This window comes from Gopherus evgoodei, chromosome 2 (assembly GCF_007399415.2).
Source record: "Gopherus evgoodei ecotype Sinaloan lineage chromosome 2, rGopEvg1_v1.p, whole genome shotgun sequence".
In the NCBI taxonomy this organism is placed as follows: Eukaryota; Metazoa; Chordata; order Testudines; family Testudinidae; genus Gopherus; species Gopherus evgoodei.
In genome coordinates this window covers 8,993,027-9,128,388 of record NC_044323.1, presented here as the reverse complement: position 1 = coordinate 9,128,388, position 135,362 = coordinate 8,993,027, and the positions used below count along the sequence as shown (strand labels likewise).

General features: G+C 43.9%; 1 protein-coding gene and 2 long non-coding RNA genes across 4 annotated transcripts; 1 reads left to right on the top strand and 2 right to left on the bottom strand.

Moving 5' to 3' along the window:
* Positions 1 to 70,344: 70,344 nt before the first annotated feature.
* LOC115645379 lies at positions 70,345 to 81,093 on the bottom strand. Its single transcript, XR_003998724.1, has 3 exons — positions 81,007 to 81,093; positions 71,481 to 71,627; positions 70,345 to 70,545 (listed from the first exon to the last, which is right to left on the bottom strand). It is a non-coding gene; the product is annotated as an uncharacterized LOC115645379 (long non-coding RNA).
* A 229-nt stretch (positions 81,094 to 81,322) lies between these two features.
* Positions 81,323 to 109,205, top strand: AQP1 (aquaporin 1 (Colton blood group)). The gene is made up of 4 exons (XM_030549972.1): positions 81,323 to 81,814; positions 104,003 to 104,167; positions 105,516 to 105,596; positions 107,446 to 109,205. The coding sequence occupies exons 1-4, from the start codon at positions 81,425 to 81,427 to the stop codon at positions 107,623 to 107,625; spliced, it is 816 nt and encodes a 271-aa protein (XP_030405832.1). The 5' UTR covers positions 81,323 to 81,424; the 3' UTR covers positions 107,626 to 109,205.
* On the bottom strand, positions 94,451 to 107,510 carry LOC115645378. 2 transcript variants are annotated; one of them, XR_003998722.1, is made up of 3 exons: positions 107,423 to 107,510; positions 99,111 to 99,252; positions 94,451 to 97,684 (listed from the first exon to the last, which is right to left on the bottom strand). It is a non-coding gene; the product is annotated as an uncharacterized LOC115645378 (long non-coding RNA). The 2 variants fall into 2 exon arrangements; XR_003998723.1 differs by lacking the exon at positions 107,423 to 107,510 and adding an exon at positions 102,219 to 102,258.
* Positions 109,206 to 135,362: the final 26,157 nt, after the last annotated feature.

The following is a 135,362-nucleotide window of genomic DNA, read 5'->3' as shown; positions in this document are numbered from 1 at the left end:
CATGACATGAAGTGAATGAAAGCAATAAAGGCAAGGAAGTCCATTGTGCTTTGTCCTGCCTAACTGCTGTTCGGACAGGCGTAGGTTGTGAGCACAAATGTACCCAGTCGTGAATTGTTCTTTTTTTATTATTTATTTTAATTTGTGGCCTTGGGTTGCATTAAATGAGCATGCAAGAAGGGCCAAGGTAAAACATGAGGCCAGATCCTCAGCTGGCATAAATCATCATGGCTCCACCTACTGACTTACACCGACTGAGGATATGGCACACATCCATAACAATCCCCATAGGGTTGGGATTATCTAAGTGATTATTCTCCACTGCCTTGATCCCTAAAAATTAATGGGAATGGAAGTGTATTTATTTTATAATAGCAAGTAAAAATAACAGATACGTGCAGGAAGCCAATCTCTTTAGGGTCTGATTTTGTAAGCAAATGTTCAATCTTGGAAAGGCATGCTATGTTTTTTTTTAAACCTTCATTATGCAAGTGTCACGACCCCAGGTTTTCTATGAACCGTCTCAGTTACTGGCTATCACCATCCAGCTTTTCACTTGGAAATCTTATCTCAGGTCACCTGTCCTCTGCTCTCATGTTATGAGGAGTCTGTTCCCAGCAGTGGGAGTCCCTGATAGGTATAGTAAGCATTCTTCAAAAGCCATCACGGAAATCCCCATTCACCACAGCTCTACTCCAAATGGAATTAATGAACTTCTAATTTATTTACAATTAAAACCTGTGAATGAATTCTGGTACTAATCCTCTACAGTTGGCCACTTCCTTTTTCAAGCCTCAGAAAGCCTTATTTCATACCCAGTTCAGGTTCTCTTTTCACAAGCCACAGGGTCTGATGCTCTCCTATCATATCTCACCACCACCCGCTCGGCAACCTGGACCCTAATGGACCAGTCTCTGGAATCTGAAGAAACCTTTATTGGCAACTTCATCCAGTCTGAACCCAACTGCCTCGAGCTGGCAAGTGTCTACACCCCATCCTCCAACAGTCCTCTTCCCATTAATGATTTTCATTCAGACATTCTGGGAGGCTCCTAGAAACGCAGTGCATCCTCACAGAATCCTTAGATTTCAAACCATTATTTCACTTCCAGCCACATATTTCACCTCCCACATACTTCATAATTAAAATAATAGATATTTAACACATACCCTAACATTCTCTGCAGCAAGATATTGCAAAGAGGGAGTTTTGTGAGCTGCAGGAGAATTTGTGCTCTGTCTTGGTCTCTGATTAGGGTCAGTCCTCAATAGGCAGAATTGTTCCCTGAGACTTATGCAGTGGTGCTATCTGAGATTCCTGAAAGATGGGATTGTCCTGTATGCTGTTTGTGGACACCTCTGTTCTAGGACCGGTGTATAGGTGTAACTTAAATAAGTTACACTTAGAATATACCTGGGTTCTGCGTCACTGATTTCTCTGCCATTGGAAAACCAGTCTGCAAGGCCCTGGACTCAGCAGTTGGGCATTATTATTAATATTAAAAATTGTTAATTCCCCTACCAATTTGATCTTCCCCTCATCAAACAATGGCGAAGAGAAGACATTTCATTGATGGGGCTAGTGAGCCTGACTGCCTAAGAGAGTCTTTAGGAAGGATTTGAGTAAAGAGAGGGCTGGCAGACTGGGACTAGGAATGTGTTCCATGCATAGGTGCAGCATCCAAGAAGACTTAGAGATAGGAATGATCTAGAAGGAAATTGGGCAGTGAAGTTTGACTTCACCAGTGGAGGGAAGAGGCCAGGGGGATGAGAACACAATAAGAAATTAGCTATGACACATAGGTTGGGCAGAAATCTGCAGGGCCTGGATGTTTATACTTGATATAAATTGGGTGAGGGGAACCCAGAGAAACAATGTTCAGAGGGAAAGTGATGTGCTCAGATGGACGGGGAGTAGAATCATGTTAGCTGTTGCCTTTTGGATGAATGGAAGGAGAGGCCAGAAAGAGGGAGGAGATCAACAGGGCCTGGACAAACTTTATAGCTGTTGAAACAGAAAGAAAGAGTTGGGTTTATGCTAGGGATGGACTTCATTAGCTACTGTACCCGACAGCTGCTGTTGGCTCGGTCCTGTCTGTGCTCTCAATCTCTAGAACCCCGGCTCATGCATAGGCATCCTGATGGACAACCAGCTAAACATGAGCTCTCAGTGCAACACTGTGGCCAAAAAGGCTTAAGCGATCCTGGGATACATAAACAGGGGAATCCCGAGTAGGAGTATAGAGGTAAAACCCAATGCTTCTATATCCTTACCTCTGAATTTGGCACTGGTGTGACCACTGCTGGAATACTGTGTGAAGTTCTGCTGCCCAGTATTCAAGAAAGGTGTTGAAAAACTGGAGAGAGTTCAGAGAAGAGCCATGAGAATGACTAAAAGATGAGAAAATATGCCTTATAGTGATAGACTAGAGGCACTCGGTCTATTTAGCTTAACAAAGAGAAGGTTAAGGGATGACTTGATCACAGTGTATAAATTCCTACATGGGGAACAAATACTAGATAATAGTCTCTTCAATCTAATGAACAAAGGTATAACACGATGAAATGGCTGGAAGTTGAAGCTAGACAAATTTAGACAGCAAATAAGGTGTAAATTTTTAACAGTCAGTATAATTGACCACTAGCACAATTAACCTAGCATTGTGGGTCTATTCTCCAACACTGGCAATTTTTAAAAGAAGACTGGATTTTTTCTAAAAGATCTGCTCTAGTTCAAAAGAATTTATTTTGGAGAACTTCTCTGGCCTATGTCATAGAGGATGGACTAGCTTTGGAATCTATAAACACACAGCTGTTGTTGAAAGCTACTGGCCTATAGGGAAGTCATGTGAATACTCCTGGATTCAGGATTTCATTCCTCTTACCCTTCAGCCTGGACTCCAGACTCTTACATGTGCCAAAACTTCAAATGGAGATGTGCAGTCTCTAATCCCATTGGAATTGGATAGTCAGCACCTTCACCAGGTCCCCCCTTAAGTTCCTGCTTCCTAAAGAATATGGATAAAGTTCTCTTCCCATCCTTTCTGTACAGACAGATTCCCTGGATCAGAACTGCCACTTTCTGCTATGTACCTTCTAAATTGCTGCAACATTTTTTTCAATAAAGTGGTCAAGGTGGCACCACATTCCTCATATGTTTTTTTGTTTGTCTCCATATTTAAACATCTAGTCCAAAATTATGGTAAAATTAAAGGGTCCACATTAGGCCTTTATTACTGATTATTAACTAGTGTTTGTATTTCAGTAGGTTAAAGGTCCTGTCAGAGATCAGGATTTACTGTGATACACACGTGTAATAAAAAAAAAAAATTTGCCCCTGCCCTGAAGAGCTTACAAACTAGATAGCTGATTGAAGAGAATAGACTTTATGCCATGGCTGAATATAGCCCTGTGATGAAACAGCTAAGCAAAACAATTGTCCTTATTATAATTTTATGTTTGCTTTAGTCTTGTCTTTTTCAAGGTTGGGAATGGTTTCTGCTTAGATGTTTCCTCCTGCTGTTTATCAGCCTCTGACCTTTATTCCTCACTAACTCAGGTTTGCGCTTTGCAGTTTGGTGCTAAGAATGTTAAAACGAAAGGGTGTTGTGGAGCAACAAGCTACTAACCATGATTTCCAAGGAAGGATCTTAAACCAAAGGCCGTATGTACGCTGAATGCAACATTCTGCACACAGAATACAGGTGGATAGACAAAACCAGGATGGAGAAAGCAACAGAGTCACGGACCAAGATTTTAAAAAATGCCGAGTGATTTTGAGTGCCCAGCTTAAGACACCAACCAAACAAACACTGAGGCATGCGAAATCATTAAAATTCCCCAATTTTTGAAATTTTTGGTCATATTGTTTGATGCTAGTCATGGTGTTAATGCACCAGGGGAAGGTGCTTGGCCTACATTATATCCATCTGGCTTGTATTTTCTCTCTTTTAATTTTGTGTCTGCTACATCTGAACATGTCCTGTTACCTGCTTTCCAGAGAAACAAAGGGTATGACAGCACTTTAGTCAGAAGTGTCATTGCAGCTTGTGTAGACATACTCCAACTAGTTTTAATTTAGCTAGCTCACGTTAGTCACTTGAGTACAAGCCTGTCAGGGAGTCTGGGTCATTATTCAGATAGTTATTCAGATAGTTAGCCCATGTGGTAACCAGGGCTGCCATGGCTTCATTACTATTGGTAACTGAACTAGCTAGAGTAAAGCCTAGCTCAGGTACGTTCTTGTTCTCGTTCTTGACAGAACAAGAAGTAATGGTTTCAAGTTGCAGTGGGGGAGGTCTAGGATGGATATCAGGAAACACTATTTCACTAGGAAGGTGGTGAAGCACTGGAATGGGTTACCTAGGGAGGTGGTGGAATCTCCATCCTTAGATGTTTTTAAGGCCCAGCTTGACAAAGCCCTGGCTGGGATGATTTAATTGGTGTTGGTCCTGCTTTGAGCAGGGTGTTGGACTAGATGATCTCCTGAGGTCTCTTTCAGTCCTGATATTCTATGATTCTATGATCCGTCTACATGTGCTGCAGTCACTGTTCTGATTGCAGTGTACACATACCTCACTGTCTAGTGCTCTGAGTACAGGAGAAGGGACCAGGATGTCCTGAGTTCTAATTGTGGCTCTGACACTAACTCCATCTGTGACCTTTAGCAAATCACTTAACTTCTCTGTGCCTTAATTTATCTCTAAGCACCAGAGTAAACAGCATCAAAGATACTCTTATGCTGTCCAAGGAATGAAGCGACTAATGCTATATTTTTAACTAGTTTCTCTTTGGGTGATTGCAGAAGCATATTATATTTATTGCAATACCTGCTCATCATCCAACTGTGCCCCCTTTCAAAGGTGCATGCCTTTACGGTGATAACTTCAGTGCAAATTGGGGAGCGAAATTAGGGGAAGAGACATGTTCTGCATTTCACACGTTACACAGCTGATTGGCTTAGCTTATTTGTTGGACTAAAGCCTTTTGCTGGGCATGCTCAGCTACTTATATAAGACAAGAGCATCTTGTCGATTCCTATTGCTAAGTCCCTGGACCATCCCTTGGTCCTCGCCTGGACTATTTCTCCTTGGTCTCCATGTCTCTACCTCTCCACATCCTGGGATGCACAATGGCCTAACGGGGCAGGAAGTGTCTTGCTTTTTACCACGTCAGGCAGCTGGGAGTGTCTTGCTTGTCACTATGTTACAGTCTTGGCATTTCAGGAACCCACAGTGAGACCTGGAACCATTTAAACCCCAATTCTCTTTGTTAGATACATGCTGAGATGACTCCTACAGACTCCAAGCAAGCAGACCCTGACTCTGCCTGCATCATGTGAGCGACCCCTCACAAGGGGAGTCCCTCCGGCTAATTTTGCAAAGATGGTACCACAATATACCTCGGGGAGGAGAGAAAACCATGGCCTCACCCTGTCCTCCACACCAAACTGTAGAGTGCTTGAAGTACAGTGCTGCTTTTGTAGCTCCTGTACACAGCGGGGGGACAGATCATGCTCGGGCAGACTGGCTCCACACTGTCCCAAATACAAGCTAGCACAAGCTGGCATCATTTGGCCCTATACAATTTCCTTCTTGTGTCTCTAATCCAAAGGACGGCTCTTGCCAACCCTTCCCCATGTGAATAGTTCTGAGTATTTTCTTTTCTTACTCAGACATCCCGAGGTCCTTAGCTGTTGGCTAATGTTTTCCTCGGCATTGGACAAATAGCTGGAAACACAATGGCTTCTCAAGAGGAAGCCCTGCGTGCAGCCACTGTGACAACTCTGCAGCTTTAATGGACGGTCAGCCAATGATACCTGTGCACAGATAATAAACCTACCCAGGAAAGTAATGGCAAAATTCAAACCTGGCTTTGCAGGCCTTTTCTGGTTGCTGTTCTATGTTCACAAAGCGTTGTTAACGGCTTGTTCCAGCATTGGGACAAGTGTCAATTAAGCAGGAGAAGCACATTATGATCTCAGGCCTCAATAAGTTGCCTTCCAGCTGAGATTTTTGAGCACTTCCAGTGCAGTGTGTAGGAAACGGCCTCTGGTGACATTCTTCTGCTTTCAATGGCAGTGCTGGAATGTGCCAAGAGAACGACTACCATAATAAATAAAGCACAGCCTCATTCCAGTTCCCCTCTTTGTAAACAAGGCATGTGGAATTTGAATGCTCCTAAAATTCCCCACCCCCCAAATTATTAAATCATTTTTTTATCCAGGAGGGACTGTGTGTGCTGCTCCTGTGTTAGGAGTGTGTCTCTCTGAAGGGTAAACTCCCTCATAATGTATTATTAACTCATTATTGATATACACTGAATAGGTTCTGCTGCTTTTGAACCAACTTTGAAGGGAAACATGCAAGGGAATCTGAAATTAAAACATCCCACCTGAGTGCCATAAATAATTACCCACCAGCAATTACAATAATACAATAAACTCACATAATAAAACCTCTTTAAACTTTAACCCATTCCCCTCCCTAAAAGCCCAGGAGAGATTATGATCTCTTTCAAGACGTCTGGAACGTTAGCTAATTTTAAAATGGAGCTTAATAAATTTATGAATGGGATTATATAATGGATTGGCAACCAGGGGTCTGGACTTGACTCATGAGGTCTTTTCCAGCCCTATGGCCTGTGTCCCCATTGTAACAAATCTGGGGGTCTGGTGCATCAAAGGAGGTAGCAAGTATCAAAGTTCCATCACGGAGAATGGTCTCCCAGCAGCCTCGACTCATTTATAGTAAAGAGGCTCTAGTTCGGGTGCCTGTGCTGATCTCAAGTGCGGTGCTATTGAACAAAGAGAAAGAAACAGTTTCACAGTAATGTATCAAATGTCCTCAACATTTTGAAAAAGGCCTAATTCTGTTCGCACTGAAACCAATGGTAACATTTCCCTTGATTTGAATGGGAGCAGCCAACACTGAGCACTTTTGAGAATCCTACTCACAGTTTGTTTATTTTTAAATGTGAAAGTCAAACAATCTATTTATTCTTCATTTAGTCTGAAAAAGAGACATTTTTAAAAGTAAGGACAGCAGTACAGATGATAACTGGGAAGCAAAATGAAATTCAGGGAGAAAAGAATGTAAACACAAATCACATCATCAACACTGAATTATTTTATTTCTTCATTTGTGCCATAAAATAGTTTTAAAAAGACGCAGAAACATCAAAATCAAACAAGTTATACATTTTTTTTCTGTCTAATCTACAACCACAAAAAGTTGCTAGGAAAACCAGACTTCTGAGAGTTTGTGTAGATTTTGCAAGCTTGGGAAATATATGCATTTTTATGATCAGAGCACCATACGTGAATTCCATGTGTCCCTACTGTAAATAACATGCTTGTAAAATTAATCTAAGCGAGTACCGGTATTTGCACTATAGAAAGATATCAGATCAGTTACAGTAGGTTTCCATTACTGCTGATATGGCTTGAGTGAAATCCTGGTAAAACGAGAGTTTTATCATTTACTTCAATAGGGCCAGAATTTCACCTGGAGAATTTACTGTTGGATATTTAGAAGCACTGATAAAACTCTGCATTTAAGAACTTCCCCATTATAGGGCATTTAGGCACCACACAGAATAAGCATTTAGAGATCAGCAAGGATGGACAATCAGAGCCAAATACAGAGGGATGGAGGGATGCAAGCTACGTTTCGAGATGTATGAAGTGAATCCAAGGGAGTCTAGTGCTGATAGGATTGTAAGAAGGTGTAAATTACACCACCTTAGACCCCTTTAGGCTAACCTCCAAATCTGTTCCAGGTTCTCTGCTCCAAAGAGTTTACAATCTGAGGCCCCAGCCTCACAATCAGACCTATGGAGTGGATTCGTATTGTACCAAACCCACAGGAGCGGAGTTGATATCTATCATCACAGCTATCACACATAGACCCATAGATATATATTTTAAAACCACACTGTATGACATATTAACATGAGTGTATAGATTCTTAGTCAAAATATAAGAAAACTGATTCTGTTCAGTTAATTTCTTCCATAATCAGTCCCATTTACTGAAGAATAATTGAAGTTCATTTGATTGATAACTTTTAAAACTTCTGGATTTGTGAATAAACTGGTAATCATAGAATCATAGAATATCAGGGGTGGAAGGGACTTCAGGAGGTCATCTAGTTCAACACCCTGCTCAAAGCAGGACCAATTCCCAACTAAATCATCCCAGCCAGGACTTTGTCAAGCCTGAACTTAAAAACCTCTAAGGAAGGAGATTCCACCACCTCCCTAGGTAACCCATTCCAGTGCTTCACCACCCTCTGAGTGAAAAAGTTTTTCCTAATATCCAACCTAAACCTCCCCCACTGCAACTTGAGACCATTGCTCCTTGTTCTATCATCAGGTATTACTGAGAACAGTCTAGATCCATCCTCTTTGAACCTCCTTTCAGGTAGTTGAAAGCAGCTATCAAATCCCCCCTCATTCTTCTCTTCTGCAGGCTAAACAATCCCAGTTCCCTCAGCCTCTCTTCGTAGGTCATGTGCTCCAGCCCCCTAATCATTTTTGTTGCCCTCCACTGGACTCTTTCCAATTTTCCAAATCCTTCTTATAGTGTGAGACCCAAAACTGGACACAGTATTCCAGATGAGGCCTCACCAATGTCAAATAGAGGGGAATGATCACATCCCTCGATCTGCTGGCAATGCCCCTACTTATACAGTCCAAAATGCTGTTAGCCTTCTTGGCATCAAGGACACACTCTTGACTCATATCCAGCTTCTCGTCCACTGTAACCCCTAGGTCCTTTTCTTCAGACCTGCTGCCTGGCCACTCGGTCCCTAGTCTGTAACAGTGAATGGGATTCTTCCGTCCTAAGTGCAGGATTCTGCACTTGTCCTTGTTGAACCTCATCAGGGTTCTTTTGGCCCAGTCCTCTAATTTGTCTAGGTAATTGAGTTCCTGTTGTTTTTATTGGAGATAGGGAAATCCTGGGCAGATGCAAGCAATTGTCAAGAAGAAGTCTGGTTCCCTTTGTGAAAGTGATTAGTCGTGTCCTAACTACAGAGTACAAAACAAGAGAGTTATTTACCAAATGGTCATGGTAAAAAGAAGAGAAGAAATGGAGAAATCTGGAACCAAAACAACCAACCCACTGATTGAAAAGAAAATAGGGAAGTGACAAAAATGTCATTACCAAAGCTGAGCAGTTGAAAAATTAGAACAGGCCAGAACAAGTGGGACCTTTTCCTACACAAGAAGACCTGAGAGAGTCATTATTAGATAGCTGCTCACTGTTAGAATTCCCAAGGGAGCAATTCAGAGACTACTCTGGTTGCTTTTCTTTTAGAGAAACCGGGTGGACTGAATAATTCTCTAATTTTGAAGCCTAGGAACAAGAAGAATCATAATTTTGCATCTGCTTTTAATATATCATTAAATAATCTACTTCTTGCACCCTATTCTGTAATAATACTGTGTTAGGATGAACTGTGAGAAGCACAGAATATAAACCAGGCACAAAGAATTCCTGGTCATATTCACTTTTGCCTGAGAGCTTTGGAGGCAAAAGAAAGCACATTAGAACCTGACAGCTTTCCAGGAAAATTAATAACAACTCTGAAGGCTGTTCAGCCTTTTACAGCTGTCAAGGTAATTAGGGAGATTGGATCTGGTTTCATAATGATACAACTCCCCCGCTGTATATGTTGCTTTCATCACTAGAAACATTAATGTTTGCAAAAGGCATGAAGGGTAACATTTAGCACTCAGCAAAATGGGTGCAAATCTATTGACATCAACATGGTTTACATCCATCAGCCATCAGTGATGAATTTTGCCTATGTTCATTTAGTCTGAAATCCTTGGTTTTAATTCACTAGTGAAGTGGGTTCTCTCTCTCTCTTCAGCCTGGGGCCATACAGAGGATAAGAGCCTGCTACTGCTAGCAATTAAAGGAAGTAGGGTGGGATTCACAAAGGTATTTAGGCACCCAAGTCTCCTTTCTAGGAACCACTGCAATTGACAAAACCCCCGCTTGGTTACTGTTTATCCCTACAGGTGTCTACATGCACTCGGTGCCTACATTTTTTCAGTAAAGTTTCCCTAAATGCCTATGCTTCTACCTCTGTGCACGTGCCTGGCTGCCTCACTCCGGATGTCTGGATGCCCATTTCCTGCCTAAGCCCTGAGTGATTCGCTAACTGGGGAAGGCAGGTGCTCTGCTGCCTAACTCACATGTGGGACCCAAACTGGTAGGCATGCTCAAAGGTTGCCTAACTAACTTCACACAAAACAGCTGGGGATGTGTGTAGCCACAGACCTGCTTTATAACCTTTACCCCAGTGGTTAGAGCGCTCACCCATGCTGTAGGAAACCACAGGTTCAAGTTACCCTCTACCTCATAAGGAAAGCAGGGACTGCCACCTCCTCAGGTATGTGCTATAACCACTGGACTATAGAGTCATTCTCACTTTCTCCCTGGTCCAGTAAATATTTAACTATTCAATTATTGAATTAAAGTGGAACAACTGCAATAGGAGCGATTGAGGGAGACCCACATCAGAATATGCCAGAGCCCACTGGGTAGGGCATTGATGACCTGGTTTTTAGAGGTGCCGAATGACTATAATGAGTTTCCTGAATATGGATTCCGGCACCTCATGTTAAACACACAAGTATGAAAATGTTGGCTTAAATTTCCTTAACATTTTTAAATGTAAAAAGTAGGTCAAATCGTAAACTTGTGGCTAAAGAAAACCGTGTGAGAGTCTATAGAACAGCAAACCCAGGACGTATGTTGGCATCCTGTCAGGGGACCATAGATCTTGAAACCTGATCTAGAGCAGTGGTTCTCAACCAATTGTCCGGTGGGCCCTGGTGAGGAATGAGCTGGTTTCAGGGGGTCTGCCAAGCATGGCTGGCATTAGACTTGCTGGGGCCCGGGGCAGAAAGCCAAAGCCCCACCGCCTGGGGCAGAAACCCAGGACTCCAAGCCCCGCCACCCGGGGCTAAAGCCAAAGCCTGAGCAACTTAGCTTCACAGTGCCCCCTATTGCAAGGGCCCTGGGCAATTGCCCTGCTTGCTACCCCTGGCCCTGACTTTTATAGGCAGAAAAAGGTTGAGAACCCCTGATCTAGAAAACATTTAGGGGCTAGACACTTCTGATCTGCCACCCATTAACCTACTAACAGCTGTCAGCATAGAAACTGACCTCTGACAGAGGACTCAAATCCTAGGATCCAATTGGTAGAACACTGGGGGTCCTGACTGATTCCCAGCTCTTATTTAAACCAAGCACGGGAACAGGAAGTTATTCATGCAACTAGATTCCCACTGCTTAGGACTGCTTCCCTTGCAATACCTGTTCCTGATCTCCTGGTAATCTCACTCTTGGTTTGCCCTTTGGCCTGTTTTGGACTTTGATCTCCTGGTATCCTGACCCTGTGTCACCCAGCCTCAGTGGGTCACAGCTGAGAATACCAGATTCAGGACAAACTGCTGAAAAATAAGGCAGAATCACCCCAGAACTGGTGGATATTCTATCATCAGATACACCAAGTCAGAAACAAAAGTTAACTTCTGTTTCACCACACTGGTTAACAAGAAGTCCAAACTGCCATCTCCTTAGGCATTCCAGAACTCATTTCACCACCCAGACACTGGACTTTGTGATGAGCGGTTATTTAAAACCAATATCATCAAACAAAGGGTCCTTCTAATCCCAAGAGACAAACCACATAGCCAAGTCTATAGCTCAGATCTTACCCAATAATCACACTGTTGCCAATCCTTTAGTATCTATTAGCTAAAGATTTATTGAGAAGAGAAGAGAAGAGGAACGAGTTAAAATGGATAAGGAAGCCATATACATACAATCATTGCAAAGTTCTTGGATCAGGTTTGTAGCAATGATGTAGCAGACTGCTGGCTTGTAAAGTCTCTGGTAACTTTTGGTAACTAATCTCTTCTGGAAGAAATGTCTTGATAGGTGAGTCTCACATTCTCAGAGGTTCAGTCCAGATAATTCTGCAAAAATCCATGTACTTATCTAAACTTCTTCTCCTGGAAACCAGGCTGGAACACTCATGAGAAGAAATTCTAGCTTGAGCTTTCTGGTGCATATTCACCAGAGGGATGGGCATATTATATGAAACAGCACAGGCTAACAGAGGGAGTTTTCCTGGGATCTGTCCGTGAGGAGTTACGCTAAGTGCTGCATTAGGAGAGCTGTGTTCATGAGTATCTGAGTGTCTGTTGCAGGGGACAGTTTGTCAGTTTGACTGTGTGCTTGATTGTCTGATTGTTTGTTTGAACAGTGTGAATTGGGAGTGCTTTGTTCCAGGTGGGGCTTGAGTGGGCCTAACTGCCATGTTTGTCTTTCTTCCAAAGGACAGAAGTGGATTTCTCTGTTCAAAGTGCAAGCTGATCTCCATATTGGAAGAGAAGGTTCGAGGTCTGGAGCAACAAGTATCGACTCTGTGTTGCATAAGAGAAAATGAAGATTTCCTGGACAGATGTCAGGATATGCTTCTACGGGCACAACGTCCTGAAGAATCGGAGCAGGCTGTACAGAGGGGAGAGAGGGATGGTGAAGAAATTTGGCAGCTTGTGACCTCCAGAAGAAGAAAGAGGAGTGTCCATGTACCAGCAATGGAGATACAGGTGAGCAACCATTTTCATGTTCTTTCCACAGGTACTAATGCGGAGAGTGGACTAGATTATACATCTGAGAGAAAGCAGCAGAAGGAGACTTCACCGATTGGAAGGCATGAGATGCACTGTCCTAGGGATGGGGGTTCCACAATCACCACTCCCAAGAGGAGGAGGAGGGTGGTGGTGGTTGGGGACTCCCTCCTCAGGGGGACTGAGTCATCTATTTGCCGCCCCGACCGAGAAAACCGAGAGGTCTGCTTCTTGCTAGGAGCTAGGATTCACGATGTGATGGAGAGACTGCCAAGACTCATCAAGCCCTCGGATCGCTACCCCTTCCTGCTTCTCCACATGGGCACCAATGATACTGCCAAGAATGACCTTGAGTGGATCTCTGCAGACTACATGGCTCTGGGAAGAAGGATAGAAGATTTTGAGGCGCAAGTGGTGTTCTCGTCCATCCTCCCCATGCAGGGAAAAGGCCTGGGTAGGGATCGTCGAATTATGGAAGTCAACAAATGGCTACGCAGGTGGTGTCAGAGAAAAGGCTTTGGATTCTTCGACCATGAGATGGTGTTCCAAGAAGGAGGAGTGCTAGGCAGGGATGGGCTCCACCTACCGAAGAGCGGGAAGAGCATCTTCGCAAGCAGGCTGGCTAACCTAATGAGGAAGGCGTTAAACTAGGTTCACCGGGGGAAGGAGACCAAAGCCCTGAGGTAAGTGTGGAAATGGGATACCGGGAGGAAGCACGAGCAGGAGAGTGCAAGAGGGGAGGACTCCTGTCTCAGATGGAGAAAGCGGGACAAACAGCGAGTCATCTTAAGTACCTATACACAAATGCAAGAAGCATGGGAAACAAGCAGGGAGAACTGGAAGTCCTGGCACAGTCAAGGAATTATGATGTGATTGGAATAACAGAGACTTGGTGGGATAACTCACATGACTGGAGTACTGTCATGGATGGATACAAACTGTTCAGGAAGGACAGGCAGGGCAGAAAAGGTGAGGGAGTTGCATTGTATGTAAGACAGCAGTATGACTGCTCAGAGCTTCGGTATGAAACTGCAGAAGAAACTGAGAGTCTCTGGGTTAAGTTTAAAAGTGTGAGCAACAAGGGTGATGTCATGGTTGGAGTCTGCTATAGACCACCAGACCAATGGGATGAGGTGGATGAGGCTTTCTTCCGGCAACTAGCAGAAGTTACTAGATTGCAGTAACTGGTTCTCATGGGAGACTTTAATCACCCTGATATCTGCTGGGAGAGCAATACAGCAGTGTACAGACAATCCAGAAAGTTTTTGGAAAGTGTAGGGGACAATTTCCTGGTCCAAGTGCTGGAGGAACCAACTAGGGGCAGAGCTCTTCTTGACCTGCTGCTCACAAACAAAGAAGAGTTAGTAGGGGAAGCAAAAGTGGATGGGAACCTGGGAGGCAGTGACCATGAGATGGTTGAGTTCAGGATCCTGACACAGGGAAAAAAGGAGAGCAGCAGAATATGGACCCTGGACTTCAGAAAAGCAGACTTTGACTCCCTCAGGGAGCTGATGGGCAAGATCCCCTGGGAAAATAATGTGAGGGGGAAAGGAGTCCAGGAGAGCTGGCTGTATTTTAAAGAATCCTTATTGAGGTTGCAGGAAAAAAACATCTCGATATGTAGGAAGAATAGTAAATATGGCAGGCAACCAGCTTGGCTTAACAGTGAAATCCTTGCTGATCTTAACACAAAAAAGACGCTTACACGAAGTGGAAGACTGGACTAATGACCAGGGAAGAGTATAAAAATATTGCTCAGGTATGCAGGAGTGATATCAGGAAGGCCAAAGCACAACTGGAGTTTTAGCTAGTAAGAGATGTTAAGAGTAACAGGAAGAGTTTCTTCAAGTATGTTAGCAACAAGAAGAAAGTCAAGGAAAGTGTGGGCCCCTTACTGAATGAGGGAGGCAACCTAGTGACAGAGGATGTGGAAAAAGCTAATGTACTCAATGCTTTTTTTGCCTCTGTCTTCACAAACAAGGTCAGCTCCCGGACTGCTGCAGTGGGCAGCACAGTATGGGGAGAAGGTGACCAGCCCTCTGTGGAGAAAGAAGTGGTTCGGGACTATTTAGAAAAACTGGATGGGCACAAGTCCATGGGGCCGGATGCGCTGCATCCAAGGGTGCTAAAGGAGTTGGCGGATCTGATTGCAGAGCCATTGGGCATTACCTTTGAAAACTCATGGTGATCAGGCAAGGTCCCAGATGACTGGAAAAAGGCTAATGTAGTGCCCAAAGGAGGATCCGGGGAACCACAGGCCAGTCAGCCTCACCTCAGTCCCTGGAAAAATCATGGAGCAGGTCCTCAAGGAATCAATTCTAAAGCACTTAGAGGAGAGGAAAGTGATCAGGAACAGTTAGCATGGATTCACCAAGGGCAAATCATGCGTGACTAACTTTATTGCCTTCCATGAGGAGATAACTGGGTCTGTGGATGAGGGGAAAGCAGTGGATGTGTTATTCCTTGACTTTAGCAAAGCTTTTGATATGGTCTCCCACAGTATTCTTGCCGGCAAGTTAAAGAAGTATGGGCTGGATGATTGGACTATAAGGTGATAGAAAGCTGGCTAGATCGACAGGCTCAGCAGGTAGTGATCAATGGCTCCATATCTAGTTGGCAGCCAGTTTCAAGTGGAGTGCCCCAAGGGTAGGTCTTGGGGCCGGTTTTGTTCAATATCTTCATTAATGATCTGGAGGATGACGTGAACTGCACTCTCAGCAAGTTTGCAGATGACACTAAACTAGGAGGAGTGGTAGATACACTGGAGGGTAGGAATAGGATACAGAGGGACCTAGACAAATTAGAGGACTGGGCCAAAAGAAACCCGATGAGGTTCAACAAGGACAAGTGCAGAGTCCTGCACTTAGGACGGAAGAATCCCATTCACTGCTGCAGACTAGGAACCGAGTGGTAGGCAGCAGTTCTGCAGAAAAGGACCTAGCGGTTACATGGACGAGAAGCTGGATATGAGTCAACAGTGGGCCCTTGCTGCCAAGAAGGCTAACGGCATTTTGGGCTCTATAAGTAGGGGATTGCAAGCAGATCGAGGGATGTGATCATTCCCCTCTTCGACATTGGTAAGACCTCATCTGGAGTACTGTGTCCAGCTTTGGTCCCCACACTACAAGAATGATGTGAAAAATTGGAAAGAGTCCAGCAGAGGGCAACAAAAATGATTAGGGGGCTGGAGCACATGACTTATGAGGAGAGGCTGAGGGAACTGGGATTGTTTAGTCTGCGGAAGAGAAGAATGAGGGGGGATTTAAAGCTTCTTTCAACTACCTGAAAGGGGGTTCCAAAGAGGATGGATCTAGACTGTTCTCAGTGGTACTTGATGACAGAACAAGTAGTAATGGTCTCAAGTTGCAGTGGGGGAGGTTTAGGTTGGATATTAGGAAAAACTTTTTGACTCAGAGAGTGGTGAAGCACTGGAATGGGTTACCGAGGGAGGTGGTGGGATCTCCTTCCTTAGAGGTTTTTAAGTTCAGGCTTGACAAATCCCTGGCTGGGATGATTTAGTTGGGAATTGGTCCTGCTTTGAGCAGGGTGTTGGACTAGATGACCTCCCGAGGTCCCTTCCAACCCTGATATTCTATGATTCTATGAAACTAAAAGAGAAAAGAGTCATATTCACGGTGCTGGCTGAATCAGAAATATTATGAGAAAAACACTTTTGACTAAATTCTGGCAGATTCACTTTCACTCCTAGCCAAATCTAGGATGTACCAAGGCAGTAAATATGAAAAAGAACACAAAAAAAGTTAACCATTTTTTTATGACCCTCAGAAAAGTTAAAGGTGATGTTTAAGTTTTATCAAAAGGTGCCTGTTCACCTCTGCTTGCTATATTTGCAGATATGCTCCCCCCGCACTCCCAGTCTGAACACATGTCTTGTGAATATAAAGTTCCCTAATTTAAAATAGAATCAAATGTTGTGTCCCAGTCTAATAGAGACCGGGAATGTCTGGACTCAAGAAATAGGTTATGTTCCTTCTTTAGAGAGAAATCAGTCGACACACAGACAGTGTAATTTATGATATTGCTTATAAATATATTATTTATATAGACTCTTGAATGGGCTGGAGAGGGACTCCAGTGATGGTTTTCTCAGTGGGGTTTATTAAGTTTTCACTATATTCATATTGTGGTGGCGGTATTATCTGTGAATAATTGCTGGAATCTGTTTATGTATAAATGTATCATTAAGAGGTTTTCAAGCTGCTAGGAGTTTATGACAGCCACTTCTTTACGTTGTATAGTAACCATTAGGGGAAAAAATACGGGGAAAAGGTAAAAGGCAGTTTATAGGACTCAGATATAGATGTCACACACCAGAACTCTTGTACACGGTTCTGTATTCAAGCATTCAGACAGACTGTTTCTATGACAAAAGACTCTCCCAAGTGCTCTGTAACTAAGTGCGTTTTACCTCATGCCGAGGCACATTAAATATTTTCTTATGAACAAACGCCAGAGTCTGTCACTTAAGATCACAACTCTCAGCCAGCTGACTCAGGTGGCAGTCAAAACCAGATGATATGTGGGGACTCGGGTATCTGGGTTTGTCCTGCGGATAAGTGGGTTTGTCTGTAAAACGCACTTTAAGTTAAAGAGGTTCAAGTTGTCTCATTAATAATCACTGATGTGGCAGGAGCCTTGCAGAGGTGTAGGAAAGGGATCTTTATTAAGGGTGCTTAGGGGTCAGTGTTACAATGACCTCTACAGTTTGAGGGAAAACCACGCTGGCCCCTGCTTGCATTCCTGAGCCCCTTGTGTCACACCCAACTAGGTCCCTCCTGAAACTTGAACCTCTTTTTCCAGTTCCACTCATCATACTACACACGTGAGAGGGTTGTTAATGGCCCTTTTTTTGAATAAAAGTGTATTTTAATTAGTATATTCTGGGCTGCATCCTGTTTCCAGTTATGTTGGGAGCAAAAGTCCCTTTAACTTCCATGGCAGCAGGATCGAGGCTTTTTAGATTCTTCTCAGTAAAGTGTATACGAAGATCTCGTGAACTCATGTCAAACAAAATAACTTTTTGTGACCACCTGTTTATCCTTCTTGTACCCCGAAGATGCATCTCATCCCATTCAGAATATCTACACAATTATTATGCCTGGAGATTGTGTGTTGCACAGACATGATTAACTCCGCTGAGCAGTTACATTTTTAAAAAAATCAGGAAATAGAAATTCAGTTATGAAAATCTCTCCTTTGTCCACTAGGCACCAACATTTCTTTCCCTGAGCTGTGAGCCAGCAGGGTTTGACTGATGCTGCTGCCACAACTGTATGTTTCACACAAGCTCATGCAATGCACTGCAGCCAGTCAAAACACTGCATATAATTTCACTTCTAATATGGTACCAGGAGAGTCAGGGCCATAATGGCATTTTCCTTTGCAAGCATTGGACTAATGTGTTATATTCATTTTCTCTGCTGGAGGAAAATAACTGAGCTATTAACCTGACCACTATGGGAGTATATGCCGCTGAAATGATTCTGTAGGCACAACACATAAAGGCAGTAAGGAAGGGTTTTTCCTCAAGAGATAACGTTCATATCTAGAAAATGAAACAAAGCAAAAAAAAAAAAAAAAAGCATCAGAAAAGTTCCCCAACCTTATCATTATGGTAATACCTGGCCTCAGCCAAGATCAGGGCTCCACTGTGCTAGGAGCTGCACAAACATATTACAACAGATAGTCCCTGCCTTGAAGAACTTACAATCTAAATAGAAAAGATGGACAAAAGGGGAGAGAAAGGGAACACGACTTTACAGAGCGATTAAGTGATTAACCAAGGTCACACAGGGAGTCTGTGGCAAAGACAAGGACTGAATCCAGATCACCAGAGTCTGAGCCTAAAGCCAAGGACAACCTTCCTTCATCCTGGGGTTCAGCCCAGTCCTGTGTCTCTGGGTGTGGAGCTCTGCCCCCATAAGTGTTCTCTCAGTGGGAGATGTAGGCGCTCAGCACCTAGCAAGCTCAGTGTCAGGAGGCAGGATCTGCAGCAGAGCCAGTCTCCAGGCAACCTAACGAGTGCCTGTAGTAGGCTGCCTGATTGGCTACGGCCTCTGATTAGTCGTCAGAGTCAGCAGAGTGGCTCTTAAACCCAGTGGCAGCATCAGTGTGGCAGCTGCTCAAAACATGCCTTCATGGCTGCCTTGCCTTACTCCAGGTAAATTGTCTGTGACCCTCAGCTCTGATTTCTGGCTTTGGCTTCAAGCCTCTGACACCAGCTCTGACCCTGGGTGCTGACTCCTGCCCTAATCATTGGGAATGACCACCCATCTTGCTCTCTGACAATCAGACCATTTGAATAGGTGTCAAAGCCCATGCATCTATTCAACCATGTTTGAGGATTTTGGTCTGAAAGTTCATCTCTGAGTAGTGATGATGTTAAAATGTCTTAGCTTCAAGTGCTGCACTGAAGTTGTTGAAATTATGGACTGAAAAAAACATGATGTTTGGTACCAAAGTTAAAAATTTGTAAAACCAATGTGCTAACAGTATTACTCTGTGGTCTGGAAGCAGTTGCACTCAACAAAACAGACATAGGATCATAGGGTGAGAAGGGACACAAAGAGTCATCTAGTCGAATCCCCCGCCAAGATGCAGCATTTGTTGTGTCTACACCATCCAAGATAGACGACTATCCAACCTCTTTTTGAAACCCTCCAGTGAAGGAGATTCCACGACTTCCCTAAGCAGTCTGCTCCATTGTCCTACTGTTCTTACAGTGAGGAATTTTTTCCCTGAAATTTAATCTAAATCTGCTATGCTGTAGTTTGAACCCATTGCCTCTGGTCCTTCCCTATGTGGTAAGAGAGGACAATTTTTCTCCATCCTTTTTTATGACAGCCTTTAAAATATTTGAAGACTGTTATCATGTCTCCCACTTAATCTCCTCTCCTCCAAAGTAATCAGAAGATTGGAGCCAGTAGAGGTGAATGTTCTTTGAAGGACAGCAGGTGCAAAGTGGAATGATTTTAAGACAAATAAAGAGGGTAGAAGGAGCAGGATGTGAGAGCAAGCTGTGGGATTGACTGCAGTTGAAGAGACTGCAATGGTAGGGACACTGCAGAAGACAAATGGATGATAGAATGCCAAAGAAAATAATGCAAACACAACCACGGTCAGTCCAACCTAGAGGCCAACCACAGATTGGATGGCAGGACATTGCCCGTAGGGACATGACTGGGCTGGGCTTAATGGAGGAACAAGACATGGACAGGAACAAATGGCAACACTATATTGTTGACCATATCTGCAAAGATGCTCCAGGATAAAAGAAGAAGAATGTAACAAATGAGATCTTTATATTCAACAAAGTTGTTGTTTTTGTTGTTTCAAAGTTGTATCTACTGACTTTAGTGATACAACGTGTGTGCACCGCTTTGCACTGCTCTTAGCCCTGCAGGAGACAAGACTGCTATGGAATGGCGAACTGGATTCTATTCCAACATGACTACTTACTAAGTTGCATTCAATGTCACCTGTGCCAACCCACTGATGATGACATGGTTGCAGAGAAGCCCTAACTGGAAAACAATGGGGTTGCACACATGTAGTGATGGTCTAACTTGGCTTGTGTAATCTGTAATACTAGTGATGATACTCAAGATAGATGGGAAGACCTCCACTTGACTATCGAGGTCCAGGCTGATTTTGTGTAACCCACTGGACAGTGTGTGTTACATGTCTACCGACGGGCCCCGTCTATAGAGGGTATATGTTTTTTAGAGTCCCAGCTAAGGACACTTGGTTCTTTTGTTCAAGCTGTAGCAGCTCATGATTATAGCTCAGGGGGTCCCTGGTTGAATCCTCAGTGTGTTGGCCAAGAGGGTGGCCATCACATTTAAAGGGCTGGCAGTGAGATGAAAACAGAACCCATTTGACCTGGGTGTCATTGAGCATGAAACAATGAGGGACCCTCCAATGCTGTCATAACATTTTTCCAAGATCTGGACCTTAGCGTCCAAAATATGGGTGTTAGCATGAAAACCTCCAAGCTTGGTTACCAGCTTGGACTTGGTAAAGCTGCCACCAGCCAGGGATTTACAGTGCCTAGCTCACTGTGGTCTCCCCAAAACCTTCCCTGGGGGACCCCCAGACTCAGATTCCTTGAGTCTCACAACAAAGGGGAATAAACCATTTCCCTTTCCCTTCCAGGTGTTCCCTCCCTGGGTTCCTGGAGAAATATACAGAAGTAAGCTCCGTGAATCTAAACAGAGTGACTCCACCCTCCCTGTTTCCAGTCCTAGAAAACAGAAGTACCGAGAGCTAATCTCTCTTCCCCCCTCACCCAGAGGGTATGCAAAGTCAGGCTTAGTAAATCTAACACAAAGAGATTTTCCCCCTGACTTCTTCCTCCCACCAATTCCCTGATGAGCTGCAGACTCAATTCCCTGGAGTCCCCACTAAAGAAAAACTCCAACAGGTCTTAAAAAGAAAGCTTTATATAAAAAGAAAGAAAAGGACATAAAAATGGTCTGTCTGTATTAAGGTGACAAATACAGGGTCATTTGCTTAAAAGAAAAAAAATGAATAAACAGCCTTATCCAAAAATAATAAAATTTAACACATTCCAGCAACTACACCCATGTAAATACAAAAGAAAACAATATAAACCTATGGTCTTCCTATCTTTGTACTTACAACTTGGAAACAGAAGATTAGAAAGCCAGGAGACAGAAAGGGCCGAGAGGGTCAGACACAAGACAAAGAACAAAGAACTCACACCCAAAACTTCCCTCCACCCAGATTTGAAAAAGTCTTGTTTCCTGATTGGTCCTCTGGTCAGGTGTGTTTTGTTACCCCTTTCCAGGTGAAAGAGACATTAACCCTTAGCTATCTGTTTATGACTGTCAAATACCTAGTCCCAGATTTGGACCTTAGCGTCCAAAATATGGGGGTTAGCATGAAAACCTCCAAGCTTAGTTACCAGCTTGGACCTGTGAAAGCTGCCACCACCCAAAAAATTAGAGTGTTTTGGGGCACTCTGGTCCCCCCAAAAAACCTTCCCTGGGGACCCCAAGACCCAAATCCCTTGAGTCTCACAACAAAGGGAAATAAACCTTTTCCCTTCCCCCCTCCAGGTGTTCCTGGAGAGATACACAGAAGCAAACTCTGTGAATCTAAACAGAGGGACTCCACCCTCCCCGTTCCCAGCCTGGAGAACAGAATTACCAAGAGCTAATCTTTCTTTCCCCCTCACCCAGAGGGAATGCAAAGTCAGGCTAGTAAATCTAACACACACAGATTTCCCCCTGACTTCTTCCTCTCACCAATTCCCTGGTGAGCACAGACTCAATTCCCTAGAGTTCCCCACTAAAGAAAAACTCCAACAGGTCTTAAAAAGAAAGCTTTATATAAAAAGAAAGAAAAATACATAAAAATGGTCTCTCTGTATCAAGGTGACAAATACAGGGTCAATTGCTTAAAAGAAATATGAATAAACAGCCTTATTTAAAAAGAATACAAATCAAAGCACTCCAGCAACTATAGACATGTAAATACAAAAGAAAAACAATAACCCTTATTGTTTTTATGATCTCTGTACTCACAACTTGGAAACAGAAGATTAGAAAGCAGGAAACAGAAATCACTTTTCAAAGCTGAGAGAGAGGCACATAGAAGAAGCAAGAACAAAGGACTCCCACACAAAGTTCCCTCCACCCAGATTTGAAAAAGTCTCGTTTCCTGATTGGTCCTCTGGTCAGGTGGTTCAGATTACTTCTTTCCAGGTGAAAGAGACGTTAACCCTTAGCTATCTGTTTATGACAATGACAAATGCCATTTATATGCATTAGCTCTTTATAACAGAACCCCACACTTTAACCTTTCTGTGTCACAGTGTCCCCCTCTGTAAAAAGGGAATAATAACATGAACATAAGAACGGCCATATTGGGTCAGACTAAAGGTCCATCTAGCCGAGTATCCTGTCTTCCGATGGTGGTCAATGCCAGGTGCCCTAGAGGGAATAAACAGAACAGGTAATCATCAAGTGATCCATCCCCTGTTGCCCATTCCCAGTTTCTGGCAAATAGAGACGAGGGACACCATCCCTGCCCATCGTGGCTAATAGCCATTGGTGGACCTATCCTCCATGAATTTATCTAGTTCTTTTTTGAACCCTGTTATAGTCTTGACCTTCATAACATTCTCTGGCAAAGAGTTCCACAAGTTGTCTGTGTGTTGTGTGAAGAGATACTTCCTTTTGTTTCTTTTAAACCTGCTGCCTATTAATTTCATTTGGTGACCCCTAGGTCTTGTGTTATGAGAAAGAGTAAATAGTACTTCCTTATTTAGTTTTTCCACACCAGTCATGATTTTATAGTCCTCTATCATATCCTCCCTTAGTTGTTTCTTTTCCAAGATGAAAAATCCCAGTTTTATTAATCCTCTCCTCATCCTCTCCATTTTATACCTCCAATCATTTTTGTTGCCCTTTTCTGTACATTTTCCAATTCAAATATATTTTTTTGAGATGGGGCGACCACATCTGCATGAAGTATTCAAGATGTAGGTGTAAATTATGGGTTTATATAAAGACAATATGATATTTTCTGTCTTATTATCCATTCCTTTCTTAATGATTGCCAACATTTTGTTCACTTTTTTGACTGCCACTGCACATTGATTGGATGTTTTCAGAGAACTATCCACAGTGACTCCAAGATCTCTTTCTTGAATGGTAACAGCTAATTTTATCAGAGGTGCTCAGGTAATAATGGAGGTCAGATAAGTACTTACCATTTTATATGTATAGTTGGGATTTTGTTTTCCAGTGTTCATTACTTTGCATTTATCAGCACTGAATTTCGTCTGCCATTTTGTTATCCAGTCACCCAGTTTTGTGAGATTCTTTTGTAACTCTTCACAGTCTGCTTTGGACTTAACTATCTTTAGTAGTTTTGTATCAGCTGCAAATTTTGCCACCTCACTGTTTACCCCTTTCCCCAGATTATTTATGAATATGTTGAACAGTACAGAATATGAATATGTTGTTCCCAGTAGACCTCTAGGGGACACCACTATTTATCGCTTTCTGTTCTGAGAACTGACCATTTCTTCCTATCCCTGTTTCCTACCTTTTAACCAATTACTGATCCATGAAAGAACCTTCCCTCTGATCCCACTGACTGATTTCCTAGGGGTGCTGTGAGGATAAGACATCCAATGACTATCAAGTGTTTTGAAAGTAAAAGAGACTACAGACCACATTCACATGACTAACCTATTGACACCAATGGGACTTTTCACCTGAGTAGCTGCTCAGCAGATTCTCTCTCTCTCTCTCTCGTAGGTACTTATCTGCCCCCCCTTTATCTGGGCACCTCACAATCCTTAATGTATTTACCCTCGTAGCACCCCTTGTGGGTTGGGACAGTGCAGTTATCCTCATTTTACAGATGGGAAGTTTAGGCACAGAGGGGGTAAGTCACTCGCTCAAGGACCCACAGGAATTCTGCAGTAGAGCAGGAACACAAATCCAAGTTCTCTAAGTCCAAGTGTTGGTCCTGCTTTGAGCAGGAGATTGGCCTAGATGACCTCCTGAGGTCTCTTCCAACTCTGATCTTCTATGATTCTAACTCCTAGTCTAATACTCTAACCATTGGGCAATCCTTCCTCCACTAAGTAGGGGCTTCACAACCTGCTCCTATATAAGTGTTGCTTATTTACTGCATTGCCTTGGCTTTTACTCTTTCCACCATGACCACTTTGTGGCTTTTCTTAAAAACCGCCATGGCCAAACATTCACCCTCGCTCACTATCGCCCCAGCACCGCTGTAGCACTCTGCACCCAATGGAACGCTCATGACTATATTTATCCAGTTTTCATGTTGTTTTTAAATTGCTTTTAATGTGTGATGTTTCCTTATTTCAAACAAGAGAAAGGAAAAAGGAAGGAGTCTATTTCTGCCATCTCTTTCCTTCTGCAACAAATTTCCCTCGCCCGAGCTTTCTAAAGCTTTTGTGTATTTAAAATTAGCCTTGTGAGGTGTTCTTGGGAAAGTTACACTCCACACGACGAAGCAGTCACAGGGGAGCGGGTTGTTTCTATAAATACAAGGTTGAGTTGAGGGAGTCTCCTGGCTGGTGTTCTCCTACTGCGTGAGGGCGAATGGCGTAGGAAGCTTCTAAAGAAAAATGCCACCACCACCAGGGACTCTGTGCTGGACGTTTCAGAGAGAATTGTTTCCCATCTCATCCGGGCCTACAACTAGCTGTAGACTGCAAGGGTCAGGCCAGGCAATAGTTCATGAGTATCTTAGATTTGACTCTGATCTCACTGCCATTGTTTGATCAACGGCAGGATTCAAACCAAGGCTCAGGGCCAAAAAAAATAAAGTTCTACATAGTTGTTTTTAATGGTCAAGCTCTTCAGCCATTTTTAAAAAATTTGCTCAGGGCTGCTATTTAGCAACACCCACTGGCAAAGGCAGAGCTGTGGCTTGACTTCACAATGCTCTCCAGCATATGATTTGGTCGGTGGTAGCTCTGCTTTACTAGAATATACTGAGTTGCTACTTTGAGGGCTTCATTATTGCTCAGTATACCGTATACACTGCATGATACATACCTGATAGAATGGCAGTGTTCGGATGGAATGCTGATACTTGAAAGAGCGCTGCCTTCTCAGCCTGTGCTACCAAAGAAGTTGCAGTGAAATGCAGCAGAAAAGCAACTGAATATTGGTCTTCATGTTTGGAAGAGAAAACAGAGCAATTTATTTGAACCACTGTCTATTCCTTTTTAAAAAGTTTATGGAAGAAAAATAAATTGGCAGGAATGAGAATGTGCCACTTTATATTTTATAGAAACATATGTCAAATGTATACATGGAAAGGTTTAGGCTTAGGTATTTTGTTTCAGTGGTGAACAATGGCTCAGGAAATTTGTAACATTCGCTTGCGCCTTTAACCTTTTAGTACCCCAAGTCACTATCACCTGACCGCTGTCTGGTGGCCTGTGTGAAATATATACATTAATCCTGTTCCCAGTGGACAGCGCTCCATATCATGCATCCCATTGGCTGGAATTAAATCAAATTTTAATGCCCGAGTATAGGATTTTAGGAGGCATTAAGTGGTATCTAGGTCTTATGCTGGCAGTACAATGTGACTGTCACTCACTTAGCGTGCCATCAGCACCACACTGGAAGGTTCAATAGTGAGGCTAAGCACTGAATGGGAATGGGTACTTGCTTCTAGAGTCTGTGGCAAATGCACCACTTTTTCAGGCAGCATCAGTTACACTACAGGGCTGTGGGAACTTTATGGATCTTAATGGAAACAAGCTTCTGCTCCAAAAATGCAGAGCCCTTTTACTTAAGGTAAAGGAGAATTCCTTTCACCTGCAGATATATTACAAATTATATTTTGGTCATAGAAACATAGGGCTGGAAGAGACCTCAATGGGTCATCAGTGCATCCCCCACACTGAGGCAGGATCATGGATGTCATGAACAACGGCACATATGTACATACACACACAAGCGTAGGTTTGACATTTCATCTGGAAGAGGGAAATGGAACATACACCCTAGCCATAGATTTCATGACTTCTTATCAGGCAAACCCTCCCCCTCAAGCTTCTCAAATCTCCTGTGGTTCAAATCCAAAGATCAGAGCCAAACAGTAGTAATTCTAGGGCGGCATTGCTTGCACAGTCAACAGAAGGAAATAGGATCAGAGCTCTGCAAATAAATAAAAAGATGAAAATCTCATGGCTTTTTTTGGAATGTTTTTCCTATTTTCCCCCAATATTTTAAATGGGAAAAAATGAAATTTCAAATTTTGTAAAATCAAAATTTGAAAATTTCCATGCCACTCCACAGTTGGCTGAAAAATGAGGAAATTTATTTTAATAACATCTTCACTGAAATGAAGCAATAATGAAGAGGTTAGGAGAAGTAGATTATGACTCAAGAGAAACTGGACGGTGAATGAAATAATCAGGTGGCCCTATAATGATAAATGAGATTGTTTTGAAGCACATTCGCTGAGCCGTTACTGCAGTGAGGTCAATCTAATAATCCGTTGTGGTTGTGTTGTGAGTGACCACTTCTATATTTACTTGTATGATCAATGGGGCAGATTGAGATCTCAGACCTAGTTGTGTAAATCCATAACTTCATTGACTACTGTGGAGTTACTCTGGGTTTACAATGGGGTAAATAAGAACAGAACTGGTGGATGATCTATGCAGCTGAGAGTGTGGGAGGATAAAGAAAAGAAAAAAGAACAAAACTTTGATCTATATTTACCCCCCAAAAAGTGTTAATTGAACAACTGATGGAAAGTGAGCCAGTAATACCTTAGCACTTGTTCTCCCTCAGAAAGATTCACATAATAGAGCCTGTTTGCAATCATTAGCTTGATGACTTTGATGTTCTACATGACAAATGTTAAGGCTGTTCAGGGATTTTAAAGGGATATTTTCTCAACTCCTCAGAAAGCAAGTTTCCTGAGCATTTTTTTTCATAGATTCATAGATTCATAGACTCTAGGACTGGAAGGGACCTCGAGAGGTCATCGAATTCAGTCCCTTGCCCTCATTGAATCCTAGTGCTGTGGTTACCTTTTGTGGCCCAGGTCCAGAGGGTACAGCTCAGTATAAGGGAACAGAGCAATCAGTCCTCCTGAGGACCACAAACCCCAGAGTCTCTGGCCTTTTGCAGCCCCTTGTCCTTACAGGCCTAGTTTTCGTTGTTACAGGGCAGCACCCAGGGCTGGCGCTTCCATTTAGGCGACCTAGGCGGTTGCCTAGGGCGCCAGGATTTGGACGGGTGGCATTGTGCCGCTCTCGGCGGCAATTCGGCGGCAGGGGGTCCTTCCGCGCTCCGGGTCTTTGGCGGCAATTCTTTGGCGGGTCCTTCACTCGCTCCGGGACCCGTCGCTGAAGTGCCCTGAAGACCGGGAGCTCAGAAGGAGCCCCCCGCCGCAGAATTGCCACCGCCGACCGGGAGAGCGGAAGGACCCCCACCTAGGGCGCCAAAAATCCTGTCGCCGCTCCTGGCAGCACCAGTCTGACTTGCTGTAAGACCAACAGTCGGTGCTTAAAGGTGGGTGGGGTAGGAGTCACAACAAGTCACAGACCTGACAAAAAATAATCAAGCCAGTCACTGAGGGGCACTCTTTAAGCACTGCTTTACCGAAGCTGCTGCTCCTAGATTATGCTTGACCTCTCCTCGCCCCCCTCCCCACTTTTTCAGACCACTTTAAGCACTGGCAAGAGCGTGTGTGTGTGTGTGTGTGTGTGTGTGTGTGTGTGTGTGTGTGTGTGTGTGTGTGTGTGTGGCGGGGGGAAGTGTATTTAAAGGCTCTGATTAAAGCTTTACTTTGTGATTAAGTCATTTTCTAGGTTCTGGGCAAGTGCAATATATTTACATTGGTAAACGACGTGATCCTTGGCAACTTGGCTGAAAGCTGAGCCTAGACAAATTGAGATTGGAAATAAGGTGCACATTTTTCCACTGAGGGTTAATAACCATCAGAACAATTTACTAAAGGTTGTGGTGGATTCTCCATCGCTGGCAATTTTTAAATCATGACTGGATTATTTAAAAAAAAGATCTGCTGTCATTGAAAGAGGAATTATTCTGGGGACTTTCTATGGCCTGTGTTGTACAGGCGATCAGACTAGATGAACACAAGGGTCACTTCTGACCTTGGAATCTATGAATTTGTGTGGGAGAGCAGCAACAAAGGCAGAATCTGTTAAGTCTGAAAACGTACTGCTCTTTGTGTTTTTCCTGCCACAGGGCTAGGAGGCTAGGGCAGAATGAAGAATCACAACACACCCATTTGGATTTCCTTAACAAAGTTGTGAAATTTTATTCAACAAAATATTTTTCCAAGGAGTGCTATAAATCAAAAGAGAAGTCTAACCAGCTTTCAGAAACCATCGTACTTTTCCAGCAGCTTCCAGTATGGACTTTGCAGGCTAATTAAGTGAATGCAGGTGCAGAGTAGATCTTTAATTGTAACAATGTATCCAGAGCTGGTGCAAGGAAGTTTTGCGCCCTAGGCGAAACTTCCACCTTGCGCCCCCCAGCCCTGCGGCAGCTCCCCACCCCTCTGTGCCATGAGACGGCTCTCCCTGTGGCAGCTCCCCCCTGCCCTGAGGCGCTCCCCATGTGGCAGCTCCCCCCCCAGGGGAGCCGTGCAGAACCTCCCCACCCCAGCTCACCTCTGCTCCGCTTCCTCCCTGAGCACACCGCCCCGCTCTAATTCTCCTCCTAGGCTTGCGGCGCCAAACAACTGATTGGCGCTGCAAGCCTGGGAGGCTGGAGAAGTGGAGCAGCGACCGTGCACTTGGGGAGGAACGCTGTAAAAAAGAATTGGGGGTACCACTTTTTGGCGCCCCCAAATCTTGGCACCCTAGGCAACCGCCTAGTTCGCCTTAATGGTAGCACCAGTCCTGAATGTACCCTCTTGTTCTCTCGGATACTTTTAGTCAATAAGAATATAGCATTTTACATGCATTGCAGTTTATACCATGTGCATTTAGCCCTATATTTTCCATGCACAATTACCCAATGCACACAGGCAAGCAGAGTTTGTCAATGCGCATCGATAACTGTACCCTATTCCCCATTTTAAATACTTGCCTTGGGCATTTCGCTGGCACATAGGGTGACCAGACAGCAAGTGTGAAAAATCAGAACAGGGGGTGGAGGGTAATAGGAGCCTGTATAAGAAAAAGAACCCAAAAATCGGGACTGTCCCTATAAAATGAGGACATCTGGTCATCCTACTGGCACAGGTCAGGCAAGAACAAAAGGTGCACGAGCACATTAGAAAAGTCAGCTCACACTGTAAAACGATTAACTCTTTAGTTATTTGGACCTCACTGTGCAAAACCATTGTCTAATTGATAAGGAGGGGGATCATGGGCAATGCTTTTAGAGAAAGCCAATTTCTTCTTCCTTTAAGAGAGCTGCACAAACCAACCCTAAAATTATAGGCAATATGTATTGCTGTCTTTTTGCAGTGTTACTACAACAAATCACTGTATTCTCAAATATAAAAAAAAATAATGAAACAAAATTACTTACTTCATCAGTGAAAGATGTTTGATACATCTGCTTTTTGAGTTACAAAAAACATTTTTAGGGGCTTAAATTTGTTCACCTCCCTGTTAAGCAAGTTTTCCCCAGATCCAGCAATACGTGTCCAGAAACTACAATGATGAGCAGGATGCAAAATCCTAAAAGAAAGTGACGTAAACAGGAGTGTTAACCCCAAGTGTTCATTAATCATGAGTCAGGACCCAGAAAATCATGAGATTGGCTTACAAACATTAGATTAAATATAATAAATTTGAGGTTTTTTAATTTGCCTTTCATTTTTTAACCTTTAGGTTTTCAAGCTTTGCTCTGTAAACGCAAGGGCTAGAAGCTTTCCTTGTTTAAAAAAGGAAGCTGAGATTGTCAAATAATCATATGACTCTGGGAGCTGGAGCTTTAAGAAAAACATAAGAGATGGTGAGACATGGAAAAACTGGGTAGGTAGTTAAATTAGATAGATAGACAAACAGATATATACAGTTAAAGCCCAAAAGGACTATTTTGATCAGCTAGTCTGACCACCTGCATAACTCAGAACATAGAACCTAATCCAGTAATTCCCGCAGCAAATGCAAGAACCTGGGAATGAACTAACACATTGGATTCTCAGTCAGGCATTGTGACCCCTGGGGTGGTCACAAACAGCTGTTAGGGATCGGTCACCCTGCCCTTCACATATTACTTAATGGGAGGAGAGTCCTAATTAGATGGAAGGGAGGGCCTAGGCTGGTCCCATTATGGAAAAGGTTGAAAGCCACTGAACTAGGGCCTAGAAATAGAAATCAGTTCAAGAGGCTCAGAAGCATGAAGAATGTATGGAAAACAAATGCCTGGGTTAGGCCAACCTAACAGATGAGGAGGGCGACCTCCTGTGGCAGAGGGTGAGTAAGCTAAGGCTGATTTACCACTCTGTGCACTCAGGAAGCATCCCCACCTGGGGTAAGTTAATGAGGTAATAGTTTCACTGCTGAGCCCTGGTCTACACTGCGGGGCAGGGCGGCGGGGGGGGGAGCGGGGATTGAGCTAAGTTACGCAACTTCAGCTACGTGAATAATGTAGCTGAAGTTGACGTACTTAGATCGACTTACTGTGGTGTCTTGACTGCGGTGAGTTGATTGCTGCCGCTCCCCCGTTGACTCTGCCTGCGCCTTTCGCAGTTGCGGAGTACAGGAGTCTACGGGAGAGGGCTCAGGTGTCAATTTATTGTGTCTAGACTAGACGCAATAAATCGATACCTGATGGATCAATTCCTGCCTGCCGATCCGGCGGGTAGTGTAGATATACCCCAAGTGATTACTTGGTGGGGTGAGTCAGCTCATCACCTGGAAACAGTTAAGGAGAGGCAGAAAGATAGACCCAACTGGGAGGGGAAAAACTGACAGGAAGGGCTAGAGAAGCCCAAGAGCTCAGAGATCTCTCTCCCATCTGCCCAGAGTCTTGATAGTAGGCAAAGACTCTCGGAAAAGCCATATGCTGATGGGAACAAACATCGATAAAGCACATTGTAAATCAAGCGCTGGCTGTTGACCTTGTTGGGATGCGCATGAGAGTTGTTTGCGGTGAGAATCCAGGCTGAGGGACCCCTGGCCTGGACATCTCCCCTTCAGCTGTTTGACCCTGTCTTGGACAGTCATCTCCCACCCGTCTTACTACACCCTGAGATCCTAAATCATGGTAAAAATGTCAACCTGGCCTGAGAAAGGGGAACACTTTGTAAGCCAGCATGCTGTATAATACTATTCTGTATCTATGCTTTGTGTCATCAGCGCGGTGGCTTAGATTTCAGCCCTCTTGGAACTAATCATTCTTATGAAGTCTTCAAGAGGAGGGGAGATATGAAAGGTATATATGACAGGTATTCATTATGTCGCAAAGTAAAGAGTTTCCAAGCAGCTGGGGAGACTCATGGATAGAGAGCTATCTCAGGAACATCCCTGATTGTTTAAACACAAGGATACAAGATGAACTCCTGGTTGCACTGAGCATAGTGGGGCACTGGAAAACTTTTTATTATGGGAATGCTGGAAGCTGTTGAACAAAACTGTAAACCCTGTAGGATGGAAGCCATGCATTCAGTTGTGATTACGTTAATGCATGTTAGTAAAAAGAAGTCAGCATCAACATGTTGATTTACTTAAGTAAAAAATGCTTTGACCACTGTCCTTGCTACAGTGTTTACAACATGCTACCCATAAAACGTTTAGAGCAAAGAAATAAAAAAGCAGGGTATCATTGCTTATATCTTGCCATTTAGAAACATCTTCTTTATTTGTCAAAAAAGCCGGTTTGGACAGGTATATTTGACTTACAGTAGTTGTTATAGTCAAGGCTCCGAAGCTTACTTGTGCTCTGATGTCAGGACCATGTTGGGGGGGAAAGGTATGAGGGCAGGGGACTGGACTTGATGACCTCTCGAGGTCCCTTCCAGTCCTAGAATCTTTGAATCTATGAATTTGTAGAGAGGAGCTGGAATCACAAAGTTTAAATCCCTTCATACGCGAGATCTTGATTCAGGATTCTCTTCTTTGTCACAGCGAATGAAGTGCTGGTGAAAGAGGCCAAACTGAGAGCACAGGTGAATGTAAGTATTCGCTCCACCCTCAGCATAGGCAATGGCAGTGTAAACATTCTCTACCGCGCATCACAGTTTGTAGCACAAGCCTTTCCTGGACCGAACGGTTTTGTTGGCAGATTTACCAAATGGGTGAACAGGAGAAGCAGGGTGGCTAGAATATATGCACCTGTTAATAAGGCGTTTGATGATGATAAAGGCTGGCTGAAGTTCACCTTTCATCCACAGATGGAAATACTGAGCACTACTAAAAATAATAATATTTTGCACTTTATTTTAATCCATCCAAGATTATCCAAGTACTTTACAGACATGAATGAAGGAATCCTTGCTACATTCAGAGGTGCCCAGCCTGTAGCTCCGGAGCCACATGTGACTCTTCAGAAGTTAATATCTGGCTTCTTTTATAGGCTCCGGGGCTGGAGCTACAGGTGCCAACTTTCCAGTGTGCCAGGGGGTGCTCACTGCTCAGCCCCTGGCTCTGCCGCAGGTCCTGCTCCCACTCCACCCCTTCCTTTCCCCTGCCACGTCCTCGCTCCTTCCCCCCCCCCCCATCCCTGAGCCTACTGCACACTACAAAACAGCTGATCTGGAGGTGTGGGGTGGGATGGGGAGGCGCTGATTGCCGGGGCTGCCAGTGGGTGGGAGGCACTGGGAGCAGGGTGGGGGAGCTGGTGAGTGGCTGCTGACGTATTACTGTGGCTTTTTGGCAATGTACATTAGTAAATTGTGGCTTCTTCTCAGGCTCAGTTTGGCCATCCTGCTTTAAGTAGTATTTTCCCCGTTGCACAGGGAAGTTGATGCACGGAGCAGTAAGAACCCGATTTGCAGAGGGTGTGAGTATATACAATTCCTCCTAACCAAAAATATTTTAAAAATGGGTATGTAAAGTCAATGGCAACTGTGAGTTGCTGAAACCTCTGAAAACCAGATCCTACCTTACGTCGTTTAAGGTCACAAGTGGAAAGTGTGGCACACCCAGGAATAGAAACCAAAAAGATTTGGGTGTCACAGTGGATAATCAGCTGGACATGAACTCCCAGTGTGACTCTGTGGCAAAATGTGATTTTGAGATGCATAAACAGGGGAACCTCGAGTAGGAGTAACGAGGTTATTTTACCTCTGTATTTGGCACTGGTGCAACTCCTGCTGGAATGTCAAGTTCTGGCATCCACAGTTAAAGAAGAAGATTGAAAAACTGCAGTGGGTTGAGAGAAAAGCCACGGGAATGATTAAAGGATTAGAAAACATGCCTTATAGTGATAGACTCAAGGAGCTTAATCTATTTATTTTAACCGAGAGAAGATTAAGGGATGACTTGATAGGAGTCTTTAAGAACCTACCGATACAGAGTCACTGGGGCAATGCTGTGGAACGACTCCATACAAAGTCAGGCAGGACTCTGGAGGAGCCTCCTCTCTCTGAGCATACTGTCGCCAGGGCAAGAAGCTTACACAGCTTTGACCTTCCTGGGTCTGACCTCGGGGCATTCAGCATCCCCTTCTACACCGTGCACTTCCCGCAGCTAGTCCACCCAGGCGAGGCTCCTGGGGAAGCCAGAGGGCCCTGCATCCCATCTCCGCAGTCAGATGTGACTCTTAGCCAGCCAGTAAAACAGAAGGTTTATTAGTCATCAGGAACGCAGCGTAGGACAGAACTTGTTAGCACAGAAACGGGTGACTTTCAGCCAAGTCCATCTTGGGGGTGGGGGGAGCCCAGAGCCAGGGCTCTGTTCCTCCCCCTCAGCCCCAAGCCAGCCAAGACTGACGCACTTCCAGCTGCCTGGCCCCTGCCCTGCCCATTGCTCCTCCTCCGGCCTTTGTCTCCCTTCCCAGGCCAAGAGTCACCTAGTTGCATCTCCCTCTTGGGTCTCAGGTTACAAAGAGGTGGCTATAGCATCAGTGCAGGCAGCTGAAGCAGCATCTGCAAAAGTCACACCCCCTTATCCCCACCACGTAGACATTGGTGCAATACACAAGGAAACTGAGGCACACACACAGCATTCATGGAAACAGTAAGATTCAGATAGGCTCACATACAACAAAAGAAGAGAAAATCCCCACTTCATCACACCTACATAGGGAAATAATATTTAACAATGGGGTCTTCAAACTATCAGAGAAAGATATAACGTGATCCAATCACTTGAAGCTGAAGCTAGCCAAATTCGGACTGGAAATAAGGCACACATTTTTAACAATGAGAGTAATAGACCATTGGAACAATTTACCCAGAGCTGTGGTGGATTCTCCATCACTGACAATTTTTTAAATCAGGATGGGATGTTTTTCTAGCAGGTCTGCTCTAGTAATTATTTTGCAGAAAAAGTTCAAACTAGAAGATCATTAGTGGTCCCTTCTGGCCTTGGAACCTATTCATGTATCAATCTCCAAATCTCTCCATAACTCTGTTCATTTTGTTATTTATATCTTCCCTTCCCCACCTCATTTGTCTGTTTTGTCCTCTGGTTGCATCCTCTCTGGCACGCAAACTGTGATGTCCTTTGTGACCTGTGTGTACAGGCCCTGGCCCCTCCCTGGTTCTTAACGGGGGTTGTAGGCTTACTACGAATAATAATGATAACCTCTTGTCATAAACAGATAAGTAAGAGTTAATAGAACAAAAGTACTTCATATCTCTTTTGCCTGTAAAGGGTTAACAAGATCAATGAGCCTGGCTGTCACCTGACCAGAGGACCAATCAGGGGACAGGATACTTTCAAATCTTGAAGGAGGGAAGTTTTTGTGTGTGCTGTTAGAATTTGGTTGTTGTTCACTCTGGGGGCTCAGAGGGACCAGACGTGTAACCAGGTTTCTCTCCAATCTCTCCGATACAGGCTCTTATAAGTTCAGAATAGTGAGTACTAGGTAAATAAAGCGAGTTAGGCTTATGTTTGTTTTCTTTATTTGCAAATGTGTATTTGGCTGGAAGGAGTTCAAATTTGTATTTTGCTGAAAGGATTTTAATTTATACTTGTATACTTAGGCTGGGAGGCTATTCCCAGTGTCTGTAGCTGAAAGACCCTGTACCTATTCCATTTTAAATTTACAAAGACAATTTTTACTGTTTTCATCTCTTTAATTAAAAGTTTCTTGTTTAAGAACCTGATTGTTTTTTTATTCTGGTGTGAGACCTCAGGGGACGGGGTCTGGATTCACCAGGGAATTGGTGGGGAGAAAGGAGGAAAGGGGGAGAGAGAGGCTAATTTCTATTTGTGTTAGGATTACTGTCTCTCTCAGGGAGAGTCTGGGAGGGGGAGAGAGAAGGAGGGGGGAAGGTGAATTTTCCTCTCTGTTTTAAGATTCAAGGAGTTTGAATCATAGTAATCTTCCAGGGTAACCCAGGGAGGAGAAGCCTGGGAGAGGCAACGGTGGGGGAAAGGATTTACTTTCCTTGTGTTAAGATCCAGAGGGTCTGGGTCTTGGGGGTCCCCGGGCAAGGTTTTGGGGGGACCAGAGTGTACCAGGCACTGGAATTCCTGGTTGGTGTCAGCACTACAGGTTCTAAGCTGGTAATTAAGCTTAGAGGAATTCATGCTGGTACCCCATCTTTTGGACGCTAAGGTTCAGAGTGGGGAATTATACCATGACACCTCTTATCTCCAATTCCTGAGTATAAGCTACATTTCTTTTCTAAAAAAAAAAAATAAAAATTGATGTTTAAGGATCTTCTCTAGAAATTAGATTGCATCTAACAATTACTACCTACATTTTCAAACCTGAAGTTAGGTTCCTAAATACACATCCAACAGCCAGAGTACCAGAAGTGCTGTCAGTAGGAGCTGCTGGTACTTGGCACCTCTGAAAATCCGTCTACTGTTAGTTAAATGCCTAAAAACGGCGGTAGCAGCTGGATCCTACTCCCATGGAAGTGAACAGCAAAATATTATTGATTTCAGTGGTGTAGAGTCAAGCTTTTAGGGAGATTGGGCAAATGTTGAGAACTATCCGAGTAGATTAAGAGGAATGAATGGACTAGATGGTATCCGTTACTAGCTGTGGTAGCTATTGCCAGCTATTATTATTCTAGCGGCCATGAGAATTCCCTGACTTGGAAAGTGCAGTTCTAAGCACCGGGACTCAATCTTTGGTGCCTTAAATGGTCTTTGTAAACTCTCCTTCTGTGGTTGTGGTGCCATTACGGAAGAATCTTAATGATGGCCTACCCTGGTGTCTAGAATATCTTTAATAGTTCAGCTCTTTTGTTGTCTGCCAGTTTGTTTTGCATGAAAAATGCCATGAAAAGGAAATAGAATAAGAAATGATGAATATGGAAAGTGAGCTTAGAGCAAATGTTATTCAAATTAGAGCAATGAATCCCCACTTTTTTCGTGTTTCAAGCACTGCTTTTTTTCCTTGTGTCTCGTTTTGGATCATTCAGAAAGACTGGGTTGGAGTAAGTTGGCTAAAAGGAGAATGCAAAAATGATGTGGCATGAAAAAGGATTTGGTTTTTTTAGCATTTCTGGGTCTGTGTATCTGAGAGGCTTCTGGGTGTGGTTTGATTTTGTGGCTGCATCTGTGTGAGCTGAACACACACACACACGACAGTGCAGCAAAAGATCATCTGTCTTTCCTAAACTTTGATTTATTGATTTTTAATTTCTTTCATTACTCGGAACTCAACCATGAAGCAGGGTCTTTGGCTGTTGTACAGAGGGGGAGAATGAATTAGAGAAAGGAAAAACCTCGATGTCCAGTGCAGCTGGTGCTATCGTGATGGGTTTCTGGGGTCCCCCCATTGTCTTGCCCTGTTTGCAATCCTGAACATAGACTCTGCACCTGAGCAAAATAACTTCTCTCTCTTTAATGGGCCATCAGATGTTTCTACCTCAGAGGTCCAGCCCTCTCCATGTCTACTCCTTCAATGACAATCCCAATCCCTGCTGGCCTGGAGCCCCATCCAGCCCTTATTGAACCCAATAGAAGTCTTTTCATTAGCATTCACAGGAGCTGGACTGGCCTCCAGAGGCAAGTGACTATGTTGAATGAAAACTAGGTCCTTCCCCATTAGCAGCTTAGAGCTAAGCATTAGGACAGCATTTATGTCACAAAAAATAGGCCCCGATGTCAGTACCCAAATCTTTGTGTCTCACAGTTCATTAACAGATAGAACAAATTTTGGAGAGGTTGGTCTGAGCATTCCCACAGGATTTCCAGGTCTGAAACACACATTCTCTGGAAATTGCTGCTATTTTATGATATGTTAATGCTTAAAAATATACCATCTGTGCAGTTTCCGCAGAGTGATGAATCCAGAAGCAGTTCAATATGAAATTACAGCTTCTCATACCAGGGCATCTCCCTTCTGACATTTGTTCCAGTCTCGGAATGTTTCTTTTTAATGCATGTACTGAAATAAACGGAAACATCAGAAGATGATTCACAAGGAAAACCAAAGATGGTGCCAGCTCTGCACACGCCCCTGTGTGAACAGCAGTGCTGCTGCTGCTGCTCCTTGGACCGCTGTGGAACATGCCACAGGCCAGTTGTTTGCTATAAGGTGTATTGGATCCATGTGAGAGAGAGAGTCTGGACAAAATAAGAAACAATGTTTTTATTTCTCACCACTGTGTTTTTTGCTCCTGGGTTTCTCCTTCATGCCGTGGGATGGGGCTGATGCTGTGAACACCGTATTTTGTTAAACCAAAGACAGTTTTTCACTTAGCATCCACAACAGGTTACTTACTAGGCTAAAGTTGTTGGGGATCCCCCACCACTGAATCAAAGAGGAGACATGAATAAGGTTGTCAGAACTGTGATTTGAGACAGGGGCTGGTTTCATTTAGTCTGACTTCATCTCCCATTCTAACCTGATCAGGGACACTCCAGCTATTGCTTGAACTACAGGAAGAGCTCAGCATTTGTTCTCACAGCTCTGACCAATATCCAGGACAATAGGAACCTGGGGAAACTTTGGTGCGTGGAGATTTTCATAGAATCACATGCTCTAGAGATGGAACAGATCTATTAGATCATCCAGTTCAACGCCCTGCCAATAGAAGATTGTTCCCTTTTGGTACATTTGCTAGTGTCTTGACCAATCTAGTGTTAAGTGACCCAATCAAGGGTGCCTTCATCACTTCCCTTGGGACAGCATTTCCTAGTCTAACGGATCTCACTGTTGGGAAGATTTTGATAATTCATCTAAATTTTCTTTCTTAGGGGATTCTGTTTTGTTTTCTGACCTGTGTGGCCCTGCGTTTAACTGCTTGATCTCAATGGAAGACACCAATGGTAAATCACTAAAACTTATGCTTTGATTTTTTAAATAGAACAGCAATTGCAAGTTGTCAGCAGAATGAAACCAATTGGAATCTCAGTGAAGCTCTGGCAAAATCCGTAGAGGTGACCCAGAAACTGCTGAATCCTGAAGATGTAATTAACGTGCCATATATAGAAAAAGTCAGCAGTAGACTCTTGTTTTGGAGATAAATTTGTGAGGAATTTAAGTGTCAGGAAACGTCTGTCATATCTGAAATCCTTACGTATTGCTACATGACTATTGGCATGAAATATTTAAAGATGCAGTCAAGCTAGAATATTTAAAATTGAAACCAACAATGGGAACATTGCATTGCAGGTGAGAAACATTAAAGGGTTGAGTGTAATGCACAGACATAGTCGCGACTGATGAAGTGGGTATTCACCCATGAAAGATTATGCTCCAATATGTCTGTTAGTCTAAGGTGCCACAGGACCTGTCACTTTTTACAGATCCAGACTAACAAGGCTACCCCTCTGATACTTGCCTGATTTTGTGCTATCTTATTCTGGTCAGAAGCCTGACCAGTGTAAGTTTATTAATCAGTCAGGCCGCGCCCTCTATGTGGAGAGGTCATGCACAAGTCTGTGTAACTGAGCTCAGATTTCCCAAGCACTTAAACCAAAATACACTGCTTTAGGTAAAGTATAAAACAGATATATTAACTACAGAAAGATAACTTTTAAGTGATTATAAGTGGTAGGCATAAAAGATCAGAGAAAGTTACCAGAGAAAATAAAAGAAAAACTCACAATCTAAATCTTAAACCTTATTACATTATGAAAGGTTTCAGAGTGTTAGTCGTGTTAGTCTGTATCAGGAAAAAAGAGGAATACCTGTGGCACTTAAGGTGTCTCTAAGGCACCATAAGTACTCCTCGTTCTTATTGCTTATTACATTAACCAGTATTTAGAGCAGCAATTTTCTCACCCCACTGGATGTTACAGTTCTTAATACACAAACTTCTCCTTCAGCCTGGACCAGTCCGCAGGTGAAGTTGTCATCGTCTCAGCGTTCCGACAGCTTCCAGAGTAGGTTGGGGAGGAGAAATGCAAAAGCCGGCTGCCTCTGTTTCCTATTTTATATCCTTAGTCTATGTGCCCAGAAGACATTTGCCCAGACATGTCCTGGTGGGCTTTGCTGAATCCCTGTGTTGAGCAATCCCCTGGTCTTGTGTGTTGCCTTGTGCAACTGAGTCATAGAGCTGAGTAGTCCCCATTGTGTGGTGCTTGGGCAGCTGTCACTGAATTTTATATCCCTCAATTACAACTCCCCTGCTGATTAATGGTTGGTGATCACTATCCTGGGTGCGGGTCCTTTGTTTGTAACTAGCAAGCTTACAGCATATTTCAGTAACAACCATGCAAAATCTCATAACTTCATACATAGTAATGATATACATGTTTGGACAGAATAACGGGTTTCAGTAGATCATGACCTTTCATAGGATGTCTTACATGGCATGCTTTGTATGACGTATCACAATGTGGAAAAAGCTAAGCACTCAATGACTTTTTTTGCCTCTGTCTTCACAAACAAGGTCAGCTCCCAGACTGCTACACTGGGCAGCACAGCATGGGGAGAAGGTGACTAGCCCTTTGTGGAGAAAGAAGTGGTTCCGGACTATTTAGAAAAACTGGATGAGAACAAGTCCATGGGGCTGGATGCGCTGCATCCGAGGGTGCTAAAGGAGTTGGCAGATGTGATTGCAGAGCCATTGGCCATTATCTTTGAAAACTCATGGCAAACAGGAGAGGTCCCAGATGACAGGAAAACGGCTAATGTAGCGCCCATCTTTTAAAAAGGGAAGAAGGAGGATCCAGGGAACTACAGGCCAGTCAGCCTCACCTCAGTTCCTGGAAAAATCATGGAGCAGATCCTCAAGGAATCAATTCTGAAGCACTCAGAGGAGAGGAAGGTGATCAGGAACAGTCAGCATGGATTCACCAAGGGCAAGTCGTGCCTGACTAACCTAATTGCCTTCTATGAGGAGATAACTGGGTCTGTGGATGAGGGGAAAGCAGTGGATGTGCTATTCCTTGACTTTTGATATGGTCTCCCATAGTATTCTTGCCAGCAAGTTAAAGAAGTATGGGCTGGATGAATGGATTATAAGGTGGATAAAAAGCTGGCTAGATCGTCGAGCTCAACGGGTAGAGATCAACGGCTCCATGTCTAGTTGGCAGCCAGTTTCAAGTGGAGTGCCCCAAGGGTCTGTCTTGGGGCCGGTTTTGTTCAATATCTTCATTAATGATCTGGAGGAAGGCATGGACTGCACTCTTAGCAAGTTTGCAGATGACACTAAACTTGGAAGAGTGGTAGATACACTGGAGGGTAGGGATAGGATACAGAGGGACCTAGACAAATTAGAGGACTGGGCCTGTCATGGTATAAATCCCCACTCTGAACCTTAGCGTCCAAAAGATGGGGTACCAGCATAAATTCCTATAAGCTCAATTACCAGCTTAGTACTTGTAGCGCTGCCACCAACCAGGAATTCCAGTGCCTGGTACACTCTGGTCCCCCCAAAACCTTGCCCGGGGACCCCCAAGACCCAGACCCTCTGGATCTTAACACAAGGAAAGTAAACCCTTTCCCTCACCATTGCCTCTCCCAGACTTCCCTTCCCTGGGTTACCCTGGAAGATCACTGTGATTCAAACTCCTTGAATCTTAAAACAGAGAGGAAAATGCACCTTCCCCCCTTCTTCTCTCTCCCCCTCCCAGACTCTCCCTGAGAGAGAAAGTAATCCTAACGCAGAGAGAAAATAACCTTTCTCTCCCCCTTCCCTCCTTTCTCCCCACCAATTCCCTGGTGAATCCAGACCCAGTCCCCTGGGGTCTCACCAGAATAAAAAAAGAACAATCAGGTTCTTAAACAAGAAAAGCTTTTAATTAAAGAAAGAAAAAAAAACAGTGAAAATTATCTTTGTAAATTAAAGATGGAATATTTTACAGGGTCTTTCAGCTATAGACACTGGGAATAGCCTCCCAGCCTAAGTATACAAGTACAAATTAAAATCCTTTCAGCAAAATACAAATTTGAACTCCTTCCAGCCAAATAAAGAAACATAAGCATAACTCGCTTTATCTACCTAGTACTTACTATTCTGGACATATAAGAGACTGTATCAGGGAGATTGGAGAGAAACCTGGTTGCACGTCTGGTCACTCTCAGAACCCAGAGAGAACAACTGCTAACAGCACACACAAAAACTTCCCTCCCTCAAGATTTGAAAGTATCCTGTCCCCTGATTGGTCCTCTGGTCAGGTGACAGCCAGGCTTACTGAACTTGTTAACCCTTTACATGCAAAAGAGACATGAAGTACTCCTGTTCTATTAACTCTTAACTATCTGTTTATGACAAGGCCAAAATAAACCTGATGAGGTTCAACAAGGACAAGTGCAGAGTCCTGCACTTAGGACGGAAGAATCCCATGCATTGTTACAGACTAGGGACCGAGTGGCTAGGCAGCAGTTCTGCAGAAAAGGTCCTAGGGGTTACAGTGGACGAGAAGCAGGATATGAGTCAGCAGTGTGCCCTTGTTGCCAAGAAAGCTAACGGCATTTTGGGCTCTATAAGTAGGGGCATTGCCAGCAGATCGAGGGATGTGATCATTCCCCTCTATTTGACATTGGTGAGGCCTCATCTGGAGTACTGTGTCCAGTTTTGGTCCCCACACTACAAGAAGGACCTGGAAAAATTGGAAAGAGTCCGGCGGAGGGCAACAAAAATGATTAGGGGGCTGGAGCACATGACTTATAAGGAGAAGCTGAGGGAACTGGGATTGTTTAGTCTGCAGAAGAGAAGAATGAGGGGGGATTTGATAGCTGCTTTCAACTCCCTGAAAGGGGGTTCCAAAGAAGATGGATCTAGACTGTTCTCAGTGGCAGCAGATGACAGAACAAGGAGTAATGGTCTCAAGTTGCAGTGGGGGAGGTTTAGGTTGGATATTAGGAAAAACTTTTTCACCAAGAGGATGGCGAAGCACTGGGATGGGTTACCTAGGGAGATGGTGGAATCTCCTTCCTTAGAGGTTTTTAAGGTCAGGCTTGACAAAGCCCTGGCTGGGATGATTTAGTTGGTAATTGGTCCTGCTTTGAGCAGGGGGTTGGACTAGATGATCTCTTGAGGTCCCTTCCAACCCTGATATTCTATGATTCTATGATCTATGACTATGGAGGTTAAAGGAGGACCTTTTGAGATACAGTGTGTCACACTCCCCCTACTTAGTTCACTGTAAGATGGCTAGTGACTGACTAACTCAAATGCAATGTGTGTTAGGGTTCTTTGGGAATCCAGTCATCAAAGCCATGAGGAGGTGTGCCTCAGTTTCCCCTTCCATACAGCAAACCAGGTTTATTATGGTTTCTCTGCTGTGACAAACTTTAAGTGTGTTTACAGGTAATAGCTGAGCAGCAGCATTATCATGAGGTGTCTTAATATTACAGGTGTTCCCAATTACCATTCCTAGTATGTTCAAAGGTGCTTCCCAAAAATTGTGCACAGTGTATCTTATCACAGGGTTTAACTTCAGTATAAAAATCCTTATTACAAGGTTTAACTGTAACAGCAAATCTTTCATCATGGTTTGGCGTTTCTGAGTATTTTTACTATACCACGCCTTCTGTTTAGGTAGCCTGGTTTTGAAGTTGGTTTGTTCATTACTCGTTGAGTCATTTATCTCCTTTCTGAACCTTGCATATAATCAGTTACTGACTTTACTTTCCCTCCAGTGTTCCTTTCTGCCTGGTTTCTCAGTCTAATCGTATGTCTGGGATTTTGGCACCTCAGGGTCTGGTGAGATAAGGGTTCAGGGAGATCCTGCATATTGGCTGGCCCTCTGTTGAGCTGTCTCCCAACCCTAGAACTCTACATATGCAAAAAATCCATCTCCCTTCTTGGAGTTACCATGTGAACCCCACTCCCAGCACTGGGATCTTTCCCACCCCCTTTTCCCAACGAGTTGTGATCTCTGCTCTCTGGGCTAAGAATGTCTACTTTTCATTTGGATTCACCTTTTTCCAACATTTCTTCCATAGCTGCTTTCTGTGTCTCACCAGCCAAGGGCAATCCCTCCTCCCTTCCGACAGACGGGTCATCTGCATCCCCACAGACATCCATTCCTTCATTGTGTCACAATGTTCGGATCCTTTTCCTTAGTGATATGAACTCTGAATGCTTTGGAATGAGGGGAGCTTGGAAGTCTGGTGTGGTTGCTGAGCTGAGAGACAATAACTTGTACATAAAATCATAGAATATCAGGGTTGAAAGGGACCTCAGGAGGTCATCTAGTCCAACCCCCTGCTCAAAGCAGAACCAACACCAACTGAATTATCCCAGCCAGGGCATTGTCAAGCCAGGCCATGGAGGGTTTGATTTGATTTAAAATTGTTGGATTGCTTGATGCTGACTCCAAAAACCCTGCTCTAATGGCTAGAAAACACTTGTTTCAGTTAAACAGCTAAAAGTTTTTGGCAGTGATGGAGTGTTGACTCTTCGATACCATTCCTAAGGTAAATCCCAGTAGACCAAAAATACAACAGAAACTCCCTTCCAAGTCTGAGTGCTAATGAAAGAAGTCTCCAAAGCTGTCCCTGCTGGAAGAGGTTCTAATATTTTCATCACTGCATTATCTGAAACATGTTTATGTCCTAAAGGGTTTCATCAGGCATAACTCCCTTCATAGAAAGCGTATCACATAAACACTTAGATACTACAGTGATGGGCAGGATAGATAAATAGATAGCCACTCATTTGTGCTGAATTCACTTCCACAGGCTTTTGAAATCTTTTGAAATGTAAAACAGTCCTTTCTATTATTCTTTTTCACACATCAGTGCTGAGTTTACACCCAATATAACAGGGTGCTTTTATACTTCTGACGACCTTAACTCTTTTCTGATCCGCCTCCTAGCCTGTGAAGATGGAACGCTACTGGTGCTGAAATGAGACTATATGGTAGAGGAGATGCCTACTGTTTCTGGCCTCTGGAGGGGATTAACACAATGAAACCCATATGATTGCACTTCACTTTCAAGAAAGGATGCTGAAAAAAATCAAATCCTCTTTTTGCCTCATGGGTTGGTTGGAGTATTGCAAACATCACTGATGTGCAAGAAGAGGAAGTCCTGTGGCATGGAACTTCATCTTCATGTAGTTAAAATATTTATGCTTCAGGGGTCTGGATGGCCATGGAGATTAGGGACAGGATATGGAGGTCTTCAGCTGTAGGCCATCATTTGAAATCAGGCCCAGGTTTTCAGCAAACGAATGAACTGTTTGATTTCCTATTAAAATGAAGGCAGAGTCTCAGCCTAATTGCTAGCAGAAAGGTGTCTAATTTACATGAATGAGCTTATTAAAATGGACCCCCTTCTGAGCAATCTCATGAGACAGAGAAAGTGATTGAAGGATGGTCTGAAGAATTTCAAGAATGTCACACAAATTCCACAATATGTCATCAATTTTAAGTCCAGAGAAGACCATTAAATGATCTGGTCTGGCCCCCTGCATAACATACGCCTTAGCACTCTGCTGTCATTACATGTGCAATTTGCTACTGTTTTACTATTGTTCCACGAGGCTGTATTAGCACCTACTTAAAAAAAAAAGAAGAAGAGGAATTATGTCTTCTCTTTTATAGTGTAGTGAGAGCTCTGCTGGCTGCCTCTCTTGGCTGTTGAATAGTGCAGTAAGCACAGGGTGGTGAGAATTAATGTTCCCTTTCCCCCCATGCTGCCCCAAGCTAAAACAACCCTGTTAGTCAGGGATAGCCTAATAAACCAGAGAGATGAACTAACCAGGCATCTAGCCTTTTGAACTTATTACTAGCCATTTGTATTATATAAAAGCGACAGAGAAGAATGCAGAAACCCTGGGGCCAGACCAACGGATGGAAATGGGAAAAAACACAGCAGCCCTCTCGCAGTAAAGATGAAGGATTATTACTGTGCACCTTTTTACCATCTGGCCCCGGGTTTTAGTAGCTGAAGTGGGAGCAAGAACTGCATCACCTACCTTCCTTTCTAGAAGGAAAGAGAACCCTCATGCACCAAGTGTCTGTACATTAGATGTTTGCAATTTTTGTTTTTTACTGTTAATACAAGCTTCATCCTGTGGTTGTAGTTCTAAGAAGAAACACTGACTACACCTCCTGCTTGCCTCTTTCTGCTTCTTTTGCTTTGCTCCATGACTCGGGGAAGAGTAAGAGAAAATGAACCTCTCTACCATTCTCACTTGACACTCTGAGGAGGCACACCGTGAGAGAGACTCCGTTCACCACAGTGCCCAGCATGCCATTGGTGCTATAAGGAAGCCAGACTCCGGTCTGCCACCATGAGGGTGGGCAGCATGGGTGAATGTCAGGGGCTCCTCTACACTTGTGACCCTGCTCAAGGGTTTTTAGAACTTCATAAGTGAGCATAGCCCCTAATTCCTCCAGCTGTGTCAGAGAGAGTAAGGTGAAGGCAACACCATGTGAGAATGGCCAGGCATGGAGAGGCAGGACAATGCACTTTGACCCTAAAGGTGTGTAGGTTCTATGCTGTCATTAACAGATAGTTAAGGGTTAACGTCTCTTTTACCTGTAAAGGGTTAACAAGCAGTGAACCTGGCTAACACCTAACCAGAGGACCAATCAGGAGACTAGATATTTTCAAATCTCAGTGGAGGGAAGCCTTTGTTTTGGGGCTATTTCGCTGGGTCCTTTGTTCTCTCTTGGGATTAAGAGAAGCCAGACATGTACCAGATTTCTCCAATCTTACTGAAAAAGATTCTTAAGTTCCATATAGTAAGTGAGAGATAGAAAGTGGGTTAGATTTATGTTTGTTTTCTTTATTTGCAAATGTGTATTTTGCTGGAAGGATTTTAACTCTGTTTGCTGTACCTTGTATATTATGTTAGGGGGAGAGGGGTCCCTCTAATCTCTATAAACTAAAAGACCCTGTAACATTTTCCATCTTGATTTTACGGAGATAATTTCTACTTTTTTCTTTCTTTAATTAAAAGCTTTTCTTTTAAGAACCTGACTGATTTTTTTTATCTTGTGTAAGACCCAAGGGGAGGGGGGTCTGCACTCACCAGGGAATTGGTGGGAGAAAGGAGACAAGTGGGGGAGGAAAAGCCTGATTTCTCTCAGTGTTAGGATCACTGTCTCTCTCTCAGGGAGTGGTGAGGGGAAAAAGAGGAGGGGGAAAGTGAGTTCCCTTAGTTTTAGATTCACGGAGCATGAATCTGTAGTCTCTCCAGGGTAACCCAGGGAGGGGAAGCCTGGGAGAGGGAACGGCGGGGGAAAGGGTTTACTTTACACGTGTTAAGATCCAAGGGGTTTGGTTCTTGGGGTCCCCAGGGAAGGGTCTAGGGGCCAGAAAGTGTCCCAAAACACTATATTTTTGGGTCGTGGCTGCTCTATCATTTCTAAGCTAGTAATTAAGCTTACAGGGGTTCATGCAGGTACCCCATCTTTTGGACGCTAAGGTTCAGAGCGGGGAATCATACCTTGACACATGCCACACCTGGGTGTCACCAGGAAAAATTCCTCTCAGGAACCCCAAATGCAATATGGTTTCTTCTCATCTCCTCTGCTATGCCTGAGTATAGTATACATGTCTGGGTTTGTCTACACTGCAATTAAAAACCCATGGATGGCTTGTGCCTGCTGACTTGGCCTTGCAGGGCTTGGGCTACAGGGATGTTTAATTGCAGTGTAGATGCCTTTTAAGACCTGTGAGGGGGTAGGGTTCCATGGCTCATGCTGCAGCCCATGTATACTGCAATTATACAACCCCTTAGCCTGACCCTTGCAAGTTCAAGTCAGCTGCCACAGGCAAGCCACAAGTGACTAATTTCAGGGCAGACATACCCTCAGTCACAGGATGTTAGCAAACCTCCCTTTCAACATGCCTGAGGAGTTCAAAAGCTTCTAGGAGAGAGGTCTCAACCATTTTCTGTTGTAACTGGGGGTCACAGTAAGGAGAAGTTCAGAACTATTGATGACCTGTACAAGGTAGCCTGGCCTAGATAAATAATACCACTGAATAAAAATAACAACAATATCAAAGTGTGTGCCAGGCTCTCTCTGAAAACAGAAAATTAGGAGCTTTCAAAAAACAGATTTTCTTTTCTTGTCCATTCCCTCCAGGTGGAATGACCTCCCCAAACGGTCTTTGGTCCTGTTCACCCCAGCATGGCCACTAGGATGATCATGGGATAAGCTCAAGAGCTTTATCCTGTACTTAGTTGGAACTACCAACTGTCACTGAGGATGCCAGTCTTCCTGGTGCCCACCAGAAAGAGTTTCCTTGTATAAAAGTCCTTGTTCTACAACAAACTGGGATCTATTAGAAGAGCTCAGAGGTGGTGGGTTGCACCGTGCTGCAATCCAAGCTCCCTGGAGGCTGTCATCTGCTTCTTGTTCGGCCTGGAACTGTTCTCTTGATGCTGGAGAAACCAGTTCCTCACTGGATTGTGGACATGGGCTTGGTCCCTCTGGTAGCGATGCAGGTGATGGGGCTGTTTCTGTTGACTGTGAACCACTCTCCACTGGTGCACTATGTGATATTTCAAGCTCTGGCTGAGCCTCTTGTGTAGGGTTATCTGCTGCTGCTGCTGCCAGTGCAGGCTTGGTGGTGCCCCCTGGTGTTGAAGTTGTAGATGGGTTTGCAAGCGCTGGACTCAGTGCTGGCAATGGTTCTGGTGCTGGTTGCTTTGCCAGTTCCGGTTCTGGGACTGGGTTTGGCTGGGTCTCTGGGACTGGATCAACCACGGCTGTTGCAGTTGTTGGCAGGGGATCCAGTTCCACCAACTCTGTCTGGTCTCTGGTAACACAGACGGGGACCTAGTGAAAGACTCAGGAACAGGGATGGGGGTGAAAGTTTGCTTAGCTTGTCTGCAGGTGACCATTACACCCTCTTGGCTAGCTTCACATGGTTGGCCAAATCTTCCCCCAGCAGCATGGGAATGGGATAATCATCACAGACTGCAAAAGTCCACATTCCTGACTAGCCCTTGTACTGGACAGGCAACTCAGCTGTAGGCAAGTTTAAAGATTTTGACATGAATGGTTGAATAGCCACTTGGACCTCTGGGTTACGAATTTGGAGTCCACTGAGGATTGGTGGATAGCTGATACCTGTGCTCCAGTATCCCTCAACCCTGTAACCTTCTTCCCGCTCAAACTCACAGTTTCCCTTCGCACTAAGGTTATTTGAGAGGCATCTGGGCCTGGGGATCTTTGGTGTGATTGTGGTGTAATGAACTGCAGTCTGTTGGGGTTCTTGGGGCAGTTGGCCTTCACGTGCTCCAGCTCATTACATTTAAAACATTGCCCAGCTGACTGGTCACTGGTGTGAGGTGGGTTGCTGGTGACTGGTGTGGTGGGACGATAAGGTGTCTGGGTATTTTTTGGGGATGTAGGTGGGGCCTTGGGTTGCCCCCAGTGAAAGGACTTTGTTTCAGTTTTCCCCTTCTGATATTCGCTCCAACTGCTACTAGTTTTTTTCTTTTCTGCCACCTCCACCCATTTGGCTCCAATCTCCCTCGCCTCAGTTACAGTTTTGGGCTTCCCATCTAGGATGTACCTGTCTGTTTCCTCGGGAACACCCTCTAAGAACTGCTCCATTTACATTAGGAAGGGCAACTCTTCTGGAGATTTAACACTTGCTCCTGATATCTAGGCATCCCAATTTTTCACAATGTGGTAGGCATGTAAAGTAAATGACACATCTGGTTTCCACCTTAGGGCTCTGAACTACTCAGGTGTTAGCCTCATTCTGATTCTAGCCTTGTTTTTAAAAAGTTCGTAACTGTTCATGTGTTCCTTAGGCATTTTAGCCACCATCTCTGCTAAGGGTCCACAGAGCTGTGGCCTCAGCTCTACCATGTACTGGTCTGTAGAGATGCTGTACCCAAGGCAGGTCCTTTCGAAATTTTCTAAGAAGGCCTTAGTATCATCACCTCCCTTGTAGGTGGGGAATTTTTGGGGATGGGAAGCAGTACCTGGAGAGAGGTTGCTAGGGTTGTCTGGTGTATTTTGCCTAGCCCTTGCCCTCTCTAACTCCAGTTCATGATTCCTCTCTCTTTCTTTCTCCTCCATCTCTTTTTCCTTCTCCTCTTGTGGGCAGACTCACTGGCTTTCTCCACCTCCATAGCTCTCTTGTGGGCAGCCTCGTTGGCTTTCTCTGCTCTTTCAGCAGCTTCTTTCTTGAGTTGTTTTAATTTGAGCAGTTTCTTATGATTTTTTTCATTCTCTTGTGCTTCCAGTCTGGCCAGCTCTAGTTTATTAGCGGCATCACTGGTACTCATTTTCCTGTTTTCTTATGCTGGGTCACACCCCCTCTGCAGTTCAGTGAAACTGGGATGCACTCAGCTCAGGGGCTGCTTAGGGCTTGGCTACACTGGAGAGTTGCAGCGCTGGTGGTGGCTTTACAGCACTGCAACTCACTCACCATCCACACTTGCAAGGCACATCCAGCGCTGTAGCTCCCTGGATACAGCTCTGGCTGTACTCTACCTCTGCCTGGGGAATAACGACTGCAGCGCTGGTGATGCCACGCTGCTCCACCAGTGTGGCCGCCAAAAGCGCTGTTATTGACCTCCAGAGGTATTCAGAAGTATCCCAGAATGCCTGTTCAGTCACTCTGCTCATCAGTTCGAACTCTACTGCCCTGGCCTCAGGTGACCCGCCCTTTAAATGCCTCGGGAATTTTAAAAATCCCCTTCCTGTTTGCTCAGCCAGGTGCAGAGTGCAATCAGTGAATCTTTCCAGGTGACCATGCCTCCACGTGCCCCAGCATGGAGCAATGGCGAGTTGCTAGACCTCATCAGTGTTTGGGGGGAGGAAGCTGTGCAGTTGCAGCTGCGCTCCAGCCGTAGGAATTACGATACCTATGGGCAGATATCAAGGGATATGATGGAAAGGGGCCATGACTGGGATGCGCTGCAGTGCAAGGTTAAAGTGAAGGAGCTGCGGAGTGCCTATTGCAAAACCCGTGAGGGAAACCGCCGCTCTGGTGCTGCCCCCACGACCTGCCATTTTTACAAAGAGCTGGACGCGGTACTTGGAGGTGACCCCACCACCAATCCGAGGACCACGATGGACACTTCAGAGTGGGGGGTGGGGGGAGGAGAAGCAGAGGAGGAGGATGAGGGTGGGGGAGGAGGAAACCGAGATTGAGGGTACAGGGATAGGGGGGAGACACCCCGGAGTCCCAGGAAGCATGCAGCCAGGAGCTCTTCTCAAGCCAGGAGGAAGGTAGCCAGTCGCAGCAGCCGGTACTTGGTGAAGGACAAGCAGAGGAGTGGGTTCCTGGTAAGCGGCTTTTATTTTCAGGATGGAAATGTTTCTGGAGAGGAGAGAGGGTTAGGGCTGCATGCATGCATGCCTAGATGTGGAATAGCCCATTGATGTGGTCTATCACGTTGCGGTAATCGGCCTCGGTAATCTCTTCAACAGTTTCAGCAAGAGCGTGGGCAATGCGCTTGCGCAAGTTTATTGGGCCAGCCACTGTGGTCCTTGTCCCAGTCAGGCTAATGCGTCCGCGCCACTGGGCCGTGAGGGGTGGGGGGACCATTGCTGCACACAGGAAAACTGCATAGGGACCAGGGCAGAATCCGCATTGCTGTAGAAGGCCCTCCTGCTCTTCCCTGGTGACCCACAGTAGCGAGATATCTTCCAGGATCAACTCCTGTGGAAAATGTTGGGAGACTGTTCAGTGTAGGTGCCCCCTGCAGCTGTTTGATTTCCCCAACGCACAGAAACCCCAGTACAGCCCTGAAGCAATCATTCTCCCTTCCCAGGTGACCCGCAACAGAGAGATATCTTCCAGGATCAACTCCTGTGGAAAATGTTGGGAGACTGTTCAGTGTAGGTGCCCCCAGCAGCTGTTTGATTTCCCCAACGCACAGAAACCCCAGTACAGCCCTGAAGCAATCAGTCCCCATTACTCACCATTTCATGGCTCCTGTGGATTATGTGCGCTCTCTTTGGTATGGGAAAATTATGCTATTGTGAAGACTGTAAACTCCTTCACTGTGTGGGAATAACTGTCTGATGTGATATAAACAATGCTGCCTCTGTTAACTGTTGCCTTTTTTGCCTTTCTACAAGTAACCTTGAGTTCTCAGATGCCCACGTTATCAACAGCTGAAAGACTCCAAAACCTCCGGAAGAAACCGCGAAAAAGCAAAGACTACCTGCTGCAAGCAGTTATGGATCACTCTGCCAGAGAGAATCAAAAAGTGCAGGACTGGAGGGAAAGGGAAAGCAGGACCCACCAGAGAAATGCAGCGGCCAGGAAGAAAAGCACAAAGCAGCTGATAAGCATCCTGACGCGCCAAGCGGACTCTATCCAGGCGCTCGTAGCAATGCAGGCAGAGCACTACCATGCCAGCCCCCCGCCATCCGAAAGCTCTTTCCCTTGTGCCCCAATGTCAGCTCCAAACCCTCTTCTCCAGCATCCAGGTTCTTACCACCACCAGCTGCCTCCAACACCTGTACGTTCACCAACCAGCCATGAGAACTATGACCCTTACTCTCTGCACTCAACCTCCATCACCATGCAGTATAGGCATCTTGAAGTGCAGCAGTCATTGAACAGCACCCCAGACATATTCAAACCTGTGACTGCACAGTTCCCCACCACACTCCCCTGCCCTTTTAGGTTCCAACAATATTGTGTGTCTGTCAATAAAGTTATTTTCTTTTCAATAAATGAATTCTTGGCTTTGAAAAGAGTCTTATTGCAGAAAATCAAAAGATACCTTAGCTCAGGAAAGAAACAGGCACTGCAAATCACCTTTCCCCCAAGTCTAGCTTCCCATACAGAGATCTCCTATAAATGGCCAAAAGCAGACTCCACAGTTATTTGGCACCGGCTCAGCCTGTAGTTGAACCATTCCTTGCTCCTGTCAAGCTTCCCTATATACGGTTTCATGAGCCAAGGCATTAACGGGCAAGCGGGGTCTCCAAGGATCACAATGGGCATTTCTATGTCCCCTACTGCAATCTTCCAGTCTGGGAAAAAAGACCCTGCCTGCAGCTTCCTGAACAGGCCAGTGTTCCGAAAGATGCGTGCATCATGCACCTTTCCGGGCCAGCCTGTGTTAATGTCAAGGAAATGCCCACGGTGATCCACAAGCACCTGAGAACCATAGAGAAATATCCTTTCTGATTAACATACTCAGATGCTAGGTGGGGTGGTGCCAGAATAGGAATATGCGTCCCATCTATCGCCCCTCCACAGTTAGGGAAACCCATTTGTGCAAAGCCCTCCACAATGTCCTGCATGTTCCCCAGAGTCACGGTTCTTCTTAACAGGATGCGATTAATGGCCTGCAACCTTGCATCAAAACGATTCCAACGGTCGACTTTCCCACTCCAAACTAGTTCCCCACCGATCGGTAGCTGTCTGGAGTTGCCAGCTTCCACATTGCAATAGCCACCCACTTCTCCACCGGCAGGGCAGCTCTCAATCTCGTGTCCTTGCACTGCAGGGTGGGGGCGAGCTCAGCACACAGTCCCATGAAAGTGGCTTTTCTCATTCGAAAGTTCTGCAGCCACTGCTCGTCATCCCAGACTTCCATGACGATGCGATCCCACCACTCAGTGCTTGTTTCCCGAGCCCAAAAGCGGTGTTCCACAGAGCTGAGCATTTCCGTGAATGCCAGCAGCAATTTCGTGTCGTACGCATCAGGCGACTCACAATCATCGTCGGACTCCTCATCACTTTGGATTTTAAGGAATAGCTCAACTGCCAAACGTGATGTGCTGGCGAGACTCGTCAGCATACACCTCAGCAGTTTGGGCTCCATTTCACACAGAAATCACGCTGCACAGAAACCGTTGAGAGAGTCAAGATGGCGCCAAACGTGGACGGAAAAACAGGGATTACTGGGATATGAAGCGATGCATCACGGGGCGCTGGGACAGGAAGCAGAATGACCCGCACCCTCCCCACCCTTCCCACAACCCACAGCGCCAAAATGGGACGAGGTGCTCTGTGGGATAGCTGCCCACAATGCACCACTCCCAACCGCGCTGCAAATGCTGCAAATGTGGCCACACTGCAGCGCTTGTAGCTGTCAGTGTGGCCACACTCCAGCGCTTTCCCTACACAGCTGTACGAAGACAGCTGTAACTCCCAGCGCTGTACACCTGCAAGTGTAGCCAAGGCCTTAGTAAACGGAGACTTTCAGAGCATTCAGTGTTCAGTCTTTCTGGGTCTAAGCTAGCTATACCCAAGAGTTAGAAAGAAAATAAAAAAACAATTCAGCTTGTAAATTCCTTTTGCTATCTGCTTGCTCAGGGCTTGAAACTTTCCCTTAACAAAGACCCTTGTTAAAAAAACTTAACACCTCTGCCTTCAGGCAAAGAGAGAGAAGATCTGCATCTATTTTCAGCTCTGCTTTCTAAGCAGCTAAAAGGAGAAAAAAAAATCTTACTGGCTTTTGGTTTAAAATGATCCCACCCCTCTGCCACCATGTCAAGGATCCTTCCCCACTCTGAACTGTAGAGTACAGATGTGGGGACCCGCATGAAAGCCCACTAAGCTTATTTCTACCAGCTTAGGTTAAAGCCTGGTACTCTGCCACCACAAAGTGCTTTAACAAGAAACAGAGAAACGACCACTTGGAGTTCCTCTTCTCCCAAAATATTCCCCCAAGCCCTTACACCCCTATTCCTGGGTAAGCTTGAGAAATATCCCCCCAAACCCCTACCCCCCTTTCCCTGGGAAGGCTTGGTAATCCCCTCACCAATTAGTCCTGGTGAACACAGATACAAACCCTTGGATCTTAAAAGACTGAAAAATCAGTCAGGTTCTTAAAAGGAGAATTTTATTAAAAGAAAAGGTAAACTTCATCTTTGTAAAATCAGGATGGAAAATAACGTTACTGGGTAATCAGATTCAAAGAGCTCACAGGAACCCCCTCTAGCCTTAGGTTTAAAGTTACAGCAAACAGAGGTAAACCCTCTAGCAAAAGGAACATTTACAGGTTGAGAAAACAAAGATAAAACTAACACGCCTTGCCTAGCTGTTACTTACAGGTTTGAAATATGAAAGACTTATGCAGAAAGAATTGGAGAACATGATTGATATCCCTCTTAGTCCCAAGAACGAACACACCCCAAAACAAAGCGCACATAAACAAAAGCCTCCCCCCCCAGTTTTGAAAGTATCTTGTCCCCTTATTGGTCCTTTGGGTCAGGTGTCAGCCAGGTTACCTGAGCTTCTTAACCCTTTCTAGGTAATAGGATTTTGGTGCCTCTGCCCAGGAGGGATTTTATAGTATTGTCTACAAGAGGGTTGTTACCCTTCCCTTTCTAGTTATGACATAGGGACTTTCAAAAAACAGACTTTCTTTTATGAGCAACTTGCAAAATACCATACTCTCCATCCAATATATTTGCTTACATAATTTAGACCATGATCTCTGAATACTTTCTCTGCTATGCCACATATATGTTACTTAGTAAACTGAGAAGGTCGATTCTGCTTTCTTTATAGGAGCTTGTTCTGCATAGCCAATAAAAGATTGCCAATTTTGCAAGCATTTGCAGTATGTGTGAATTTCTTTTTAGATGAGTAAGCATTTCCACAGCCAAAATTCTCCGTTCTTTGTTGAGCCATTTGTTTCTTTTCAGAGAGACGGGAGGTGAACCAGTCCAAGGCAGCAGTGAGTCTTCCAACTGTCAGTTAAATAACAGACCAGGGTCATTCTCTTTTCTTCCTTTGGATTCAGAGCATTCACACCTAGTGGAGCAAGTCTGTTTTCACCCTGCTTCCTCAGTGGGTGCATCTTCCCCCTTTCTCTGTTCAATTTCCCTTTCTCATTTTGTAGGACTTTTATGTATCTCTTCTATGATCTTCTGTTTCCATGCGTCATCGTCATCATCATCATTAATTATTCTACAGCACAAAAAAAGTGTGATAGATGCTTTACAGGACACATAAGAAAACATAGTCCCTGCACCTTAGTGCTTGCAGTCTAAGATCCTGCAGTTTGTCAGCTAGGGATGAACTGCTGCACTCAGATGGAGCTGCACTGAAGTCTGCTTACAGGCAATTAATTGTAGGATTGGGCCCTAAATATTACACCTGATGCAGCCAAGGATGATAAAAACCAGTATTAATGGGAAGGGGCATGGACATATGTTATTCTCTAGCAATCTATTAATGCAGTAGTAATGTTAGAGCAGTTATTATGGGGATCACGAATAACTAAATTTTCAGAAGGGACAGCCTGGATATAATAAAATATTAAGAACAATACTTAGCTATTTTAAAACATGTTTCATCAGTCAATGTCAAAGCACTTGACAAAGGAGGTCAGTATCATCATCCCCTTTTTTTGCAGATGCGGAAATTGAGGCACAGAGAGGGGAAGTAACTTGCCTGAGGTCAGCAACAAAGTTGGGACTAGAACTCTGTGTCTCCTGGATTGCAGTCCAGTACCAACAGGCAACACTGCTCTTCCTCTTAATTGATATCTCACTTAATCAATTCCTTACCATGGCCGGAGCCTCGGGCACTGGTGCATCTCAGTCCCGCCTGTTCTCTGCATGTGACAAGGGAATTCTTTGGTCTAACTGTGGTTGTTGGGCTTGCTGAGAAGATGGCCAGGCTCGTGAAATACAGGAAGTCTGATTAGATGATCAGATGGTCCCTTCTGCGTTTAGACTCCATGACCTAAATCTGCAGCTACTTTCTTCAAGACACTCAAAAATACTCGGTTGCTGTTTTGTTGTTGTTGTTGTTACACTGTTCACAACTGCAGATACCTTCATTGTTCACCTCTATTTAGATCATTTACACATATTGTACTGGAAATTTCTGTATTATCACATTGTATTATATAGGGGGCCTGATTCCAATCTCTCCCAGTTTTACAGTGATGTAAGACCCCTGAATGCAACACTGCTTTGCATTTAGAATTAGCCCCATAACATTTAGTAGTATATTTTCATTCAGTCAATGGCAAGGGAAAAGTGCAGCTAGGAGTTCATAGCATTTATTTCTGGCTGCTTATTTTATTCTAATTATAGTATGTGGTAAGAATAAAAAAAAGAATAGGAATTTGAGTTCACAAAGATTTTATTATTATGAATAGCTTGAATTCCACTTTGGCAAATGACACTGTAAAACCATGAGGACATCATGCAGGATTTCTCATTTCCCTTCAGAATGGACCCAGGTACCTTACAGAACAAAGCACTTGATGATCTAGAGCTGACAGAACCTGATGCCGACGCACTTGGCTTTCCATGTTTAGGAATTAGGTGGATCTAAAAGTTCAGGAAGCAGCACTGCTGTGATGTTAGCATGCAGACTGATGACTCAGCAGAAAAGGAATTCATGTCTAAATCTGGCATGCGGGAGAGTACATGTCCACTGTTTTAAAATCCAGGTTTCTAAAGTAAGAGCACCAGAAAGATGTAGACAAACTCGAAGGAATTCAGAGAGGAAGAGCAAAGAACTAAGGGCTAAGGTTTAGGATGAAAAAGTTAAGTTATATAAAGCATGTCTGAATAACACCTAAGATAGGGACACGACAACCAACTTCAAGTAATGAAAGGTTTATATATCACCAACGGAAAGGGATTGTATATGTTTATATAAGGGGTTGGGGGAAACGAAGGTAAGACTAGGAACATGGAATGAACCTGAGGGAAAAACAAACTTTCATCTAAAAATCATTAACAACTCTGTATAACATTTAGTTCTATCAGGCTGTGGAATCGTCTTTCACGGAAAGTAGTGGAAGGTCCATCAACAGAAAATGTCTTGTAGGAAACAGTCCTGCAATGTTTAAATGACACAAGTAAAGCGGGTGCATATATGAACTAGAACCAACGTATTTGCTTCTTTGATGCTTTTGTCCAAAGATTCTTTCAGATTTATGCACTTCCACAGACGGGCCTCTCCAAGTCTGACTACATTAAGTCTCATAAATAATCAGGATCCTGAATAACATTAGGCCATTAAACAAAAACCAAAATACGTGAATTACACTTCCTCTGGATAGTCTCCAAACCTTTTACTCTTTTTACGAAAATAAAATTTCCTTGCTCAAGCGTGAGAGGCAAACACTTAGCATTTTCCAATTCACTTTGAGGAACATCTTGGTTTTTTAGTCATGATTTGCAACTGCTTCCTGTCGCAGGACATAATAGGATTCAGACGTCACTTTGGGGCCTGGGGATCTAGGAACTTATCTTCATATCCCCAGAGGGGGGAAAAAAGCAACATGCAAAAGCCAGGCAGAAAACTCCAGAAGTTTGAATTTATAGGATATTCTGTACATTGTTCTGTGGCAGGTGAGTTAATTACTAACAGAATGGCAAAGACTTTTTCCCTCCCAACCTGCTGATGGTCCAAGATCTGTGTGGATTTCCTATGATTCTCAAGTCATCCAGTGAAGATTAGTTTTTCCTAACTGGTCTTCTCCAGTGGAAAACCATGATCCTGCTAGGTTTCCACTAGTGATGGCCATAGATTCTACTTTCCAGAGGACATTAATACAGGTATGTAAAATATTTTTATGCTGAAATAGCCTTAGATTACTGTAGGGGGGAAGGGTCTATGCTGCAGGAAGTAGTGATCTTACCACCTATGATCCCCCAAGTTTCCCATCAAACCAGGGGACCCCAATTCTGTGGTTTACCTGCAAATAAGTTTCTATTGAGAGAAAGGGAGCATTCTGTTGAGCTTCCACTCTCCTGACATGACCCTCATCTCACTACAGATCTGTTCTAATGTATTTATCTCCCTGCTGCCAGCAGAACTGGAGGTGAGCCTAATTTTGCTCCTGGAGTTCTCAGAACAGGAAAAAACTCATTTCAAAGTCATCTCAGGGTCTGTGAGAATATCCCCCATTGGAGTAGTCTGAGAATCCAATTAATGAGCTAAGTTTTGTAGGCTTGGTGGGGCTCCTTTGGAAATATACCCGGGTGGGATGTTTTCATGGACATGGACGAGGGGCTGACTAACACAGCAGCCCATGGTGCATCTTCATTTTTTTGGTGCTCTCTGCAGAGGCATAAAGATTTCAAAGACTCAGAGAGCGGAGGAAGAAAACCTCTATATGAAGGAAAACAGTGAAATATTTTCGGTCACTGCTAGCAACAAAAGAGCCTTTCAAGGGCAAAAGGAAATATGTTAAGAAGCGAGCTTAAGGAAGCAGTGAAATCTCACACACAATCATGGTATGCTTAGTCCTGTCCCCCAAATGGCCGCTGTGTACTCTCTCCCTTTCTGGGAAACATATCCCATATAATGAAAACATATCAGATGGACATTAATGAGCTTCAGTGGGCTCATTTTCCCTATGCTGTTGCCAGCACTGAACCTTTGAAATGTGTAGCTGAGTAAAAATAATATAGGGGATATTAGTCCCCCATAGGCAGCAACTGAGCATGAATCTCAGCCTTGTGCAGCTAGCCCCCCATTATCAGCAATGAAGGATAATTGTGCAAACCCTACCAGCATGAAGGGGTAGACATTAAACTCTGCAGGTTCTTTCAAAGTGGAATTTACCCCCGCAGTGTGCAGAGGGCCAGCACAAGCCTACACACCACTGAAATCCCATTTGAGACCCCAAATGGGACTTAGTGGGATTTAAATGATGCATAAGCTTTGGGTTAGGCCTCTGTGCAGGGCTGAATTGCACCCTGAGCCATTAATGGAGTAGTAAGTGGGTGTGTTTCATAGAACGAGACATAATGTGTCACTGACATGATGCTGCCAATTCCACTGCCGTAAAAGTTGCTACCTTCATATTCCCTGCAGCTGGAATCACTACGCACTTTGGTTAGCTGGGCAAGGTCACCCCAGAGTCCGTTACTTTCCATTATTATAAGTTTTTTTAAAAAATCCTTCCCATTTCCAGCAGACAGAGATACCTGGTTTACAGGAAACCCAAACATTGGTAGTTGCCTTGTGTCACTATATAGACAGGAGATTTATCTACTGTGCACACACACAGCCCTGATTTAGCATGAGAGGGACAGAAAGGTACCAAACCAGAACTAAAGCACATGGTTTTTCTTGTATTGGCCTCTGTAAACTGGAAAAATGCATGATATAGTGTAAGACTTCCACACCTACTATTCATGGGACAGACATCAATTTTATTCTAGTGCAGATAATACCCACGTACTCATGTCAAAGATACTGAGAAGGTAGGAATAGGCTGCATAAATGCTGGCTGTGCAACTTAGACCAAACTATGCCTTCAGCTGCCCAGGCTGACCATGCACATTATTATTAATCAATTGGCACTTTATGTTCATCTGTCTTTGTTTCATAGATTTTAAGGCCACAACAGACCACTATGATCAACTAGGCTGACTGCCTGCACTGCACAGACCACAGAATCCCAATCAGTGATTCCTGCCTCAAGCCATATCACTTGTGGTTAAGTTAAAATATAGCTCTTAGGCTCGTAGTCTTGATTTAGAGACACCAAGTGCTGGACAATTAATTTACCACATCTCTTGGCAACCTATTCCAGTAGTTCTACCTTGAACCACTTCCCCCTTTTCAGCATGTGTCTGTCTTCATGTAGAGGGCTCAGCAAGTGGCCCTTAGGAAGATGAAAACACCTGGTGAAAGTAAACACAGAGATCCAGTAAATGTTTGCCTCTTAGATCCCAAGCAAAACCCTGGCTGCTGACCAGCAACTAAGCAGGTGGCAAACTCTAATGGTTCTCTTTCCCCTTGCTTCCTTTTAAACTTTCTTTCTCATACCAACTCCCCCCTCATTCCTTCCATTTCCCCCTCTCCCTGTTCCTATCCCAACATCAGCAACCACAAAACACACAACTAGCTCAGCTGTGCCAATCATCACCACATACATTTGCTTGGGTGTTATTTTCTCACCCTTGTCCCTTTGTCTCCTCTTGTGTCTTTCAGATGGTGAAGCTCACTGAAGCAGGGATTATGGCCCAGGTCCTCAAAGGTAGCTAGGAGCCCCTCTGCCATGAATCCAGTGCCTAAATACTAGGCCCGTGTCCTTATCGGCATTTGTGTAATGCATAGCACAATGGGACCCTGCCCCTGCCTGGGAAGTATACTAATAGAAATGTTATATAATAATTATAATAATAAACACCTATCCCTGTGGTTCACAGCTTGAGATGCACTCTGCTGTCCACTAAGGAATCTGAGAAGCAGGCTGAGCCAATGTTTGCGTTCAGAGAGCTGACACACTTCTTTGAGGTATCTGGTGGAGTTTGTTCAAGTCCACTAAATCCTCTTATCTGGATTGTCTTTCTGAATACAGTCAGTCATCCAGCAGCACTTCATCTTCTCTTCGCACTGACAATCCAGGCATTATTGTGAGGCACATTCATTATGGGGACAGACTCCATTATGTTGGGTGTTTGCAGAGCACGGCTTAACCTCGGGTGATGAGCTGCATCTCAGACAACAAGCCTAGGTAAAGTAGGGCTCATGCTTACAGGAACAAACCCTGAAGCCCCTACTTAGTGTCTGTAAGCTCACCTCTGCCAGCTCCTTCTTTCTCTTCACAGAGTGAGGGGGCTGTGTGAGCTCATCTCTCACAGCCATGGGATGAGGAGGTGCATACTTTTCCTTTGCCCCCTGCCCCCATGCTGCTCTGCCATCCCCTCCCCTGCAAATCTTTGCTCCCCTCCACACAGGGCAGCAGAGGGGAGTCAGTGAGATTTCCCTCCCTCCACTAGCTGTGAAAGTAGGGTGTGGGTTCAGTGGCTGTCTGCTGGAGTGCAGCATTAGTTGTGCTGTTCATCATGGGCCTGATCCATCCCTCCTGGGAGCCAATGGCAGTCTCTTCATTTACACCAACGGGAGCTAGAGCAATCCCTATTTACACATCCTTCTCGCTTTGCTTTATCTCTTGTTATACATGGTAATAATCTTGTCAGCGGTGTGACTAATGTGGGGAAAAAGGTGGGCCAGTCCTGGGGCTGATTTTTATCCTAAAGCCATCAGTGATCTATCTCATTGTTTGGATTTTATATGCCATTTGAACAGGAAACTCCTTCTGATGCCCTCTAATTTAGATCACCCATAAAATGTTGTCCACTGTCCTTTAACGTATGTGCCACATAGTGCGTCAGTGCTGGGCTTCAATTCCACCACTTCCTGGCTCCCTCTCATCCCACCAGCTGCTTCTTTAACTCAATCTACATGTTGCTAGATATTGATATTTTAAGACAACTTGCATTGCTGTCCGTTGATTTTAGTCCAGATTTGCTTGGTCTAGGCTTATTTTTCAGAATGGATCTTCCATTTAAGGTAATTCCCAGTCTTTTTAATCTCTCCTCCTATGGAAGCTGTTCCATACCCCTAGCCATTCTTATTACTCTTCTCTGCACCTTTTCCAATTCTATTATATCTTTTTTTGAGATCAGGCACCAGAACTGCACTCAGAATTGAACGTGTTGGCATACCATTGACTTATACAGTGGCATATTAGCTTTCTTGACTGCCACTGAACTGAGTGGATATTTCCAGGGAACTATCCATGATAACGCCAAGATCTCTTTCTTGGGTAGTAACAGCTAATTTTGACCCCACTGTTTCGTATGTATAGTTGGAATTATTTTTCCATGGTGCATTACTTTGAATGTCAACATTTAATTTCATCCGCCATTTTGTCACCCAGTTTAGTGAGAGAGCAGGCTGCAAAATGGACAAATGAGATCATATGGGAAAAACTGAAACTTTTATTTTTTCCGCTGGTTCTCAGCTCTATTTCCTGGAGGGAAAGTCAGGATCTAGTACAATTAAGTGATTCAGGTATTTAAAGCCGTGCATCTGAGGCCCAAGTGAATCCTTTCACTTTGGCAAGGTCTTGTTATGGATCCTGTGGTTCTCCGTGCTGCTGTTTCTGTGGGGATGAAGGGCTATGATAATTTGTGGTCCGACAAACAGCCCTGGGGGCATTCAAGTGGTGTCACCACTGCTTGAGCCTGTACAGATTATCTGATCTCCTCCCAAAAGGATATTGTTTGATGGCATCTCAAGCTGCAATGACCTCTGGAGAGTTTGTGTCGACCAGTGTCACCTAGTGAGGGGGAGCTAGTTACAGTGTTTATCCCACTTTTAATGAATTGGCTTCTCTGCTCGTGGCTTTCCTGGTGTCATCGCATTCTCATTAGGAGACGCAGAAAAGCAATATTAGAGTGCACCTTTCACTCCTGGAATGTGCTGTTGGCTTCTAATGAATAGGACTCTGAGGACATGAAGGGGATTGAGAAAGAGAGAGAGAAAGAGCTGTCAGAGGCAAAAGAGGAAGACTGAGACTGAGGGATGAACGGGGAAGGAGGGAGGATGAGAGATCTGGGGAACTGTAACAATGGGCACAAAGGGCCAGGTCCTGGAACGTGCTCCCATGGAAGTTGAAAGAAATTGAGGTTGCTCAGCATCTTGCAGGATTGTGTTCAAAGTGAATGAAAGTATCCAAAATGGCATGGGAACTACAGTGTACATTGTGCCTTCTCTAACACAGAGCACAAGCACTGTGGCGAGGCTTTGCCAGGGCCACATATAGCCGTGACTGGGATCGTTGCTGCTCACAAAAGTGCTGCGCAAGCAAGAGTAACAGTGAAGGGAAGCAACCGGGCAGATCAGGGTTATGCCCCCTGCATTGACAGCGTGACAAGGCAGCAGAGCACCAGGAGATCTGCGGAATCTGGGACAGCATGACTGTGCACAGGCTGAAGTGGGTCATGGAAGTGGTCCCAAGGAGCACATGGCATGTGTGGGGCTGTGTGATGACTATGCTGTGGCTGCCCCTTTAACCTCTGCCTGGGGAAGGCGAGCACTGAACTAGGGACTCAACGGGGCTGGGCTCAGTTGCCAGCTCTGCTGCATACTCACCATGTGATACTTGGCAAGTCAATGAACCTCACTGTGCCTCAGTTCCCAGTTTGCAAAATCAGATCAAAATCTCCCACCCTTTGTCTGTCTTGTCCATTGAGATTGCGAACTCCTTCAGGCAAGCTCTGTCTCTGATTATGCCTTCGTCCAGCTTCTAGCACAGGGGTGGGCAAACTATGGCCCGTAGGCCACTTCCGGCCTGTCAGACCATTTAATCTGGCCTTCAGCTCCAGACGGGGAGCTGGATTGGTCATTTTCTCTGCTCTGGCGCTCCAGCCGGGGAGCAGGGTTGGCGGTTTGCCCCAGTTTGTGCGGCTCCCAGAAAGCAGCTGGCATGACCCTCCGCCGGCTCTGACGTAGTAGGTGGAGGTGTACCCTGGCGGTTTTGCATGCTGCCCCGTCCGCAGGCACTGCACTCACAGCTCCCATTGGCCACAGTTATGTGTACTGTGCAGAGCCGTCTGGCTGCACCTGGAGCTGGAGGGGGAACATGCTTCTGGGAGCTGCTTGCGGTAAGTGCTGCATGGAGCCTGCACCCCTGAGCCCCACCTCCACTCCCCCGGATCCCAATCCCCTGCCACAGTCCTGATCCCCCTCCTGTCCTCTAAACCTCTCGATCCCAGCCCTGAGCCCCCTCTTGTACCCCAACCCCCCATCCCTAGCCATACACCAGAGCCTGCACCCTCACCAGAGCCCTCACCCCCATGTGCCCCAACAGCTTGCCCCATCCCTGATCCCCCTCCCGCCTCTGAACCCATCGGTTCCAGCCTGGAGCCCCCTCCTGCACCCCAAACTCCTCATCCCCAGCTCCACCCCAGAGCCCTCACCCACCCCGGCGCCCCCTCCCACAGCCTGAACTCCTAATTTTTCACTTTGTTTTGTGAGTGGAGCTTGGGATAGTGGCACCACCTTTTTAGTTCCACTCTGACCTCTGCCCCAAAGTAACTTTAACCACACTACAGGTCTCTTGCCCTTATTGTTACACCACACTCTGTTTTCCCTTCCCAAGCCAATCTTTCCCCTGAAAATCACTGCATTTCCCTGCCATTTGTCCTTACGGAATGTGCTACTGGGGCTCTGTGGCTAGCAGGGCTGGCTCCAGGCCCCAGCGCGCCAAGTGCATGCTTGGGGTGGCATGCTGCTGGGGGCGCTCTGCTCATAGACTCATAGACTCTAGGACTGGAAGGGATCTCGAGAGGTCATCGAGTCCAGTCCCCTGCCCTCATGGCAGGACCAAATACTGTCTAGACCATCCCTAATAGACATTTATCTAACCTACTCTTAAATATCTCCAGAGATGGAGATACCACAACTTCCCTAGGCAATCTATTCCGGTGTTTAACTAGCCTGACAGGTAGGAACTTTTTCCTAATGTCCAACCTAAATCTCCCTTGCTGCAGTTTAAGCCCATTGCTTCTTGTTCTATCATTGGAGGCTAAGGTGAACAAGTTTTCTCCCTCCTCCTGATGACACCCTTTTAGATACCTGAAAACTGCTATCATGTCCCCTCTCAGTCTTCTCTTTTCCAAACTAAACAAACCCAATTCCTTCAGCCTTCCTTCATAGGTCATGTTCTCAAGACCTTTAATCATTCTCATTGCTCTTCTCTGGACCCTCTCCAGTTCCTCCACATCTTTCTTGAAATGCGGTACCCAGAACTGGACACAATACTCCAGTTGAGGCCTAACCAGCGCAAAGTAAAGCGGAAGAATGACTTCTCGTGTCTTGTTTACAACACACCTGTTAATGCATCCCAGAATCACATTTTTTTTTTTGCAACAGTATCACACTGTTGACTCATATTAAGCTTGTGGTCCACTATGACCCCTAGATCTCTTTCTGCCATACTCCTTCCTAGACAGTCTCCTCCCATTCTGTATGTGTGAAACTGATTGTTCCTTCCTAAGTGGAGCACTTTGCATTTATCTTTATTGAACTTCATCCTGTTTACCTCAGACTATTTCTCCAATTTGTCCAGATCATTTTGAATTTTGACCCTGTCCTCCAAAGCAGTTGCAATCCCTCGCAGTTTGGTATCATCCGCAAACTTAATAAGCGTACTTTCTATGCCAACATCTAAATCGTTGATGAAGATATTGAACAGAGCTGGTCCCAAAACAGACCTCTGCGGAACCCCACTTGTTATACCTTTCCAGCAGGATTGAGAGCCATTAATAACTACTCTCTGAGTATGGTTATCCAGCCAGTTACGCACCCACCTTATAGTAGCCCCATCTAATTTGTACTTTCCTAGTTTGTCTATAAGAATATCATGCGAGACTGTACCAAATGCCATACTAAAGTCTAGGTATATCACATCCACCGCTTCTCCCTTATCCACAAGGCTCGTTATCCTATCAAAGAATGCTATCAGATTAGTTTGACACGATTTGTTCTTTACAAATCCATGCTGGCTATTCCCTATCATCTTACCACCTTCCAAGTGTTTGCAGATGATTTCTTTAATTATCTGCTCCATTATCTTCCCTGGCACAGAAGTTAAACTAACTGGTCTGTAGTTTCCTGGGTTGTTTTTATTTCCCTTTTTATAGATGGGCACTATATTTGCCCCCTTCCAGTCTTCTGGAATCTCCCCCGTCTCCCATGATTTCCCAAAGATAATAGCTAGAGGCTCAGATACCTCCTCTATTAACTCCTTGAGTATTCTAGGATGCATTTCATCAGGCCCTGGTGACTTGCAGGCATCTAACTTTTCTAAGTGATTTTTTACTTGCTTTTTTTAATTTTATCTTCTAAACCTACCCTCTTCCCGTAAGCATTCACTATATTAGACATTCCTTCAGACTTCTCAGTGAAGACCGAAACGAAGAAGTCATTAAGCATCTCTGCCATTTCCAAGTCTCCCGTTACTGTTTCCCCCTCCTCACTGAGCAGTGGGCCTACCCTGTCCTTGGTCTTTCTCTTGCTTCTAATGTATTGATAAAAAGTCTTCTTGTTTCCCTTTATTCCCATAGCTAGTTTGAGCTCATTTTGTGCCTTTGCCTTTCTAATCTTGCCTCTGCATTCCTGTATTATTTGCCTATATTCGTCCTTTGTAATCTGACCTAGTTTCCATTTTTTATATGATGCCTTTTTATTTTGTAGGTCACTCAAGATCTCGTGGTTAAGCCAAGGTGGTCTTTTGCCACATTTTCTATCTTTCCTAACCATTGGAATAGCTTGCTTTTGGGCCCTTAATAGCATCCCTTTGAAAAACTGCCAACTCTCCTCAGCTGTTTTTCCCCTCAGTCTTGATTCCCATGGGACCTTACCTATCAGTTCTCTGAGCTTACCAAAATCCGCCTTCCTGAAATCCATTGTCTCTATTTTGCTGTACTCCCTTCTACCCTTCCTTAGAATTGCAAACTCTATGATTTCATGATCACTTTCACCCAAGCTTCCTTCTACTTTCAAATTCTCAACGAGTTCTTCCCTATTTGTTAAAATCAAGTCTAGAACAGCTTCCCCCCTAGTAGCTTTTTCAACTTTCTGAACTAAAAAGTTGTCTGCAATGCAGTCCAGGAACTTATTGGATAGTCTGTGCCCCGCGGTGTTATTTTCCCAATATATATCTGGATAGTTGAAGTCCCCCATCACCACCAAATCTTGGGCTTTGGATGATTTTGTTAGTTGTTTGAAAAAAGCCTCATCCACCTCTTCCACCTGATTAGGTGGCCTGTAGTAGACTCCCAGCACGACATCACCCTTGTTTTTTACCCCTTTTAGCCTAACCCAGAGTTTAAAGCCCTTCTTACTAGGTTAGCTAATCTGTGTGCAAATAAGGCCTTTCCCCTCCTCGAAAGGTGAACGCCATCTGTGCCTAGCGGTCCTTCCTCAAATAGCATCACGTGGTCGAGGAAGCCAAAGCCCTCCTGGCGACACCATCTTCGCAGCCTGGCATTCACCTCCACAATGCATCTGTCTCTGCCCGGGCCCCTACTTTCAACAGGAAGAATCGAAGAGAATACCACCTGCGCTCCAAACTCCTTACCCCGTACTCCCAGAGCCCTGTAGTCACTCTTGATCTGCTCAGTGTCACACCTCGCAGTATCATTTGTGCCCACATGGATGAGTAGCATGGGGTAGTAGTCAGAAGGCCGGATAATCTTCGACAATGCCTCTGTAACATCTCGGATACGGGCCCCTGGCAGGCAGCATACCTCCCGGTCAGGGCGACAGATGGGTGTCTCCGTCCCCCTCAGCAGAGAGTCTCCAACCACCACTACCCTACATTTCTTATTATCAGTGGTGGCAGCAGACCTCCCAGCCTTAGGGGTACGAGGCTTCGCCTCCTTAACTGTTGGGGGTGATTCCTTCTCTCCTGTATCAAGAAGAGCATAACGGTTATCTATTACCACAGCAGGAGGGTTCGCAGCTGGGGTGGAGCACTGCCTGCTGCCAGAAGTAACCAGCTGGCTGTGTCCACCCTGAGCCATCTCCTCCTCCACTGGTGTGTCAGATATACCCTGAGCCATCTCCTCCTCCACTGGTGTGTCAGTAGTCCTGTGATCTGGGACAGCTACATCAGCTGTCTCCACATGGATACTGTCCAAGAATTGCTCATGGATATGGATGTTCCTCAGCCTAGCCACTTCCTCCTGTAGCTCTCCCACCTGCTGCCTGAGAGATTCCACCAGTAGGCACCTTTCACATTGGATGCCACCCCCAGCCTGGATATCAGTAAGTGGAAATTGCAAATTATAGTCTTTGCAAGCCCACACCAGAATCTGAGTAAAAGCATCCATGCTTTGGTGCTCTGTATGGCTACAGGCGCAGGTGGAGGAGACAGAAGCAGTGCTGGCACAGGTGTTGCGGGTCCTCCTCACCATTGTAAGCCTCCCTCTTTCAAACTCTCTCGAATTCCCGTCTGCAGCTCCCGGTCCGCTCTGCTCTGCTTTAAACAGAAAGGTTTAGGATGGGGCTTGGTTTATAGGTTCAGGGGACCAATGGGTCACGGATGAGACCGACAAGGGACCTGCACTCCCTTCCTACTTCCCTTCCAAACTCCCTTGCGAAACTCCCTGTTAGCAGCTCCTGGTCGCTAAGCTCCCTGGTCGCTTATGCGCAGCTTTATACAGCCCTGGCCTGAGTGAATGCCCCGCCCACTGGTTAAGGCTCAGCCAATTACCAGAGGCTTCTAGCTTTCAAAACTTCCTTGGTAGCTCCGCCTCCAACTGCCAGCTACAGCACACGGTCCTTCAAGCAAACAAACCAGACAGACTGACAAACACAAGCTCAGCACACAGCAAGTAACCCCCAAACACAAACACAAACACTGCAGACAGTCACTTACCCCACAGATGCTGTATGTGGTCCTCCTTCACCTGGAGAACTCCCTTGCGAAACTCCCTGTTAGCAGCTCCTGTTCGCTAAGCTCCCTTGTCGCTTGTGCGCAGCTTTATACAGCCCTGGCTTGAGTGAATGCCCCGCCCACTGGTTAAGGCTCAGCCAATTACCAGAGGCTTCTAGCTTTCTAGCTGGTCACCGGGAGGGCGGCAGGCGGCTCTGGTGGACCTTCCGCAGGCGTGCCTGCAGATGCTCCACCGGAGCTGCAGGACCAGCGGACCCTCCGCAGGGATGCCTGCGGGAGGTCCACCGGAGCCGCTGGACCGGCAAGCGGCAGAGCACCCCCCACAGCGTGCTGCTGTGCTTGGGGCGGCGAAATGGCTAGAGCCGGCCCTGGTGGCTAGGGTGACCAGACTGCAAGTGTGAAAAATTGGGACGGGGGTGGGGGGTAATAGAAGCCTATATAAGAAAAAGACCCCAAAATCAGGATTGTCCCTAAAAATTGGGACATCTGATCACCCTATCTGCAGCTTGAATCCCCTGCACAAAGCCCCTGTGCAGTTGTATCACCTGGAGACACACAGGTGCATGCAGCTCTGCATTGCAAGATACTTGTCTTACTTGAATCTAATCAAATCTGTTCTAATACATTCATCGCCAGGGCATCTGAGCCCTCAGTGCATCAGAGCTCTCAGTGCACGCAGGCACCATTTGAGGAAATCAGAGGGTGTCGGACTTTTGGCAAAGGGCCATGCCCCTTTTTGGTGTGGCTCTGCACTCTGCAAGACCAGGGAGTGAAGCCGGTGTGAAGCTGAGCCTGCATCATGGGAACCAAGGGCAATCATCACAGGCTGAAGGATTTGGGTGTATTTGCCTGTCTTTGTCCAAATACAAGCAGCTTTGACTGCATTCATCCTTGTTTGTGCAACTGATGGAACAATCACGTTCACACAGTGCAACAGAAATGTGTGTGTTCGTGTGTGCACGTGCATTTGTGTGTGTATGTGCACATATGTGCATGCAGGTCTTGGTTAATCCTGTGGCTAAGCATAGCGCATGCTATTGACATGTCGTTGCCAGGAAACCAGGCAATAGCTCATACCCACAAGACAGTAACCAACACCCAATCTCAAAATATGCCTTTGTCACATCCGGAAGGTGCAATGCTGGCTCACTTTGTTACCACTTCCCCTCCTCCCTTCCCCCAGGGCCGGGGGAAATATGACAAGATTTTACCAATCTTTCAAATCACAGATGTATACAAAAGCCTAGGTTAAGAGTTGTTGAAAAGTGCCATTACTCTACCTAAAGATACAGGGGCAAATGTGTAGCTGGTGTAAATTGGCACAACTCAATTATCCTGAGTGGAGCTATGCTGATTAACGCCCGCTGAAGAAAGGGCCCTGATGTATTAATTTAGATGGGGTAAATGGGTCCAAAGAATCAAAGTTGTTAACATAACCCCGTCACCGTCTAGCATTAAACAGATTTAAACAAGGATTGAGGACTGATACACAGACACTTCTGCCTGCCTAGTACCATGGCAAATACACTTTTAAAATTCCTTTATAACCTTGTAGGAAAGATACAGCAAAGAAGGGAAAACAATTAAAGCATTTGAAATGTAAAGCATAAGATAAGGCTTTCATTTTAACAACTACCCTTTAGCTGGAGAGAATTTTTAGAAGGAAAATCATCCTTGTTTGACAGTCATTTACATAGCGCCAAAGACAGTAATATCTGTCCTTTTGGAGGAAAAGAAAAGAAGTTACTTAAGATGGGCTGGAGCTGTCCTTCCTGCTCTTGTTAAAGTCTGAGCCCGTTTCCTAGAAGACAAACACACACACAAAGGAGAAAGAAAAGACTAGCAAAGATAGAAAATGCAACTTGCACTTTGCAGCCTCATTGCTGGAGAACCACAGCACTTATCAGCCACTCTGAGATCTGGCAAACTTGTACCAGAATTGGGTTGTTTAGGGCATTGCTTTTAGCTGCCTCTCTCTGGCCCAGTCTGACCAGGACATCTTTTAACGATTAGAATGAAGACGTGGGGTCACAGGGGAGATGGTGGGGTGGGCAGCCATGATGGTGAACCTCGTTCCAGTGATCAATTTTTCTCCTCAAAGTCTCTTACTTTAAGGACCCCAACAGGGAGCGATAGGTGAAAAAGCCCATCCTTTCATTATTTTCTCCACCCAGTTAGGCCTAGTTTCTGACACACCAGTGTTGGTTCACTGATTTCTGGTTCCACACTTTTCTCTTGTTTACCAAGGATGATCTTCACACCATCCTTGAGTTATATCAGGAGGCCTTTTTGTGCGGACTAATTCAATCCTTCTGTCTCATTTTTGCACCTTTTCCCCATCAACTTTTGCTGTCATGGGTTATTGTGACATCTTACGAACTTTCGCATGCTTTGTACAGTTGAACTCACAATTACGGAACATTTGTGGGCCTAGTTATTACAACTGTCCACAATACATAACAATCATTGCATGGGGATCATTCGTTTTCTTTTACCATTTAACTGGCAGCTTGTTTTAACTGCTTCATTGCTGCTGCATGGATTAGTTTGGTGGGTCAAAATGCACTAGCAATGCTACTCCGTGTACCTGACATGTTAAATTGAGATTGAAAGAATGCTGCCACATTCTAGTGTCACACAGGAGTTGAGGTGGAAAATGGAAACCAAAGGCTTAATTTTGTGGCATCAATTATATTTTGATATTGGTATGAATTCCAGCATCGGCCAATAACTTACATTTTAGAAGAAACTCACTGGTATGAGGAAGAAGCTCCAGCCAGCTGAGATCTAGCAGACATCTTTGGACAGCGCCAGAGTTCTATACTCAGGGTGCTTCAAATAAATGCTCCAAATCAGGGCTGTGTGAAATCTGGATGACAAAACCTGTGGAAATCAGCATCGTTCTAATAACCTCAGTGGAGATACTGAGGAGGCTTTACAACTGGAGAGCATCGGCCCTTCATCTGTTCATGGGTGACATGGGTAAACAAAACATTAAATCCCTATTTAAAAGTCTCCTAAAGAAAATAACAATGGCTTATTCACCTCCCGGGTTTTTTACAATGAATGAACTAGGGTTTCATTAGCCTGGTCGCTGGTTTGTCATGCCCAGCATTCCTGGCAGCGTTGTGTCATTTACACAACACAATGAGCGGGAGAAATTGGTCAGCTTCCCTACAATGAACTACACACAGGAAATTCTCAAGGATAACTGTTGCAAAATATAATTGCTTTTAGAAAAAATAAACATTTGACCTTTAGAATGCTGGCATTTCTCAGCTTGCTGGAGAAATGGAATGCTGTGGAAGTCATCTCTATAAAAAATAATACGCATACCTGCAGGGACTGTCTTTTTGTTCTGTGTTTGTACAGCACCTAGCACATGGCATCTTGGTCCATGATTGAGACTCTTAGGTGCTAATAAATAATAATAACTTCTCTGGAGGGGCCCATGGGGAGGTGGATCAGGCTGTTTCCTAACTCTTCTTATCGATCAGGCTAGGAGGTTCTTGTTCCCACTCGCTATCTCTCACCGAAATTGGTTACCACTGAAGCCTGCCAACATGTGTTTTTTTAATCCTGGCAGTGGACATACCAATGGATATTGGTCAGGACATTGGCATTCCTGTCAGTTCCCTGTACTCCACAGGCAGGCAGCAGGTCATGTGGCCCACTTTCCCCACTGCAAGAGGTTTCTTCCCTGGGCTTTTCTGCTCCCTGAATTTTCCTGAATGGAGGCAAGGATCTGCCCCTAGACAAAGGACAGATATCCAGGTGCAGTACGGGCAGCTATAGCCTTTCTCTGCTGCAATCTATTCCATTCCCTCAGGTGAAGAGGTGTTTGTCAGGAGAGCTGGCTGAGTGCTGAAGATCTCCTGGCTGACACCAGCCCCTTCCTGGGTTTAAGGGTCCAAGAGACGTGTCACATGTGCCTTAATGGAGGATGCAAGTCAGTGTTGATGCCTAGCATGGACTGATTCACAAGGCACTTGTGCTACTGTATCAGTTTGAAGACAGTAACTCCTGCTATTTCATGTCACACGAGAGGAGAAAAATGAAGGGACCATATAGTACTTCCTGCTCTATTAAATCCTGGCAGTGCAGCTTCTATCTGCTCTTACATCCGGATTCCGGTGGCTGTGTCAGGCTAGTCATGAAAAGACATTTTGGAGTAAGCAATTCTCCAGTGTTATTGTGTCCTATTGTATTTTATATTTCACCAGGATGGACACTGTGGCCATATTCTCAGAACTGCAGAGATACAACCTGAAAAGCAAACCAGAACCGAAGTCTCTGCTACTTTTCCCCGGTGAATTTGGCTTTATGTCTGTAGTTAAGATGAGGACCTGAGACATAAACCCTTTGTATCAGAGGCCTGGTATGAGGCCTGAGGCCTGACCTGAAGTAATGGTCAAGACGTTGCTAACATAAAGCAAAGTTAGGCTGTGAGCCAGAGGCAGGCCCTGCTCACAGAAGTTGGCAGGAGGAAGGCTGCTAAAAGCACGCATACACACGTAAACACTAATAAGATGAACTTATGCCAGGATGGCACCAGAACAGCCTGGTATGAACATATCCCATACAGGTAACAAGGAACAGGCAGACCCAGCATAAAAACAATATGAATGGACAATACGATGGATAGATAGTATGAAATGACAATATGATAGATAGATAGTATGATGACTAGACTTGTTTGTTCGAACCAACCTGTACCAGGAGAAAGACAACACCCTAATGCATAGAGAGGCTGCATTTCAGTGCGTTCAATGTGTAAATGTATAGGACTCATTTGTAGTGTCACGACTCCAAATTTCTGTTTTACTTCTCCTACTACTAATGAGGATACAGGTGATAACTGCAATTGCTCTAATACGAGTGTGTTTCTATCTGTGTCACCAAAGTAAAAGGGTCAAAGTACAACACCAGACTGGAAAAACATGGTTATGCTTGGACATAAGGTGGTGTCATATGTACACATACATATATACTCATATATGCTACAAATATATATGCCATATGCATATTATTCATATACACCTCTACCCAACATGACCCAATATAACAAGACCCAATATAACATGAATTCAGATATAATGCAGTAAAGTAGCTCTCTGGGGGGCGGAGCTGCACGCTCTGGAGAATCAGTGCATCTGAGTGTCTGGCTCTGACATGCTGCTCTGAACGGTGTGTTAAGGGTGCTGGGCCGGGGCTGAGGAGTTGAATAAGGGGCAGAGGGTCTCAGGGGGTTCAGAGGTTCTGGGGGTGAGGCAGTGAGGGGATGGGGAACCGGGGCGTTGGATAGGGTGTGGGAGTCCTGGGAGGGGTCTCTGGAGGGAGCGGTCAGGGGAGAAGAAGCAGGGGGGGCTTAGCTAGGGCGTGGGATCTTGGGAGGGGTGGTTAGGGATGGGTGGTCTCTGGAGAAAGCAGTTAGGGGACAAGGAGTGGGGGGGTTGGATGGGTCAGGGGTTCTGAGGGGTCAGTCAGGGGCAGGAAGTAGGTGGAGGTAGGATAGGGGGCAGGACTGACATGTAACAGAAATGCTTGAGGCCAAAGCATGTTTGATATAACATGGTTTCACCTATAACATGGTAATATTTTTTGGCTCCCGAGGACCGCGTTATATTGGAGTAGAGGTGTATATTATTTGGGAGTGCCTCTAAGGCTCAATCATAATATTACATTCCCCAGTCATGGTCCCAGGCCTAACATTCCCAGGCCACCAAAAGGGACTAAAAAATATTTGGATATTAAAACCTGTCTACCAGTCATACGAGGGAATGTGCAGACTAAGGACAGATGGGGAATGATTGTATGGATGATAAAATGAGGTGACCACATAACAGTGTTTAACCCACTGGGTTGTCTTCACTCCATTCATTAAGCTTTTCTGGGATGATGGGTAAACTTCCTCCCCATAAAAAGACAAAATGTGGGGGAATGTAGTAAGATGAGGCCCTGAGACATAAGCCCTTGGTATCAGAGGCCTGGTATGAGGCCTGAGGCCTGAACTGAAGTAATGGTCGAGACATTGCTAAGATAAAGCAAAGTTAGGCTATGAGCCAGAGGCAGACCCTGCTCATAGAAGTTGGCAGGAGGAAGGCTGCGAAAAGCACGTATACACACGTAAGCACTAATAAGATGAACGTATGCCAGGATGGCACCAGAACAGCCTGGTACAAACACATCCCACATAGATAGCAAGGAACAGGCAGACCCAGCCGAAAGACAGTATAAAGGGACAATATGATTGATAGACAATATGATGGATAGACAATATGATGGATAGACTTGTTTGTTCAAATCGACCTGTACCAGGAGAAAGGCAACATCCTAATGCATAGAGGGGCTGTACCTCAGTGCGTTCAATGATGTACCTGTTTGTACCTGTATATAAGAATGCCTCCCTGAGTGGACGTCTTTGTCTGGCCCAGAGGGCAGTGGTAAATCCCACCATTGACTGAGCAGGTCCATTGTCAGGGAGCACATATGTACTAGCAGAACTGTAGACATCTGATCCGGGGAGCTACAGACTGTGTTTCATCTGACAATAAACCTGGCTGGGTGCCTTCATATCTTATTAGAGTCTGTGGTCATTGGGAGGTTCGCTCGAGATCTGCTGTGCCAGCGATCTGCGTAGAGCCTGGGCAGCACACAAGGAGAACACACACACACACACACACGCAGCTGACTGTTATCATCATTGAACAGAGCAGAGCACCACACTGGTGACGTCTGAGGACAATGTCCATCAGATGCCTCATGAGAAGCAATCTATTATACAATAATTCTGGGCACTTATTGGCCCAAATTCTCCACCGGTAGTAAATGGGTTCAGCTCTGTCAAATACAGTGACATTTCACCCCCTTGCGCTCACAAAGAAGTTGGCCCTTCCTCAGGTCTGTTTTTTAATACTCAGAAACTATTGAGTGTGGAAATGAATGTCCAGAGGCTAATATGCTGGTGTTCTCTGTCCAGGTGTTCACACCACAAAAAGCATTACTACTGGTGCACATTAGCAAACTCTAGGCTGCCTCTGTCCACTCCTGTTTTCCCATTATGACTGTAAGTTCATTGAGTCAGGGACCATGTCTTCTATGCCTTCATATGTAGGACCAACCAGTGGCAATGCTAAAAAATAATCATTATAATAAATAGAGCTCTTAGCACTACCTATAGTTAAGGTTGCCCAATGCTCTCCAGCATAATACTGCATTCTCAGTCTTTGCCAACTTAAACATTGGGGCTGAAATGCTCCATGCTGGGTGTCTGCCTTGGGCTGAATTTTTATTTTTATTTTTTGGAAACTTTCAGCAAAAACGGTTCTGCCTTTTCCAAAAACAAGACTGGGGGAAAATGAGTCGTTGCCCATCTTTAAAACAAGCCTTACAGGAATCATAACATTCAAAAATCAGTGGGAGAACACTTCAACCTCTCTAATCACTCAGTGACAGACTTGAAGGTGGCAATTTTGCAACAAAAAAACTTCAAAAACAGACTCCAAAGAGAGACTGCTGAACTCGAATTAATATGAAAATTAGATACAATTAACTCAGGCTTAAACAGAGGCTGGGAATGGTTGGGTCATTACCCTACTTGAATCTATTTCCCTATGTTAAGTTCTCTTCACACCTTCTGTGAGTCATCTTAATTATCACTTCAAAAGTATTTTTTCTCTTGCTAATGATAGCTCATCTCAATTGATTAGACTCTTCCTGTTGGTATGCGTACTTCCACCTTTTCATGTTCTCTGTACGTATAAATATCTCCTGTCTGTGTGTTCCATTCTGCGCATCCAAAGAAGTGAGCTATAGCTCATGAAAGCTCATGCTGAAATAAATTTGTTAGTCTCTAAGGTGCCACAAGTACTCCTGTTCTTTTAGCTGTTTTATAGAGACTCTCTAGTGCCTCCAGGCTTTGGAGCAGTGACTTGACATTTGGATCACCCTAATTCACTGATAACCCTTTTGGCATTCCGGTGAAAACCCACCTAAATCTGGCCAAGCTACAAGCCTTTGAAAAATCACAGTTTGCACATGTTCAGTAGAGACTCCTTGGCGTTTGGCAGCTAAATACTTAGAAGTGTCTGTGTGTACCAGATCTGCTCCAACCTGGGGCTTCAGGAGCGGAGAGAGTCCCTGCAATTGTTCTTCTTGGCAGTCATGGGCCCTCGTGGCACCAGAAGTGGAATCAGGGCGACTGTCTCTCCTGAGCTCTAAATACCCTTTCTGCTGGCACTCAAGTAGCACGAAGATGGAGGAATAGGAAAAGTTAGGTTTTCTGTGTGTAGTAATATAGCAATAAAGGCCTGCAAACCTCTCTTGCGCAGAACTTGCTGGGCATGTATAAAAGGACTTAGTTACTGCTATCTTAACGAGTAGGAGAGGGATTAGAGTGGCCAGATGTCCTGATTTTAAAGGGACAGACCTGATAATTGGGGCTTTGTCTTATATAGGGGTCCCCCAACCTTTGTCCTGATTTTTCACACTTGCTATCTGCTCACCCTAAGAGGGATACCTAGAAAGTATGCTGAAACTGACAAAGGGCCAGCAACCTGATTTCAGTCCCAGTGGTGTAAATCTGGTTTAACACTGTAATCGGTGGATTTACTCTAGCTAAACACTGGTGTAACTGTGAGCAGAATCTGCGCCAAAGCACCTGCTCCAAAGCACAGCTTGGACTTATAATAAAAAGCATATAGTGGACTCCCATACTGAAGGCCCAACTCTGCTGCCACTGACTTTGGACAAATGAGAGGAGTTGTCAGTGACTCCAGCGCTGTGTGTGGTAAAATCAGAGCAATTGCCAATTACCCACTATAGCAGCACTGCCTATCAGGTCTGGCTTGGGGGCAAATCACTGCCTCAGTTTCCCCCCATGAGCTCCCCAATAATTTAAACAGACTTTAATTTATCAAGAAACACCCCTTCTTGGGGTCTAGCATGGGTGGCAGGTGAAGCTTCCCCTGGGGGAGGCTAGTTCCCTGTCCCACCTCTTTCACCTGTGGCCCTGCCCACACCCCACTCTTGCTCTGCCCCAGGTCCCACACCCTCTCTGCCCCAGCCCCCACCCTCTCCCCTGCTCAGCCCCCCCCCCCCCCGCAGCTGCTGCTCACTGAATCCTTCCTCTCTTTCACTCCCTCCCCCATAGGTGCAGGTGGGGCCACCACGGCCCAGGTGGGTCATCAGCAGCTGCACCAGGGTTGGCTTAGCATGTGGGGTCTAGGTTTATTAACAAAGTTCACAAGGAAACTTGAGAACTCCCAGCCACAACCCTGGCCTTAGGGGTCCTTAGTCTTGTCGCTCTTGAGGCTTTTCACTAGCAGGTTTGCTCTCTATGAAGCAGCAACTCCCAGGGCTTCTTATCTGGTATCTCCTCTCTCTCTCTCTGACTCCCTATAGGATCCTCTTATCTATGCCCTGAAGGCCCAATGAAGCCACATGAGCTGTGGTGATATCGCTTATTTTCTCCACTTCCATCTCCATCTGGGGAGGTGATCTAAACATCTCAGGTGGGGTGGACCCACCTCCCTTGAGGGGCCAGTCATACCATGACACCCCTGCAAATGTTTGGCTGGTAAAGTCACAGGATCATTCTACTCCTTCTAAAGAATAACTGCGGCTTGCTGAACGACGTGTGTCTTTTTACACTGATCACCGGGGCCTCTGGGACAGTGTGCATCCCCCCAGCCCTTTGACTTTTATATTCCCTTCACATAAGTGTAAAATTCCCAGAGATGCAATGTTCGCTTTGTGGACAGACAAAAACACATGTTAAATGAGAGCCCAGTATCATGTTTCTCATTAAAATGGTAGGGATATCTGAGCAATTAGGCATATCAGGGATGATGGAACAGACTCTTGCATGAAGCAAATGAACTAATTTGTTTTCTGAGGGTTTGTCCACTTGGAGCAGTAATGCGGACTATGGACTGTGATTTCTAAACCATATTAACGTGGTGCACATTAATTGGTCTGTGTAGACCCTGCTGGTGTGCTCAAGAAGGTTCTCTAGTGTGCTTTAACACTATACTACATTAATCATTTAGCAGGAGTCCTGGAGTTGCTTGCTAGGATCTGGTATATCACAGCAAATCAATTCCCTGCCATTGCGGGGGCTTTGGGCACTGGTACACCACAGTGCTTTCTGTTCTCTACTTGTGGCACACAATATTTTAGTCTTCTGAGGGCTGTAATACTTTGATCTGATTCAGGTTGTTGGGTTCGCTGCAGGGGTTGTGGGTGAGATTTAGTGGCCTGTTGTATACAGGATGTCAGGCTGATGTGCTGGTCCCTTCTTGCCTTAAATGAGATGACTTTTATGCATGTGGGATTTGAGGGAGATAAGATAGGATCGTAGCTTTGAATGGTATATCATAATATTCCAGAGGTATCATCTGAAAATATAGATTTCTGCCCCTGCCTGCATCTCATAAATTCTTTCTCCGACGGCTACCAGTTTTTGTACTCTAGCTCTGTATTATTTATTCATTTGTTTGCTTGTTGTTTGCTTGCGCTGGGATAGCATGTAGGAACCCCAGTTATGAGCCAGAACCCCAGTGTTAGGCATTGTACAAACACAGAACAAAAACAGGCCCAAAGAGCTTACAATCCAAGTAAAAGACAAGAGACAGGTGGATGCAAGTGAACAGAAGGAGAGCTCAAGGAAACAATGAGACAGTAACTCTAAATGCCTTATCTCACTTTAAATTGGTTTGGGAGGCAGTTTGTGAGAAAGATGCTGTACATGAGAAAGTACATTGCTTAAACTGTGGCTAATACTGAATTTGTTTTCTGTACTGTATTGCCCTTGCTGCATGTGGGTGGCTTAATTTGGTGTCGGTTTTGTTTGTGGGTCATATTAACCCTTGCTGCAATCAGAAAGATAACAACAAGGATTCACTTCTAATTTTTTCTTTGTCGTCATTTTTTTTTTTTGTTTCATTGGTGCAGGTCTGGTGTATAGGCGTGTTATATAACACTAGGAAATAAAGCCTGTCATAAAGAGAACCAAGCACATCTGCTGAACAGAAGATATGAGACCGCAGTAGAATAGATTGCAAAGAGTTTAACATCTGGATTTAGATTTTTAAAAAAAGTCAGCATTTTACATTAAATAAGATTTAAAAGATCTTTATACAAAATCTCCTTGACATTATTTGTGTGCGTATCTGTCACCAGTGGGTTTATTTTTCTTCTATTTTTTCATATACCTAGTACGTGCTGTGCCAGTTTAAAAGTCTCAAATGGCTTGTAGGTATGATTTAGAAATGTACAGCAATACCTATTAACAGTAAGCTTTTTTTCCCTCTTTTTTAAGAAGAAAGAAAAATATTAGGCTGGTTTTAAATTTGTTCCTGCTCTAAGTACTGTTTTCCCACCTCCTGAATCAGGATCAACTCACATAAAAACTTTGAAACCAGTATCTGAAAAATGAAGAGACTTTGACTTAGAGAACACTGAATTGCCAGACTTTAAAGTGTACATAGATCTGATAATGCAGGGAGTTAAACCAATGGAATTACACGGGTCTTAAAGCGGTAACAGCTGAGGCTCTTAGACCTTTTGTACCTAAAGATGTTTTGGCATCATTGGAAGATTAATTTTGTATGCAAAATAAAGCACATCGATTTCATCTCCTTCTCTGGCCAGTACTGTTTATCTGCAGCAGCAGAAGACAGTCTCCCTGTTGACAGCCAGGACAGCTGCCCTCTGGAAGAAGAGGGTTAAAGAAAAGTGTGTACACCACTTTCTCTGCAGGACTTGGGCAAGTAGATCCCAGAGTGGCTTATTTACTGCTAATAGGGGTTTCAACAGGGGAAGATTTGAAAGACCCCAACAGTCCTTGCAAGGACATAATATGGGTGCATAGAATATAGGCTATTGTTATATATATATGTTGCGATATATTACATAAGTGACAAGAGCAACACACACACACATACACACACACACATTGTGCCAGATTCTGATCTCAATTACACCAACAAAAACCAGAATAACTCCATTGTCTGCAATTAAATTATTTCTGATCATAGTTGCACATGTATAAAGCCTCCAAATTACTTCAGTAGAGTTATTTTAGATTGATACTGGGATAGCAAAATTGACACTGCCTGCTTGGTTTAAAATGCGATACAATGTGATCTTTACAGTCTCTGGAGTGCACTTTTAGCTGTCAGTTTCATTTACTCACTTTCAGTTGTCACAGCCAGCCTCTGCTAAAGCTGAGACCGATTAAAACACAAGCCTGCATGGATACCTTGTTTTTTGGTTGAGTCCGAAGAGAGAGAAATCCTGTAAAACCTTGCAGCCCTACTTGCATGCTGAATGACCACATAGAGGGTAACCGAATGATGGTAAAACTCCTGAGGCACCCCTAAGCACTCCTTTATAAGGATTTTAAAAAGCCTCTTAAAAACGGCAGCAGAGATCGGAGTCTCTGAGGGGAGGGGAAGAGAGGGGAAAAAAAGAGAAGAAAAAACTTTGGCACGCATGTAGTGCCTTACATCAATCTATGTAGATGTTCTTTCCTCCTTTTGTGTAACACCCCTTTCCTCCTACAGACCACCCAAAGCCCTATAAATAATCCAAGAACTCTGTTTTTTCTTCAGCTTTCTCCTCAGACTTTAGAAGAGAAATATCAAGCAGGGGAAGGGAGGGAGAGAGAGAGAGAAAAGATGGCTAGTGAATTCAAAAAGAAAATGTTTTGGAGGGCAATAGTGGCTGAGTTCTTAGCCATGAGCCTCTTTATTTTTATCAGCATTGGCTCTGCACTGGGCTACAATTTCCCTGTAGTCGGCAACAAGACAGCCACAGCCACTCAAGACAACGTGAAGGTCTCGCTGGCTTTTGGGATCGCGATTGCAACCATGGCACAAAGTGTGGGCCACATCAGCGGTGCCCACCTGAACCCAGCGGTGACCCTGGGTCTTCTGCTGAGCTGTCAGATCAGCCTCTTGAAGGCTTTCATGTACATCGTTGCCCAGTGCCTAGGAGCAGTGGTAGCCACGGCGATTCTTTCTGGAGTCACTTCATCTCTTCCAAACAACTCCCTTGGGCTCAATGCGGTAAGCCAATCACCTTTTCTTTCCCACTTTCAAGCAGAAGTTTTAATGTAAGACCAATAACCTACTGAGGAGGGCAATCTGGTGCCTGGGGAGCGTTTGAGGCAGGCAGTCAGAATGCAAGTAACTCTATTGAAAATAGGGCTTCATCCAAAGCCCACTGAAGTCAACGGAAGCTTTTGCCTTGACTTCAGTTGCCATAGGATAAAGTTTTTAGGGCTCATGCTGTCACTTGCGACCACTGAGAGATTAAGGATATATAAACCGTCTTCTGTAAGTCAGAGATCAAAGAGAAGGTCTTCTTTTTCCTGAAACAAAGTCATATGCTGGTGGTTACTCGAATCACATTATGTTGGTGTTTGCTTTTGTACGTCAAGCATGATATATTCAAAGTTGCCTAAGGGATTTAGATGCCCAATTCCTATTAAAATTATTGGCAATTGGGTATTCAAATCCCTTAGGAGACTTTGAAAATCTCAGTCTACATATCTTTTCTGGTGATGCCATTTAGTGTGCATAGATGAATATATATTTTTATTGTTTTCAGGTTACTCTGTATAGGCTACCTAATTAGGGGCTCAGGGAGCCCCAGGATGGATGCTAAGAAAATGGGTACCTAACTAAACACAGAGAGAAAAAGGTGGGGGGATGGAGATCTGTAGCAAAGGAAATCCTGTGGTCAAAAACCCACAATGAAATGTACCTGTTGCATTATACTGAGAGCTGAATCGCTCTCTGACATTGAGTCAAGGTTGCCACTTATTGTGTTTTTGTTTGTTTATAAATACACTTACAGAAATGTTGAATTCTGCATTGCTCTGTCCAAGAGGAGGTGAGGCAACTGTCTATAATAGAAGCCCTGGTTTCAATACTTTTACAGCCAGATGTTTGTGGCTGTGTGACTGTGGACAGTAATTTCATTAAAGCTGCTCAGCTCATTTGAGTGCAGCTGTTCCTCCTTAAAATACTGGCATTTGACCAGAGTGGCAACTAAATGGATACAGATATCTTTAAGCATTTGTTTGACGTAGAATGAGCCTATTTTCAATGTCAGTCACATAGCCACAAACACCTGATTAGTGTTACCTACAGGAATATTAAAACTGGGATTTCCCTTATGGCTAGTTACTCCATCTGATTCTGCAAAGTGCACTTATTATAAATCATCTGGACATTCTCTCCCATATAAAGAATTTAAGGTTGCAGTTTTTGACATTAATATTCAGCACCCAGTTTAAGTCACTGGGCATATTTGCAAGCAAAGGTTTTGATCAGAATGTGTCTTTTGCTACAGGTAGCCCCTTTATAGGCAAGAGAAAACAAACAAAACAAGTCAGAGAGTACTAAATGAACAAATCATGTAATATGGTTTAACTTGCTGAGGTGTCATAGGCAACTACAATGAAAATTATGAGAAATCTAGTAACAGTTGGTATTTAATAAGTTACTCCAGAGTAACAAGTGGGTGTCACTGGTCTTCATGCTCCATTTTAATATTAGTTGTTTGTTTACCTCTCTGGAATCTGTGGATACAGGGGATAGGATGATCCATCTATCCAATCAGCTTAAAAATTTTGATAATTATTATGAGGCTGACCCAAAGCCCATAGGAATCAATGAGCATTTTTCCATTGACTTCAATAGGCTTTGGATCAGAATCTAAAAATGGTATGTACTCTTTCCCTCCGAAACCAGTGCCGGAGGGAACAGACCACGCAGGAGTGAAGCACATGGGACATGATGTAACCAAAGAGGTCTCCTGCAAACACCTCGCTGCCACCTGCCATTAAATGTGGGTGGTCTGTTTCCCAGAGTGTTAGCATTTGGATTTCCCCATCTGCACTCTGGTCAGTTGTGAAACCCTCGTGCACTGGTTCTCCCTAAACCTGGGTGAACCTGGACCATTGCTGGGTGGATATGTGACACCAGACAAAACTGCTTTTGTTTTTCTGACTAACCCCCAAGTCATGAGGGCTCTACACACACTGCACAGGCAGGGGGGGCTGGGAGACAGGAACCCCAAAGAGAAGAGCCTGGGAGGGAGGAGGAAAGACTGGGAAGATAAAACTGGAATGACAAGAAGGCAGGGCGAAAAGTCTACAGGGATAATAAAACAAATACAGGCTGGCTGTGAGAGGGAAAGAACCATTCCTTGAGAAAAAAGAACAGGAGTACTTGAGGCACTTTAGAGACTAACAAATGTATCTGAGCATAAGGGAGATGTATATATACACAAAGAACATGAAACAATGGGTGTTACCATACACATTCTAACAAGAGTGATCAGTTAAGATGAGCTATTACCAGCAGGAGAGAAAAAAACTTTTTGTAGTGGTTCTCAAAATGGTCCATTTGCAACAGTTGACAAGAAGTTGTGAGGAACAGTGTGGGGATGAGGGTGGGGAATAAACATGGGGAAATAGTTTTACTTTGTGTAATGGGTCATTCTCCATTTTTTCCCCCCAGATGAACCAATATTTTACTCCTATTGCCCTCCCAGCCTGCCAATGTTTCTACTAAATCTAATGGCATGTGCGAAGTGTCAGGGTGGAATCAGTGGTAATTTTGCCATTGGCTTCAATGGGACTCGATTTTACCCCAGGAGACTTAAAAATTCCACCTGACATGCAGGAAGGAAGCCTCTGAGTCTTTACAGGAACTCAGCAGAATTCAGTGGAATTTGTGCTTTTAGGGGAAGAGAATACCCTGTAGGGAAAAAACATGCTATTTTATGGCACTAGCACAGAGGTGGGCAAACTCCAGATCTGGCCCGTCAGGGCTTTAGATCCGGCCCGCAGGATTGCTAGCCCCACGCTGCTCCCAGAAGCAGCTGGCATCATGTCCCTGCGGCCCTGGGGGAAGGGGAAGTGGGTAGAGGGCTCTGCATGCTGCCCTCCCCTTCAGGCACCTCTCCCCACAGCTCCCATAGGCTGGGAACAGAGAACCATGGCCAATGGGAGCTTCAGGGGAAGTACCCGCAGGCGAGGGCAGCATGTGAAGCCCTCTTCCCCCGCACCCCCAGGGACTGCAGGGACATGGTGCCAGCTGCTTCCAGGGCAGCATGGGGTTAGGGCAGGCAGGGAGCCTGCCTTAGCTCCGCTGCGTGCCACTGACACCCCAGAGCCATTCAAGGTAAGTGGCGCCGGGCCAGAGCCCACATCCAGAACCTCCCCTACACCCTGCACCTAACCCCCTGCCTTGAGCCCCCTGCCACACTCCGCACGACTCCTGCACCCCAACCCCCTGCCCTGAGCCCCCTCCCACACTCCACACCCCTCCCTGCACCCCAACCCCCTGCCCTGAACCCCTCCCACACTCCACACCCCCTCCTTTACCCTAACCCCTTGCCTTGAGCCCCTTCCTACACACCGCACCCCCTCCTACACCCCACACTCCCTCCCGCACCCCATCCCCCTGCTCCAGCCCTACATTCATGGCCCTGCATGCAATTTCCCCACCTAGATGTGGCCCTCAGGCGAAAAGTGTGCCCACCCCTGATCTAGCACCATATGTGACCATATCCCCACATTGGAATTTGTCCATGACACTGATCAGCACCCTAATCATGCAGTCAATATAGCTCTCTAAGATGACACCTATCATCCCAAACATGGGTGTCAATGGTCTTCATTGTTAAATATTCATAAGAAATGATTTTTCATTCAGTGCTAAATGTTCTGGCTGGACTCTCGGTGGGGGGATCTCCCTGGAGATGGGGAGAGCAGCAGCTGTTGTTTTCCCTGTGAGAGAAATAGAGAGGAAAACAAGTTTATTCACTTCCCACTGGCAAGTCCAGATTGGCTGGGTGGCTAAGTTCAGTGCAGGGGGAAAACAGCACAGCAGCTGCCCTGACAAGAAGGTTTTTCAGAACCTGTCACGATAGATCACATGGGAAAAAAACCACAGGTCAAGCCTCAGAGCAGGCTGGATCCGTCCTTAAACAGAAGATAAGCAGAAACAATGTAGATCTGCCTTTGTACAGTGCCGCCCCCTTTAACTAGAGTACAATAGGGAAGGGATAGAACCTACATTGTTGCCAACAACTTCAGTGGCTTGCGCTTTCAGTGGGAATGAGAGGGACATTAATGGGAATGTGTGGAAAAAAAGAAGGGGCTTTTAGGTTGGGCTACAGTTCCTAGAGGAGTGGTTTCTGATATAACATCGTCAGATTTTATTAGGGTCAATTGTTCACGTTTTTATGAGCCAAAAAAAAAGTGCAAGCACATTTGCACATGACTAGTGTGAGTGAACAGACAACCTGCTGTGCAGATGCAGTCTCAGGCCTGCATGTATGTTTCGTGGTAATAGTGAGCCTCCCTGCCTACCAACAGCAAACCAAACAGATAAAAAGCAATGCCAGCAAGCTAAGCAAAATGACAGCAGTTATAACAAAACACACCAAGAGAGATGCAAGGGTGCAGGGAGCAGGGAAAGGTATTGAACTCCTTTAAAGAGTTTACTTTCAGGAACTATATGGTGCTAATGTAAACCACACATACCTGCTGGGTGTGGTATTCTGTCCCCTCCAACAGAACCCAGACCACTAGGAGATTAATGAGTTTGCTCTAGAAGCTTAGCTAAGAGCTGTATGGCTTGAGGCTCGTGCATTTAACTCCAGAAGTACCAGGTTCAATCCTGCTTGCCTCTGACCAGGGTCTGTTGGTGTTACGCTAAGATGACCACATTAAAAGGGCCTGATCCAAGAGCCACTGACATTAAGGAAAATACATTTATTTTGTTCAGCAGGCTTTGAATCAGACACTAATGCTGAAGGACAGTAAGAGACAAGGTGGGTATGTGCAATTCTAAAAAACTGGCCCTCCCTTGTCAGTCTTTAACCATGACACAGTGTTAACACAGGAAAGGTATCTGTTTGCAGTTCAGAGGAGGCATCTCTTTCCATCATCTTGCATCTTTTTTATTTTTTGGGGGGGATAATTTCAGCTTCTCACCCCAGACTAGTTTCCACATGTTAGAACTGTAAGAGCAGAGTAAATCCAAGACCCAAAGCCTTGGTTTTGAATGTAGCTGACTATTCTGTGTTTGAGACAGATCTGTAAGCTAAGGATTGTTAATGTGCAGTTTACTTACACTAAACAGACTATTAATGGTCAACAACCTGCTTAAGTTAATGAAAAGTAGGCAAGAGGCAACTGATATGTTGTCAGATAACTGCTGTAGTAAAGATATTTGCTGCCCATCAATGATTATCTCAACACTTTTACCAGATTGCCTTAAAATATGTGATGTCAATTTTAAAGTCAATTTTCCCTATCGCTGAAATTATAAGATTGTGAAAAATATATGCACTGCTTCATGTGTTCATAATTTACTGCACTTCATGTGGCTTTGTATACTTATTAAAGCTGCTGAGAACCCCACTGCAAAGCTTAGCAAGCAAGCTCCTTGCTTGTTCTAACAGACCTTTCTTCAAGTTTGGAAAACTAGTGATAATTCTGCCTTAAATTAAATGAAAAAGAATTTAAAGGTAGGAAAATAAACATGAGTAGCAGAGGAGATTAATCTAGACAGACTAGGAAAAACAAGAAGAATAAATACAACCAACTCTGTTTTAAGGGAGCATGCAGTGGGCTGACAGAAATTGGTTACATAAAGGAGATGTCTTTTGAATAAAGCCAGAACACAATTGGATTCAGTATGTTCGGAGATATTTTGGAGCAGTCTCCCAATAGATCACACGAATAAAGGTGTAGTTCTGTATGGGTTTCACTGCATATTGTTCCTCAAGTGTGCTTTGGACTATCTCTCTAATGGATAGTCCCTCTGCCACACCCAGTCAAGTACGCTGTGTCCCACAGATGAGTCAACAGTGGCAGATGCATGAATGTACAAGCTGGGATGCAAAATGATTTTATATTGTCTGGTTAACCAGGCTTGGAGATGCCTCAAAAGTCTTGCCCAAAAAAGGAAGGAGGGTGCTTCATCACAGCATTAGCTCTTCACCACAGCAGGATCGGTGCTTGGCAGTAACCACTACTTTCATGCCCCTCCCTTCCCCAGCGCTTTGCCATTACAGGACAAATCCTTCCGCATGTGCTCAATGCAAGTAACTCACTGAGGAGAACAAGCAGTGGTCTTTGAGTGTTGTTCAGCACCAGGACTGATTTATCAGCCCAATAAGTTGTTTTGATATTTTCTAAACAAATTGTTTCAATTTTTCAATGTCAAATGACTTTTTGTTTTGAATTTTTCTTCAGTTGTCTTTTTGAAAGGACTTCAAAAACCTCCCTGATAATGAAATGAAATGTTTTGGGTTTGGGTCAAACTTTTGTCCTATTTTTTGTTCATTGAAAAATTGAAAACATTTTAGTGTTGGGTGGACCGAAACAATTTTTTTTGATTCTGCCACCAAACCAAAAATTGGTTATTCACACAGCTCTTATCACAGATTAGAGAAAGCCTCAGAAAGACCAGAGCGATGTGGCCTCTGCGTATGTTTTGCCTTGGTGATTCAGTTTTTCCTGTTTCCCTCTTTCATTATGACCGCGCCCTTAAACTGTGATCTCATTCACTCTTAAACTAAACAAAATCAGATTGGGTCAGGAGTTGGGTTGGGTGGTGGGACTTACAAAGAAAACCCCAAGGATGGTGAATGAGTAGGCAGCATTTTTTCCTCTGAGCCAGCCTTGTGTTATGGAGTATTGTACTCCTGGAGGTGCCATTGGACAGATAAGACATAAATCTGAGGTCTGGACTTACAGACATTATAGAGGGCATGGCACCCTTTATAAGACAAAGACTTAAGTCCTTGCACCCTGTTCAAATTTCAACATAAGAAATTACATTCTGCATAACTAAATTCTCCCTGTGGTTTCAATTAAACACCGTATTCTCTCTCTCCTGCTGGCCTAGCTGTTGTGTTGTTATGTTTTGCACTGTTAAACACACTCTATAGCTGCTGTAATGCACTCCAGAAGTGGCTGCATTTCAGTGGTGGGCAAAATGATCCCTGCATACAACAGATAATTTACAGAGCTCTTTGATATTTTTTGGGGGATGGAGAGAACTATAGAATTATCCTTGTCATATTTCAGTCTTTTAGCTGAACTTCATACTAGGGTAGTAGCTAACAGCATTCGGCCAGGGAGATGGGTGACTTTGATAAGATACAGAGCACAAGAAAATCACTTGTTTGAAAACTGCAGCGGTGTTGCTATGTTAGTAACTTGTTTCCATAGTGAGAGAAGATCCATCTTCTGAATGAGACATACAACTAGCACCCTGGGGTAAATGTTATAGTTAATTTAGGAAGAACAGGAGAGTTAGCCATTATTTCCTGGCTGTGTTACCTCTTTAGAATATTTATGCAGTTTTACTTGGAGAAGTTATTCTTTCCTTCCCCACCTAAAAATTAGTGATTAGTGTTTCTGATGCAGAATAGCTGCTCTCTACCACCCCAGAAATGTCCTGTGTTCTCTGTGATGGGCGAGTCACACCCAATATATGTATTTTGAAACCCTTTTTGGTAAAAGACACTATACTTGTACCTGCTTGCAGTGCTGTTGTAGCTGTTTTGTTCCCAGGATATTAGAGAAACAAAATAGGTGAGGTAATATCTTTTACTGGACTAACTTCTGTTGGTGAACAAGACAAGTTTTTGAGCTTACACAGAGCTCTTCTTCAGGTCTGCCTCTGGGAAAGGTCCTCAGAGTGTCACACCTAAATACAAGGCATTGGATTTAGCTGTAACACTTTGAATATCTTTCCCAGACCTGAAGAAGAGCTCTGTGTTAGCTCAAAAACTTGTGTCTTTCACCAACAGAAGTTGATTCAGTAAAAGATATTACCTCACCCAGCTTTTTTCTCTACTATACTCATGAGATAGCCTTATCATTAAGTAAATGAGATCCTTGCACAACATGCATAGTGTATAGGGAATATGGTTTGTCTGGAGGCGTTAATTAGGCCTAGCACATCTCATGAGGCTATAAAACAACTTAGACTGTCCACCCAAATCAACACATCTGCTTAATGCATGGAACTATCCCCTCCTGACCCCTTCCTAAGACAATATAATTGACATGATGGCCCTGAACCTACAGTATGATAATGCTATCCAGTGGAGTGAAGCAGCTATAAAACCAGCCGAATTGGCCACTTGAAGATTTTCTCGATGTGGGAGCTCCTTAAATGGCACAGAGCTGCAGTGGCTAAACCGCACCCTGGTTCCTAGTACAGTGGGTGGGGATGGGAGAAAGGGGCGTAGCAATCCCTGGCTTCTAGAATCTCTTTGGAACCATCCACCCACCAGTCCAGTCCCTAGGCTTAGAATAGAGCCCTCCTGAGCAAGGTTTATGCCCAGAAGTGGACCCCTGGTGGTGGCTAGAGTATTAGGAAGAGTTAAACATTCTTGTTTAGAAAGCGCTGTGAAATCCTTGGAATAAATGTGCTCTTTAAATACAAAATATTATTCTATGACTTCAGATTGTGGGAGAAAATCTATAGACTTGCATAAGAATGGGATACAATAGACCTAATCATATCTATTAGTTTTGTTCAAGCTACTAAAAGGAAATGTGTAATCTTTTTAACCCCTTGAGAAGGTTCCAGCAATTTAAGAGTGAGTAGAACTGTCCAGAACATATTTGATGATTTTTTTTCCTCAGTGAAAAAACAGAACTTCCTCTCCTCCTGAAAATCTTTGGTGAAATTTGTTTTGTGTTCTAGAGTTTTCAGTTCTAAAGTTGAGACGTGTTTGCTACAATTTGTAGGAAACTCTTTCTGCCACCACCCTGACTGTTTTGTGACCAGTCAGTGAACGTTACTTTCTAGAATCTTTGATCTGGCATCTTTCACTTTAGGCTCAGGGCAGGCCTAGGAAAAGCATCACAGATTTCACAGGAAGCGATGCCCTGACAGAGCTGTGTGTAGGAGGAATTTGCTCCAGGTCATGCAGGGCTACCAAGCCTGCATTTCAAGGCTTGAGACAAATCCAGTTGAGAGTCACTAGGCATGAAAAAAGTAGCTATCTGTATCGATCCAGACTGGGAATCTGGCATGTGAGGTAGTAATCTGGGAATAAATGGGGAGAGGAAGAGGTCTTTCTGGTGAGAGGCAGGATGGAGGGAAGGAATGAGGTAATGAAAATAGCTTGTGGGAGTCTCTGGGGCCAATTCTCCATTTGTGTAAATGAGTAAAACTTTATGGAAGTCAATGGAGCTGTGTTCACTTATGACAGCCAAAAATGTGGCTCTCCGGGTGGATGGAAGATGGCAGCTATTTAAAGAATAAGAGAATCCTAGAAAATGTAAGAATAAGAATCGTACAAAGACAAATCTATGACAACCCTTTTTTTCCCTCTCTGACCACAAAATTAGTTCACAAATTTTAAAGGAGGAAAAAACAGCTCTAGAAAATTTCCTGTTCTCATAAACAAGTTTCCTGCTTTTTTCACAGTGATTTATAGTCAATGAGTGTTTGCTTTCCCACTCTCTAGTTTAACTGAAAACACTAGATAACAATAGGTCATACTAACAGACAAAGGCTGATAAAAAATTCAAAATGTAAACATGATCTTCATTAGCCATTTTAGAAATCTGTCATCCCAGGATTTAAAAAAAAAGAAAAGGTATTATGATGTAAATTTCATTTGTGAGAAATGACATTTATTTTGTACATCCAAGTTGTCTCATAGTTTCCTTGTGCTCCCCTGTTGGTCTGTCTCCACCTGTTGGCTCTTGCCGTATATACAGAGCATGTCTTTTTGCTTTTATAATTTTGGTTGTGTGTTTGTACAGCACCTAGCACAATGCAGGGCTGGGTCTATGGCAAGGGCTCCTAGGTGCTGCCCCAATACAAATAGGAATATTAATATAACAGCAATAACAAGAAGAACTCAGTAAATCCCCTCTGGATTTACATAAGTGGGAATGGGAGCAGAACCTGATACCATGTGCTCTAAAAGGAAAATCCCAGTGAAAAATACATAATTACATTGAAATTCAGAACTGTATTCAGAGCTGATAGTAAGTGGGTAGAGCTCCACAGAAGACAATGAAATCTGAGTTTAGGGCAGCATATTATTCCATTACATCAATTACACGGGGCCTGTCCTCTATCTTGGTCAGGAAAATAAATAGACACATAAATAAATGAGAGGTGAAAAGTGTCTGAATAGCTCAACAAAGTCATTCTCCCCAAAGAGGTGGAGGTCTCTAATCCACCACTTGGGTTTGGGGATGCGGCCTAGAAATCCTGTTGTATCCTGGGCTCCACTGGGAAAACAATCTACACCTCAGACAGCCAGTCTTTCTCCGATTCTTAGACCCTTCCAACTCGCAGCACAGTTCCCTTATTACTGCTGCTATTGACTCTCACTCACATGTTCTCTCCCTGATCCCTTTTCTAAAGACAATATATGGTGATGTGGGCCATCTGAGAACCTGAATAGAATAGACAGAGGTGACATGGATGTAATGGAGACAGAATTTGGTCCTAAACCGTTTTTCTGATGTTGCTTCTATATTGATGACCAGGACAGAAAAATGAGAGAGCAGAAGTTGCTGCCTTCGCTCCAGAAGACTATTCTGAATATTAATGGCCATTTTTTACCTTTAGAAAGGAGAGTTTAAAGGTATAAACTACCTCGGGTTTGAGAAGTGTCTGGATAGCCCCTTAATTCCAAGGAAGATTTCAGTTTCATTGGAGTTTGGGTTTAGAAATATAAAACTCATGCTACTTCAAGGCAATCAACAAGTGCCCACACTGTGGTGTTTGTACAAAGCCAGATAGTTGTTCCAGTGTCCACATACTGGGGGAGATTGTCATAGGCACAAAGCTCAGGTAGGCACCCAATTCTCATTACAAGTTGCCAGTGAAGGAGGTAACAAATAGTTTATCTGTATAACTAAGTGCTCCAAACATGCTTCTAAAAAGGATTTGTTTACTCAGTTTTAATTCAGTTTAGAAAAAAAAACCCTCCTAGTTTATTCCCAAACAGTAAAATAAAAAAATCATTTCACAAGGAAACTTTCCCACGGGGAATATACAAAAGGAAAATGTAATGAGACTCTTCCACAAATGCTTTGCCTCACACTGGCGATGTTTAATGAAAGACCTGTAGATATATTGACATTTATTGTCTGCCACTGGACACATACATTAGATTTATATACATTGGTTTAATATAAATGAAGCCATCATTCTTCTCTTTATAGCCCATTGGGCCCTGTAACACAAAAGGAATGACTAATTTCTCACCCTGTAGTGGAGAGGGTTGGAGGATAGTGCTTGGGTCTTATTATCTGAGATTGTCTACTGTCCAAAGAGTGGAAGACAGCTGTTCTTAGAGAAATGCCTGGGCTGGCATCTAGAATTTTCTCATCTGTATTTGTTGGGAGGGAGAGTCTGGCAGAGGACAGGAAGTTATGCCCCCATAGTCTACTGCAGGTTCTATCAGTGACCGACAGGCTGATGAAGTCTTTTAAAAAGATTTCCATTAACTTCAATGAGTTTTGGAGCATGCCCCTGTTGTGTGGTCTGAGACAAAAAAACCCACTTAAATCTCTTTGTGTCCCAGAGATTTCGGACAAGTGGCACTATATAAATCAAAACCAGCTAAATAATGGGTGTAATAATGCCTGTCTCACAGGCATGTTGTTAATTAATTATTGTTTGAGCTCTTCCACAAAAGTGGTTTGAGGTCTACCATATAGAACCATTATTAACATGTTATGATTAATCAGTTACCCAACTGCTGAGGATTTAACATTATTAAATAGTCAACTCAGGGAGAACTCTCAATGCTTTACCTGCTGTGTAACAAACAAAGGTAAATCTGAATGTCAAAGCCTTTGTAAAGTTATGAAGATGACAACTTCATCGCAATATTGATTACTTTATAATAACTCACAGAATCTGGGCCCTGATTTGACAAAGCACTTAAGCACGTGGAATATTAATCACGATTGAAGTTATGCACATACTTCTGTGCTTTGCCAGATCGTGGCCATAGCGTATTTTGACCCCAACTCAACAAAACAGTATGCAACAAAGCACATGTAGTAAAAGCTTTTTTATCCAGCATGGTGGGGGAATGGGGGTGCCGATAAGGGAAAAATTCCGGTTAACTAAGAGGGAGTGAGTTTGGGTGCAGGAGGGGGTGCAGGATGGGGGTTGGGGCGTGGGAAGAGGTACAGGGTGTGGGCTCTGGGAGGGAGTTTGGGTGCAGGAGAGGTCTATGGGTAGGGGGATGCGGTGCAGGAGGGGGTGTGGAGTGCCAGATCTGGGCAGTGCTCACCTTGGGCAGCTCCCTGCAAGCTATGACCTGTCCCTAATGCTCGTAGTTGGAGGTGCAGCTAGGCAGCTCTGCATGCTGCCTCCATCCACAGGCACTGCCCTCGCAGCTCCCATTGGCTGCAGTTCCTGGCCAATGGGAACTGCAGAGCCAGCGGTCAGGGCAGGGCAGAGGCAGCACGCAGAGCCACCTAGCCATGCCTCCACCTAGGAGCAACAGGGACAGGTCACTGCTTGCGGGGAGCCACGTGAGGTGAGTGCCACCTGGATCCAGCACTCTGAAACCCCTCCTGTGCCACAACCCCCTTCCCCAAGCCCCTCCCTCACCTAAACTCCCTCCCAGAGTCTGCACCCCACACCCTGTCCCATACCCCAACCCCCAGCCCTGCACTCCCTCCCGCACTCTGAACCCCTTGTGACCGTTCCTCCGCCTAGCAGCAGGAGGGACATGTTGCCACTTCTGGGGAGCCAAGCAGAGCCAGGTTGGAAGCCTGCTGGCCCCACACCAACTGAACTATAAATCGGGCTTTCCGTGAAGATGAGAAATGCCGGTTTATAGAGCTTTCCGGTTTGTAAAGTGCTGGATAACAGCTTTTACTAACTTCAGTCGTGTGAGCAGTCCCATTGACTTCAGTGCTGTGATCCTACAGTATCTCAAAGTCCCTTAAAAATACCCACGTGACATAGAGTGATTGTTTTGGTCCCCCATTGAATTGCCACCATCACTGGGATTAAATGCTGCCATAGTTCTACGGTGCATAAAACCCCTAAGTACAGGCTAGGACAGGAAGTGAAGTTGCTCATATCCAATTGGAACAGGACCATGAATTGTGGTGGTCGGGACATAGTTACCTGAGTTAATGGAGACAACAGATGAGCCAGTCTGAGGAAAGGTGTCCTGTACCAACAGAATAACTGAGGGACTGTGGAGTAGAACAAAGTGGTTGTGTGGGTGGACTGCAGATATTGATTTATGAGATGAGATTCATAGAGTTTAATATGAATCTCTGTAGGTTGGCTAGATAATGACTAATGGCTATGATAACAGAGTATTGATATTTGTAGAGTATGAATAGAAAAGAAGGCGATTAATCATTTCAGGTCGTACAACGAATTATCATTAGAAAGAACATGGTAAGATTAAGCAGGGGAGTGTTTAAGTTAAATAGTAAGGAACACTTTCAGAGAGTGCATGTCTGTGAAACAACCTCCTGAAAGAAGTGGGGAGAGCTGCATCACTTAGGATACTTCAAACTCGGCTGGGGAAAGCAGCAGGAAATGTTCTTTAGGGAACAGACCTGCACTGGGAGGGAGATGGACTGGGTGAGCTAATGTCTATGGTGGGAAATATGGGGATGTCTAGTGGTAGTTATTAGAAGCTTCTTGTATGTTACATACTAAAGAATGAGTTCACTGTAGGAAAAAGATACAAATTATTAATTATTATTATTAATTATTATTATTATTGATTATATTATCTGTATTACAGTAATGCCCCACAGATGCTAGGTTCTGTGCACACTGCATTTACACTCTAAACATATTAAAAGAAAGTTTGGGGGAATTAAGGATTTCAGTGAGCCCAGCACAGTGGAAGAATCTTTTAACTCTCACAGTCCTATATAGTTATTTTGCAAGCTATGCCGTATGTGGGGTTCTTCAGGGTTAATGCATAAATATGCATTAGCTGTTAGTGGAAGAAGGGAGAATAATTATTTAGGATGGTCTAAGGGGACTAGCTAGCAGGGAGAACAGGAAAGTAAATTGCAGCACACAGATTAGTCTCCTAGGACTATAATGCTTTGGCCCAACTAAAATCTTTGGGCATAATATAGGGGTATATAGATAAAAATTAATTACCTGTTAAACACAGGAGGTCAGACTGCATGATCTAATGGCGCTTTTGAGCATTAAACTCTGTGAAACTATGCAACAGATTCCCAAGAGAAGTGATGAAAATCCCATTCCTTAAAACCAGACTAGATAAGCCATACTATAGGGAACATTCCAGTACTCCTAAAGGGAAGACCTAACAAGTCTTTTCCACCTGTAATTTCTAGAATTGAATTCACTAAAAGTAACTCTGGAGGTTTTTGTCAAGGAAATTCTACATTCCATATTGCTTAATTTTCATGCTAGGAGAAAACATATCAGTATGGCATGTAGAGAAGTGTTCGGAAGATACAAAGATCACTATGTCCCCTATGCAAGGTTGATGTACTCATTTGCAAAAAGTTCCATATTTTAAAGGAATGATGAGAAACTGACCAATTCCCTGTTATATAAAAGTGAATTGAACCCTGGAATGTATGCTACATAGCTAGAAGGGTGCTGGATGATATGGCACATAGTTCCACGTGATAAAACCACCTTGGGTAACAAATAATAATGTCCTTTCTATTCTCTTGTCCATATAATTGGAACCATGTTTTGACTTGATGTACTTTTGTCCCTAATACAAAAAATATGAAGCCCTCAGAAAAGTACATAGTCATGTTCACCTTGGGCCAGTTTAATTTCCTGTTCCCTGTTTCTGTTTTGAAGTCAGATTACTAAGAAATGTCCTGCTCTGATAAAACAAAAGGAAAGAAAACATGCTATTAATTGCCCACACTCCTGCTCAAAGTGGTGGAAATGGGTCAGCTAAATATGTCCATGAAGAGCAACAGCAAGAAGGTAGCTTGAATACCTCCACTCATGGACAAATCAAAGAGCGAAGCATTTTGTCACCTGTAAGAGCTATTTGCAATGTGGTTGCCATATGTTTCCCACAACTGCACAGAGAAAGAATTCTGCTCACTCCATGAGCAGCTCTAGTGATCACTGTTTGAACAACAAATGTACCTTTGAATCTTGCAGGCTGTTGAACCATCCCATCAGATTACATCACCTGCTTGTCTTTACCAAGGCTTGAGATGGGTCTTGTGAACTGAACAGTGGGTGATGTAATTCCAAGTGTGCATTAAACAGACCGGCAAAAATAAAAGCTGTTTCTGGACATTATCTACTTTAAATCAGGAGTGCGCTGTGGTAGAACTACCTGCAGTTCTGCATGCAAACGCCAAGAAAGATTTACTTATAGACCACACTCTTCTACACGGCCATGGAGTCAATGAATGGTTGCCAGGGTTATATAGATAATAATCATCCCAGAAAGGGAGCAGTGTGTTGTCCTTGAGCAACGCTTAATAATTAACGCTCAAGTAACGAAGCTCAGGGTTTTTAACCATGCCGTTGGGTAAATGGGCAATTGCGAAGCTCCTGATAGATGAAGATTATCTTTGGAAGAGGTAGATGTGCTGTGTCTGAGTGATACTGTCCTTTCCCCTGGATATCATTCTATAACAAAATCAAGAGGACCTTCCTGAATGTTTGCTGAACCTACTCAGTTTCTGGACAGAAGACGGGCTTGGGCTTAAACCGGAGTCAGAGCCCAGGCTTAGTGGGCAGTGTAGACATACCCTAGGAGCCTGAGTCAAGGAGCAGAACCCTGTTGTGCTAGGTTCTCTACAAGCAGTGATACTCCGTTTCCAACACGAAACATTTCCTCTCTCTTCTTAGAGCTGGTATCCTTCAAACTTGTATTTTGAATGGTCGTTCTTTGTTCTTATACAGCACCTGGTATAACACAGACAGTGGTGTATGCTCTTTCCCATTTCCCATTACCTTTCTGCCATTCTTTGTTTATTTTTGTTCATTTAGGTAAGACAATAACAAAGAGAACACGGAAATGCACTAGTATAACCCAAGCCACCACTTCCATTGTATGATGTCCAAAAGCTGCAATTATTAAAATCATACTGTACATTTATTGGGAATGATCCTTGTCCCCAGGAAGGTCAATTGGTGCTGTCGGAATGGCACCAAGTGATCGTAAAGCTGCCCTAAAGAGGCAATGGAGGATTCCTTGAATGTTGGGGAATCCCATCCCCTCTCCCTGTGACACGGGGTGTGTTGGAGCCACCCTGGGATATTCTAGTTACTGTGAGTTAGAGCAGTTCTGTGGCTGCTACAACTTGTGCCAGAGGCCAATTCAGGGCCAAGCAGCATGAGGTGTAAAGGGGGCTTATAGCAACCTTTGCCTCTCCCCACCTGTTCAGCAGATTGAGTCCATTGTTTTAACAAGTATACACTAAAATGCAGAACTCAGGATGGCTGTAGGCCTTGAATCCATGAGAGCCAAAGGCTTCCTGTCAGATACATAGAATCATAGAATATCAGGGTTGGAAGGGGCCTCAGGAGGTCATCTAGTCCAATCCCCTGCTCAAAGCAGGACTAATTCCCAACAAAATCATCTGAGCCAGGGCTTTTTCAAGCCTGACCTTAAAAACCTCTAAGGAAGGAGATTCCACCACCTCCCTAGATAACCCATTCCAGTGCTTCACCACTCTCCTAAAGTAAAAGTTTTTCCTAATATCCAACCTAAAGCTCCCCCACTGCAACTTGAGACCATTACTCCTTGTTCTGTCATCTGGTACCATTGAGAACAGCATAGGCAATGGCACCACAAGGTCCCATATGGCTTACCATGACTTTGAGGAGCTACCTGTAAACTTAAGGGGTTAGTTGCATTTCCATCCTCCCTCAGTCTCTGCTGAAACTGTCAATCTAGAGTTGGGACTGGGCTGGTGGGTTTTGCGAAGTGGACATTAGGAACTGACAAGGACCATCTAATGCGTTCACATAAACCACCAAACAGCTGGCAGGTGGGACTGACTTTTGCTGAATGCCAAACAGTTCTATGACTGAGCTTAAAATGCACAGGTGACAGGCCCTGCACTTTACCACCACCTTCTTAGAACCATCTGGTCTCCTTTCTTCCTAATTTTCTTTTTAGCATATTAGCTTTAAAAAAAGACCAAAGGAAACTCACCTGCCAAAAACCGTCAAGGGTTTGAATTGAAACCACAAAAAACATAGTTAAAGGGGACACATGGACTTCTCCTCACCCCACTAGACAGGTGATCAAATCTCATGTTTCAGAGCATTAACTGACCACTACAAAGGCCAGGAAGGAATATTTCCTAATAAAAACATTGAATACCTGGGCTCCGATCCTGTAGAAATCCCATGCAGGTCCAATTGCAGGACAAGCACCTTGGTCAGGTGTGTGGTAGATGGTGCTAGATGTGGGATAGCAGATATGTGGGACCAGTGGAATAATTTACCATCAGAACCCCATGTTCCTATGAAAACAATGATGTTTCTCATTACATACATTCTGATGGTTAAAGCCAGAAGAATGGTTGTTGTCCTGTAATACTGTATGCTACTAGGTTCAGATTGAGGCAAAGGCAACCTCCGTGTATGCCTAGGGCCTCAGATCCCGGAGTTAGATGAGTAGATAAAAAATAAGCTTTCATTTAAAAAAAAGATGTTTTTAGCCCTATGGTTGTGAAGAAAACCTTGCAAACATGACTCACGTGTAACCAATATAGTTATGTCTGCCTGAGTCTGTAGAAAGCCTGAAATGACATCTCTGAGAGGTGTAAACTGCCTCATGCATCTCAAAGGTGTGTGACAGGGGTACCTCCATCAGCACCATCCTTGCAAGAGGACTATGTATTTGGAAGGGATGAAGGATTTCAGCAGGCCCGGCCTACTCCTCCCGGCAGATACATCCTAGCTGCTCAGGTAAGTATGGGGAGAAGTTACCCTGCTCCACTTTTCGGGGAAAAAGTGGGCTGCCTGTCGTCTTCACTCCAAATATCTGATATGGTTGTGGGGATGGAACCACAGAATGCCCCATGTTGTGGTGCACCCAGGGGCCCAGATTGCCTTAATACAGCTTTGTATAACACTATAGTGACCCTCTAAGACAAGGCAGACAGACCTCCATAGCACCATGGTTACTGACATCCGACCAAAGGAATAGAGAAAAAAACAGGGCAGACCATCCAATGTTTAGTCCTGGTTTGTAGAGTTTTGGAACATAGCCCGCACTCCTTCCTATTCCAATGAAAACTGATGTGCCTCTCAGGCCAGATGTAATTACGTCTGACAAGCCCATGCAAAAGGAAAAGCTTTCCTATGACATTGGTAAAGGTTTCCTATGACCTTTCCAGGTTTTCTTTGATTCCACAGAGTCCATCAATAAGTGTTGATTAACACAGAGAATGACCTTTGAACATGGGCCTCTTTTTTGGGATCGGGGGAGGAGGAAGAATATGATTTCCGCCTCCCATAGATAAGGATTAAAGCTGTTTTTCACGGTGTAATTTATTTTAAAATAAATCTTTTGATATGAAGGGCAAATCTAGTTGTTGCTCAATGATACAACAGCAGAGAATTTGACTCCATAGTTGTATTGGGGGACCTTTGTCTCATTGCCCTGATTTTCATAGTCTGCACCTGCAATTGGCTTCTACATTTCAACATTTGGCCTTTCAAGTTCAATATATAGGTGGAATATTCAAAAATACCTAAGGGCATGTCTCCACGGCCTGAGGGGGAGATAATTCCCAGCGCGGGTAGATGTGCGCATGTTATCGCTGCTCAAGCTAGCACCTAATAATAGCAGTGTGGCCGCAGTTGAGTATAACCCTGTAACAAGACTCTCGGTATGCACTCAGACAGTCTAAGCTGCTGGCTGTGGCACCATAGCCACTCTGCTATTGTTAGTGCACTAGTTCAAGTAAAGCTAGGCATGTGCACATCTACCCGAGGTGGGAATTACCCTGCCCAGCTGCAGCGTAGACTTACCCAGAGTGACTTAGGAGCACAAGCCCCATTGATTTGCAATAAATAAAGTGATTTCTTTTTTGAAGGGAGGGCTGATGGGCCAGGTGGGATGGAATAAATAAACGGTCTTTTTGGAATTGCTGGGTGGGAAGCTGCAGATGCAATGGGTGAATAACCAATAGATGAGCCGGGTGGTATGGCACAAGGGTTTATTATGGATGCTTGGGTAGTGGAGGTTTTCATCTCCAAGCAATCAATTCTTATTAAGTTAAGACTAATAGCTCCCAAATGCTATTACTGTTCAGAAGGATGGTTGGTTGTCTCGGTCCACCTCCTAGAGAATGGGTGTCCACATTGCACAATAACGTCATTGCAATGGACACTACTCGGCACCAGTGGAGAAACAGATGACTTCTAACTGTAGGGCTATTAATCCAGCTCCTTTCATGAGTAGCATGTAAAAATGTATCAGAGGGGTAGCCATGTTAGTCTGGATCTGTATATTTGTACCTGTCTCTGGAAATTTCCACTACATGCGTCTGATGAAGTGGGTATTCACCCACAAAAGCTTATGCTCCAATAGTCTGTTAGTCTATAAAGTGCCACAGGACTCTTTGTCGCATGTAAAAAAGTGTGTTATTCATAAGCCAGATCCTCAACTAGTGCAGACTGATTTTAATGGGGTTGTGCTGGTTTATGCCAGATGAGGCTCTAGCCCAGTCATTTTGCTTTTTCAGGAAAGTGACTAGTGAGGGGTGAAAGTCAAAGGACTTTGTTAAGCATCCAGAAGTTTGGGTAATTTTCTGAAGTTATCCAAATGTTTCTCCTAAGGAAATTAGGCTGGAAAACTCATGAGAACAGATTTTCAAACATGATTTCCTGTACTTTTCTTGTTCCAGATGGGTCACAATATAATTATAATATGTTATTGTCACGTATGGCCTTGCACTTTTTAATGCAGATACTATGACAAATGGGATAACCTACTGATAACAGTGACGTTGGGTTTAAACTTTGCAGAGCAGGCTTGTTTCTCAGTTACACTGGCCTGATTCCAGTTTCACAGTGTCACTTAACATTGAGTTCAGTGGAGTTTCTCCTCATTTAAACCAGTGTAGCTGAGATCAGAAACAGGCCCATGTTTAGTGAGCAATGGACAGAACTAGGACAAACAGCATTCTACATGTACTCTGCATGATCTATGCATGTTTCCTGAGCACAAGTTTTCCATGGAACTTCCAAAAAATGAGCAAATTTCATTTTTTTCTAAGCAAACCTACTCATTTTGCTGCTCAATGATGTACTAGATATTGTGGCCCTGATCTGATGCATGCCAGTGTTGTGGGGAAGTAACACTGTTGATGTCAATAGTTAGTTCTGACATCAGTAGAAGCAAGATTGTTGTGTCTATGCCTGTCAGAGCTGGTCCATCCTGTCATAAACAGATAGCTAAGGGTTAATGTTCTTTTACCTGCAAAGGGTTAACAAAAAGTGACCTGAAACACCTGATCAGAGGACCAATCAGGAAACAAGACTTTTTCAAATTTGGGTGGAAGAAAGTTTTGGGTGTGAGTTCTTTGTTCTTTGTCTTGGTTCAGTGACCTCTATCTCCAGGCTTTCTAATCTTCTGTTTCCAAGCTGTAAGTACAAGGATAAGACAATAGGTTTATATTGTTTTTTTGTATTTACATGTGTGCAGTTGCTGGAATGTGTTAAATTGTATTCTGTTTGGATAAGGCTGTTTATTCATTTTTCCTTTTAAGCAATTGACCCTGTATATTGTCACCTTGATACAGAGACCAATTTTATGTCGTTTTTTTTCTTTCTTTTTATATAAAGCTTTCTTTTTAAGATCTGTTTAAGTGTTTTTCACTGGTTAAGGATAAGAAACGAAGGGAGGGGGAACATCTCTTTGTGTTAGATTTACTAAGCCTGACTTTGCATACCCTCTGGGTGAGGGGGGAGAGAGATTAGATCTCTCCGTACTTGTGTTTCAAGGACTTGAAGTAGGGAATCTCTCAGAGTACCCAGGGCGAGGAAATCTGGGAGGAGATAAAGAGGGTGGAATCCCTTTGTTTAGAATCATGGAGCTTGAATCTGTATATCTCTCCAGGAACCCAGGGAGGGAACACCTGGAGGGGAAGAGGGAGAAGGGAAGTGGGTTATTTCCCTTTGTGGTGATACTCAGGGCATCTGAGTCTTGGGGGTTCCCCAGGGAAGGTTTTGGGGAGACCAGAGTGAGCCAGACACTGGAATTTTTCTGGCTGGTGGCAGTGATATCAGATCCAAGCTGGTAATTAAGTTTGGAGGTTTCATGCTAGCTTCTCATGTTCTGAACTCTAAGATTCAGATCTTAGGACAGTTATGACACATCCCCCAGAACTTGCTTTCCTTCAGAAGGGTTCAGCAGCAATTGTGTGGCGTTTTTGTCTTGTGAGTGTTCTCTTTTTTTCAGGTAGCACTGAGAGGCCCCAACAGAGATCACGGGCCTCCAGAAAACCAGGCATTGTACAAGCTGGTAGTAATAGATAGCCCTTTTCCTGCGGAAATTGCAACTCAAGCTGATGAGAGATAAAGGGTGGGGAAAGTAAGGCACAGAGAAATGATGTGACTTACCCAAAGTCCCACAGTATACCAGTGGCAGAGTAAAGAACAGAGTCAGGTCTCTTAGCCTCCAGACCAGTGCTCTACCCAGTGGATCACACAATCTCTCTTTCTCTTTGTCTTATTTCTTCCCCTTGCTTTTATTCGGCATTTGCTGCTGTACGACAACAGAGCAATGTGCAATCTGTTTCTACAATGTCTAGGTTTTGGGAAGAAATTAATATGTTCACTGAACACTCAGTTCAGTGGATAGGGTGTGTGTAACCTTAAACTTATAGATGGCAGATTTGGGGTTCTCTCTGTCTCTCATATACATACAGATTATGTTCTTATTGCAGAAACTTGCAATTGGCTGTGTTACCAAAAGCCACTGTGTCTAGGAGCTCAGTTTTAATTTGTGGCTGGAAGAGTTTATAGTTTTACAGTATCATCTAATAACAGTTCCAGGGGCATTTGATGAGTACAGTGGCTGGTATTTCAACTCTAGATTTTCTCTTTGGGGTCAATTAAAAGCAACCCGAGGGATGAAATTGCCTGACTGGCCTAGAATTTCTCACTGAAGAACTAATACAGTATGAACATTCCACCTCAAGTCTCACCTGCATATGGCTCAGATTGTCAGATGAAATTATTCTCCTTGTCTCCATACAGCTTGCAGATGGAATCAATTCAGGCCAAGGGCTGGGCATTGAAATAATTGCCACCTTCCAACTGGTGCTGTGTGTCCTTGCCACCACAGACAGGAGAAGAAATGATCTCTCAGGATCAGCACCTCTGGCCATTGGGCTCTCTGTTGCCTTAGGACATCTTCTTGCTGTAAGTTTTAACTCTCATTGTAGATACTCTGCAATTTCTCACATAATGGTCCTTAGAAGGATTTTTCCAGGAGTGGCTAGCTTATTTTGTTCATGGCCAGAAGGCCATAAATTCCAGCCTGCCGGCCAAAATACCTTTCACAGTCCTTATCTTCCCCTTAAATATCTGTTATCCTGCTGGTATATCACCCTGAAATACTCACTAGCCCGGCCAATTGAAGACATCTTTGTGACCCACCCTTATAAAGATTCTACATTAATGTAAAGTACCATCCCAAACTCTACAGCTTATATGGCATTATGCCTTAATACAGTACTTTGGGATATTGTTATACAATTATAAAGTCATAGGTCAAACAATACCTTCATTTCCAAATGCAACAACCATCACTTAAACTTCAGAAACCTCAGAGGTGAAAGACACAGTATGTCCACCAAGAACTGCACTAAACTAGTTCTGCTATTCACCAGCCTCATTTGTCTCCTTTTTCCCTGACCAACTCTGCGCTCCTCCTCTGCTGCTCCTGGAATATCTTCCCAAGTCCTGTACACCATGCAGCCCTTTTCTCCTTCAAGCCCTTCCTCCAAACCCCACTCCTTCCCCAGAGTGACTTGCCTTGAGTCATCAACACTCAATATTCTATATTTTAAAATAAAATTATAACAAAATAATATAAAACAAGGAATTAGCTTTTTTGAAGACAAGTAACATCCTAACCTTGTTTTGTGAACGTCTCCCATTCCCCAACCTGGCCTGATGCCATCTCTTGTGTGTCTCATATAACCCCAATGTTAAGCTCTTTGGGATATGAACCATGTCTTTGTGACCTTTGTAAGGTGGCATGGACTCCTATGGCATATGCAAATATTCAATAATGACACTAAGAGATACTACCCAAACTAGACAACCTCAGGTTTTAAGAAATGATTCCAAAGAATACCCAGATGTACCAGGCAAGGTCCTCACAGGATATAGACTGGCATAATTCCATTAAAATTGAAGCTACATTGATTCACAGTTGCTCTGAACCTGAAGTGAGACCTTGGTCCCATTAAAGTCAATGGCAAAGCTCCCATTAACTTCAGTGGGGCCGGGATTTCCACCCTTGGCCCCTTGAGTACAATTCTGCTCCACCTTCCATAGAAGTCTCCATTCTTATTCTTTTCCATTCCATTCCCTAGAAGACTCCATAGATGATTCCATTCAGAATCACATTTGGTCAGTCACAAACCTGCTAAGTGATCACTAAATATGGATTTTACTGTATATCAGACATATATATTTTGCTGTTGTGCAACGTTACATTCTGAATCACTTCCCTAACATCAGTTCTCTTTCTTTCCCATAGATTGATTACACTGGTTGTGGAATTAACCCAGCCAGGTCTTTGGGTTCAGCTTTGGTTGCCAGAAACTTTACTAATCACTGGGTAAGTTCAAATCGTTCATTCTACAGGACTTTATTTTAGTAACAAAAACGTAAGATGGAGTTCATGATAATTATTAAGCATTGCCATGTATACCTACTACTTTAAGATCTTTGGATAAGAAGCATTATAAAAGTATGATTGCAGTTCAAAAATACAATCATTAAAAGATATATTATCATCAGAGCTGAGCGAATAATTTAATATTTCATTCAATAAACACAGCATTTTTTCAGTCCACAAAATAACTGCATGCAGATCACAAACTCCTCAACTTTGTTTCTTATTCAATATTATCCCATTTATCTTATTTTGCGCATTCTTTTAGCTATAAACTGACTTATTGCAGAGTTCCAGCCATGTACTTGATAGTCAAGCTGTGTTTGTAAGCTGTGATTGGTCAATTACAGTGGAGGCACTTAATCTTTGATCCTTCAAAGTATTTATGTGCCAAAGTCCTGTTGAAATAAATGAGAATTAGTTGCCTAAATACCTTTGAATATATGGAGCCTTTGACCCCAATTCAGGAAAGCACTTTAGTTTATGAATAATTTTAAGCATGTGAGTAGTTGCTTTGAAGTCAATGGGACTATTCCTGTGGTAAAAGTTAAGCATCCGCTTACATGCTGTCCTGGATCAGGGCATTGGAAATACAACAGATTTCAGAGCTGTTCCCTATGCTTAAAACGGAGGATGCCACTAGAACTACTACTATGTCTGGAACTTGAATAAAGTCTTGAAGTGTGTCCATTTAAAATCACATGATACAATGTCTGTTTCCTGATTAGATAAATGTACACATATCATTGAATTGAATACTCATGCATAAGAATTTTCACCAGTACAATTGCACATGACTTTCAAAATCACTTTGAATGAATATTTATGCCTGTACAATTTGATTGCACAAATCCTCATGCAATGTGAATTTAAGAACATAAGAACATAAGAATGGCTGTACTGAGTCAGATCAAAGGTCCATCCAGCCCAGTATCCTGTCTACCGACACTGACCAAAGCCAGGTGCCCCAGAGGGAGTGAACCTAACAGGTAATGATCAAGTGATCTCTCTCCTGCCGTCCATCTCCATCCTCCGGCAAACAAAGACTCTTATTTATGCCGTATTCTCCCATCTCTTTACTGATCACTATGCCGCACATTAGCGAGTAGGGCTAATCTTAGCATTTGGGGCATGCAATAAATTCCAAACTGAAGGATAAAAGATAGAGTTGAGAAAACTTGTATAAATGCTTACCATGCCATCCATCTCCCATTTACAAAAATGTAACTTTGGTTATAAAGGAAAATTAGTTTAGCTTAGCATTTTCAAACTTGTGTAGCTAAAAGTAGGCACCGAAATCCAGAAGAGGCACTTAAGGTATAATTTTCAAAGTCACCTAAGCAATTTAAGAGCCTAAATCCCATTGAAAATCCAAGGGATTTGGGAGCTTAAGTTACTCAGGCACTTTTAAAAATTTTACTCCAAAATGAATGTGCCCTGATTTTCAGAGGCACAGAGCATATGCAGTTCCCATATTTTCAATGAAAATAAGACCTTGTGTACTTGGGAACATGCAAAATGTTTTTCCCTGTAAGTGCCTAACTTTAGGCACCCAACAACTTTGGTAATATTGGCTTAAGTGATCTGCTCAAAGATGCATAGCAACTCAGCATCAGAACCAGGATTAGAACTGTGGAGTTCTTGGCTCCCACCTCAACGCATAACCACCTCTAGGTCTAATCCAATGTCAACGTGCATGACTAACATCAAATGTTTCCAAGAATGGCTTTAAAGTGAATGAGCATTTTGGAAAGCACTGAAAGAAATACCTGAGTTTGATGTTGTATTTCAGATCTTCTGGGTGGGTCCAATGCTGGGAGGTGCAAGTGCCGCCCTGATCTACGACTTCATCCTGGCCCCCAGAAGCAGCGACCTGACTGACCGTATGAAGGTGTGGACCAGTGGTCAAGTGGAAGAATACGATCTGGATGGGGATGACATTAACACAAGGGTGGAGATGAAGCCAAAATAAAGAAGAATTCAGGGAAAGAAAAACATCAATTTCTGAAGATGTTATCACTATTATAGACTCTTTGTAAACACACAAGCAGTATTTCCAGAAGGTTTTTAATTCAGGTTTTCCATTTCCTTGCCCCCTTTCACCCTAGCCTTTACTATCTGGCTCTTAAGTACAATGGGCTTGAGGCCAAAATCACTAGACACTTGTGGGTGAGCTAGCGGGTGAAGTTAAAATTCTGAAACCCCAGGTTTATGGCACTGTACGGGAAGGAATCGTTCCCTCGATGTCTCCATATATGATCATGACATTCAAATCACCAGTGTAAGTGCTGTGACAGTGGAATGCTAGAACACATGATCTGTCTGTACCCATAATGGGGATTTTACTAGATAGAAAGTTTTAACATAAAATATGAGGCATAATAAGCACATGAAAAAGTTCTCTCCAGTTGTTGGCACAAAAGAATCCTTTAGAAATAAATGCACCTAAATTGTGATATGGAACAAGTCTGAGCTTGCTAGACTGTATGCGAGCCCCAAATCACTGCACCACCAATGCTCTCAGCAAGCATCAAATCTGCAAGCGCCAGAAATGTTTGCATCTTCCAATCTTTTGTTCTTCCTGCACAACCTCGATGCAACCAGCAGATATAAAACGAAATCTGAATTTTCGGACTCCAGGGAACTAATAACTAGAAGTCAAATTGGAACGCAGCTATAACAATGGCAACGAGAACAACACCTCGTTAGCATGTAAGCAGGATTTGCCTGGTCCTGTGACTCAGCTGCTTTTGTTAATCTTGCGTATACAACTGTGCATCTTAAAACAAAATGGCAAAAAATAAATCCCACCACACTTTGTTTGAGTAGCTAATATTGGAAATTCAGGGACAATGTAACAGAATATATAAATATTCAGTATATGAGTATACTCTAAATGGGCAAAAATACATTTTTGAACCTGAATGTATTTTTGGGGTCATTTCCTAGATTTATATATATATGTTTTATATTAAGAGACTAATAAACTGTTTTGAAAGAAAATAGAAGAAGAAAACAAAGGAAAAGGATTGCGGTAAATGTTAGGCAACATAAATGGCACTGGAAATGGAGAGAAAACTAACACAAAAATATGTAAGACTATTTTCTGTTTTTATTTTTGTGCTACTTTGTATTGCCTAAGTAATACACAACTGTAGATGGTTGTGTATCCTAACCGCAGAATATATTTGAAGCAGATATGTACTAATATACCTGTTCTATATTTAGACTGTCACCTTTAAATAAGAAATGAGACCTGGGGTGTATCTATATGAAAAACTGCACACTTTCAATTCACCCAACCAATCAATTGATATCGCTCTTGATCCGTTCTCATGTTAATGAAGCAGTATTGATCATAGAGCCAAAACAAGATTCCAATGGATACAGTACATATACAGCACATAAAATTTAAAAAAATAAGCAAATGTGGAATACATTTTTCTTTCTTGCATTCACATTTGGTATATTATCCTATGTATTATCTATGTAAATATGGCATGGCTGGATTTTGGATCAGTTTAGAAATAAACAAAAGCAGTTATACTAACACACTAACTGATCATGATTCTTGATTTTAACCTGCCATCCAATACAGTGCGATGTCGTTTTGTATGGCGTCATTCAGTTCTCCTTCCCCCATCCCCATAAAGTGAAGATGATAGTTCTGTTCTCCTACCCTTGGAGGCCCAATTTAAATTGTGAGTTTTGGGGGAAGGGATTGTCTCTTATTCTGAGTTTGTACTGCACCTAGGATGGGGGCTACGAGTTTGATTGGGGTCTTATGTGCTACTGAATAATAAATGAAAATAAATGAAAGAAAATAATAATAATAATAATGTATTATTATTACTATTATTTTATTATTACTGTTTTATTATAAATAAGCATCTATCTGAGTAAAATATTATAAAGTGTCACGTAGTGTCAGAGGGAGAAAGGCATTCATTGTTAGAGTTGTCTGTCGGGAATGAGGTAGAGAGAAGCAGGAAGTAAGAGCAGTTTTGGCTTTATCTACCAGGACACTCTGGCCAGAGTAGTGGAGTAGGTACATAGCGGTGGGATAAGTTTCTTGAACAGGATTGATGTAACTTACTCATCGCTCAAAGCAAGGGGTAGTAGAGAAGAATTCTGACTCCAGGAATGACAATTTGTTTTCTGATCCACCCCCGGCTCAGCACAGAATGTAAAGCAGCTCGTGGGCCCTGAACATGTAAAACGTGTTCCTCTCCCACTGGTCCTCTCCTCTTTGAGACCAGCACATTATCCTTCTGTTTGTTGTGTAGTGAGCCTAGCACACGTCGGCCGCTGTACGTTGGTAATGATTCTTAATACAATCATATTAATAAAAAATGTTTTTAGTAGTAAAAATATGAAAATAACCACTTCCCCAATGCAAACCTTGGCACATTACCATGATGCTTTTCCTTGCAAAGGGTTCATTGTTGGCACATCATTGTAAATGAATTACAGCGTGAGTTTTTTTATTATTATTACTATTGTTATGAATGTCTTTATTCAGTGCAACAGAATTTGCACTTATTGCAAATCCCCAGTACAGCCCCGTGGAAATTGTGGGCTACATTCACTGAAGGATTTTGGTGATTAACTGCCACTTTAGGCACCTAAATCCCCAAATCAGGCCCCACCGAGATTCACAAAACTGCTGCTTAGCTGCCTCTGAGTTCTATAGGCACCTAAACTTTCTCGGTGCCTAAATTTGCACAGAAAAAGTACCATAGGCACCTATGATTCTGGCTCTGCAGGACATGGGTTGTCAGGTGTCTGGTTTTCGTACTGCCTTGTTGGTTAAAGAAATTTTTTTGCCCTTTGCCTCTCTGAGGGTGAAGTAGGGAAGCCCCCGGCCTACTTTGGAGAACCTGGCTCCCTTCCCTTCCTTCCCAGCATGCTCTGGGGTCAGGCAGGATCCTTAGTCACTGTGTTGGCAGCAGGCGGATGGGTTTGTTGTTATGGGGCTACCCATGTTACTAGCTGCTGGTGAGTTTGACAGGGGCCCGGAATGCAAGGACGAGTGGAGAAGATAAGAGGCAAATAGGTCTCGAGCCACCCCCGGCTCCCCACGTGCACCGCTGTCTGCATTGGAGGGTTGGTCAGGCTGCTGGGGAGTGGGGAACTTGAGGGGGAAGAGGAGGGACAGGCTGCTGAGGGACACCTGAGAGAGGAAGAAGAGGGTCAGGCTGCTGCTGCTGGTACAATGGCTGGTTTTTCTGCTTCTCAGAGGAAGCAACACCACTAAGCTCCAGAATGATGCACAAATGAATGGTACATAGGCATTCCTCAGCCCAATTCGCCTATGGGGCCTGATCCTGTGAGCATGATCAGACGTCACTTAGCAGACTGGGGCCCCATAGGCAAGCTGACACAAAAGGACAGCAGGAGGCGCCATCCCTCACAACTTTAAGCCCAGTGGTGAGGGTGCTCAGCTGGGATGTAGGACACCTCGCTTCAAATTCCTCCTCCATCTGGAGGGGAAAAGAGATTTGAGGTGAGATCTGCCACATCTCTGATGGATGCCCTTGCCACTGGGCTATGGGATATTCTGATGAAGGTAGGGAGGCTCCCTCTGTCTCTCCCATTGAAGCTCTTCCTCTGTGGAGAAATAATTTAAAAAAAAAGTCACTGGAGTGGGTGGACCAGGTGAGTGCTCTAACCACCAGGCTACAAGGTCATTCTTTCTCTCGGGTCCAACGATTCACCCCCCAGTGCAACAGCTTCAATAGGAGGGAATGTGAGAGCCCCCACAGCTGAGTCTGCCAAAGCCCAGTCGTAAGGCATGAACCTGCGAAGTGGAAGAGCTCTATTCAAATCCCTTCAAGTCCCTCCACCTGGGTGGGAGGGGGACTTGAACCAGGGGTCTCCCACATCTCAGCTGAGGACCCTAACCACTGGACTAAAAGTTATGAGGCAGCTGCTCCACCTCCTGCCACTTCCTACAAAAAAAATGGCACAGGCAGCTAACAGGAGAGGGTTTGCAGCTGGGAATGCCAAACAGAGGGAGGCGCTTTCCTGCAGCTGGGAACTTGGCACCTATCTCTGTGAGAAGGGAAGGACATAGGACACACTCCTCTCCTTGGCATCTCCCATTGGCTAGCTTAGGCAAGGAGCTGCCTGATGTGCTGGCTTTTGTGAATCCCAATTTGTGACGCCCGTCTCTCCCCGTTCCTTGCATAGGATGCATAGGTGAGGAACTCAGACTTGGGTGATTTTCTAGGCGCCTAAAATCAGGCACAGTGATGCCGAGCACGGCCATGCCTATATTTATTTGTGGATCTAAATACCTAAATAAAGCACCACAGTTCCATGTTGTGGAAACGGAAAAGCTTAATGATGAATTCAAAATACTTGGAACCCCAGCTGGGAACGGCCGTTTCTAAACAATGCAAGTCAAGGCTATAATTACTAATAATTTCCCGTTCTGTTCATAGTACAAGTAGTTTGGACTGTGCTCGCAAAGACCCTTATAGTACTCATTATTCCAAATAAAATAAAATATTAGGAGGCTGCACAGTAAACAGATTCAAATCTGACATGCAGTAGTAGGTACTGGGTACACAGACAAATGTCAGGTACACAAACACACAGTCATGAGGGTACCAACGTCCACTGAAATCAATAGTCAGATTCCCATGGTTGGTGGTGGCTCTAGTCTTAAAAGAGAAGCTGTTGATAAACCATCTTTCTGCTCTGCATGTAATAGCTCTCAAATGGAAATGTATTGGACAAGTTTAGAAACCTCCCGTAATGATTAGGACTGCAGCGGCTACCTCACCCCAAAGGGTGTCTGCCAGTCCCTCCCCAAACTGGGTAGTCAGCTAATCCAGTGTTTCTCAGCCTTTTCAGGTTGGTGACCCCTTATTCGAAGTCAAACATTTTTCAACCCCCCCTTACATTTATTCTAGAAGTGAGGGCTTGTCTACACCTCAAAAGCTACAGTGTTTGTGCTTCAGTGTAGACACTCCCTAAACTGATGGGAGGGGTTCTCCCATTGTTATAGTTAATCCACCTCCCAGAGAAGTGGTAGCTAGGTTAATGGAAGAATTCTTCCATCGACCTAGTGCTGTCTACACCGGGGATTAGGTAAGTTTAACTACTCTGCACAGGGGTGTGGATTTTTCTCAGCTCTGAGCAACATAGCTGGGACTATGCATGTTCCCAGTGTACACCAGCCGTAAGAGTTTAAAATGCCGATATAACTGATGTATGTGTCTGTGTGTTTTGAGAGGCTGATAGAGAAAATTTGACCTGGAAGGTTATGGGCGTGTGGGGAATAGAGGAGTGAGATTTTCTTTGCTTTACATTGTAATAACATTTCAACACCTCACAACCCTCCAATGGCCTTTCATGACCCCTGGAGGTTGTGACTCACTCATTAAGAAACACTGAGCCAGACCATCAATATAGCCTTGGAGAATTCTCCTTTTCTCCTCGTTCCCATTGTTATACTGTATCAGAATCAAGAACCTGTATGATATTTTTAGTGAGCTGTTCACTCTTTCCCAGAAAATAATGCCTTTCTGTTACTCACCTTTCAGAGAAATACAGCTGCCATTCATTCTTCTCTGTACAGTCTAGGTACGCCTGTATTATTCTCCTAATTTAGTGTTTTTATAGCTCTTTATCTTCAAAGTGCTTTATAAGCCTTAGCTAGTTAACCCACACAACACCTTTATCATGCAGGTAAACATTATTATCCACATTTTATAAAATGGTAAACCAGAGGCATGCTGTCATTAACTGTCTTGACTAAGGCTAGAGGGAAAATCAGTGGCAGAGCCAGTGTGAAATCCCCACTTTGGTATTGGACAGAGACAACTAATATGGGCCTTGTCTGCATGAGAAGGTTGCACTAGTTTGACCTAAGATGTGAATTTAAACCAATCTAGTTAAACCAGTGGAATCCCCTGTGTGGGCGTTCCTATTTCTGTTTAAAAGTAACATTTTCAGGTTAGCTTAAGTCAATGAGGGAAAAAGGTTTAAACTAATTCAAAATAAACTGAAAATGGAGCATCCACAAAAGGGGTTTGCAACATTTAACTAAACCAGATTGAAAACTGACTTCAATTGAACTCTTGTAACTTTCCTGAGTAACCACAGCCACCTACACAGGCACAACCCAGCTGGTTCTAATAAATAGATCTTCAATGTAGATAGCTCAGAGATCATTCTGCATGAACCATGTCCAGACCCAACCTGGTGGGGTCTATTACTGGGTCTCGTAAAAAGCATATTCTGCTGCAGCGGGGATTAGAACCGAGATTTTCAGTTCTCTGCTCAGGTTATGAAACAGCACTTTACCATCACCATATCTGCATCTCATTGCTAAATCCTACGGCAAGTTAAATTTAGATTCTTATTCACTTGGGTTCACATATACATAAAACATATACAAGAAGGAAAGAAAGGCGTTTGAAACACAATATGAAGAGAGCCAACAGGGCAGGAAGTTGCCATTGTGTTCACATATACGCAAGCTGCACCAGCTGTCCACCAACTACAATTCATGGATTAAGTGTTTTCTTAAAATAAAAAAAATCACAACAAAGCTAGTAATCAACTCCCAAAGTAGCTTGGCATTTTTACTTCCTGTCCCAGCTGAAACTGGGAAATGCACAGAGACACATGGGAAAATGACAATAAAAGCCCAAACTTTTGGACTTAAACAAAGTTTGGGTTTGGTTCAAGTTGTTTTGTGAAGATTTGAGTTGGGTTTTATTTCATCTGACCTTGTTCAGGGAAATCCAGTGGTCGGCTGGCTGCTTTGTTTACTTGCCACGCGTCCGCAGGTTTGGCCAGTCAGGGCTCCCACTGGCAGCAGTTCACTGCTCCAGGCCAATGGGGGCTGCAGGAAGCGGTGCGGGCCGAGGGATGTGCTGGCCGCTGCTTCTCGCCACCCCCATTGGCCTGGAGTGGCGAACCACAACCAGTGGGAGCTGTGATTGGCCAAACCTGCGGACACGGTAGGTAAACAAACTGGTCCAGCCCGCCAGGGGCTTTCCCTGAACAAGCGGCGGACCGGTTTTGAGAACCACTGAATTATACCACCTGAGGCTAAGGAAGATGGTCCTGTAGTGAAGGCAGTAGACTAGGCCTCCGAAGGGGTGGATTCAATTCTTACCTTTGTCATAGACTTCCTGGAGGATCCTGGCTAAGTCACTTACTCTCTCTGCGAGCAATCTTGGCCTAACTAAACCCTCTGTGAGTTTATTTACTTCACTGAGGATAAGATTTCATGCTCTGTGCCTCAGTTTCTTATCTGTGAAATGGAATTTCTTCAGAGTAGGACTGTCTGTTTCTATGTGTATATACAGCATCTAGCACAATGGAGCACTGATACCAATTGGGGCCTCTAGGTCTTACAATAATACAAACAATAAAAAACATGTCATCATATTGGATGGAAACATCCAATGAAATTAAACATGCTGCAGGACAGGGTGTTGGTGATTCAGTTTGTATCACTTTTCCTTTGGGATCAGCACCACAGCATGATGGCAAATGCTATAGGTGGCATTTTTTGGAATGAGCCATAAAACCAGTAATGTGACAATTTGTAGTCTCACAGCACTTGTCTTAACTCTGAACCATAGACTTTTTGTAACAGCCAGTATAGAAAAAGTTGAAACACAAATTCTCAACTCTCTCGGGATTTTGGGGCCTGCTCCTAATCAGAAAGGCCAATGGATACTCTTTGACTTCAATTAAATTTGGATCATGCCCTTACTGAGATACCCTGTTCCCCTTTTAAAAAAGATCAAGGATCATTATACACAGAGCAAACACACATCAGTAAGTGTAAGATACTTGTAAATAAAATCTTCTTTCTTGCTTCCAGGCATGGCAAAGGAATGAGATGGCCAATGTTTTAATATTATGATCTAGTCTCACTTGTATTTCAGTATCACCTTTCTTCTTTCTGGTTCAATAGACTATTGTATTATTTCATAGACATACCTTATAATTCTCCCACACAACCATGTGCAAATATAGTGCTCAACAGAATATTCCATGACAATGTGCATTGCTATCGTCACAACAGACACACACAAAATGGATGTAGGCAGGCAAATTTCTCTTAAGTTTGTATTAGTGCCAATTTTAATTCAACCCAAGTTTCGTACAGAATGTATCAACTCTTCTGAAGCAAGTTAAGTTGTTTTACACATGCAAACTCCTCTTTTGCTCTGCAAAGCCCATGACTTCTATTCTCTCATATATATTAGGGAGCAGAAGGCGATGCACAGTAATTTGAATAAAGATGATTGATTGAGGTACAAGTATATGTGTATCTATAAAAGTTAAATGCAGCAACGCTCTTGCTTATTTTAGATAAGTTGTCCCACTGAATTTAGTTTTTCTGTTTCATTTTGAATGATTCACAAACTAACTGTGATTTCTGCAAAGATATTAGTCAAAGTAGGTTATTTGAACAAATTTCAATCTATGGGATGTTTGCTGTCTGATCATATTGACTATTTGCTATTCACTGTTCATGGGGGATGAACTGACACTTAAATCACATAGTATTGTTGATCCTTCTTGACTGGTGGACTGACAGTTTTTAAACAAGAGAATAAGGAAAAGCAAGCAACCAACAGTGAATAGTTTATTATGAACAACAAATAAAGACTAGGAAACACTCTTGTTTGCACAAGAACTTGGGCATTTGTATGAAGAACAGTCCTTCTCCACCCATTCATGTGTACAAAATCTCATAGATCATAAAAATGTAGGACTGGAAGGGACCTCAATAGGTTATCTAGTCCAGTCTTCTGCACTCAAAGCAGGACTAAGTAATAACGACCATTCCAGACAGGTGTTGGAAACCTGTTCTTAAAAATCACAAATGATGCAGATTCCGTAACCTTCCTAGGCAATTTGTTCCAGTGCTTAACCACCCTGACAGAATGTTTTCCCTAATGTCCAACTTAAATGTCCCTTGCTGCAACTTAAGACCATTGCTCCTTGTCCTATCCTCAGACGATACAATGAAAATGATGGTACAGGAACATTTTGTGAATAGCTCAGATTCAGAGTTCATAAAAAGTCCACATAGTTGATTTCAAGAGCTTTCAGGTATAAAAACGAATCCCCTGCCATTTCCCTCACCTCAGCCATGGGCAAACAGAAGATCAAACATTCATTCTCCTATAAAATGAAAGCAGACCATTCACAGACAGTGAAAACCACAACTTCCATGCACATTGCTGGTGAAAATAAACCACAAACTTTCTGTGATGCTGATAAATAGAAGGATGAACTTGTGTCCTGGGGTTACTGTACAAACATGAAGCCCAGAAGGAGACAGTCTATGCCTTATAATGATCTGCCTTAGCTGCATAAAAGAGGCATTTTTTCTCAAGAACTACTAGACGTAGTTCAGTGGATTTTTTTTTTTCTTTAGAGTTCTTTTAGGGCAGAAGGACTTTTACGGATACTATGTACCCAATCCTCCCCTAAATATACTGGAGCCAATCCTCAACTGGTGTAAAGGGATGTAACTCAGAGCCACACCTATTAACAACTGCCAAGAATCTGGTCCTGTAACTAAGATGAAATGGTTACACAAGGCAGACCACAAGCCCACACAAACAGAGCAACTGGATAATAAATCAATGGTACTGAGGCCCTGATTCTCTTCTTACCTTCACTGAGTTTAACTCCATTGATTTTTGAGGGCCTGATTCTCTTCTCACATTCACTGGGTTTAACTCTATTGATTTTGAGGGATCTGCTTCTGAGCCACACCAATGAAAATCAGGAAAGAATCAGGCCTCAGAGGGGTTGACTATTTTGACTCTTTGAATTAAAACTTGTATTCTGCTACTCAAGAACTATGATTCCTAGATTCTTAGGCCCAAAGGGACCACTGTGATCATCTAGTCTGACCTATTCTAGTCTATTAGTCAGGATGGGCAGGGATGGTATCCCCTGCCTCTGTTTGCCAGAAGCTGGGAATGGGTGACAGGGGATGGATCACTTGATGATTCCTGTTCTGTTTATTCCCTCTGGAGCACCTGACAATGATCATTGTTGGAAGACAATATACTGAGCTAGATGGACCATCGGCCTGGTCGTTCTTATGTTCTTACGACCTCCTGTGTAACGCAGGCCAGAGAACTTCCCCAAAATAATTCCAAGAGCAGATCTTTTAGAAAACCATCCCATCTTCATTTAAAACTTGCCAATAATGGAGAATCTGCCATAACCCTTGGAAAAGTGATCCAATGGTTAGTTACCCTCACTACCAAAAATGGATGCCTTATTTCCAAGCTGAATTTGTCTAGCTTAAACTTTCAGCCATTGGATCTTGTTATAGCTTTGTCTGCTACGCTGAAGAGTCCATCATCAAATACTTGTTCCTCATGTAGGAACACATGGACTGTGATCCTGTCACCCCTCAAACTTCTTAGTTAAGCTACATAGATAGGCTCCAGGAGCTCAATTGCTATATCACTATGATCCAGAGAGATCTTTGGTTGCCAAATCATGCTGGAAATCAGGAAAAAAAAAAAGAGGAAGAAACAACAACCAATAAACCAATTTTATAGTAAGATTTCCTCAACGTCCTGGTTGGTCAGATTAAAAAATATGCCATGAATTACTTTTATTGCACCATTGCCATTGTTCTGTTTCTATTCTTGTCTGAAAGCAGGAGTCACGAGGCACATTAAACTGATCAGCAGAGTGATCCCATCTATCTTCTTTGAGATCACATCTTTCTCAGGCCTCTGCTTCAGTTCCCTTCTTTTTCCATACTCCCTCCTTTCTGGCTGCTGTCCCAAGATATGTTGCTAACATTTAAAGAAGAGAGCCCCACAAAATTGCCCCCCCCCCTTGTCTGTGATAAACTCCCTGTACCAAGGTGTGTGTGAAGGGCAGGGGGATTGGAGAACTGACTCAATTTTTTTTCTTCATAAGCAAGGGGGCAGGCAGCAGCACTTGGCAAAGAGGCTGATGTTAAATCCAATTGCTGGAAGTGTTAATGCTTTTTTTTCCTGACAGAGTCTCTGGAGCCCTAGCAAGTCGGAGTCTGACCACTGAGCGGATGTTGCTATAAACAGGCTACAGCACACATGTGCTTGCCCTGGGGCAGCTCTGACTTTTTAATGTTGCGCCATTTCATTTTATGAGTTTAATCAGATAGCAGCCCGAGATCAGTTCAGGCAGGCCACCAACTCAATCTTCCAGCCTTTATTACCCAAGCGGAACCTTTCAGCCTCCTGCTAACATTGTGTGTGAAATTGCAATCACTGGCGGGAATGGAATGAATTTCACCGTCTCTGAGCACCGTGGAAGGCAGGGGACATTTGTATTGCAGGAACATAAAGCTCTTTGTACCTGATTCAAAGTTGGGGAAGTCTCTCGTCATCACTGCATGCAAGAAAGGTTGCTTGCAATATGCCAATCTTTTATCGCTTGAGGCCTGATTCATGCTTATACTAACCAGGGCTGGCTCCAAGCACCAGCACGGGAAGCAGGTGCTTGGGGCAGCCAATGGAAAAGGGTGGCATGTCCGGGTCTTCGGTGGCAATTTGGCAGCGGGTCCCTCAGTCCCTCTTGGAGGAAAGGACCATGTGCTGAATTGCTGTTGAAGAATCAAGCGACTTTATCTTTTTTTTTTCTTCTCTGCTTGGGGTGGCAAAAAAGCTGGAGCCTGCCCTGATACTAACGCCTCTTAACTCTACTCTGGCAATCGAAAGGGGCCTTAAAGTGACAGTAAATTACATTCACACCCCCTTGAAAGCCTCTTTGCACTGCTGGAGTGGTGAAAAAGGACCCTTACTGTCAATGAAAATCAGAGCCCAGCTCTCTAATATCTGCTGTGATAGCACAATAGTGCTCTGTGCTGGGCGCTGTCTGTCTGTTGATCTCCTGGTGGAATCTGAAGCACTGATTTTGATCTACAACACCCTAAATGGCCTGGGACATGCCTATTGGAGAGACTGCCTCTGTCCTCATGGTATGCCACCCCCAACTGCCCTCAGTGGAGATGCTTGAGTAGGACTGTTGGCAGCATGTTCTGCCAGGGACCCTGTGACCCTAGCAGCATCCCAGTGCAAGGCTCACTGGCATCGGCTGGTGAGTTTCAGCTGGCCTGACCAGTTCAGTGTACCCCAATTCATGAATGTCATACACTGTCTCTGACGTGTCATGTAAGGTTTCACTAGAAAACTAGTAATACACTGATAATCAGTGGTGCAAATTGAATTCATTTCTTTCCGGTACACTGCACAGGTAAAAGGAGGGAGGAGCACGTGACTCCTTCTATATGGCTGTATCACCCCAGACCCGCCCCCTGCCCTGTCCTCCTGTAGGGATGTTTTACAGAGCCCAGACAGGATTCAGGAGACGCAGCTGTGTGGAAAGGCTGGGAGTGGGGCTGGAGGCGATACAGCCATGCTGGAGGAGCTATTGGCGTGGGGTCACCCAGTGGGTCCATTCTCTGCTCATCATGTGTCTTTCTGGTACGGTGTACCGCCTATAAATATCTTACTGGCATGGCATACCAGATCGTACCTCCCTAGTTAGATCACTGCTGATAATTAATATTCGTCCACGGTGTCTGCACGAGAAATGCCCAAGGGACCATACACATACGAAGGAAACATGGAACTGAAATGTGTTTACGAGACACGTCTGGAGACTGGGTGAACACAGTTCTACCACACAAAGGGCAAACCAATGCCACCGGCCTTGTGGCATCAGAGTTGATTGGCAATCACATGACAAGTGGCCATTCATTTGGATGGAAGAGGGCAGGTGCGGGTCAATTTACATTTCAGCAAACACCAGAGTGTGTGTGTGTGTGTGTGTGTGTGTGAGGGGTGTAAATCAGCATGGAACTTCCTTCCCCTCCAGTCTCCATGCCTCCTTCCTCACTGCTGGAATGAACTTTACTCTGGGGGTTGCCTGCAGAAGAATCTCATGTCAAAAATTCACTAGATTATAAAACAGAGGGGCAAAGTATCCCAAGTAAGCTTTTACCTAAAAAGACAAAGGAACCAAGCACTTTGTCTTTGGGGAGAGATCCTAACCAAGGCAGGAGTCAGCTATCTTGCTGGAAGGAAATGTGGTAAGAACCTTATGTTGAACCAAGACTGTTGTTTTGTTTAGTCTTAGTCTCTAGAAAGTTTTTTCACTTTTATTTTCTTGTAACCATTTCTAATGGTTTATACTTGAAAATCTGTTAAAATCCTATCTCCCTTTGTTAAGAAACTTGTTTTATTTTTAATCTAAACCAACTCAGGGCTGTGTTTGAATTAAACTTATTGTTAACCTCAGTTAAAGTAATAAGCTGTGCTTTTTGTCTCTGTAGAGGAGGCCACGTGGTCCAGGAAAGGGTGGGACTTTGCAGAGCAGGCAGGTTTGGAAAAATTCAGGGCTGGGAGCATGTTGGGGTCACTTGGGGAGTAGTAACCAAAGCTGATGGATACCATTGTGCTTCTGGGGTATAACAAGCAGGCTGCTGGATCAGCATGCTCAACCAGAGCTGCTCAGGACTTGGATACTCACTGGATGCTTGTCTGCTGGTTCTTGGGGCCCATGCTGTGAGCCACAACAGCATAGCATTTGAAGCATTCAGAGTTACAGGCCAGGCAGCAACACAACTGTGCACTGGTCTGCATTGCACCCCAGGATGTGACAGGCCCCTTGGATGTTGGAATCCTCTCCTCAAAGCAGCCAGTTCTGTATTCTTTGAAGGCATGCTGCAAAGTGTCTCTCTTCACCTAGGCTTTTGAAGGGGTATGTTGAGGGCTGGAATTTGTATGTCAAGGGCTGGGATTTGGGGACTGGAGTGGTTTATGTTATCTTTCATGGCTTTGGAGGGCAGATGGATTGACTTCTTTTTGTATATGCCTTTGTATTTTTAAAAGTGGCAAATGCTTTAGGAACGCTGGATAGATGCCATCATATATGTGATTTGTAAGAACGATGTCATGCTTCTAAAGGCAACCACTGTATCTGAGAACTTATCTAGTTTTGTGATTGCCTAGTCTTGTGATAAACTGTCATAATTTAAATGTGTCATAGGGGAACAGTGTTATTAGCCAAAGGCAAGTCAAAGTGCCCTGCCCTGTAAAGTCTCAAAGACTCAGTGGTTGCTGGTTTTAAATAAATCAACATAACACAGATCCCAATAGGAACTTGCATCAATTAAGGATATTCTTAAAGATGAGGCACTGGACTGGTGTTCAGAACACCTGAATTCTACACTTATCTCTGCCACAGAATTCCAGTGTGGCACTGGGCAAATCACTTGATGTACCCCTTGTCTTAATTTCCCAGGCTGTGAGATCAGGAATAATGCTGCTTCACAAGGATGTTGTGACAATACATTAAATAATGATTGTGAGGTGCTGAAATGCTATAGGAATGAACACCACAGAAAAGCTTATACATATATAAGTAAAAACAAGTGGTTGTCATATCAGTCCAGGCCTTTTTGCTGCAGTCCCCCATCAGAGATAGAATATCCTAAGGAAGTCCTAACTAATATGTTCAGCTTGTAAATCCTTCAATGCCTTATTTGTTGATGTCTGCGTATTTCTAATTGTGTGAATGTCTAATTTAGTTGTTCTGTAATAATATCTCCTTTAAGGGATCATATACAGGATATTATAGGAGTATTATTTTAACTCATTAATTGAAACAAACCAAGGCTTTCCAGGTAAATTTTGAATATTACAAAACTGGGAGGACTTATCAATAAGGAATAAAAGCCACCAATGGGTCAATTCCTAAATTCTATACTTGGCCTAATAGAAATGGAATTCAAAGATCTCAGTCAAAATCTTTATCTTGGTTAATTATTGTGGTGGGATTTTCTTTATATTAACAATAACCTTTTCTTTCCTAAAAGAATTGTTTGTCCCGTTAATCATTTATGTCTTATCTTGTTAAGGAGCCTTGACTTTGGTTTCATGATAATAATAGTTGTTTCCTGTCTCAGTTCAAACATTGAAATCATTGTTATATTTCAATGCTGTGGACATTCAATAACAAATGTTTATTCCAAATATAAGCCACGTGAAATGATTTTGCCACAAAGGGCCTAATCCCTGCAACAAGTAAAACTCCCATTATCTTCAGTGGGAGTTTTGCAGACACAATGAACGCAGGATCTGAACCTAACGTGTTGCAACTTCTAGATCATTTAACCTAACAAGCAATTTCTGTGAATAGCCAGTGGCTATGGCATGATAAAGAAGGTGCAAACATACTCTGTCATTTTCAAAGTGTTGTTCATAGAGGTCCAAATTGCATGGTTAGATACCTGTGCAACCTGCTCTGAACTCAACGGGGAGCGTGCGAGGGTGTGTGTGTGCGCATGTGCACATCTGAGGACTTGATTTGGGTCACAGCTATATGCAATTAGCAATTGCAGCCTCAAGGCTAGATTGTGCCCTTGTCTTACTCAGTATAGAGGGGAGTAAACTCTCTCCAATCCCCCTGCTCAGTCAAGTAAGGCTTACACCGATCTTGGGTCCAGATATGGTGTGGAACACAGCTCCTACTCTCTGGATGCCTACAATATTTAATAGTGTTGGGATTCTTTTTATTATTTTCCTTCTCGTTTTGGAGCCTTTGGGGATAGGGGTTGGGAGTGTCACCTTTTCAAGCTTTACTCCACTACCATGAAGGCTAGAGTCTCCTAAAAAAAAATTAAAGGTTGAGAGTCACATATAATCACATGACTCCAGGAGCTTGGACATTAAATAAAATCACAAAAATGATGAGCCTCACAATGCAGTCATAAGAACTGATAATGCTGAACATTGTCCCCTTATACTTAGAGCTACACCTAACTGCTCAGTCAAACTTTGGTTATTAAATACACAGGCCAAAGAGACAGTTTTTCCCTTGCAAAAACCAAACAGAAAAACTAAGAAAAACCAATCCCTTTGCCAAAATAAAATAAAATTCAGGGCCAAAATGAACGGCACATGCCCAAAAATGCAAAATCAGGCAAGTATCAGAGGGGTAGCCGTGCTAGTTTGGATCTGTAAAAAGTGACAAAGAGTCCTGTGGCACCTTATAGACCAAGAGACATATAGGAGCATGAGCTTTCGTGGGTGAATACCCACTTTGTCAGACACATGTGGAAGCAAGGAACAAGGAAGGCTGGCTTGGGAGAGAGAAATCTCTCCTACTCACACACACCAATAGCTGCCAAAATATTAATAGTAACCAGAGGTAGTAGGGAAATGATGCCCTCCTCCCCCCAAGAAAAAATGTTGAAAAAAAACCCTATTTTTTTTATTGGCAACAATTTCCTTTTTGTCAAAAATCCATTTTTCATTGAAAAAAGTATCAGTGGAAAATTTGCAACCAGCTCTGATAGGAATATAGAAAATGCCTAGCTTTTTAATAAACATGTTTTCTTTTTAAGCCTGACCTGACATAAAAGCTGCTTGAAGGTTTCCAGGTTCGAAACTGCATTGCAGTGGGTTCTGCATTTATCATCCCTATTTACACAGAAGTTCAGTCCTACCTCTTCGCTGGCTGCAATTTAGATTCTTAGACTAAAGTGAATGTTAAATGGGACCTTATTGCTTCTGCAGCTCTCACTGGATGAAAGCCGGTAAAAGAAAATACCAAGCAACCTGGGGTTTTAAAATAGAATTAGGCAGCTGGAGCTGCACAGGCAGCTGAGCTGCATTTAGAAAATGCTAGCTAAGGTTTTAAGGTCAGCCCTGCACTGTGGGAAATAAGGCAGCTGTGGCATGTTGGAATCAAGGATTGAAAAATGAGTGAGACTTCTCTGATTCCTTTATATGCTTTGGAAGAGTTATTCTGCTTGTTCCCCATTAGTTTCCTTCAGCTGAATGATCCAAAGGCAGAAGTGCCTCTGCTGGGAAGTGTCCTTGACCACAACTGCAATTCCTGTTCCTACCTTCCACCCTCATTTCCCTCTGCTTTCTGAACCTAGGTGTCACCACTGATTTTAAGTCACCTTCTCCTCCCACATTTCCTTTGTCTCCAGACTTGATTATATCCACCTCAACTGCTTTGCCTGTATATGTCACTATCCTGATCCTACCTCAGTTAAAATCTTTGGGTGAAATCCTGGCTCTGCTGAAGTCAATGCCAAACGCCTGTTGACTTGAATGGGGCCAGGGTTTCGCCTGCTTGTCCATGCCTTGGTTGCCTCTAAAAGTCGTTATCACAGCTCCTTTCGCTATTGTCTCCTCAGAGTCAGTGCCGAGTACCATCTCCCACTGTTCCATACGTGCAGAACAGGGTGGCCATTCACCCCTCATCTTCAGACATCTCATCTGGCTCCCGAGTCATTTCAGGTTGCAATTCAAAGCCATCTTCTTTTTTTATTTTTTTTTTTAATACTTCATGTATTTACTCCAATGTACTCCACAAACCTTGTTTATCTCCATACCCTCCTCACGTCTCCCTCTGCTCCTCTCACACCTACCTCCTCTCCCATCCTAGTTCTGCCATGAGCTCGAGTCCAGGCCTAGTCGGGAAGCGCGGGAGCATATGCTTTGCTTTTAAGTGTCGTCCTAAGAAAGATGCTGAGTGCAGACCTCAGCCTGGGATTGAGGAGCATGTAAGAGTCCAGTCATGAGTATGGATGTGGAGGGAAGCAGCAGCGGGGAATTAAGGGTGGAGCTCTGCAGAGGACAGCAGCAGCAGTTGAGAAAGGGGGACTCTGCAGTTGGGATTCTGTTGGGGTGGTGAAAGAGCAGCAGCTGGGAGTAGGAGGCAGTGGGAATAACGTCTTGGATCCAGTCAGTGTCTTGTTATACTGATGAACTGTTTGATATAATTAATGGCATATGCCTTCCTTTAAATGCATTTGACAAGCAGTAGTAATTATCCTACAAGCGACAGAGGCCCAGCATTGATCTTCAAATCTTCTTTTCCGATTTCTCAAATCCTTGGTATTACCAAGTGGAATACTATGGAGCTCTCGTCAAGGTGACAATCACCCCATGTCTGTGCACCATTAAAGCCCTATTTTTAAGGTTTAGGTGATGCATAAGTCTTGAGCTGGGTCAGCTCACAGGAACGAATTTCACTCCCAGAGAATTACTGCTGTTTTTTTCAGTCGTTTCCTTTGAAAATAGTAATATAGCATTGGAAAAATCTGTTCTTAATTTAACTATCAGTCCACTGATTATCTTTTTTGTGGCCATTTAATAAAATCTTTGCTGAGGAAAAGGGACTAGTAGCTTCTCAGTCATCAGCTTTGGTCTGCATCTCATTCTTTCTTCGAACAACTGATATCTTTTATGAATGCCTTCATTTGAGTTGCTAATCCTAGCAGGGTATTCTTTCTTCCTTTAGGAGGTAAAGATAAATTATTTTTACAAATATCTTACAGGGTCCACTACTACTTACTATATTGCATAAGGACACCATACATGCCTGCTGTATGTGAGCTGTTTAAAGACATGTAATCCATCCTATTTATAATTGAGATATTCATTTATTTGTTATGGGTCTGGTTCTGCTCTCACTTACTCTGGTGTAAATCCCAAAAGGGTTACTCCGGGTTCACAGTAGAGCAATTGGAATTGAATGTAACTGAAATCAGAAGCTGGTCCCATATTTTTCTTTTATTTTGGTATATTCATTTATTTTGGTTGGCTTGACATGAAAAAGATGTTTTGAATGCTTTATAGGCAGGCCATTCTTTCCTTTTTCGTTACTTATTTGACACATTCCTATGGCAACTTTTACCATGGCAACGGGGCTCCTTGCAGTAAATTAAAAAGTAGACACGTGTCCTGTTTTTCAGAGGTGATAGTCATCAGCAGCAACCACTGACCTCGCTAAGACTTGTGGTTGCTCTGCACCTTTGACAATCAGATCAGTAAACACAGATGGGAGTGTTACATGTGCTCAGCTGTCCCATGGCAAAGCTCAACTAGCAAGTAGTGAATTCTGGATACTCAATGGAATAGTAGCAATGAACAGTTTGTGAATAACCCAGTTTGTGAATAAACATACTTGCTGTTCAAGTGCAAAGAGAGAACAAAGCCCTAATCCTGCAGGCAGAACTATATAGCCAGACCGAGGCCTAATTTGCATGAAATTATACTGCGGGTGGACAATTTGTGACGAGAGGAAAAGGATGACATTTGCTAAATGCACTGTTTCTTGCTTGTAGCATCATTTCACCCGGATGCTACCTACTCCAACAACTCAGAGAAAAAAAAAAAGAGCAGAAATTCTAAAGCAAACCTTTGTTCCAGCAATGAAATCCATTTGCCTATCTCTCTTGGATATGATCGTTTCCAGGCATTGCAAATCAGCCGCAGCTGAGCTTCATTAACGTCGAGGAAGTTAAACACCTGCTTAAGCGCTTCGCTGAATTGGGGCCGGAGCAAACAGGAGCAATGGAAATGACAACCACTGAAATATGCCTCCAGTATGATAAGGGGGAAGGGTGTGAAAAATGAAAGCAGCAGGGAGGTATTGGGAATAACCAGCCTGCATAGTTTAATCATTTGTTTCACAGAGTAGCTTTCTTCTGAGCAGAGGTTCACTGTAACTGCAATTGCCATTTGCAGTTCCAGTGCATTGGGGCAGCAGCAGGCTTTCCTTCTCCTTCACTACATCTGAGTCCCTGAGAACCTGCCTGCAGTGTGTCCTATTTACCATGTGGGAGAGAGGAGATGAGCCAAACGCAGTGTGCACTGATACAGAAAAAATGCCCTTTTAAGACAGTCAAACACACAGTTCTGTTGTCTCTGTTACTAAGGCTTGGAAAGTGAACGGTAAGTCATGCCAAGCCGAAGGAAAATCGCCCAGCCCTGGGCCAGATTCTCTACTGGCATAACTCCATTGAAGTCAGTGGAGTTTCTCCTGCAGAGAAATTGGGCGCCTGACTTTTACTGGGGGCAAAGTGCAGTTTTAAATCTCCTAGCGTGACGCAGAGATTCTTAGAACAAAAGATTCCGCTTCAGTTCTCCCCCTCCTTCCTCTTTTAGAGCCTGATTCTGGGAGGCACTGAGCACCCTCAACTTGTCCACAGGATGCCCTGAGCACCATCCAAATGGAGCCGTCTGTTTGGCCCTTCCCCCACCTGAGCCAGAGCAGCAGCCAACCTGGGTCTTTTCAAAAGTGTCCCTTGACTTTCCTTTGTAGCTCAGAACCTCTGCTCATTACTAATTGGTGAAGCGGGCCGCATTTGTCTTTTAAAAATGCCTCACAAACAAGTGAAGAAGACAGAATGAGGTGAGAGAGAGCGAGAGAGAGAGAGGCCCAAGCAACTTTCCAGAATATTAAAATTAATGCAGTGTCCAAACAGTTGATCCTTTCCCCAACCCCGTTCCCCAATTCCAAACAGGGAAAGCAAAGATGCTTCCATTCAGTAAACAGCAGAGAATGAGGAGGAAGAGCGTTTCTCTAGCACGGGTGGCTAGGAAGAGGAAGAAGCTGGATTTTAGAAGTATATGTACATATTTTTTTAATTTTAAAAAATATATGGAATAGCAGATCAGTGTCCTACAATTGTTTCAGAGGGTGGTAGGGTTAGGGAATTTTGTGCATCTCAGATTAATGTGCCCCTTTTGTTTACCCTTCAGCCACTTCTCCATCTCCTGGGTTTATACCTCATCTTAGTGTTTTAAGTTGTATATAAAGACATTTCCTGCCAGGGTAGAGAGCGAGAGGCAAAGCGCCCATGTGATGTCAAGGCAAATGTTATCTTACTGTGGCAAGACATATGTCAAGCGCCGCATTCAGTTCATGATAAGAGTTTAACTTAAACACAACAAAAGCTGAGTCATCCCAAGCTAAAGCTGAAATATTGTGCTTAGCACAGGCTGTGGTAGCTGTGATATCGCAGCCTGTTTCATACTTCAGGTAACCTAGCTTTCAAAGAGCCAGTGTGATCTAATGGCTAGAAAATGGGATTGGAATAAGGACTCTTGAGTTCCATTTCTGGCTCGGGCACTAATTTCTTGTTTGTATGACTCTGAGTGAGTCACTTAGGCCAGCATTGTCCATCCCAGCTATTTAAGGCTAGGCAATGTAGGAGTAGCTAAATACAAATGACAAATTTTTCAAAAGTGCTGAGTATCCACTGCTCAGACCACTCCAGATCATGAATATCTAAATACCATTAGATAGCCCGGTTTGAAACTTTTGGGATTGGGGGGGATTTTCAAAAGCACTTACAGGAGGTAGGAGCACAAGGTATTAGGGTTTATGCTTCTAACTCACTTAAGTATCAGAGGGTAGCCGTGTTAGTCTGGATCTGTAAAAGCAGCAAAGAATCCTGTGGCACCTTATAGACTAACAGACGTTTTGGAGCATGAGCTTTCGTGGGTGAATACCCACTTCCTCAGATGCATGTAATGGAAATATCCAGGGGCAGGTATATATATGTGTGTGTGCTAGCAAGCAAGCTAGAGATAACGAGGTCAGTTCAATCAGGGAGGATGAGGCCCTGTTCTAGCAGTTGAGGTGTGAAAACCAAGAGAGGAGAAACTGGTTCTGTAATTGGCAAGCCATTCACAGTCTTTGTTCAATCCTGAGCTGATGGTGTCAAATTTGCAGATGAACTGAAGCTCAGCAGTTTCTCTTTGAAGTCTGGTCCTGAAGTTTTTTTGCTGCAGGATGGCCACCTTAAGGTCTGCTATAGTGTGGCCAGGGAGGTTGAAGTGCTCTCCTACAGGTTTTTGTATATTGCCATTCCTAATGTCTGATTTGTGTCCATTTATCCTTTTCCGTAGAGACTGTCCAGTTTGGCCGATGTACATAGCCCCCACCAACATGATACAGTTCTGTGGTGATCTGGAAGCCTACTTTCGCCGTCTCCGACTCAAAGAATACTTCCAGGACAACACTGAACAGTGCATTGATACACGGGTGCCCTCCCACCAACAGCACAAGAAAAAGAACTCCACATGGACTCCTCCTGAGGGTCGAAATGACAGCCTGGACCTATACATTGAATGCTTCCGCCAGCGTGCACAGGCAGAAATCGTGGAACAACAACATCGCTTGCCTCACAACCTAAGCCGTGCAGAACGCAATGCCATCCACAGCCTCAGAAACCACCCTGACATTATCATCAAAGAGGCTGATAAAGGAGGTGCTGTTGTCATCATGAACAGGTCTGACTATCAAAAGGAGGCAGCCAGACAACTCTCCAATACCAAATTCTACAGGCCACTTCCCTCAGATCCCACTGAGGAATACACTAAGAAACTACAGCATCTACTCAGGACACTCCCTACACTAACACCAGAAGAAATCAACATACCCCTAGAGCCCCGACCAGGGTTATTCTATCTACTACCCAAGATCCACAAACCCGGAAATCCTGGACGCCCCATCATCTCGGGCATTGGCACTCTCACTGAAGGACTGTCTGGATATATGGACTCTCTACTCAGACCCTATGCCACCAGCACTCCCAGCTATCTCCGCGACACCACTGATTTCCTGAGGAAACTACAATGCATTGGTGACCTCCCAGAAAACACCATCCTAGCCACCATGGATGTAGAGGCTCTCTACACAAACATCCCACACACAGATGGAATACAAGCTGTCAAGAACACCATCCCTGATGATGCCACAGCACAACTGGCTGCTGAGCTCTGTGCCTTTATACTTACACACAACTATTTCAAATTTGATGACAATATATATCTCCAGATCAGTGGCACTGCTATGGGCACCCGCATGGCCCCACAATATGCCAATATCTTCATGGCCGACCTGGAACAACGCTTCCTCAGCTCTCGTCCACTCACACCCCTTCTCTATCTACGCTACATTGATGACATCTTCATCATCTGGACCCATGGGAAGGAGACTCTGGAAAAATTCCACCATGATTTCAACAGCTTCCACCCCACCATCAACCTCAGCCTGGACCAATCTACACGGGAGGTCCACTTTCTTGACACCACGGTGCAAATAAGTGATGGTCACATTAACACCACCCTATATCGAAAACCCACCGACCGCTATGCCTACCTTCATGCCTCCAGCTTCCATCCCGGGCACATCACACGATCCATTGTCTACAGCCAAGCACTGAGGTACAACCGCATCTGCTCTAACCCCTCAGACAGAGACCAACACCTACAAAATCTCCACCAAGCATTCTCAAAACTACAATACCCGCATGAGGAAATAAGGAAACAGATCAACAGAGCCAGACGTGTACCCAGAAGCCTCCTACTGCAAGACAAACCCAAGAGAGAAACCAACAGGACTCCACTGGCCATCACATACAGCCCCCAGCTAAAACCCCTCCAACGCATCATCAAGGATCTACAACCCATCCTGGACAATGATCCCACACTTTCACAGGCCTTGGGTGGCAGGCCAATCCTTGCCCACAGACAACCTGCCAACCTGAAACATATTCTCACCAGTAACTGCACACCACACCATAATAACTCTAGCTCAGGAACCAATCCATGCAACAAACCTCGATGCCAACTCTGCCCACATATCTACACCAGTGACACCATCACAGGACCTAACCAGATCAGCCACACCATCACTGGTTCATTCACCTGCACATCCACCAATGTAATATACGCCATCATATGCCAGCAATGCCCCTCTGCTATGTACATCGGCCAAACTGGACAGTCTCTACGGAAAAGGATAAATGGACACAAATCAGACATTAGGAATGGCAATATACAAAAACCTGTAGGAGAGCACTTCAACCTCCCTGGCCACACTATAGCAGACCTTAAGGTGGCCATCCTGCAGCAAAAAAACTTCAGGACCAGACTTCAAAGAGAAACTGCTGAGTTTCAGTTCATCTGCAAATTTGACACCATCAGCTCAGGATTGAACAAAGACTGTGAATGGCTTGCCAATTACAGAACCAGTTTCTCCTCTCTTGGTTTTCACACCTCAACTGCTAGAACAGGGCCTCATCCTCCCTGATTGAACTGACCTCGTTATCTCTAGCTTGCTTGCTAGCACACACACATATATATACCTGCCCCTGGATATTTCCATTACATGCATCTGAGGAAGTGGGTATTCACCCACGAAAGCTCATGCTCCAAAACGTCTGTTAGTCTATAAGGTGCCACAGGATTCTTTGCTGCTAACTCACTTAGGCACTTTTAAAAATCTCACCCTTAATGTCTCAGCTTCCCCATGTGTGAAAAAGAGCTAATATCTACCTCGCTGTGGTACAGCAGTTAGAACTTTCAAAGCAACCTCTGCACAAATGTTGAAGTATTAAAATGGCAATAGTATTGCTCTCCTATAGCACAGGAGTGCTATGACCATTAGTTAATTAGTTAATGTTGGTAATGGACTGATGTGTGTTTTATTCTTATTATTTCAGTGACTCTGTTGGTGCACAGGAAGGGTTAAGGATGCAGTTTCAACCTTAATTCGCGATCTCATTGATTTTATGGATTTAAATTAGTTCCCTGATGTAGTCTAGTTTGATCTGTTTACTTAAAATTTATTTTTAATCTACAAATTTCCTTTCCTTGTTTTTTTAACAGGGTGTTTTTATCATTATGGGTTGATATTCAGGTCAACATCTTGTGGAAGTTTAATCAAAAGACACTATGCTTATCCTATTAAAGGGACACTCTTGGGTCAAATTGCCCCAGCTTCAGGTTTCTTTTTTATTTGTTTGTTTTTAAAAGGTTTTACTGAAGTTAAGACTAATAAACTGTTTTTCAACTGCTTTTGTTTTTCAACAGTTCCAGTGGGAAACAATTTTAGCCCTTTTCTCCCCCAATAGACAAATCTGCCCATGTGTTTGTAACTCAAATACCACAGCACCACGCTAGTGGGGTGCAGTGGTTAGTACATTCATCAGTGAGCTATAGTAGAGTAGGAGAGCAAGAAAGGGAAACTGGCTTAAAACTGAAGATAAAGAAAAGTGAAACTGACTAGGCTGTTTTCAGTGTCCAAACTGAGAGGAAGGCAAAGGGGCAATAAACTTACAAAACAATGGGAAGTAAATGAGATTTTTCAAAGGCACAAGGATAAATTATGTGTGCGATTTCCACTGAAAATCAGTAGGGGTAGTTGGCCTCACTATCCTTAACGCTGTTAGAAAAACCTCCCCCCTACATTCAGTTCATTGGGGAGGGGCATCTCCCAGGGGTGCCAGCATTCTGGCTCCTTTATGCTGCTAGAGTATACAGAAATCTGGCCCCACATTTCAGGAAGTTGTAGAGTATTATATAGCTCCAACTCAGCCAGGGTAGTAGCTGAGAGGTCATATGACTCACCACTAGTCCAGCAGCATGTAGCAATGCAAGACTGTATATCCTATGGTAGGTAGCCCACAGAAGAGTCAAAGACTATTAATTGTTTCCGTTGGGGCAATGTTCATAGGGAGCATGAGCAATGTTGTTATGTCCTTTTAGAAATGCTTGACAGAAAACGTGTGAGTTCCCTGCAAAGTAAATAAATCCTAGTAAAAATGGAAAATGTCTTCCACTTCTAGCAAATCTTTCCCCAAGAAGGATCTCAAAGCATTTACAATGTGATTGGCAAGCTACACATGCATCACTCCCTCCACTACTCCTACTTGCTGACTGTTTCATTAGCAACAAGGGACAAACAGGCAGAGTTGTAGGAAACAGATCTTTACTACAGAGTTGTAGGAAACAGATCTTTACTTTAAGACTGGAAGGGGGCAAATATAGTGCCCATCTATAAAAAGGGAAATAAAAACAACCCAGGAAACTACAGACTAGTTAGTTTAACTTCTGTGCCAGGGAAGATAATGGAGCAGGTAATCAAAGAAATCATCTGCAAACACTTGGAAGGTGGTAAGGTGATAGGGAATAGCCAGCATGGATTTGTAAAGAACAAATCGTGTCAAACTAATCTGATAGCGTTCTTTGATAGGATAACGAGCCTTGCGGATAAGGGAGAAGCGGTGGATGTGATATACCTATACTTTAGTAAGGCATTTGATACGGTCTCGCATGATATTCTTATAGATAAACTAGGAAAGTACAATTTAGATGGGGCTACTATAAGGTGGGTGCATAACTGGCTGGATAACCGTACTCAGAGAGTAGTTGTTAATGGCTCCCAATCCTGCTGGAAAGGTATAACAAGTGGGGTTCCGCAGGGGTCTGTTTTGGGACTGGTTCTGTTCAATATCTTCATCAATGATTTAGATGTTGGCATAGAAAGTACGCTTATTAAGTTTGCGGACGATACCAAACTGGGAGGGATTGCAACTGCTTTGGAGGACAGGGTCAAAATTCAAAATGATCTGGACAAATTGGAGAAATGGTCTGAGGTAAACAGGATGAAGTTCAATAAAGATAAATGCAAAGTGCTCCACCTAGGAAGGAACAATCAGTTTTACACATACAGAATGGGAAGAGACTGTCTAGGAAGGAGTATGGCAGAAAGAGATCTAGGGGTCATAGTAGACTACAAGCTTAATATGAGTCAACAGTGTGATACTGTTGCAAAAAAAAGCAAACATGATTCTGGGATGCATTAACAGGTGTGTTGTAAACAAGACACGAGAAGTCATTCTTCCGCTTTACTCTGCGCTGGTTAGGCCTCAGCTGGAGTATTGTGTCCAGTTCTGGGCACCGCATTTCAAGAAAGATGTGGAGAAATTGGAGAGGGTCCAGAGAAGAGCAACAAGAATGATTAAAGGTCTTGAGAACATGACCTATGAAGGAAGGCTGAAGGAATTGGGTTTGTTTAGTTTGGAAAAGAGAAGACTGAGAGGGGACATGATAGCAGTTTTCAGGTATCTAAAAGGGTGTCATCAGGAGGAGGGAGAAAACTTGTTCACCTTAGCCTCCAATGATAGAACAAGAAGCAATGGGCTTAAACTGCAGCAAGGGAGATTTAGGTTGGACATTAGGAAAAAGTTCCTAACTGTCAGGGTAGTTAAACACTGGAATAGATTGCCTAGGGAAGTTGTGGAATCTCCATCTCTGGAGATATTTAAGAGTAGGTTAGATAAATGTCTATTAGGGATGGTCTAGACAGTATTTGGTCCTGCCATGAGGGCAGGGGACTGGACTCGATGACCTCTCGAGGTCCCTTCCAGTCCTAGAGTCTATGAGTCTATGAGTCTACATATGTTGAGAGGCCTTTATGACATGCTGAACCTCTAGAGTTTTGTAAGCAGTCTTGCTCCAGCCTGCCTATCCAAGCCCCTTGTGTTTTAGGGCTGGCCGAACTTATGCTTGCTCAGGCTGTCCCCACACCCTCTCATGAGCTGTGTCACACTGAAGTAGGTCCCTTTGAAACTTGATTCTCTTTCTCCAGTTCCACTCATCATATTACAGTCACCTCTGGGGGTGGAGAGCAACACTACACAGTAGTGTTGGGCGCAGGAAGTGTAGAACAGTTTCATTATTCCAGGGGGAATTGAGACAATGTCATTGCCAGAAATGGGTGAATCAACTTGGAAGGCAGAGCCTGTTCCTTTAGCAACACCGATGGAATCAAGCAAATGAGAAATCTGTTTCTCTGCATAGTTCAATACAAACCGATGCCTCTCTGCTGCAACTTTCAGCCATCCCAAATGCTGTTTATTGCTACTACACAAGGCTGAATGTGAACAGCTGAAGTTTCTAAACATGCCATCTGAAAATGTGTTGTGCAGTATGTAGACGAGCGGTGGTGTTTTCCGGCCTATTGACTCATACGCTAAGAATGTGCAAGGAGAGAACCTGGACTGGCCAAGAGACACACAAGTGCTGCCATATATGCCTTATAACA

Excerpts from the sequence above, each read along its gene's own strand:
- AQP1 (XM_030549972.1), top strand. The coding sequence starts at position 81,425 with ATGGCTAGTGAATTCAAAAAGAAAATGTTTTGGAGGGCAATAGTGGCT. Across the intron at positions 81,815-104,002 it reads ACTCCCTTGGGCTCAATGCG|CTTGCAGATGGAATCAATTC; the intron begins GTAAGCCAATCA and ends GTCTCCATACAG. Across the intron at positions 105,597-107,445 it reads GAAACTTTACTAATCACTGG|ATCTTCTGGGTGGGTCCAAT; the intron begins GTAAGTTCAAAT and ends GTTGTATTTCAG.